We start from the raw sequence: 130519 nt of genomic DNA on the forward strand, positions 1-130519 counted from the left end.
TTTCCAGATCATAGCCTTAGACCCACAATTCCTCTATGGTTATGACCTTCTTGAGGAAATCTGGTTCATTGGTAGTGGTGTGAATCAAGTCATTAGCAATTGTAATACAATGTTCTTTTTGCTTTGGTAGCAGAAGCTCCAGAACAAATTTTGCCACTACACATTTCATGCCAAGAACCTATGTCAAAATCTCAGACACAGTAGTTTTTGGAATCCCCAGATCAGCTTCTAGTATTCACACTATCAGTAGCCAAATTTTGTTGTTCGCAGCCCATACAAGTTCAGCATTGTCAAGCATTCTGCCTGTTGCAGGCCTTCCAGAACATGGATCACTTTCAACAGATTCTCAACCATCTTTGAAGCATTTGTGCCACACTTTTATTTGCACTGTACTCATTGCTTTGTCTCTAAAAGCCTTCTGACTCATTCAAATAGTTTCTACCAAGAAATGTTCAAGCTTAACACAAAATTTAATGCAGATTCATTTCTCTACTCACTCAGTCATTTTTCATGCAATGGCCACACAGTACACATACTCAACAGTGGCTACTGCCTTCACATGCTTTGTACACCAAATGTAATGATACATTAGAAAAAATGGTGGCTGCATCATGGCTTATTTTGAAGTTTGAATTTTCTTAATATCTGGTTAAGGTCTAAGAGGCAAGAGGAATAAAAATAAGTCCTATAGCCTGTGGCTTCTAGGTTATTCTCAGCAGTTCTCATTGAATCAGTACTGAAAAAGAAAAAAAACATATAAAGGCCTCCCTTTCACTACACCTCCCCATCTTCATGAATAAATTTCACAAGTGACTAGAAGTAATATAATAAAATCCTTTTGATCAGCTAGAAAGGAACAGAGGATTATTAGTGATATTTTCATCATTTAGAAGTAGTCACATTCAGAGAAAAAGAAGGCGAAGAGGTAGGAGGGAGCGGGTTCCACTTCCCCCTACACATGGGAGAAAAACCTACCAGATCTCCAGAGGAACAGAGCAAATAGCCAACTGTAGTATTCCAGCATTGTAGCAGACATTGAAAAACCAGAAAGTAGGGAGAGTGCTTCAGGACAATAAGGCCCCAGGGACCAGCTCAGGGGCCAGGGTAGCTGCCGCCCCAGGCCTGGAGCCCACCTGGTCTGCTACAGAATCCTTGGGAGAGAGTTGGGTCAACTGCTCCCTCCCTGGCCAAACAAGGTTTGAGCAGCACCAGGAGTGACCTGGTTGTTTGAAGTCACAGAGAGGGGAATAAGGACTAAGTGGCAAACACACAGGGGCTATGAGCACCCACGAAGTCTGTGGACACTGGCTAGGCAGAGTTGAGAGTCATGACCTTGTGGGCCCTGACCTCGACAGTACCCAGTCTGATTGCAGAGTTGGGCTGTGCGAGAGGTTAGGCTGTTGTATGGAGCAGCAGACTTGAATAGAAGGAATTTCTCAAAAAGAAAAAGTGAAAAAAATGAGACACTATTTAGGGAATTCTCCTGCGGAAATCACTCCATCTGCACCCCTACCCCGCCAGGCAGTGCTTCCAAGGGTATGCGAGAGGTCCTGTGCACCACCATAGCACTGGGAAGGGTACACGCCCCAACTGGTAGAACTGGACACAGCCTGGCAGAGCGCATATACACTCCTGGGGACAGTGGGGTCGGTGGAAGGCCCCAGCCCACAGCGGTAACCTGGGGAAGAGTGCTCTCTGAGGAAGGCCTGGATCCCTCAACCACGGCCTGGCAGAGAGGCACTAGGCTAGCTCTAGGGACAGTTCGAAGGAGGCTGACTGAGTGATGATTGGGAAGGGAGAATACCCCCTCAGCCTGCTGCAGCCAGCAAGACCAGAAAAAAACTGGTGTAGCCAGTTTGAAACCACCAAAAGGCTGTTGTTGTTGTTGTTGTTTAAGTCTTTTTTTCCTTTTTATTATTTTTTATCACTCAATCCCTTTTTCCTCTCATTCTTTCTTGTTTTATTCCTTCTTCCTTTCTTTCCTATTTTATATTTTCTTCTTTCCTTCTTCTGCTTCTTTTATTTTTTAAAAACCAAGAAATGAGACAAAAAAAACCTGGAACTATGCAGCAGAAAGAAAGAAGGAGCTCCTACCCTTTGCAACAGCATGGATGGAACTGGAAAGCATTATGCTGAGTGAAATAAGCCAGGTGGTGAAAGACGAATACCATATGATCTCACATTTAACAGGAACCTAAACAACAAAACAAACAAGCAAGCAAAATAAAAACAATGACACTGAAATCAAGAACAGGGGGACAGCAACCAGAGAAGAGAGGGGAGAATATTTCAGGGGAAAAAGGGGAAGAATTTACAGGAACTAGCATAAAGGACACATGGACAACAACTAAGGGGGTGGAAAGGGCAGGGAGGTGGGGACCACTGGGGGGCTGGGCTGGGATGAGAGTAAAAAACAGAAAACTGTACTTGAACAATAAATAAATAAATTTTTTTAAAAAAGAAACTCTAAAAAAACAAACCTGAAACTGTGAAAGGACAAGAGCTGGGCCTAAAGAAAAGTCCTCCTAACAGCTGAGACAGTGAGAAAAATTATACTTTGCTATTACAGAGAAACTGCAAGTTATTGCATATTTGTGTTGTTATTATTTTTCATCATTCTTATATCTTCTATTTTAATATTATTTTTGTACTCCTAATCCTTCTGTTTAATCTTTGTTGCTTGGCTGGTTAAATTGTATCATTTGACAGGTTTCCCCTGTTCTCTCTTTCATAGAGTATTGCTAATTTACTGTCCTTCACTTCACCTGTGTTCCATTAGCACACTACTCAAGGTCCCATACTCCCTCTTCTTGTTATCCAGATAACATAGATCCTGTCATATGACTGTTGCTCTAATATATTATTGTAAATAATAGCTGCTCCATACAGTTTTAAATACTATACAACACCCCTCCCAGATCTTAGCCCACTTTCCTAAACTCTATTACTGTAGTGGATAACTCTATTCTCTCACACAGTACACCTTTTTTTTTTATTCTTTACTCTCACCTAACCACAGAATCTGACCTCCCACAATCTCACTGCCTTCTACATCCAACTCACAACCCTTACTTCCCCAACAAGAGACTTATCTTCTCTCCATCCTTTCTAAAGAGTGGCTAATTGGATGGGATATCACTGTTAACACTATACATAGCCAAGGAATCTCCTATCTCTTCTCTACTGACTGTTACTGTAAATATCATAGAATACTCTCTTGCTGTCTTAAACCATTTTGTCTTCCCCCTCCAACTGATCACAAAAAAAAGAGTAGGTGGGAGTTGTGAACACTAGGATACCTGTTGGAGGAGGAAACCCACCAACAAAGGAAGCACCAACAGAGAACAACAGAAGAAGGTGAAGGTGGGAGTGGAAGCCACAGAGACATCAATCCAGGACTTATCTGGAATTACAACTAAATAGTGGAGAAAATACCTGAACAAACAACTGCACAAGTGCAAGACAGAGTCCTCAAAACTTTGTACACATGGAAGAACCAGCTTCAATACAACCTTCCCTCACCACTACAACAACATACAAAAGGTGGTGGTCAGAGTGACCCTCAGTTAACCAGCTTGTGGCAAGGACCCACCAAATTAAGACACAAAAATGAACAAAACCCAAAAACAAACACAGAGCCAACTTAAATGACAGCTCAAGACCAATGAGCTTGGGAGATCAAGGAGACTGCAACACTGAATCTCACAGGTATTCTACCACAGAAGTTAACACCATAAACCCAGAGAGCCAGAACAGATCAATTTAAGAAGCTGAGCCTAACAAAAAGAACCTCACAATGAGAAGACACAGAAACATTCCCCAAACGAAAGGAAAGGAGGAAGTCTCAGAAAGAATGCTAAATGAAATAGAGGCAACTCAACTATCACATATTGAGTTCAAAGCAATGGTTATCAGGAAGCTCAACGAGCTCATAGAGAACTACTAAACTGCAGAGAAAATATGATGAACTCACTGCAAACTACATAAGCATGTAAGAGGAAATACAAACTATCAACAAGGGCCAAGAGCAAATGAAGATTACAATTTCTGAACTGAAGAACACAGTGAAATGAATAAAAAGCAGGCTAGATGAAGCAGAGGATCAGATCAGTGAGCTGGAGGACAAGGTAGAAAAAACACCCAGAAAGAGCAAGAAAAGGAAAAGAGGCTCAGAAAGAATGAAGAGGGGTTAAGTGCAATGCAGGACAACATGAAATGTAATAATATATGTATAATACGGATACTAGAAGGAGAAGGAGAAGAGCAAGGAATAGAAAACCTATTTGAAAAAGTAATGATGGAAAACTTCCCTAATTTGATGAGAGAAAAAGTCACACAAATCTAGGAAATACAGAGAGTCCCAATCAAGAAGAACCCAAAGAGGCCCATTTCAAGAAGCATTATAATTAAAATGGCAAAATTCCAAGGCAAAGAGAGAACCTTAAAGGCAGCAAGGGAGAAAAAGGAAGTAACATACAAGGGAGCCCCAATAAGGTTAGCAGCTGACTTCTCACTGGAAACGCTCCAGGCCAGAATGACAAAAAAAAAAAAATTGCAAGTAATGAGAACCTGAGGCCTGCAAACAAGACTACTTTACCTAGCAAGGCTCTCAATCAAGATAGAAGACCAAACAAAGAGCTTCCAAGACAAAACAAGTTTAAAAGAATACACCTCCACCAAACCAGTTCTGCAAGAGATGCTTAAGGAGAGAGTGAAAAAGGGAGAGACATGAACACAAGTATGAAAATGGCAATGAACAAGTACCTATCAATAATGACCTTAAACATAAATGGATTAAATGCTCCAGTCAAAAAACATAGAATACCTGAATGGATAAGGAAGCATGACCCACACATATGCTGCCTACAAGAGACCCACATCAGGACAAAAGACCTACACAGACTGAAAGTGAAGGGCTGGAAACAACTTTTCCAAGCAAACAGTCAAGAAAAAAAGCTGGGGTAGCAATACTCATATCACACAAAATAGATTTCAAAAAAGGGCCATAAGGAGAGACCCAGAAAATCACTTCTTAATACTCAAGGGAAGAATTCACAAAGAAAACATAAACATTGTAAATATATACACACCCAACATAGGAGCACCCAAATACATAAATAAAATCTTATCCCTGGCTAGTGTAGCTCAGTGGATTGACTGCAGGCCTGTGAACAAAAGGATCATGGTTTCGATTCCCAGACAGGGCATATGCCTGGGTTGCGGGCCAGTGCCCATCAGGGGAACCATGAGAGGCAACCACACATTGATATTTCTCTCCCTCTCTCCTTCCCTTCCCCTCTAAAGATAAATAAATAAAATCTTAAAAAAAGAAAATCTTAGCAGACTTCAAGAAAGATATTGACAGCGACACAATTATAGTTGGGGATTTTAACACCTCACTATAAAAAATTAACAGATCTTCCAAAAAGATATTGTCACATAGAACAACATCCTAGATGGAATAGACTTAACTTATATATATAGAGCCCTTCATCCCAAAGAAGCTAAATACACATTCTTTTCAAATGCACATGGAACGTATTCAAAAATAGACTACATGATAGGACACAAAACAAGCCTCAACAAATTCAAGAAAATTGAAATCATACCAAGCACTTTCTCCAACCACAAGGGAATGAAACTAGAAACAACCCCAAGGGAAAAAAACCCAAAATACTCAAAATCATGGAGATTGAATAGCATGTTATTAAACAACGAATGGGTCAAGAAGGAAATTAGGGAAGAAATCAAAAAGTTTCTGGAAACAAATGAAAATGAACTTACAACAACCCAAAACTTAGAACACAGTGAAGGCAGTCCTGAGAGGAAAGTTCACAGCAACACAGGCCTACCTAAAAACATAGAAACACTTCAAGCAAACAACCTAATCCATGCCTATGAGAACTCAAGGAACAACAATGACAGACCAGAGCAAGTAGAAGGAAGGAAATAACCAAGATTAGAGCAGAATTAAATGACATAGAGACTAAAAGCACAGTTCTAAGAATCAATGAATCCAGGAAATGGTTCTTTGAAAAGATAAAGAAAATTGGCAAGCTTTTAAGCAGGCTCATCAAGAAGAGAAGAGAGAAGACCCAAATAAACACAATCAAAAATGAAAGAGGAGAGATTACAACTGACACCACAGAAATAGAAGAGATTGTGAGAAATTATTATGAAGAACTGTACGCCAAGAAATTTGAAAACCTAGGTGAAATGAACAAATTCCTGGAAAAATATAATCTTCCAAAACTCAATGAAGAAGAAGCAGAAAACCTGAACAGACCAATAACAACAGATGAAATTGAAGTGGTAATGAAAAAATTCCCATCACACAAAAGTCCTGGACCAGATGTAAGAGAATTCTACAAAGCATTTAAGGAAAAGGTAACCCCTATTCTTCATACACTGTTCCAAATAATCCAAAATGATGGAAGACTCCCAAACTCTTTTTATGAAGCCAGCATCATCCTAATCCCAAAACCACATAGAGACATAACAAAGAAAAAAAAACTTCAGGCCAATATTGCTGGTGAACATAGACGCTAAAATCCTCAACAAAATATGGGCAAACCACATCCAACAATACATTAAAAAGATCATACACCATGACCAAGTGGGATTCATCCCAGGGATGCAAGGATGGTTCGATATTCGCAAATCAGTAAATGTAATACATCACATAAACAAAAGCAAAGACAAAATCACATGATCATATCAATAGACACGGAAAAAGCTTTTGATAAGGCACAACACCCATTCATGATAAAAACACTCAGCAAAGTGATAATAGAGGGAGCATTCCTCAGTATAATAAAGGCCATATATGAGAGACCTACAGCCAACATCACACTCAAGAAGCTAAACAACAAAACAAACAAGCAAGCAGAATAAAAACAAGGACACTGAAATGGAGAACAAGGGAACAGTTACCAGAGGGGAGAGGGAAGGGAATTTAAAGGGAAAAAGGGGGAGGGATTTGGAGGAAAAAATAGGAAGGACACAGGGACAAGAACTAAGGGGGGTGGAAATGGGAGGGAGGTGGGGAGCACGGGGCGGGGGAGGCAGGGATGGGAGAAATAGACAAAAAACTGTACTTGAAAAATCACTAAATAAAATTAAAAAAAACGAGAACACTACCATTCTCCCATTCACAAAAAAAAAAAAAACAACCCTAAAATCTTTTCCACTAAGATCAGGAACAAGACAAGGTTGTCCACTTTCACCACTTCTATTCAATATAGTTTTGGAAGTTTTAGCCACAGTGATCAGACAAGAAAAGAAAAGAAAAAGCATCCAAATCGAAAAGGAAGATACAAAACAGTCACTGTTTGCAAATGACATGACAGTGTACATGAAAAATCCTATAGACTCTACCCCAAAACTGCTTAACCTAATAAATGAATTTGGCAAAACAGCGGGATACAAACTCAATATCCAGAAATCAAAGGCATTTTTGTATACCAACAATGAAACAGCAGAAGGAGAAATCAAGAAAAAAGTCCCACTTGCTATAGCAAAGACAAAAATAAAATACCTAGGAGTAAACCTAACCAAGGAGGTAAAAGACATGTATGCAAAAAACTACACAACACTGAAGAACGAAATCAAAAAAGACACACACAAATGAAAACATATACCATGTTCCTGAATTGGAAGAATTAACATCATCAAAATGTCCATAGTACCCAATGCAATTTACAGATTCAATGCAATACCTATTAAAGTACCAATGACATACTCACAGACATAGAACAAACACTTCAAAAATTTATATGGAACCATAAACAACCCCAAATAGCAGCTGCACTTTTCAGAAAGAAGAACAAACTAGGAGAGATCACAATACCTGATACCAAACTGTATCACAAGGCCACTGTAATCAAAACAGCCTGGTACTGGAATAAAAACAGGCACATAGACCAATGGAACAGAACAGAGAGCCCAGAAATGAACCCAAGTCTCTACAGGCAATTAATATTTGACAATGGGGGCAGTAATAAAATGGACTAAAAATAGCCTTTTCAACAAATGGTGTTGGGAGAACTAGATAGCTACATGCAAAAAAAAAAAAAAGAAAGAAAGAAAGAAAGAAACTTGAGCACTGATTTACATCATACACCAAAATAAATTCAAGGTGGATAAAAGACTTAAATATAAGCCATGACACCATTAAAGTCCTAGAGGAGAACATTGGCAGAAAATTTTCAGCTATTTCATGCAACAACATTTTTACTGATATGTCCCCTAGAGCAAGGAATATAAAGGAAAGAATAAACAAATGGGATCTCATCAAAATTAAAAGCTTCTGTGTAGCTAAAGAAAACAGTATTAAACTAAAAAGACAACCAACTGTATGGAAAAACATATTTGCCAATGATAATTCAGACAAAGGTTTAATCTCCAAAGTATACAAAGAACTTACAATACTCCACTCTAGGAAGACATCTAACCCAATTAAAAAATGGGAAAAGGACTTGAACAGACACTTCTCCAAGGAGGACATACAGAACTTTCAGAGACACATGAAGAGATGCTCAATATCGTTAGCTATCAGAGAGATGTAAATTAAAACCACAATGAGATACCACTTTACACCAGTCAGGATGGCTATCATAAACAAAGCAACAAACAACAAATGTTGGAGAGGTTGTGGGGAAAAGGGGACCTTAGTTCACTGTTGGTGGGATTGCAGACTGGTACAACCATTATGGAAAACAGTATGGAATTTTCTCAGAAAAATAAAAATCGACCTGCCTTTTGACCCAGCAATTCCACTGCTAGGATTATATCCCAAGAATCCTAAAACATCAATTTCAAAGAACCTATGCACCACAGTGTTCATAGCAGCACAATTTACAATAGCCAAGAGTTGGAAGCAACCTAGGTGCCTGTCAGTAAATGAATGGATCAAAAAATTGTGGTACATATACACAATGGAATTCTATGCAGCAGAGAGAAAGAAGGAGCTACTACCCTTTGCAACAACATGGATGGAACTGGAAAGCATTATGCTGAGTGAGATAGGCCAGGCATTGAAAGACAAATACCATATGATCTCACCTTTGACAGGAAACTAAACAACAAAACAAACAAGCAAGCAGAATAAAAACCAAGACACTGAAATAGAGAACAAGTGGGCAGCGACCAGAGGGGAGAGGGAAGGGAATTTAAGGGGAAAAATGGGGAGGGATTTTGAGGAACAAGTATGAAAGACACAGGGATGAGGACTGGGGGGGATGGGAGGGAGGTGGGGAGACGGGGCAGGGGGGTGCTGTGATGTGAGAAATAGACAAAAAAACTGTACTTGAATAATAACTAAATAAAAATTTTTTAAAAAATAAAAATAAAAAGACAACCAACTATATGGAAAAACATATTTGCCAATGATAATTCAGACAAAGCTTTTAATCTCCAAAATATACAAAGAACCTACAAGACTCCACTCTAAGAAGACAACTAACCCAATTAAAAAATGGCAAAAGGACTTGAACAGACACTTCTCCAAGGAGGACATACAGAACTTTCAGAGACACATGAAGAGATGCTCAATATCTCTAGCTATTAGAGAGATGCAAATTAAAACCACAATGAGATACCACTTTACACTAGTCAGAATGGCTATCATAAACAAAGCAACAAACAACAAATGTTGGAGAGGTTGTGGGGAAAAGGGGTCCTTAGTTCACTGTTGGTGGGATTGCAGACTGGTACAACCATTATGGTAAATGGTATGGAATTTTGTCAGAAAAATAAAAATGGACCTGCCTTTTGACCCAGCAATTTCACTGCTAGGATTATATCCTAAGAACCCTGAAACACCAATTTCAAAGAACCTATGCACCCCAATGTTCATAGCAGCACAATTTACAATAGCGAACAGCTGGAGGCAACCTTGGTGCCCATCAGTAAATGAATGGATCAAAAAATTATGGTACATATACACAATGGAATTCTATTCAGCAGAAAGAAAGAGGAGCTCCTACTCTGCAACGGCATGGGTGGAACTGGAAAGCATTATGCTGAATGAAATAAGCCAGGCATTGAAAGACAAATACCATATGATCTCACCTTTAACAGGAAGCTAAACAATAAAACAAACAAGCAAGCAAAATATAACCAAAGACACTGAAATAGAGAACAGGCTGACAGGGACCATAGGGGAGAGGGGAGGGAATTTCAGGGGTAAATGGGAAAGGATTTACAGGAACTAGTATAAAGGACACGTGGACAACAACTAAGGTGGTTGGAAATGGGAGGGAGGTAGGGAGCAGAGAGGGGTGGACTGGGATGGGAGTAAAAGACAGAAAACTGTACTTGAACAATAATTAAATTAAAAAATATATATATAGACCATTGCTAAAAAAAAAGATTGTATTTCATATTTAGATTAATTTAGTGAGACTTTTTATTACCCACATCATAGTTCCTCTGTTTACCTAATGTATTATCATTACTTTTTTCAAATATCCAGTACAAGTTTTAACAATGCCTGGGGTGATATTTTTAATTACTCCTTTGGAGTTTTCTAATGTAAACAAGAAATGAATACCAAAATCTGGAAAATAAATAAGTTTAAGACTAGTAATGTGTGGGTGGAGGAGGAAGAGAATCTGGGACACACTGAGTAGGAAAAGAGTTAATATTCATAATACATTACAAAGCTTCCACCAACAAAAAACAAAAATAGCCGATACAAAAAGGAGTGAAGGAAGCAAACAGATCATTTATTCATTCAATAACTATTTTTTTGTCAGATTCAGTACAATTTGCACCCACCTTTGTAGGCGTATGACCCTGAGCAGATTTTTTAAATTTTTTAAAATATATTTTATTGATTATGCTATTACAATTGCCCCATTTCCTCCCCTTAACTCCCCTCTGTTTTACACAACCCCTCCTACCCACATTTCCCTCCCTTTATTTCATGTTCATGGGTTATACATATAAGTTCTTTGGCTTCTACATTTCCTATACTATTCTTACCCTCCCCCTGTCTATTTTTTATCTACCATCTATACTACTTATTCTCTGTACCATTTCCCCCCTCTCTCCCCCTGCCACTCCCCTAATGATAACCCTCCATGTTCTCCATTCCTGTGGTGCTATTCCTGTTCTAGTTGTTTGCTTCATATGCTTTGTTTTTATTTTAGGAGCAGTTGTTAATAATTGTGTTTGCTGTCATTTTACTGTACATGTTTTTTATCTTCTTTTTCTTACAGAAGTCCCTTAAACATTTTATATGATAAGGGCTTGGTGATGATGAACTCCTTGAACTTGACATTATCTGAGAAGCACTTTATCTGTCCTTCCATTCTAAATGATAGCTTTGCTGGATAGAGCAATGTTGGGTGTAGTTCTTTGCCTTTCATGACTTGGAATACTTCTTTGTAGCCCCTTCTTGCCTGTAAGGTCTCTTTTGAGAAATCGGCTGACAGTCTTATGGGAACTCCTTTGTAAGTAACTGTCTCTTTTTCTCTTACTGTTTCCAGAATTCTCTTTCATTTTAATCTTGGGTAATGTAATTATGATGAGCCTTTCTGTGTTCCTCCTTGAGTCCAGCTTCTTTGGGACTCTCTGAGCTTCCTGGACTTCCTGGAAGTCTATTTCCTTTGCCAGATTGGGGTAGTACTTCTTTATTAGTTATTGAAATAAGTTTTCTACCTGTTGCTCTTTCTCTTCCCCTTCTGGTACCCCTATAAGTCAGATGTTGGAACATTTAAAGATGTCGTGGAGGTTTCTAAGCCTCTCCTCATTTTTTTTTTTTGAATTCTTGTTTTTTCATTCTTTTCTGGTTGGATGTTTTTTTCTTCCTCTGGTTCACACTGTTGATTTGAGTCCCAGTTTCCTTCCCATCACTATTGGTTCCCTGTTCATTTCCCTTCATTTCACTTAGTTTAGCCTTCATAAGTTCATCTAATTTGTGACTACAATCAACCAGTTCTGTGAGCATCCTAATAAACAGTGTTTTGAACTGTGCATCTGATAGGTTGGCTATCCCTTCATTGTTTAGTTGTATTTTTTCTGAAGCTTTGATCTGTTCTTTCATTTGGGCCATTTTTTTTCTCTTGACATGCCTGTTACATAGTGAAGTGCAGAGCTTTATGCATTCACCCTGGCAGGGTAACCCAGGTCGCTGTGTTGTGACTCTGTATGTGGGTGATGGGTCTGAGAGGGAATAATGGTACTTGCATCACTCTCTGCTGATTTTGGTCACTTCCCCCATTTCCCACCAGCAAATTGGGCCCTTCTGGTGCTGATTTTCTTGTGAGTGGGTTTGTGTATGTTCTAGGAGCTTGTGGGCCTCTCCAATGAACTCTCCTGTGAGGCTGGAAGTTTCTCACAATGCCTCCTCAACCCCCATGGGTGTTTTCAATCAGAGGTTTTAGGCTTTGTTTCCCTGTGCTGGGCCCCTGGGCTGCACAGACTGTCCAGCTCCCCTGTTGTTTCTCCCAGTTATCTGCACATGAATGTGGGACACCCCCACTTCACTGGCTACTGCCTTGTTGGGTCCACCAGCAACTGCCTTGCCCACCATGGTCCTCCAGCCACTATCTTGCCACAAGTCCTCTCTGCCCGGATGCCCATTTCTGCTCCTCCCAGTGGTCTGGATGAGTGTGTCTTCTTTAACTCCTTGATTGTTAGACTTCCTTAAAGTTCAATTTTCTGTTGTTTCTAGCTGTTTGGGTTTTTTTTTTAATTTTTTTATTGATTATGCTGTTACAGTTGTTCTATTCCCCCCTTCATTCCCCTCCACCCTACCCCCCATCCCCACCATTACCCCCCTTTAGTTTATGACCATGTGTCTCAAGTCCTTTAGATTCTATATTTCCCATGCTATTCTTGCCCCCCCATCTATTTTCTATCTACTGTCTATGCCACTTATTTTCTGTCTCTTCCCCCCCTTCTCCTCCTCCCACTCCCCTGTTGCTAACCCTCCTTGAGATCTTCATTTCTATGTTTCCACTCCTGATCTAGCTGTCCTTTTAGTTTGCTTTTGTTTTAGGTGTGGTTCTTAAAAACTGTGAGTTTGTTGTCCTTTCACTGTTCATGTTTCTTTAACTTCTTTTTCTTAGATAAGTCCCTTTAACATTTCATATAATAAGGGCTTGGTGATGATGAACTCCTTGAATTTGATCTCATCTGAGAAGAACTTTATCTGTCCTTCCATTCTAAATGAAAGCTTTGCTGGATAGAGCAATCTTGGTTGTAGGACTTTGGATTTCATGACTTGGAATACCTCTTTCCAGCCCCTTCTTGCCTGTAAGGTCTCTTTTGAGAAATCCACTGACAGTCTGATGGGGACTCCTTTGTAGGTGACTGTCCCCTTAGCTCTTGCTGCTTCTAGGATTCTCTCCTTCATTTTAATTTTGGCTAATGTAGTTATGATGTGCCTTGGTGTGTTCCTTCTTGGGTCCAACTTCTTTGGTACTCTCTGAGCTTCCTGGATTTCCTGGAAGTCTATTTCCTTTGCCAGATTGGGGAAATTCTCCTTCATTATTTGTTCAAATAAGTTTTCCACTGGTGGCTGTGCCTTTCCCCCTTCTGGTACCCCTACAATTCGGATGTTGGAGCGTTTAAAGATGTCCTGGAGGTTCCTAAGACTCTCCTCATTTCTTTAAATTCTTGCTTCCTGACTCTTTTCTGTTTGGCCATTATTTGCTTTCTTCTGGTCCACTCCACTGATTTGAGTCCCAGTTTCCTTTTCATTGCTATTGGTGTCCTGTGCAATTCCATTCATTTCAATTAGTTTTGCGTTCATATATTTGTCTAATTTGTGGATATAATCAACCAGTTCTGTGAGGATCCTGATGACCAGTGTTTTAAACTGTGCATCTGAGAGTTTTGCTATTTCTTCATCGCTTAGATCTATGGGCTCTGGGGCTTTGAGATCTTCTTGTGACATTTTTGGTCTGTTCTGGCCCTTTAAGTGTGAGAAGCAGTGCCTTGGACTCCCAGGTCGCTGTGTTGTGACGCTGTATGTGGGGGCGTGGTCAGAGCGGGGAAATGGCGGTGCCCTCCACTGTCGCCCGCTGCAGGGACCCGCAGGGCCCTGGTCCAACCAATCACTCCCTCGCCCATCCGCCCGCGCACAAATGCACGACCACAGTCAACACGCAGCACCGCTCCTCCGCTGTCTCCCCCGCAGTCGCTCACCTGGTCGCTCACTAGGTCCAACCCTGCGCCCAGATTCCGCGCGTCTGGATTCCACGCCTGAGTCCATCTGACCGAGTTTTCCTGTGCAACCCTGCTTCACCAGCCGCTGGTTTCACCCCTTACTGGTCAGGCTGAAGAATTTGTTGTTAACGGACTTCCGAAAAGTTCAATTTTCTGTGTTCTGGCTGTGTTTTCTGTTGCTAATATTTAGTTGTCTCTAAACTTGGTTGTGTGAGAAGGCACAGCATATCCACCTATGCCTCCATCTTGGCAGAAGTCCTGTTTTTTGTTTTTTAATTGTTGTTGTCCTCCTTTTGGTTGTTCAAGGAGGCACAATATGTCTACCTATGTCTCCATTTTGGTGAGAAGTCTTTAAGCAGTTTATTTAATCTCTTTCTGACTCAGTTTTCCCACCAGCCATAAGCAGATAATAATAATACCTACTTTATTTTCTTTATGTATTAAATAATATTTAAAGTAAAAAAAGTCTCAAAAATGCTAGATATTGCTATTATTATTTATATATTACCAGACAAGCAATCTACTAGGCACTAGTAATTCTCAATAAAACAGAAAAATAAAAAATAAATGAAAAGCCAAAAATAGCAAAAGATGCTAACTATTAAACTTTGTCAGTATAAGTTGGGGGCAAAGACTGGGGAGCTGGTAGATAGTGTCAACTTTAAATGCACATACATTTTGCCTTCAGCATTCCACCACTAGGAATTTAACTGAGAGTACTCACAAAAGCATGAAAATGTTGATCACAACATTTTTATAACAGAATAAAACCTAAAAATATTCTGAATGCCCACATATGAAGATTGATTAAAAGAAATAAGATATATTCAAATAATATAAAATCATTAAGAAGAATAAGACAGATGTAAATGTACCAATATAAAGACATATGTCTTCAAGACCTAAGTTTTCAAAAGAGTGTAATATGATCTTTTGGGAACATCTCAAAATGATTTAAATACATATTGCATGTGCATGAAAATGTTGTCGAAAGATAACTTAGTCAGCTTGGTCATGAAGAAGTAAAGATTCAGCCGATCAACCAAACTCCCTGTGGCAGTCATTTCATAGTACATACACATATCAAATCATTATGTTGTGTGCCTTGGACTAATACAGAGTTACCATATTTTTTGGACTATAATACACCTAGGTTTTAGAGGAGGAAAATAGGAAAAAAATTTTTGAAACAAAAAAATTGGTAAAATATTTAATAACATAAATAACATAATATTTCACCAATGTAAATGTAAACAGAACTCAACATCAGCATTAACAACCATTATGCCTCCCAAATTTGGAGGGAGGGGTAGAAATGTGTGTCATATAGTCCAAAAAATACTGTACATGTACATTGTAGCTAAATAAAACTAGAGAAAAGAAGTAGAGATCAGGGATGGGAGGAGACTTTTATTTTAACTTTTCCTCTTTATATTATTGGATTTTTTCTACAGATTTTATTCTTTTTATGAGATTATGGGTTGTCCTTTTTATTTATTTTTTCAGTATTTTTAAACCTAATTTTTAAAAAGAACGAGTGTTTATTATCTCATACAGTTACTGAGGGTCAGAAATCTAAGAGCAGTTCACTGAGTGGTTCTATCTCAGGGTCTCTTATGGGGTTGTAGTAAAAATGTAGGCTGGGGCTGCAGTCTCATCTGAAGGTTTGGTTGGGCCTAGAGGATCTATTGCAGGGTCACTTGGTCAGAGGCCTCAGTTCACTCTATGGTCCTCTTCATAGGTCTGTACACAGTATGGCAGCTAGCTTTTCTCAGAGCAAGTGGTCCAAGACAGACAGCCAGAGAACAAACAGAAAGGTTCAGTTCCTTTTAACATGGCCTCTGAAATTACATACCATCACATCTGCTTTATTTTAATTCATCATAGTAAGCTAACCCACACTCATGGGGAGGAAAATTAGGCTCCCTTTCCTGAAAGATGGGGTATTTATGAATGTGTAAACACCTAAAAACCACAATGTAAGGGGAATATTTAGGAGGCAAATTTAAGAGAGGGAAGAAGGAGTCAACATGTTGAAGCAGATACATAGACAAGCCTTAAATTGGGAGAGCCAGGTTTAATTTCTTGACAAAAAAACCAGCACTAATTAATGTATAATAAATGGATGCATGAATAACAACTTTCCTAAAATTGTTTTTAAGTGCTCGGTCATGGTCATAAGAGCAATTACCACATTACAGGGCTCTCCAGAGGGACGGATGAGTAATGGGTATTAGAGCTCTTTGCAAATTTAATACTTGTAGCCAATGATTCCTGGAGGTGAATATAGCTTGGGACAAGAGGAATGGTCCTTGCCCATGTGAGGTACTTTTTCTACCTGTTGGGTCCTAGGTCCTTAGGCAGTACTCTGATTCCAGCTCTCCCTCCTAGCTTTCTATCTTAGTCCTAGCCAAGACTCTTTATAATGCCTTACCTCCAGTTTTTGCTTACAACTTAATATATTGTATTTTATGAAACAACACCAAGCTCTTTCAGTATTCCCCATCTCAATAAATAGCGACTCCATCACTCCCATCATTCAGACCCAACAGTTGGAGCCACTCTTAACATCTTGGCCTCTCTCACTCCTCATACCCAACTCATCAGCAAATTTTTCTAACTATATCCAGAACCCAACTGCTTTTTACTACCACAGTTACTATTACTACTATCCCCTGCCAAACATGTCACCTGATACACCAACATGGTTTCTTTATATGATTGCAAAAACTTTTTTCAACAAGCCATTTGAATCTATCATCCTACTCTGGATATAACTTCTTATTCTGCCACCAGATCACTTTGCAGGATTTTTCACAGTTTATATAATACAATATTACATAATGACTAGACATGATGTCAACTACACAAACCATGTCATCATGACCATCATGTCAATGAGTATCATTTGTCTTCTGCATCGCAAAGACCAGGACTGGCTAAGGTTGACTATGCCATGTGACTTCTAAAACTACTAAGCTACTCATGGTAAAAAGGGGAGACACTACCAAATACTGAGGTATATAGAGCAGAAAAATAAAGTATATGTGGTACTCTATGATACTTGAATGTACAATTGAATTAACCAATCCTTAACTGCCAGGCTTGTCATGTCACATAGAAAATCCCTTATTGCTTAAATCACTATTACTTGTTTTTCTCTTGCAAAAGCAAAACAAAAACAAAAACAATCTTATCAATATACCAGCTATAACTGGAAAGGGGGTAGCAACTTAAATAAACACAAATACAACAGGTCATTTAAAAATACAATCATAAAATGATTTCAGAAACTCAGTAGAGAAATAAGATAGATGATGCTACCAAAATCTAGAATCAAGTGGACATTAGACTTAAATTTAAAGTAGAAAGAAAGAAAGAAAGAAAGAAAGAAAGAAAGAAAGAAAGAAAGAAAGAAAGAAAGAAAGAAAGAAAGAAAGAAGGAAGGAAGGAAGGAAGGAAGGAAGGAAGGAAGGAAGGAAGGAAGGAAGGAAGGAAGGGAAGGAAGGAAGGAAGAAAGAGCATACCAACACCAGGAAAAGAGAAAATCTTTTCCTGCTACTAACTCTAAAGAAAAAGTTACCGTGAAAAGATAAAGGACACAGAATAACATGGTGGAAGCAGTATGTCTGTGGTAAACATTATTGATCCTCCCCAAATAACCATATGCTCTTCTCCATTTCCTAGTCCTTGTGAATCCTGGTGGAATCATGTCCTTAATTCTTAAAAACGGATTTTGAGCCAAATTAATGTGTCACTTCCAGTCCAGAAAGGATGTACCTTATCCAAATTCCCTTTCTCCTGTCCATGCAGCTCCAAAGGAAGTACTCCAACATGGCAGAGTTACAAGATAAAAGCAACTTAAATCCCTGAGCCATCACTTGGAGGAGAGCCAAGCAGAGGAGCTACCCAATTTACATCAGAGTGTGATATGAAAGATAAGTAAACCTTTATTGTGTCCAGCCACTGAAATTTTCAGGTGTTATCTGTTTCCTGGAATAGTTTCCCTCAGTGGCTTAATACTGTACTTAATCAAGATTTTTAGAATCAAGAATGTCATTTAGAATAGACAGATAAATGGCTAAGGTTTCATTCTTCTAAACTGGTCACATTCTTCATTTGCATAACCACTCTCAGCCCATCTCCAAAACATACACAGAAATACACACTACTTTTTGGTACCTTTTCTTGAGTTCACTAGGCATCCTCTCTCTCTAATAGATATGCTCCTTACTCAGGGAAGCTCCATTCACATCAATTGTACTTCATCCTTTCTATGTAGCATTTAGGAAGTTTAAAACAAAGATGATGAGGATAAATTTAAAACACAAACTAAATAAACACTGATAAGATAGAGACTGTCACCAAAAGGTTTTATACCTATCAGAGAGTCTTCTATTTCTCAGCATTAAAAATTATATCTTATCAAATACATTATTTCAACTATATAAACTTTGAAAAAGTGACACCTGGAGGGGGCAAGGCAGATGTTCACTGAAACAGTTTTGAATTTCATTATGCTAGGTGCCAGTCTATACATTTTTTCTACCTCTGTCTTCCTGGGTATAATTCATGCAGTGATTTGACTTTACATGAGCTGCTCCAGCCCTCAACCTTCCTATTAAAGTCTTAGTGAAGGAGTTCCTGGGATCTACAACTGTAACCTGAGCCTCTTTTACTAAGCTGATATTCAGAATGCTATCTCCCAAAATGACCCCTAGTTTCTAATGTACACCCTGAATCTCTCCCCTTTAAGTGTCTCTCATTAAGTTCCTGCTATTGAGTTTATACAATTTTTATTTGGTTCCTATTTCAAACTATTCTTCCTAAAATTATTGTTACTAGTCTTGCCACCCTCCCCACAAAAAAACCTACCCCCTAAGACTGAGGTCTGCAACGAAGGATGGTTAAAAATACCATCAGGTATTATTAATACCTGGCCATATCAGGTATGCTAAGCAGTTTTCCTATGGGATCTTCCAATCCCCACAACCACACTTAAAGGTAGGTGTTATTTTTAACCCCACTCTACAAATGAAGGAACTGAAACCTAAAGGGGTTAGGAAATTTGCTCAGAGTTTCCAGACTAGGAAGTGTCAGAGTCACTGCTGACATTATTTCATTTAGGGACTTACATGGACTGTGGAATAATGGGTTTCTTTATGTCTTTCTTAAGAATGTTTGATCGGACTTCCGCCAAGATGGAGGCATAGGTGGAGATGCCGTGCTTTCTCACACAACCGAGTTTAGAGACAACAAAATATTAGCAACAGAAAACACAGCCAGAACACAGAAAATTGAACTTTTCGGAAGTCCAATAACAACAAAGTCTTCAGCCTGACCGGTAAGAGGGGCGAAGCCAGCAGCTGGCAGAGCGGGGTTGCACAGGAAAACTCAGTCATATGGACTCAGGCGCATGGATCCCAGACGTGGGGTTGCAAAGGGCCCACCCAGTGAGCAACCTAGTGAGTGCCACCCAGTGAGCTACCAGCGGATCCGGTGAGGGTGAAAGGCAGCAGGTTGACTGTGCTGGTGCATTCCTGAGCAGATAGACCAGTGAGGGAGTGGGCAGTGAGACAGGACTGAGCGGGTCCCAGCAACAGGAGGCAGTAGAGATGGCTGCCATTTCCCAGCCCTCCCCCTGCCCCCACATACAGCGTCACAACACAGCGACCTGAGCGACCCTACCTTGGTGAACACCTCAGGCTTCACTCCTCACCCAGTGGCGGAAAGCAGGACAGGGGGAAGCCATTTCCTGACTCTGACCACGCCACCACGTACCGCATCACTACCCAGCAACCCCACCCTGGAGGCCCTGCCCCGCCCCTAAGGCTCTACTCCTCATACTTAATGGTCTCAAACTGACCAAAATGGCTCAAGAAGATCTCAAAGCCCCAGAGCCCATAAATCTAAGTGACGAAGAAATAGCAAAACTTTCAGATACACGGTTCAAAACACTGGTCATCAGGATGCTCACAGAACTGGTTAATTTTAGTCACAAATTAGAGGAACATATGAAGGCTAAACTAATTGAAATGAATGGCAATTCACAGGAAACCAATAGTAATGGAAAGGAAACTGGGACTCAAATCAGAGGAGTGGACCAGAAGGAGGATAAAAATGACCAACCAGAAAAGAATGAAAAAACAAGAATTCAAAAAAAATGAGGAGAGGCTTAGGAACCTCCAGGACATCTTTAAACACTCCAACATCCAAATTATAGGAGTACCAGAAGGGGGAAAGGAACAGCCACCAGTGGAAAACTTATTTGAACAAATAATAAAGGAGAATTTTCCCAATCTGGCAAAGGAAATAGACTTCCAGGAGATCCAGGAAGCTCATAGAATCCCAAAGAAGTTAGACCCAAGAAGGAACACACCAAGGCACATCATCATTACATTAGCCAAGATTAAAATGAAAGAGAGAATCCTAGAAGCAGCAAGAGAGAAGGGGACAGTCACCTACAAAGGAGTTCCCATCAGACTGTCAGTGGATTTCTCAAAAGAGACCTTACAGGCAAGAAGGGGCTGGAAAGAAGTATTCCAAGTCATGAAAACCAAACACCTACATCCAAGATTGCTTTATCCAGCAAAGCTTCCATTTAGAATGGAAGGACAGATAAAGTGCTTCTCAGATAAGATCAAATTCAAGGAGTTCATCATCACCAAGCCCTTACTATATAAAACGTTAAAGGGACTTATCTAAGAAAAAGAAGATAAAAAAGATGAAAACTCACATCTAAAACAAAACAACTAAAAGGACAGCTAGATCAGGAGCAGAACCATAGAAATGAAGATCACGTGAAGGGTTAGCAACAGGGGAGTGGGAGGAGAAGGGGGGAGAAGGTACAGAAAATAAGTAGCATAGACGGTAGGTAGAAAATAGATAGGGGAGAGGGCAAGAATAGTATGGGAAATATAGAATCTAAAGAACTTGAGACACGTGGTCATAAACTAAAGGGGGGAATGGTAGGGTTGGGGGTGCAGGGTGGAGGGGAATGAAGGGGGGAAATAGAATAACTGTAATGGCATAATCAATAAAATAAAAAAAATTTAAATGTTTGATTCTTTCTCTTTCATGTGCTTTCCTAGTGGAGTTCTGTTACAGAATAAAGAATTGTTGTTTTTTTTTTGTGGATGGATTACAGAATAAAAAAGTTACTATTTCAAGTTATTATTTTCTGCAGTGATTAATGATTAATTAACCAATCTGCATTAATAGAAAAGCATTATTATTATTATAGCATTAAATTTCTTTGTGGCCTGGCGCTGTATTAGTGAATAACAAAAACTAGAATTCACAATAATCAAGATTTAGAGCCAAAAATTATACTTTAAGTTGTAGTTGTCAAAGCTGTGGGTTGTTTTGGGGGTTTTTTTAGTGTTCTAGAGTATGGAGACATATATTTATAGATCATCATAGCAACTTAAATTTGCTCAATATTAAATTCTGAGGTAACTGTTACCTATTTGGGGGAGTTCTGGTACATTTTTTATTTTTTATTGAATTTACTGGGGTGACATTGGTTAACAAAATTTTATAGGTTTCAGGTATACAGATCTATCATATAATACATCACCTGTGCATTGCATTATGTTTTCACCACCCAAGTCATCTCCCTCATAATGGGTTTCAATAAGTTATCATATTGTCCAGAGCCTAGTCTGTGAAGGCGATTATTGGACTGACAGACCATGTGATGTCCCTATAGTATCTAGAGCTTCCCAGGCTTAGGCAGACAGGATAGCACCTGCTCAAGACAGACCTGAGGGGGTACGTGTGATGGCAGCAGGTGGGGAGAGGGTAATCAGCACAGCCAGGAACATACTGCCAGCCAGTTCATAAATAGAAAGCTTGGATACAAAAGGACAAGCTAAGGTTAATTCTTGAAATTAGTATATCAAGAAAAACAAATGTAAATTTCACAAATTTTGGTGTTAATCAAAAGTTTAGGCAAGCTAATCTAAAAACTATGGGCCACTGGGATGGGAGTAAGAAACAGAAAACTGTACTTATGTACAGTTGAACAACAATACATATGTACATATGTAACTTGAACAACAATTAATTTTAATATATATATATATAACGAAATAAAAATAATTTAAAAATAAAATAAAAACTATGGGCCTACTATGAAACATAGTATGGAAGAGCCTCAAATATTTAAAATTAGAACTACATATGATCCAGTATTTCCACTTCTGGGAATATATCCAAAGGAAACAAAAACATTACCTCAAAAAATTATCCACATCTCTATGTTTATAGCAGCATTATTAACAATAGCCAAACATAGAAACAATGTAATTGTTCATTGATGGATGAATGGCTAGAGAAGACATGGTATACAGAATAGCCATCATAACCAAATCAACAAACTACAAGTGCTGGCAAGGTTGTGGAGAAAAAGGAACCCTAGTGCACTGTTGGTAGGAATACAGACTGGTGCAGTCACTGTGGAAAATACTAGAAAATTTCCTTAGAAATTAAAAATGAAACTACCTTTTGACCCAGTAATTTCATTGCTGGAATTACACCCTAAGAATCCTGAAACACCAACTCAAAAGAAACTATGTACCCCAATATTCAGAGCAGCACAATTTACAATAGCCAAGTGGTGAAAGCAATCTAGGGGCCCATAAGTAAATAAGTGGATCAAAAAAAACATGGTACATTTACACAATGGAATATCAGTCAGCAAAAAGACAGAAGGAGCTCCTACTCTTTGCAACAGCATGGATGGATCTGGAAGGAATTATGCTAAGTGAAATAAGCCAGGCACTGAAAAATAAATACCATATGATCTCACCTATAAGTGGAACCTAATCAACAAAACAAAATAACCAGAGACATTGAAATAAACAACAAACTGGCTGTAACCAGAAGAGATGGGAGAAGAAAATTATGGGGAGGGGGAAATGGAGGAGGGTCATCAATGAACATGCTAAAACAACATATGAACAAAGCCAAAGTGGGGGAAGGATTGAGTGTGAGAGGTGGGGGTGGGTGGGGTGGGATGATGTGATGGTAGGAAAGAGGGGACCTTTGTATTTGAACAATAAAAAAAGAGAAAGTATAAACTTCCGCCAAGATGGAGGAGTAGGTGGAAACACTTTGCTTCCTCCCACAAACAAATCTAAAAACAATAAAGCATTAACAATAATAAACGCAACCAAACCACAGAAAATAGAACAATATGGAGTCTGAAAACAAGGAACTGCTCAGCTAAACTGGTGAGAGGGGCAAAGCCAGCACCTGAGTGGGTCAGCCAAAAAAGATCCCCCGACCTGGGCAGTGCGAAGGCAGCCAAGGGTGCAGATCCCAGGTGCGGGGTAGCTACAGGCGGTCCCAGGGAAGGCACGGCACAGCTGGCTGTCTGCGGTCGCGAATTTCCATGCAGATAAACCAGTGAAGAGAGTGCATTGAGACAGACCCAGCAGGCCCCAGTGCAGGGCAGCGGCTTGCACATTTGCACTCAGATAAACAGACCGGGGCAAGTGGTGAGGTGGACTGGGCGAGCAGAGAGGACCGCCATTGCTCCCTCTCTGACCCCGCCCCCACATACAGCATCACAAAACAGCGACCTGGGTGGCCCCTCCCTGGTGAACAACTAAGGCACCTCTCCTCATATGTAACAGGCACAAGCAGATAAAAACATGGCTCAAGAACAACTCAGAGCCCCAAAGCCAATAAATCTAAGCATTGAAGAAATAGCCAAACTCTCAGATGCACAGTTCAAAACACTGGTCATCAGGATGCTCACAGAACTGGTTGATTTTAGTCACAAATTAGAGGAACATATAAAGGCTAAACTAATTGAAATGAATGGAATTGCACAGGACACCAATAGCAATGAAAAGGAAACTGGGACGCAAATCAATGAGGTGGACCAGAAGAAAGCAAATAATGGCCAAACAGAAAAGAGTGAAGAAGCAAGAATTCAAAGAAATGAGGAGAGTCTTAGGAACCTCCAGGACATCTTTAAACACTCCAACATCCGAATTATAGGGGTACCAGAAGGGGGAAAGGCACAGCCACCAGTGGAAAACTTATTTGAACAAATAATAAAGGAGAATTTTCCCAATCTGGCAAAGGAAATAGACTTCCAGGAAATCCAGGAAGCTCAGAGAGTACCAAAGAAGTTGGACCCAAGAAGAAACACACCAAGGCACATCATAATTACATTAGCCAAGATTAAAATGAAGGAGAGAATCCTAGAAGCAGCAGGAGATAAGGGGACAATCACCTACAAAGGAGTCTCCATCAGACTGTCAGTGGATTTCTCAAAAGAGACCTTACAGGCAAGAAGGGGCTGGAAAGAGGTATTCCAAGTCATGAAATCCAAAGACCTACAACCAAGATTGCTCTATCCAGCAAAACTTTCATTTAGAATGGAAGGAGAGATAAAGTGCTTCTCAGATAAGATCAAATTCAAGGAGTTCATCATCACCAAGCCCTTATTATATGAAATGTTAAAGGGACTTATCTAAGAAAAAGAAGATAAAAAAGATGAACAGTGAAAGGACATCAAACTCACAGTTATCAACAACCACACCTAAAACAAAAGCAAATTAAGAGGACAGGTAGATCAGGAGTGAACCATAGAAATGTAGATCACGTGGAGGGTTAGCAACAGGGGAGTGGGAGGAGGAGAAGGGGGGAGAAGGTACAGAAAATAAGTAGCATAGACAGTAGATAGAAAATAGATGGGGGGGCAAGAATAACATGGGAAATATAGAATCTAAAGGACTTGAGACACATGGTCATAAACTAAAGGGGGGTAATGGTGGGGATGGGGGGGTAGGGTGGAGGGGAATGAAAGGGGGAATAGAACAACTATAACAGCATAATCAATAAAAAAATTTTAAAATTTTTTCAAAAAATTAGAGAGACTCTTACAAACCTCTGGGACAACCTGAAACATTCCAATATCTGAATCATAGGAGTGCCAGAAGGAGAAGAAGAAGAGCAACAAGTGGAAAAGTTATCTGGACAAATAATAAAGGAAAACTTCCCCAATCTGGCAAAGGAAATAGACTTCCAGGAAGCTCAGAGAGTCCCAAAGAAGGTGAATCCAAAGAGGAACACACCAAGGCACATCATAATTACATTAGCCAAGATCAAAATCAAGGAGAGAATTCTAGAAGCAGCAAGATATAAGGGGATAGTAACCTACAAAGGAATTTCCATCAGACTGTCAGCTGATTTCTCAAAAGAGACATTACAGGCAAGAAGGGGCTGGAAAGATGTATTCCAAGTTGAAAGGCAAGAACCTACATCCAAGATTGCTCTATCCAGCAAAGCTCTTATTTAGAATGGAAGGGCAGATAAAGCACTTCTCAGATAAGATCAAGTTAAAAAAGTTCATCCTCACTAAGTTTTTACTATATAAAATGTTAAAGGGACTTATCTATGAAAAAGAAGATAAAAAGTATGAAAAGTAAAAAGACAGCAAACTCACAGTTATTAACAACCACACCTAAAACAAACAAACAAAAAAACTGAGCAAACAACTAGAACAGGAACAGAACCACAAAAATGGAGATTACATGGAGGGTTAGCAACAGAGGAGTGGGAGGGGGAGAAAGGGGGAAAAGGTACAAAGAATAAGTAGCATAGATGGTGGTGAGAAAATACACAGGGTAGGTAGGGCAAGAATAGTATGGAAAATGTAAAAGCTAAAGAACTTATGACACATGGACATGAACTAAAGAAGGGAGTGTGGGTGGGAGGGTATGTGCAGGGTGGAGGAGAATGAAGGGGGGAATGGGACAACTGTAATAGCATAATCAATAAAAATATTTTTTAAAAAGCAGCAAGAAGAAAGAAGAGAGTTACCTACAAAGGAGTTCCCATTAGACTATCAGCTGATTTCTCAGAATAAACCTTGCAGGCAAGAAAAGGCTGGAAAGAAGTATGCCAAGTCATGAAAGGCAAGGACCTACATCCAAGATTGCTCTATCCAGCAAAGCTATTATTTAGAATGGTAGAGCAGATAAAGTCCCAGATAAGGTCAAGTTAAAGGAATTTGTTATCACTAAGCCCTTATTATATGAAATGTTAAGACTTATCTAAGGAAAATAAGATCAAAACTATGAACAGTAAAATGACAACAAACTCACAGTTATTAACAACTGAACCCAAAAGAAAACAAAGAAAAGAAAAACTAAGCAAACAACCAGAACAGGAACAGAAGCAGAGAAATGGGCTTCACACAAAAGGATTTCAGTTGGAGGGGGAAGGGAGGAATAGGGAAAAGGTACAGGGAAGAAGAAGCATACTTAGTAGGCATAAGGTAGATGGGGAGAGATAAAAAATGATATGGGAAACAGAGGACTCAAAAAACTTATATGTACAATCCATGGAGATGAACTAAGGGAGGAGGAATGCTGGAGGGTTGAGAAGGGGAGATAAAGGGGGGGGAATTGGAAAAACTGTAATAGCAAAATCAATTTTAAAATATATTAAAAAAACAAATAAATCAGATTTGTGGTTACCAGAGGTGAAGTGCGGGGTGGAGTGGGGTTCAATACATGGATTGTTAAATGGAGAAAGGTGGTAAAATGATACAAAGTCCAGTTACAGGATAAACAAGTACTAGAGATATAATGTACAACATGATGACTATAGCTAACCCTGCTATACAATCCATAGGAGAGTTGTTAAGAGAGTAAATCCTAAGAGTTCTCATCAAAAGAACATTTTTTCCTTTCTTCTTTTTATTGTCTTTATATGAGAAGATGTATGTTAACCAAACCTATTGTGGTAATCACTTCACATTACACATAAATAAAACTATCAAGCTGTATAACTTACATTTATATAGTGATATATGTCAATTACCTTTCAATAAAACTAAAAAAAAAAAACATAGCGCCTGAGGGCATGCACATTCATGTGAGTTGAGGGAAGAGGGTCAGGAGGGCTTTTTAAAGGAGAAGACAATTGCTGATTATCTTCTCTGTACTAGACAAATCCCGTCTCATTTTCTCCTCCACATGCTCCCTTCAGAATCAGACTTAAATCAATCTGAACTTTGGAAGGGCTCTTTATTGTTTTAAACCTATACTGTGGAATATTCAGACTAAAGGGGAAAAATGAGAGTCCAGCTCTTTGCATAGGTTTTTTAAAAAGTAGGTGAAATTGAACTGAAATACTCTATTTGGTCAAACATAATCACATTTACACTCATTCATTTAAGCAATATGTGAAGTTATAATCTAGATTTAACATCAGGTTTCAAACCACACCTTGAATAAGAGTAGGCCACAGCTAATTTACTGAGGTATATTAACAATGCTAAACTATCACTTAGCTTCCAAGATGAGAAAGTTGTGCAATGATGAGCTAAAATTGCAGAAGCATATGCCAGCCATTCCAAAATTAACCCCAAGGTCATCCTACCCAAATCATCATCTTTTAAAGGATTTTATTTATTTTTATAGAGGGAGGGGAAGAGAGGGAGAAAAGCACAAATATGTGGTTGCCTCTCATGGGCCCCTGACTGGGGACCTGGTATGCAACCCAGGCATGTATCCTTACTGGGAATCAAACCAGAGACCCTTTGGTTCACAAGCCCATGCTCAATCCACTGAGCTACACCAGCCAGGGCCCAAATCATCATTTAATAAAGGTAATTTCTAGGCAATGTTTTGTGTGTAGATAGGAAAAAAAAACACTAAAGTCAAAATGTTTTATTTCGGACTTTGCCCAAGAGGGAGGTGTAGGTGGAAGCACTGCACCTTCTCCCACAACTAAGTTTAAAAACAACAAAGTTTTAGCAACAAAAACGCAGCCAAACCACAGAAAATTGAACTACATGGAAGTCTGACAACAGCGAACACTTCAGCCAAACCAGTAAGAGGGGCAGAGCCAGCAGCAGAGCCGAGTCAGGCAGGAAAGACCCCCTGGACTGACCTGGGCTCATGACCCAGGTGCGCCAGGAGCTGTGGGCAGATCCCAGGTGTGGAGAAGCCAGCGGACCCACTGAGGGCGCAAGGCGGTGGACCCACTGAGGACCGATCGTGATCACACATTCATGCACAGATAAACCGGTGAAGGAGCTAGCAGTGAGACAGACCGCACAGGCCCTAGTGGCAGGAATCAGCAGAGGGAACTGCCATTGTCCCTCTCTGACCCCGCCCCCACATGCAGCGTCACAAACCAACGACCTGAGTGGCCACTCTCTGACCACGCCCCCACATGCAACATCACAAACCAGAGACCTGGATGGCCCTGCCCTGGTGAACAACTAAGGTTCTGTTCCTCATATGTTAACAGATAGGAACAGATCAAAACATGGCTCAAGAACAACTCAGAGCCCCAGAGCCAATAAATCTAAGCATTGAAGAAATAGCCAAACTTTCAGATGCAAAGATCAAAACATTGGTGATCAGGATGCTCACAGAACTGGTTGATTTTAGTCACAAATTAGAGGAACATATGAAGGCTAAACTAATTGAAATGAATGGAAATGCACAGGAAACCAATAGTAATGGAAAGGAAACTGGGACTCAAATCAATGGAGTGGACTAGAAGGAGGAAAAAAAAATGACCAAACAGAAAAGAATGAAGAACAAGAATTCAGAAAAATGAGGAGAGGCTTAGGAACCTCCAGGACATCTTTAAACATTCCAACATCCAAATTATAGGAATACCAGAAGGGAAAGAGGAACAGCCACCAGTGGAAAACTTATTTGAACAAATAATAAAGGAGAACTTCCCCAATCTGGCAAAGAAAATAGACTTCCAGGAAGCCCAGGAAGCTCAGAGAGTCCCAAAGAAGTTGGACCCAAGAAGAAACACACCAAGGCACATCATCATTACATTAGCCAAGATTAAAATGAAGGAGAGAATCCTAGAAGCAGCAAGAGATAAGGGGACGGTCACCTACAAAGGAGTTCCCATTAGGCTGTCAGTGGATTTCTCAAAAGAGACCTTACAGGCAAGAAGGGGCTGCAAAGAAGTATTCCAAGTCATGAAATCCAAAGACCTACATCCAAGATTGATCTATCCAGCAAAGCTTTAATTTAGAATGGAAGGGCAGATAAAGTTCTTCTCAGATAAGACCAAATTCAAGGAGTTCATCATCACCAAGCCCTTATTATATGAAATGTTAAAGGGACTTACCTAAGAAAAAGAAGATTAAAAAGATGAACTAAGAGGACAGCTAGATCAGGGACAGAACCATAGAAATGAAGATCACATGGAGGGTTAGCAATAGGGGAGTGGTAGAAGAAGGGGGGAGAAGGTACAGAAAAGAAGTGGCATAGATTATAGGTAGAAAAGAGATAGGGGGGAGGGCAAGAATAGTATGAGAAATATAGAATCTAAAGAACTTGAGACACCTGGTCATAAACTAAAGGGGAGGAATGGTGTGGAAGTGGTTGTGCAGGGTGGAGGAGAATGAAGGGGGGAAATAGAACAACTGTAATGGCATAATTAATAAAATATATTTTAAAATGTTTTATTTCAAGTTCAACCACTAACTTCGTGATCTTGAATAAGTCAATGAACCTCTTAGCCTCCATTTACTCATCTCTAAGATGAGTATAACCCTCACCAAGTCTGCTCACTAGGATCAGATAAGATTTATCTCAAAGTACTTTGTAAAACAGAAAGCAACTATAAGCGTCAGCTTTTATCAGTATTACCTTTACTGGAATTATATAACATGAGAAATCACTTCATTTTGGCAAGATCAAGAAGGTAGTACTTAACTAAAAAAACATTTGTTATTCCTGGGTGATAGGTATCCACTTTTTTAAGAAGTGAATGTAATTTTTGATTACAGAAAAACCCACTGGCTTTGCGGAGGATCTTTACTACACATAAAGATGTGCATGTTAGATTCACATCTTAGGTCATCTACTTTTCGGCTCCTTATCAAGAATTAGAATCATTTAAATTACAGGTCAGATTTTGTATACAAATCCTTATTTGATGGAAAATTAGATGCTTTCTTAACTAATAGCCTTACCCCCCAAAGTTAATTCTTTCAGGTCATTTGTATATTGAAGTTACCTTTGTTTCTTGAAGAAAGTTAAACTACTACTTTCAAAGAAAAATATCAAGGCATCATGTAAATACTCATCGATCACAATCTGATATTTCTGAGGCTTTGTTGTTAATGGAACTTCATTTTTTCAAAAATTTATTTTCAATAATTGTTCTTCATTTGGCATAGTGAAAATGCAAATGAAAATGACAGCTTTATAAATGGTCCATTTAAATGACCTCAGTACTATAAATATGAAAATAATGATGGCTTGAACTTAGGATGATTTGTCTGGCAGCAAATGGGTTTCTCTTGATTCTAAAAAATCAGTCATATAAAAAATTAGAGGTCAGGATCAACAAATATTCATTAAGTTCTAGAGGTGGGGCACTGGTGTTAGAAATTCAAAAAGTCCAGTGATATGCAGGGAATTTGTATTTAAATCTTAGAAATTAGGAGACACTTCAAGAGATCACCTAATGTACCAAGCAAGTTTCTCTTACAGCTCCTGTGTCAGGGAAAGATTTCAAAGGATAAAAATTTATTAAACATGGTTACCTCTAGAAAGTGTAGTTAAAGATAAGACCATCATATCTGAATTCTTTGAAAGTATTTAATAAATACATGTTGCTTTATCATTAACAAATCAAACAAAAATTTGTCAACTTAAAAAAAGTTTGTCAAAACTTTTGACAAAAATTTGTCAACTTAAAAAAAGTTTGTCAAAACTTTTTGACAAAAATTTGTCAACTTAAAAAAAGCCAGAAAGATATTTAAAGCCCCAGATTCAACAGACATTCTAGAAGTAATAATGATCAACCTTAAAGATCTCAGACCCCTTTGCTTGAATTTCACCTATTACAACCCTTGAAAAGTATTTATTTTCTTGCATAGTTTTAAGTAAAACATCTAAATTTTTGGTTAGAAATACAAATACTTTTAAAAAATATATTTTATTGATTATTCCATTACAGTTGTCCCATTTCCCCCCTTCATTCCCCTCCCCCTGCACACCCCTCCCCCCATTCCCCCCCTTAGTTCATGTCCATGTGTCATAAGTTCTTTAGCTTTTACATTTCCCATATTATTTTTGCCCTCCCCCTGTCTATTTCTCCCCACTGTCTATGCTACTTATTCTCTGTACCTTTTCCTCCCTTCTCCTCCTCCCACTCCCCAGTTGCTAACCCTCCTTGTGATCTCCATTTCTGCAGCTCCACTCCTCATCTAGCTGTCCACTTAGTTTGCTTTTGTTTTAAGCGTGGTTGTTAATAACTGTGAGTTTGCTGTCCTTTCACTGTTCATATTTTTATCTTCTTTTTCTTAGATAAGTCCCTTTAACATGTCACATAATAAGGGCTTGGTAATGATGAACTCTTTGAATTTAACCTTATCTGAGAAGAACTTTATCTGCCCTTCCATTCTAAATGAAAGCTTTGCTGGATAGAGCAATCTTGGATGTAGGTCCTTGCATTTCATGACTTGGAATACTTCTTTCCAGCCCCTTCTTGCTTGCAAGGTTATTTTTGAAAAATTAGCTGATAGTCTTATGGGAACTCCTTTGTAGGTAACTGTCTCCTTCTCTCTTGCTGGTTTTAAGATTTCCTCCTTATCTTTAATCTTGGGTAAGGTAATTATGATATGTGTTGGTGTGTGTTTCCTTGGGTCCAACTTCCTGGGGACTCTCTGAGCTTCCTGGACTTCCTAGAAGTCTATTTCATTTGCCAGATTGGGGAAGTTCTCCTTCACTATTTTTTAAATAAGTTTTCAACTTCTTGTTCTTCCTCTTCTCCTTCTGGCACCCCTATGATTTGAATGTTGGAATGTTTAAGGTTGTCCTGGAGGTTCCTAAGCCTCCCCTCATTTTTTTGAATTCTTGTTTCTTCATTCTGTTCTAGTTGAATGTTTATTTCTTCCTTCTGCTCCAAACTGTTGATTTCAGTTCCTGTTTCCTTCCCTTTACTGTTGGTTCCCTGTATTTTTTTTTACTTCACTTTTCATAGCCTTCCCTTTTTTCTCTATTTTGCATCCACACTCAATTACTTCTGTGAGCATTCCCATTACCAGTGTTTTGAACTCTGCTTCTGATAGGTTGGCTATCTCTTTGTTGCTTAGTTCTTTTTCTGAAGTTTTTATCTGTTTTCTCATTTGGATTAATTTTTTTTTGTCTCAGTGCACCTGTTACATTGTAAGATGTGGAGACTTAGGTATTCAACAGGGCAGGAAAACCCACCTCCCTGACTTGTGGTGTTGTATGGTGGGTGTGGGGTGGTCAGAAAGGGGCAATGCCACTTGTTGGGTTCTCACCCCACTTTCAGTCACTTCCCCCCACTACCCACAAGCAAATTGGGCTCTTCTGGTGCTGATTTTCAGGTGGGTTTCTGTACATTAAAGGACCCTATGGGTCTCTCTAACAAACTTTCATGTGAGGCTGAAGTTTATCCCACAGCTGCAACCCCCACAGATTTTTACAGCCTTATATTTTGAGACTTTAGTTTCCCACACTGGAACCCTGGGTTCCATGGTCTCTCTGGCTCCCCAGTTGTTTCTCCTGGTTTATCCGCATGCAAATGTTGACCACTTGGTGCACCAGCAGCGTGCCTTGCCACATGTCCTCTCCACTGACTGCCTATTTCCATCTCTCCTACCAGTCTGGATGAATGTTTCTTCTTTAATCTCAGTTGTCAGACTTCCATACAATTCAATTTTCTGGCAGTTCTGGTTGTTTTTTGTTTTTACTTTTTAAATTTTTATTTACTTATTTTTAGAGAGGGGGTAAAGGAGAGAGAAAGAGAGGGAGAGAAACATCAGTGTGTAGTTGCCTCTCATGCACCCCCTACTGGGGACCTGGCTCACAACCCAGGCGTGTGTCCTGACTGGGAATCAAACTGGCAACCCTTTGGTTTACAGTCCCATGATCAATGCAGTGAGGTACACCCATCTGGTGGTTTTGGGGTTTTTTTGCTTTTAAATTTGTTGTTGTCCTTTTTGTTGTGCAAGAAGGCATAACATGTCTACCTACACCTCCATGTTGTCCAGAAGTCTCCAAGAATTAGGTTCTTTTTTTTTTTGAACCTAAAAAAGGTGTTTTTTGAACCTAAAAAAAAGAATTGGGGGGGGGTCAGAAGCATTTTAATATATTTTATTGATTATGCTCTTACAGTTGTCCCATTTTCTTCCTTCACTTCTCTCCACCCTGCACACTCCCTCCCACCCACATTCCCCCACTTAAGTTTATGTCCATGGGTCATACATATAACTTATTTGGCTTCTATATATCCTATACTGTTCTTAAACTTCCCCTGTCTATTTTCTACTTACCATTTATGCTACTTATTCTCTGTACCTTTCCCCCCCATCCCACTCCCCTGCTGATAACCCTCCAGGTCATCTCCATTTCTGTGGTTCTGTTCTGGTTCTAGTTGTTTGCTTATTCTAGTTTGCTAGAATAGTTTGCTAACAAGCAAACAAGTAGTTTGCTTGTTCTAGTTTGTTTTTGTTTTAAGTTTGGTTGTTTATAACTATGATTTTGTTGTCATTCTACTGTTTATAGTTTTGATCTTCTTGTTTTCAATAAATAAGGTCCTATAACATTTCACATAATAAGGGCTTGGTGATGATGAACTCCTTCAACTTGACTTTATCTGGGAAGCGCTTTATCTGCCCTCCCATTCTAAATGAAAGCTTTGCTGGATAGAGAAATCTTGGATGTAGGTCCTTGCCTTTCATGACTTGGAATACTTCTTTCCAGCCCCTTCTTGCCTGTAAGGTTTCTTTTTAGAAATCAAGTGATAGTCTTATGGGAACTCCTTTGTAGGTAACTGTCTCCTTTCTCCTTGCTTCTTTTAGGATTCTCTCTTTGTCTTGCGAATGTCTTCAATCTTGGGTAATGTAATTATGATGTGCCCTGGTGTGTGTTTCCTTGGGTCCAACTTTCTGGGGACCCTCTGGGCTTCCTGGACTGATGCGTGCATTGACCAGCAGTGCCTGCATAGTTATGAATGACTAAGACAAATTCACATGGACTACCGAGTCCTGTGGAGGAAAAGGGCAAGACACTCTCTAGTGGAGAATGCCCCCTACGTCTTGCCTTGACAGGCTGATATTGTGTTTTTTTGTGCAGGCAGTCAGGTAGAAGCTTATCAATCATGGATAGACAGTAAACAGCAGATGGTATACAAAAAACCACTAGGGCTTGTCCTTAAATCAAGGTCTATCAACTAAAAGGCTATAAAACTATGGGAAAATAGAAACATTTGTCTAAAAGCATTCTTAGCAGAGCAGATCTCACAGGTTTGTTAAGAATTCTTTATCTTGCCAGATTACCCGGGCCCTGTGCTATCTGGTGAAAGGTTGCACCGTTTTTTCATCATGGGTATTCAGGCTTAAGTGGATTAGAGCCAGGAATCGCTTCTCCCAGAGGACATGGGGACTGGGCTATGTTATAGTAGCCAGGGGTGGGTGGTGAGGGCCTATCACTCCTTCCTTGTTGCAGCCCCCCCCCCAGTCCTGCCATGATAGCTTCCCAGGTGATCAAGTCTGGCTCAGGTTGCCCCTCCCCAGGGGGCGGGTCTTACCTATCACTGACTTTAGATTATGCTTTGTGGGCAGGGGGGATGAAGCAGGGGCAGCATCTGCTGCCAGAGACAAGCCTTGTCTCCTCAGTGGCTTGAATTCCGGAGGTCAGACATTCAGCCTTAAATAGTTGCAATTCCTGAAACCAGGCAGAGCAGTTCCCAGCACTGGACTTCCTGGAAGTCTATTTTCTTTGCCAGACTGGGGAAGTTTTCCTTCATTATTTGTTCAAATAAGTTTTTAATTGTTTGGTCTTCCTCTTCTCCTTCTGGCACCCCTGTGATTCAGATATTGGAATGTTTAAAGATGTCCTGGAAGTTCCTAAGCCTCTCCTCATTTTTTTTGAATTCTTGTTTCTTCATTCTGTTCTAGTTGAATGTTTATTTCTTCCTTCTGTTTTAAACCATTGATCTGAGTCCCTGTTTCCTTCCCATCAGTTTGTTCCCTGTACATTTTCCTTTATTTCACTTTGCAAAGCTTTCACTTTTTCCCCTATTTCACAACCATACTCAACCAATTCTGTGTGCATCCTGATTACCAGTGTTTTGAACTGTGCATCTGATAGGTTGGCTATCTCTTCATGGCTTAGTTGTATTTTTTCTGAAGCTTTGATCTGTTCTTTCATTTAGGCCATTTATTTTTATCTTGGTAAACCTGTTACATAGTTGGGGAAGAACCTTAGGTGTGGCCTGAGAAGGAACAATGCTGCTTGGTGGGTTCTCAGCCGGCTTTCAGCCACTTTCCCCACTATCCACAAGCAAATTGGGCTCTTCTGGTGCTTATTCCCAGGTAGGTGGGTTTGTGTATGTTCTAAGACCCTGTGGGTCTTTCTAATGAACTCTCCTGTGAGGCTGGGAGTTTCTCCTGCTGCCTCCTCAACCCCCACAGGTGTTTTGAGTCAGAGGCTTTGAGGCTTTGTTTCCCTGTGCTGGAACCCTGGGTTGTGCAGTCTGTCTTGCTCCCCAGTTGTTCTTCCTGGTTTATCCTCACACAAATGTGGGGCCACCCACTGTGCCAGCCACCACCTCTCCTGGCCCACCAGCCACCACTTTGCTGTAAGCCCTCTCCACCCAACTGCCAGTCTCCACCTCTCCTACTGGTCTGAATGAGTGTTTCTTCTTAAATCCTCAGTTGTCATACTTTCATACAGTTCAGTTTTTGGTCAGTTCAGGTTATTTTTTGTTTTTAAGTTTGCTGTTGTTGTTCTTTTTGTTGTGCGAGGAGGCACAGTATGTCTCTCATGTCTCCATCTTGGCCAGACACCTTAGATCCTGTTTTTTTAAATACAGTTTTTTTATGGATCACATAATCCATTTATATTTCATTTAATTACTGATAAGGTAAGATCTATGTCTGAATTTTGCTATTTGTTTTCTATATAGCTGGTTTTTTTGGCTCCTTCATTCCTTCAATACTGCCTACTTTTGTGCTGAACAGATATTTTCTTTTTTTTAAGGTTTTATTTATTTTTAAAATTTTTTAATATATTTTTTATTTTATGGATTATGCCATTACATTTATTCTATTTCCCCCCTCTGTTCCCCTCCACCCTGCACACCTCTCTCCCACCATTCCCCCCCTTAGTTCATGAACACGTGTCTCAAGTTCATTAGATTCTATATTTCCCCTACTATTCTTACCCTCCCCCCTATTTTCTATCTACTGTCTATGCTACTTATTTTCTGTAACTTCTCCCCCCTTCTCCTTCTCCCACTCCTCTGTTGCTAACCCTCCACGTGATCTTCATGTCTATGGTTCTGCTCCTGATCTAGCTGTCCTCTTAATTTGCTTTTGTTTTAGGTGTGGTTGTTGATAACTGTGAGTTTGATGTCCTTTCACTGTGCATCTTTTTTATCTTCTTTTTCTTAGATAAGTCCTTCTAACATTTCATATAATAGGGGCTTGGTGATGATGAACTCCTTGAATTTGGTCTTATCTGAGAAGCACTTTATCTGTCCTTCCATTCTAAATGAAAGTTTTGCTGGATAGAGTAATCTTGGATGTAGGTGTTTAGTTTTCATGACTTGGAATACTTCTTTGCAGACCCTTCTTCCCTGTAAGGTCTCTTTTGAGAAATCCACTGACAGTCTGATGGGAACTCCTTTGTAGGTGACTGTCCCCTTATCTCCTGCTGCTTCTAGGATTCTCTCCTTCATTTTAATCTTGGCAAATGATGATGTGCCTTGGTGTGTTCCCCCTTGGGTCCAAATCTATTTGGACCCAACTTCTTTGGGATTCTCTGAGCTTCCTGGGCTTCCTGGAAGTCTATTTCCTTTGCCAGATTGGGGAAGCTCTCCTTTATTATTTGTTCAAATAAGCTTTTTCCATTTGTTGCTGTTCCTCTTCTCCTTCTGGTACCCCTATAATTTGGATATTGCAACATTTAAAGATGTCCTGGAGGTTCTTAAGCATCTCCTCATATTGTTGAATTCTTTTTTAAAATTTTTTTATTGATTATGCTGTTATAGTTGTTCTATTCCCCCTTCATTCCCCTCCACCCTACCCCCCATCCCCACCATTACCCCCCCTTTAGTTTATGACCATGTGTCTCAAGTCCTTTAGATTCTATATTTCCCATGTTATTCTTGCCCCCCCATCTATTTTCTATCTACTGTCTATGCTACTTATTTTCTGTACCTTCTCCCCCCATCTCCTCCTCCCACTCCACTGTTGCTAACCCTCCTTGAGATCTTCATTTCTATGTTTCCACTCCTGATCTAGCTGTCCTTTTAGTTTGCTTTCGTTTTAGGTGTGGTTGTTAATAACTGTGAGTTTGTTATCCTTTCACTGTTAATGTTTCTTTAACTTCTTTTTCTAAATGTTAAAGTCCTTTTAACATTTCATATAATAGGGGCTTGGTGATGATGAACTCCTTGAATTTGATCTTATCTGAGAAGCACCTTATCTGTCCTTCCATTCTAAATGAAAGTTTTGCTGAATAGGGCAATCTTGGTTGTAGGTCTTTGGATTTCATGACTTGGAATATCTCTTTCCAGCCCCTTCTTGCCTGTAAGGTCTCTTTTGAGAAATCTGCTGACAGTCTGATGGGGACTCCTTTGTAGGTGATTGTCCCCTTAGCTCTTGCTGCTTCTAGGATTCTCTCCATTTTAATTTTGGCTAATGTAATTATGATGTGCCTTGGTGTGTTCCTTCTTGGGTCCAACTTCTTTGGGACTCTCTGAGCTTCCTGGATTTCCTGGAAGTCTATTTCCTTTGCCAGGTTGGGGAAATTCTCCTTTATTATTTGTTCAAATAAGTTTTCCACTGGTGGCTGTGCCTTTCCCCCTTCTGGCACCCCTATAATTCGGATGTTGGAGCGTTTAAAGATGTCCTGGAACTTCCTAAGACTCTCCTCATTTCTTTGAATTCTTGCTTCCTGACTCTTTTCTGTTTGGCCATTATTTGCTTTCTTCCTGTCCACTCCATTGATTTGAGTCCCAGTTTCCTTTTCATTGTTATTGGTGTCCTGTGCAATTCCATTCATTTCAATTAGTTTCGCCTTCATATATTTGTCTAATTTGTGGCTATAATCAACCAGTTCTGTGAGGATCCTGATCACCAGTGTTTTAAACTGTGCATCTGAGAGTTTTGCTATTTCTTCATCACTTAGATTTATATCTGGGGCTTTGAGATCTTCTTGCACCATTTTTGGTCTGTTTGCGCCCTTATTTTGTGTGAGAAGCGGCGCCTTAGACTCCCAGGTCACTGGGTTGTGACGCTGTATGTGGGGGCGTGGTCAGAGCGGGGAAATGGCGGAGCCCTCCACTGCCTGCTAGCCGCGGGGACCCGCTGTGCCCTGGTCCAACCGCCCACTCCCTCGCCTGTCCGCTCGCGCACAAATGGGCAACCACAGTCAACATGCAGCACCGCTTCCCCGCTGTCTCCTCCGTGGTCTCTCGCCTGGTGGCTCGCTCGGTCACTCACTAGGTCCAACCCTGCGCCTGGATTCCTCGCACCTGAGTCTGTCTGACCGAGACCTCCTGTGCAACCCCTCACCAGCCGCTGGTTTCGCCCCTTACTGGTCAGGCTGAAGAATTTGTTGTTAACGGACTTCCGAAAAGTTCAATTTTCCATGTTCTGGCTGTGTTTTCTGTTGCTAATATTTAGTTGTCTCTAAACTTGGTTGTGTGAGAAGGCTCGGCCCATCCACCTATGCCTTCATCTTGGCGGAAGTCTTTGAATTCTTGTTTCTTCATTCTTTTCTGTTTGGTTGTTTCTTTCTTACTTCTGGTCCACTCCATTGATTCGAGTCCCATTTTTCTTCCCATCACTATTGGTTCCCTGTGCATTTTGCTTCATTTCACTTAGTGTAGCCTTTATTTTTTCCTCAAATTTGCGACCAAAATCAACCAGTTCTGTGAGCATCCTAATGACCAGTGTTTAGAACTGTGCATCTGAGAGGTTGGCTATCTCTTGGTTGCTTGAAAGTATTGGCTCTGGGACTTTGATTTGTTCTTCAGTTTGAGCCATAATTTTTTGGTCTGGTTGTGCATGTTACATAGTGAGGGGCAGAGTCTTAGGTGTTCACCAGGGCAGGGCAACCCAGGTCGATGGGTTGTGATGCTGTGGGGGGCAGGGTCTGAGAGGGAACAATGGTGCTTGCTCCACTCTCTCTTGGATTTTAGTCCCCTCTGATGCTTTCCACAAGCCAGCACCTTTTCAATCAGTGCTTTTAGGCTTTATTTCCCATTCTTGGGCCCTGGGTTGTGTGGTCTGTCTTGCTGCCCACTTTTGTCAAGTTTATCTGCACACAAATATGTGAGCATGGTCTGCCTCTCACCACCTGCCCTCCCAGGTCTGGCAGCCATCTCCTCTTCCTGCCAGGACCCCTCTCCACCACCCACTGATTCCACCCCTCTTACTGGTCTAGTTGAATGGTGGTCAGACTTCCGTACAGTTCAGTTTTCTGTCTGTTGTGGTTGTGTTTTTGTTTCTAAATCATTGTTGTTCTTAATTTTGGCTGTGTGAGGAGGCACAGTGTTTCCACCTACACCTTCATCTTGGCCAGAAGTCCCTCTGTTTCCTTTTCATAATTTCTTTTGTCTATCTCTTATTAATAATCTTTATTCAGTGAGATGTCACTATCATACATTAATTCCTTAAATATGGTGTTCTTTAGCTCTTGGAAATAACTAAAACAAATTATGTAAAGTCTTTGTCTTATAAGTCTAACATCTGTGGGTCCTCAGGAACAATTTCTATTGGATTGCTTTTTTATTGTTTGGAGAGTATTTTCTTATTTCTACATATACCTCATAATTTTTTATTAAAAACCAAACGTATAAAATAATATAATGTGACAACTCTGGCAATCAGATCCACCTAACCCACCAACAGAATTTGTTGTATTTGCCACTTGTTAAAGTTGTTTGTCCAGTAACTTTTCTGAGCCAATTCTATAAAGTCTATATTTTTGTGATTTTTGTATCTCTATTTAGTTAGCTTACTGGGTCACTAATGATTGGACAGAATTTTTTTAACCACCTGGAGCCAGTAAATCTCCCAGACTTTGCTGTGAGTGGCTCTACATGGGTGTTGGGAAAGCCTTTAAAACTCAGTTGGTAACTCCATCCTAGCCTTCACTTCCTGCTTACATAGACTCTCAAGGTCAACCAGAAGTGAGGGCTTAGGGTCTTCTGAGGTCTTTCCTAAGCATACTAAAGCTCTTCCATGTAATACATGGCCTTCTAAACTACCAGGAATATGTCAGACCTTTTCAAAGCCCCATGCACAGTGCATTTCACCTGCTATTTCTTTAAAGCTTTTTCTTAGTCTATGTTTGTCCCAACTGTTAGCCATCACCTAAGGCATCTGAAAAGTTAAAACCTTGCCTTAATTATTTTTGACAATGCCCACTGTTGGGGAGGGGTTGGCATTGAGTAAGCTTTGAGTCAGTGTTGTATGTAAAGTCTTCCAGAAAACCACCAGACAGGTCAGATAATGACAGCTCTATAAGAATGAGGCTTTGAAAGGATTCCAGATGCATTCTGCCCCTCCTTGTGGCTGGAAAGCTGTACCAAGACCACGAGCTATTATTTTTTTAAGGCTATTGCACAGCTGGAAAGTGAGGAAGGAGGGGAACAAGAGCAAGTTAAAATGCCACAGAGCTCACTGTTTTAAGAGTCAACCATTTTTCTTTTTTGTTTGTTTAAGATTTTATTTATTTATTTTTAGAGGGAGGAAAAGGGAGGAAGAGAGGGAGAAAAACATCAATGGGTAGTTGCCTCTTGTGTACCCCCTACTAGGCACTTGGTCTACAACCCAGGCATGTGCCCTGACTGGGAATTGATCCAGGGACCCTTTGGTTCACAGGCCATCACTCAATCCACTGAGCCACACCGGCCAGGGAATTTTTCTTGAATAAATGATCCCTGAGTTATTGTAAGCCTTTGGTTAACCTCCACAGTTCTAAAAAAGTAAATTACAAAAATTTTTACCAATCTTTTCATCATATTTATGGAGTAGAAAATTCTTAAAAGTCTTTTTTGCCACATTTGCTGACATAACTTTTGTTATGCCAAAACCAATCAAAACCATGGCTAACTACAGAAGCACTAGTAGCCAGACACCAGCATCATGGAAATGTAGACTTAGGAGTTGTGAAATAAGATTAACAAAAAGCCTGTGTCTTCTGTGAAATTGCTTCATATAAGGCTCATTCAGAATAGCCACTAAATTCCTATACCTCTTCATCCTCCTTTAATTAAAACTGCTCTTCCTTAACACCAGCAACAACATAAATGAGAATAAGCGAACTCAATCTTATCACTAGTTACTGTTTTGTTTAATTACTAGAGACTGTTTTCTACTATTTCTCCTTCAAATACACCTTGACTCGGTTGTTATATTTCTGCAGAGAAATTTGGTCTACATTCCAAACAATCACCTTATAAACTTTTAAACCTAACAATTTGTTCATAAAGAATTAGTTATATGCAACTAATGGCTAAAACCAAATTGTAAAAACTAAGTGGTGTAAGCTGGTGGATTTTTGGAGAACTCTGAAGAAAATAACACTTAAGCTGGATTTTGAAGGATAAAATAAGAATTAAGAGAATGTGAGGAAGATTCTATAGCCAAAAGTTTCCAGTCTAGAATCAGCATAATACAATCTCACATGAGCGAACAGAATAATTGGCTTCAGCAGTGATTAATACTTAAATCTGGCTATAATTTTTAGCAAAGATAGGAATTCAACTTCTTTTCTGTTAGCAACAACATAAGAAAAGGGAGGTGGAAAGGAGTGGTTAAATAATCTGTGGTACTTCATGCTATAAAATGCATCCATCTAAGTTGTGTCTACCATGTATGAAGTGCTAGGTAAAAAAGATTGGTAACACTGGGCTTCTGCTATCAGGAAACTTACAAATTAGAGAAGAAGGGCAATATACAACACATTTCTCAAAAGAGTGGATCTTTTTTGGAAAACTTCTGTAACATGTACCTTGAATGATGATTTAAATATGTTCACTGGGTCTATAGTGAAGCATCTCATACAGGCCAGTCTGTTCTTCCTTAAATGTACAACTTATTGAACAGATTTAATTACATGACAATATTGATTCATAATTATCTTTTCTTTTAAGTATATTTTATTGATTATGCTATTACACTTGTCCTATTTTTTTTCTCCCCTATATCCCCCATCCACCCTGCACTCCCCTACTTTCCAGGATTCCTCCCCCCCACCTTAGTTCCTGTCCATGGGTTGTACATATAAGTTCTTTGGCTTCTCTATTTCCTATACTATTCTTAATCTTCTTCTGTCTCTTTTGTACCTACGATTTATGCTTCTTATTTTTAAATATATTTTATTGATTATGCTATTATAGTTGTCCCAGCCGCCTGCCCAGCCCCTCCTATTGGTCTTGATGAATATTTCTTCTTTAACTCCTTGGTTGTTGGATTTCCATACAGTTCAATTTTCTGTCAGTTCTGTCAGTTTTATTTTTAAATTTGTTGCTGTCCTTTTTGTTGTGCAAGGAGGCACAGTGTGTCTACCTACACCTCCATCTTGGCCAGAAGTCCTGGATCCATTTATGCTTCTTATTCCCTGTACCTTTTCCCCCATTCTCCCCACCTCCCTCTCCATTGATAACCCTCCATGTGATCTCCATTTTTGTGATTCTGTTTCTGTTGTAGTTGTTTGCTTAGTTTTTATTTTTAGGTTCAGCTGTTGGTAGTGGTTGTATTAGCTGTCATTTTGCTATTCATAATTTTTATCATCTTCTTTTTCTGAGATAAGTCCCTTTAAGATTTCATATAATAAGGGCTGGGTAATGATGAACTCCTTTAACTTGACCTTATCTGAGAAACACTTTATCTGCCCTTCCACTCTAAATGAGAGCTTTGCTGGATAGAGCCATCTTGGATGTAGGTCTTTGCCTTTCATGACTTGGAATGCTTCTTTGCAGGCTCTTCTTGCCTGTAAGTTTTCTTTTGAGAAATCAGCAGATAATATCATGGGAACTTCTTTGTGAGTAAATATCTCTTTCTCTTGCTACGTTTAAGATGCTCTCTTTATGCTTAATCTTAAGTAACTTAAAATGATGTGCCTTGGCATGTTCCTCCTTGGGTCCAATTTCTTTGGGACTCTCTGGGCTTCCTGGACTTCCTGGAAGTATATTTCCTTCTCCAGATTAGGAAATATTTTTCCTTCATTATTTATTCAAATAAGTTTTTAATTTCTTACTCTTCTTCATCTCCTTCTGGCACCCCTATGATTCAGGAATTGGAACATTTAAAGTTGTCCCGGAGGTTCCAAAGCCTTTCCTCATTTTTTTTTTGAATTCTTGTTTCTTCATCCTGTTCCAGTTGGATATCTATTTCTTCCTTTTGTTCCAGATCATTGATTGGAGTCTTGGTTTCCTTCCCTTCACTGTTGGTTTCCTGTACATTCTTTTTTTTATTTTACTTTGAATAGTTATTTCTTCCTTCATTTTGCAACAGAACTCAATTCTCTGGGCATCCTGATTACCAATATTTTGAACTCTGTAACAGGTAGATTGTCTATCTCCTTGTCACTTAGCTCTTTTTCTGGAATTTTGATCTATTATTTCATTTGGGTCATGTTTCTTTGTCTCAGTGCACCTGTTAAGTTGTAAGGGGGTGGAGCCTTAGGTATTTGCCAGGGCAGGGCAATCCTCTTTGCTGCATTGTGGCACTGTCTGTAGATGAAGGGTTAGAGAAGTTACAATGCTGCTCACTCTGTTCTAGCCCCACTTTCCAACAAACTCTCCTGTGACACTGGAAGTCTCTCCTGCTTTCACAACCCCCACAATATTTTACAACTAGAGGTTTTGAGTCTTTAGCTTCCCGGTGAGTCAGCCCCTCCTTGCCTGTGAGGTCCACTGCCTTGCCACGGGTCCTCTCCACCCAACCAGCTGTCTGTCTCTGCCCCTCTTACCTGTCTGTATGAGTGTTTATTTAACTGCTTAGTTGTTGGAGTTCCATGCAGTTTGCTCTTCTGACAGTTCTGGTTGTTTATTGTTTTTAAATTGGTTGTTATCCTTCTTTTGGTTGTTCAAGGAAGTGAAGCATTTCTACCTATGCCTCCATCTTGGCTGGAACTCCTTTGATTCATGAGGATCTTAACAACCATCCATTATGGAACCCATACTAGGAGGCAGTCACAATATACTTTATGCATGTTAGCTCGTTTTATGAATTAGGTTCAGAGGTGAACCTAAGAAAGAAATTGAGGTTCTGAGATGCCAAGATTGCTCAACTAGAAATAGGCAAACTCAGCATTCAATTCCAGGTCTGTTTGGCTTCCCACTATACTTCCCTCAATCATTATCATTTCCATAAATATCATGGGTACTTGAGGTGGCCCTCCTGTTGGTTGCTGAGTGTAATGGAAAAGCCTAACACAATAGTCAACAATAATATCCTACATCATGTGCACAATTAAGCAAAGCACTATGTGCTCTATCTGAAGCTCCTGGCCTCAAGGAATTTACAATATAATGGAGCAGGAGCTCTATACAAAATAAATTATATATAGCTAATGGACTTTGTACATGCCCAAATAAGCCAGTTTGAAAACATAAAAAGGAACAAAATTTCATTAACAAAAGCAGCCAAAACACCTCACAAAGAAAATTAAAAATTTGTGAAGCCTTTGTGAAGAAACGTAGAGAGCTTTTACAAGAAGATATAATAAAGAATGACTAGAAAGAGAACTACATTCTTAGATGGGAAGAAGACTCAATATTCTAAATATATTATCCACAACTTGTTAAATTTAAAGCAACTTGAACTACAGTTATTGAATCATTGTGATGTCAACACAGAAACAACTCTAAAATCCAACTTACAATGTATAGGGTATAATTAAGTCTATGGTAAAAGTGACATTTCAAATTAGTGAGGAAAGAATAGTCAATAAATTGCATAAAACAACTGACTGTATATTAGGGAAACACAAATTCCTATCTCACAAAAGACAAAAACAAATTCCAGGTGGATTAATGTTTTAAATATTAAAACAAAGTAAAGTAACAGGAGAAAAATAAGAGAATATTTGTATGTGAGGCTAAGAAAGGAAGCTTTGACTAAAATGACACTATGGTCCAATGTAATAAACGGATATTGACATGTTTGACTATGTAAGAAGCAAAAATGTCTGCAAAAGAATTTACACAGAAGAGAGAAAGAAAGGAAGAAAGGAAGAAAGAAAGAAAGAAAGAAAGAAAGAAAGAAAGAAAGAAAGAAAGAAAGAAAGAAAAGCTCCAGAGGAAATACTAAACAAATATATCATAGTCAAAGAAAACAACATATGCATTTAAAACCAAAAAAAAAAATTCCAGAAAAATATGTATGCATGTACTTATTGATTTTATTTTGTATTCATTAATTTTAAATATAAAAATACATTAAAAAAGAAAAGGTAAACAAATTAAATTATTGCAGTGGTTATTTTATGGAATGGTAAAAATATAGAGGCTTTTACAAGGATATTGTTTGCATTTCCACAGTGATCACACACTGCAAAAAAAACTATAAAAAACATTTCCAACCCTAACTGGTGTAGCTCAGTGGGTTGGGCATCATCCTGCAAACCAAAAGGTCACTGCTTCAATTCCTAGTCAGGGCACATGCCTGGGTTGCAGACCCGGTCTCCTGTTGGGGGCACACAAGAGGCAACCACACACTGATGTTTCTCTCCCTCTCTTTCTCCCTCCCTTCCTCTGAAAATAAATAAATAAATATATTTAATTTTTGTATACTAACAATGAATCAGCAGAAGCAGAAATCAAGGAAAAAATCCCATTCGATATAGCAAAAAGAAAAATAAAATATCTGGGAATAAATCTAACCAAGGAGGTAAAAGACCTGTATGCAGAAAACTACACACCACTGAAGAAAGAAATCAGGGAAGACACAAACAAATGGAAACATATACCATGTTCATGGATTGGAAGAATTAACATCAACAAAATGTCCATACTACCAAAAGCAATATACAGATTCAATACAATACCTATTAGAGTACCGATGGCATATTTCACAGACATAGGACAAACACTTCAAAAATTTATATGGAACCATAAACAACCCCAAATAGCAGCTGCACTTTTGAGAAAGAAGAACAAAGTAGGAGGGATCACAACACCTGATATCAAACTGTATTACAAGGCCACTGTAATCAAAACAGCCTGGTACTGGCATAAAAACAGGCACATAGACCAATGGAACAGAACAGAGAGTCAAGAAATCAACCGAACTCTCTACAGTCAATTAATATTCGACAAAGGGGGCAGTAACATAAAATGGAGTAAAGATAGCCTCTTCAACAACTAGTGTTGGGAGAACTAGACAGCTACGTGCAAAAAAAAATGAAACTTGAGCACCAACTTACACCATACACCAAAATAAATTCAAGGTGGATAAAAGACTTAAATATAAGCCGTGACACAATTAAAGTCCTAGAGGAGAACATTGGCAAGAAAATCTCAGATATTCCACGCAGTAACATTATTATCGATATGTCCCCTAGAGGAAGGAATATAAAGGAAAGAATAAACAAATGGGATCTCATCAAAATAAAAAGCTTCTGCATGGCTAAAGAAAACAGTACTAAATTAAAAGGACAACCAACTGTATGGGAAAACATATTTGCCAATGATACCACAGACAAAGGTTTAATCTCCAAAGTATACAAAGAACTTACAATACTCCACTCTAGGAAGACATCTAACCCAATTAAAAAATGGGAAAAGGACTTGAACAGACACTTCTACAAGGAGGACATACAGAAGATTCAAAGACACATGAAGAGATGCTCAATATCGTTAGCTATCAGAGAGATGCAAATGAAAACCACAATGAGATACCAGTTTACTCCAGTCAGAATAGCTATCATAAACAAAGCAACCAACAACAAATGTTGGAGAGGTTGTGGGGAAAAGGGGTCCTTAGTTCACTGTTGGTGGGATTGCAGACTGGTACAACCATTATGGAAAACGGTATGGAATTTTCTCAGAAGAATAAAAATCGACCTGCCTTTTGACCCAGCAATTCCACTGCTAGGATTATATCCTGAGAATCCTAAAACATCAATTTCAAAGAACCTATGCACCACAATGTTCATAGCAGCACAATTTACAGTAGCCAAGAGTTGGAAGCAACCTAGGTGCCTGTCAGTAAATGAATAGATCAAAAAATTGTGGTACATATACACAATGGAATTCTATGCAGCAGAGAGAAAGGAGCTACTACCTTTTGCAACAACATGGATGCAACTGGAAAGCATCATGCTGAGTGAAATAGGCCAGGCATTGAAGGACAAATACCATATGATCTCACCTTTAACAGGAAGCTAAACAACAAAACAAACAAGCAAACAGAATAAAAACAAAGACACTGAAATAGAGAACAAGTGGGCAGTGACCAGAAGGGAGAGGGAAGGGAATTTAAGGGGAAAAATGGGGAGGGATTTTGAGGAACAAGTATGAAAGACACAAGGATGAGGACTGGGGGGAAGGAAATGGGAGGGAGGTGGGGAGCATGGGGCAGGGAGGGCTGGGATGGGAGAAATAGACAGAAAACTGTACTTGAAAAATAACTAAATAAAATTTAAAAAAATAAATGTCAAAAGGAAAAATATTTAAATATATATTTATTTAGATTTTAAAGAACAACAAGTAAAAGATAACTTTTACTTATTTATAGGAGAACATCAATACTTAATAAGACACATTCTGAATTAGTGGGTATTTGAAAATTTCCAGCTTGTGGAATATTTACAAACTCTCTAGTGACCTCAGAAATAGGATAATTCAAAAATTAGTGACTTTCCTTTCTGAAAAGATCATCTCTAAAAAGCAATGACGGCAGATTGGCTAGTCAATGAAAGTAGTCATGAGGCCTGAAATCTTGTTTCAAAAGAAATGGACAATGATGACTTGTCCCATTTCTCCTTCCTAGAGATCCAGCTTCTCACCATTCTTTCTGTTCTGTCGTCCATGTTTTGACAAACTATTAAGGGAAGGATGGAAATATAAACACCTGTGGTGTTTTATATTACCTGCTGTGGTTTTTATTCTCAATTATCCTGTTTCCATAAAAATTAAGAAGAAAGAAAATGGAGGATGTAGAGGAAGAACAGAGGAGGAAGAAAGAGCAGGGAAAGAAGAAAAAGATTCTCAGCTCTTAATATTTCCAAAACTGAAAAGGAAAAATATTTTCCTCCCTGAAAAGAGAGTATATGGACAGCAAGAGCCGACATTAATGCTATAAATTGGGAGGAATGACTGGGGTTATAGGAGGTTCCCTGCTAGACTTGCTGGAGTTTCCACAGGCTGGAGGAAGGCAGAGAGTCAGAAGAAAGCAACCCAACTCATCACATTGTGCCCACTGGAAGGGGAGGAGTGATAGACTGTAGTGATGAGAAGATGCCCAGTAAATTGGGGATCCAAGGGCTTGCTTCCCAGGTAAAGTAAAGTCTAATCTAAGAGCTGCTCCCAATAGGACCACAGAGTGACGGTACAACAGGAGGGCTGGCAGCATGGTATGTTGGCCAGAGAGGCCTGGCATAGCCTCTCCAGGTTCCCAAAGCCTCACAATGGTTCAGAAAGTTTTTCTTGCCCCCAGCAGGGCCACAAAAGTGGCTGAGAAAGAACCAAAGCACCTGAAGGGACCCTGAGGTTTGAAGAAGAGTAAGTGAACTGATGATTGGAGATAGATAAATAACAAACATTAGCAGTTAATGCCACCTTAAAGAGGTGAAGGTTGTGAATCAGCCACCCAGATGGAGGCATAGGTGGAAATATTGTGCCTCCTCGCGCAACCAAATTTAAGGACAACAAAGATTTAGAAACAAAACCACAATCAGAACAGACAGAAAATTGAACTATATGGAAGTCTGACAATGAACCATTCATCCAGACCAGTAAGTGGGGTGGAGTTGGCAGCCAGTAGAGAGGAGTTACAGAAGGAAAAAGCAGTGGTTGGCAGGCCCAGAAACGCAGGCAATGCAGAGGCTAGCAGACCCCGGGCGTGAGCAGACCCAGTGAGGCACACAAGGTAGTGGGATGACTGCCAACACCCATTTGCGTACAGATAAACCAGGCAAAAACAGGCAGTGAGACAGACCATGCAACCCAAGGCCCCAGAAATGGAGAATAAAACTTAAAAACACTGATTGAAAACACTTGCAGAGGTTAAAGTGCTGGGAGAGACTCCCAGCATTACAGGAGAGTACATTGCAGAGATCCACAGGGTCCTAGACTGTACACATATCCACCCACCTGGAACCAGCACCAGAAGGGCCCATTTTGCTTGTGGGAAGCAGCAGAGGGGACTAAAATCCAAGAGAGAGTGGAGCAAGCACCATTGTACCCTCTCTGACCCTGCCCTCACAGACCATCACAACCAAGTGATTGGGTTGCCCCACCCCGGTGAACACCTAAGACTCTGCCCCTCACTATGTAACATGCACCACCAGACTAAAAAATTATGGCTCAAACTGAAGAACAAATCAAAGTCCCAGAGCCAATACTTTTAAGCAACCAAGAGATAGCCAACCTCTCAGATACACAGTTCTAAACACTGGTCATCAGGATGCTCACAGAACTGGTTGATTTTGGTCGCAAATTTGAGGAAAAAATAAAGGCTACACTAAGTGAAATGAAGCAAAATGCACAGGGAACCAATAGTGATGGGAAGAAAAATGGGACTCGAATCAATGGGGTGGACCAGAAGTAAGAAAAAAACAACCAAACAGAAAAGAAGGAAAAAACAAGAATTCAACAACATGAGGAGAGGCTTAGGAACCTCCAGGACATCTTTAAATGTTGCAACATCCAAATTGTAGGGGTACCAGAAGGGAAAGAGGAACAGCAACCAATGGAATACTTTTTTTTAACAAATAATAAAGGAGAACTTCCCCAATCTAGCAAAGGAAATAGACTTCCAGGAAGCTCAGAGAGTCCCAAAGAAGTTGGACCCAAGAAGGAACACACCAAGGCACATCATCATTACATTAGCCAAGATTAAAATGAAGGAGAGAATCCTAGAAGCAGCAGGAGATAAGGGGACAGTCACCTACAAAGGAGTTCCCATCAGACTGTCAGCTGATTTCTCAAAAGAGACCTTACAGGCAAGAAGGGGCTGCAAAGAAGTATTCCAAGACATGAAATGCAAGGACCTACCACCAACATTGTTCTATCCAGCAAAGCTTTCATTTAGAATGGAAGGGCAGATAAAGCACTTCTCAGATAAGATCAAGTTGAAGGAGTTCATCATCACCAAGCCCTTATTTTATGAAATGTTAAAGGAACTTATCTAAGAAAAAGAAGATAAAAAATATGAATAGTGAAAGGACATCAAATGCACAGTTATTAACAACCACACCTAAAACGAAAGCAAACTAAGTTTTGAGCTAGATCAGGAGGGGAGCCACAGAAATGGAGATTATATGGAGGGTTAACGACAGGGGAGTGGGAGGAGGAGAGTGGGAAGAAGGTACAGAGAATAAGTAGTATAGGTAGAAAATAAACGGGGAGAGCAAGAATAGTATGGGAAATGTAGAAGCTAAAGAACTTGTGACACATGGACATGAACTAAAGGGGGGGAATGTGGGGGGAGAGGGTGTGCAGGGTGGAGGAGAATGGAGGGCAGAAAAGGGAACAACTGTAATGGCATAATCAATAAAATATATCTTTAAAAAAAGATGAAGGTTGTGAATCAAAAGATCTCCCGCTCCACCAACTTCCCCACACACAGAGATGCCACCTCATATAGAAAGAAGGGAAGGGGGAGTTTGTGAGTTAACTGAGGAAACCCAATATTGGCTAGATTAAGCCTCAGATATCAGGTAAAATGGGGCTCAAAGACAGAGTTATTTTATAAATTTTACAGTTATGTATAAATTATACATAACTATAGGCATGAACCTGTAGATTGTACACAGTGAACCCACTACACAGGATAGTTTTAATGGCAAGGCAAAACAGACAAGAGAGGTCCCATGTACACCTCTCCAACTATCAGCTGCTCCCTATCCTTAGGACATCTCATGATTTTATTGCCCAATCACCTTCTGATCCCCTGTTTAATAAACAGAAGTTGCACTGTGATATGGCCAAGTTTGTTCTCCTTATTTTTACTGTAAGCAAAAATATACCAACACATTACCTCAGAATTAACATATTTCACTTTCAGACTTCCACCAAGATGGAGGCATAGGTGGATGTGCCGTGCCTTCTCACACAACCAAGTTTAGAGACAACTAAATATTAGCAACAGAAAACACAGCCAGAACACGGAAAATTGAACTTTTCGGAAGTCCGTTAACAACAAATTCTTCAGCCTGACCGGTAAGGGGCGAAACCAGCGGCTGGTGAAGCGGGTTTGCACAGGAAAACTCGGTCAGACGGACTCAGGCACGGAATCCAGACGCACGGAATCCAGGCGCAGGTTTGGACCTAGTGAGCGACCAAGCCAGCCACCAGGCGAGTGACCGCGAAGGAGACAGTGGGGAAGTGGTGCTGCGTGTTGACTGTGGTCGCCCATTTGTGCGCGAGCGGACAGGCGAGGGAGTGAGTGGTTGGACCGGGGCCCGGCAGTCCCCTCAGCAATCGGCAGTAGAGGGGGGTCGCCATTTCCCCGCTCTGACCACGCCCCCACATACAGCGTCACAACACAGCGACCTGGGAGTCCAAGGCACCGCTTCTCACACTTAAAGGGCCAGAACAGACCAAAAATGTCGCAAGTTCTCAAAGCCTCAGAGCCCATAGATCTAAGTGATGAAAATAGCAAAACTCTCAGACGCACAATTTAAAACACTGGTCATCAGGATCCTCACAGAACTGGTTGATTATAGCCACAAATTAGACAAATATATGAAGGCGAAACTAATTGAAATTAATGGAATTGCACAGGACACCAATAGCAATGAAAAGGAAACTGGGACTCAAATCAATGGAGTGGACCAGAAGAAAGTAAATAATGGCCAAACAGAAAAGAGTCAGGAAGCAAGAATTCAAAGAAATGAGGAGAGTCTTAGGAACCTCCAGGACATCTTTAAATGCTCCAACATCCGAATTATAGGGGTACCAGAAGGGGAAGAGGAAGAGCCACCAGTGGAAAACTTATTTGAACAAATAATGAAGGAGAATTTCCCCAATCTGGCAAAGGAAATAGACTTCCAGGAAATCCAGGAAGCTCAGAGAGTACCAAAGAAGTTGGACCCAAGAAGGAACACACCATAAGGCACATCATAATTACATTAGCCAAAATTAAAATGAAGGAGAGAATCCTAGAAGCAGCAAGAGCTAAGGGGACAGTCACCTACAAAGGAGTCCCCAGCAGATTGTCATCAGATTTCTCAAAAGAGACCTTACAGGCAAGAAGGGGCTGCAAAGAGGTATTCCAAGTCATGAAATCCAAAGACCTACAACCAAGATTGCTCTATCCAGCAAAACTTTCATTTAGAATGGAAGGACAGATAAGGTGCTTCTCAGATAAGATCAAATTCAAGGAGTTCATCATCACCAAGCCCTTATTATATGAAATGTTAAAGGGACTTACCTAAGAAAAAGAAGTTAAAGAAACATGAACAGTGAAAGGACAACAAACTCACGGTTATTAACAACCACACCTAAAACAAAAGCAAACTAAAAGGACAGCTAGATCAGGAGTGGAAACATAGAAATGAAGATCTCAAGGAGGGTTAGCAACAGGGGAGTAGGAGGAGGAGAAGGGGGGGAGAAGGTACAGAAAATAAGTAGCATAGACAGTAGATAGAAAATAGATGGGGGGGGGCAAGAATAGTATGGGAAATATAGAATCTAAAGGACTTGAGACACATGGTCATAAACTAAAGGGGGAGTAATGGTGGGGATGGGGGGGTAGGGTGGAGGGGAATGAAGGGGGGAATAGAACAACTGTAACAGCATAATCAATAAATAATTTTAAAAATATTTCACTTTCTGGTACATAAAACTACTCCTGAATCTATTTCTAGTCCACTCTGACTACCTATCTTTTGTTTTAGGTGTGTAATAACATGATTCTCACTCATTCTTCTTTTTCTTACATAAGTCCCTTATGTAACTTATTACATAAGTTATGTAACCAGAGCTTTTATTCAGTCACTCCCACCTGTAACACAAGGCATTATCTCTAAGCTGATAAGACACCTTAATTCAAGATTTAATTTATGTGGAAGGATACATGAATTCAACAAGGCATTTTTCTCAAGAGCTACAGTCCACACCAGTTTTGCTGCTTGCTCTTCAAATCCATTTTGATTTTACTGGGTTAATTTAAACTCAATTACTACCTGTCTTCATCCCCTGCCAGGACCCCAGAAGGACATTGTTTTTCCTTTTAAGTTATACTATTGGGAGGAAGAAAGTAATTTTCATTAATGTACTTATCACATAAAGATTGCAATTTCTTATCTATATATGCTAAGAATTGTGCATAATTACTTAATTTGAACTTGACATCTATCCTCATTTTATAGATTGGGATACTGAGTCTCAGAAAAGTTAAGTTGCACTAAAGGCCCAGAATAAACAGCAATGTCTATATCTGAATCCAAGTTTTATCTGACCTCTTTCCACTCTTCCACAACACCTTGCTAATGAAAATATATGGTTATCTTAAGTTTATACATTAAAAAAATTCTTGTCAGGAAACTAAAAATCTGGTATAATGAAAATCATTCTACCAATACTACCCTTCTCATCTCCTGCTCACTCCACCATATGCCTTCCCTCTGCCACACTCACTTATATCCATTCCCTAAACTCACCTGCCTTCCTTCAAGCCTTAAAGATTTGTTCCTTTGCTTGGACTGCCCTATCTTTCCTTCCCGCTTAGAGGATTCTGACCCACCCTCTAAAACGGACATTGACTTCGAAAGTTTTGCTCCCTCTCCCAAGGATTAACTGCCTACACTGCAGGCTTTGCAACCTACTTTATCTTTCCACCATAACACACACATATACATACAGCACTCTAGATTGACGTTTATTTGCATGTGCTTCTGTAACTACTTCTAGAATACGAACTCCTCAAACCGAGGGTCCGAAGCTTACAACTATGCATACTTGTTAATCTAAGGAAGTTAGCTCATTGTGGGACTTCAACCAATGCTTGTCCAGTTAATTAATGAATTTTATTTTTAATCAAGGTCTATATTTAACATGTGTTAGATTATGAATGAACCCTATCTAGTAGGTTGGCACTATGTAGTAAACTGGCTCTTAAACAATTTTGAAAATGATCACAAGAGCTTCACTCACCCAAAGTTAGTTTTTCCAGAGACTCGCCAACAGTCGTCCTCCACAGTCCCAACCCCCCAACCCCCCAAACCGGCCTCCCGCCACCCCTCTGCTGCTTCACAAGCGTTTATCACGGGTTTAACCCAGGCAAGAAACAGCCCCGCCTCCCTCCCTGCCAATCAATCGCTCCTGGCACCAGCACAGGCACCGCCCCCGTCCCCCTAGCCCCGCCCCTAGTCACTGCCCCGAGACTGTGACAGGCGGTTAGGTCCTGCGGGAACCTTTCCTTCAGTGGCCAGCCCGCTATGACAATCACCTACAGCTGCATTGCTAACGGCCGAGCGATCCTAGCGGATCTGGCTTTGACAGGCGGCTCTTATCAGGTATTCCTAATTCGTCACATCTGCCTTCACACGTTCTGCTTTTGAAAGGTGGTGCGGGCTAGGCTCGCCCCTCTTGACGCCCCTGCTGAAATGAATAATGAGTTGGAACAGAGGACTCGCCCAGTACTTGGCCGAATCAGCTAAGCGGTGAATCCTTTGGCTGGACGCCCTCCCACTCCAAAACAGTGGAGCTGCACGTTCGCCACCTAGGGATTAGACTTGGTGCTGCACGTGACAGACGGCGGTGATTATCAGCCAAATTCAATCCCAGAGACCCCCTTAAGGGTTTTGTCACCCCTGCGAAGAAATGACGGGCAGCTCAACACACACTTATTAAGCATAATAGTTGCATGATCCCTGAAACGGTGGGGGATGCAGCAGTGAAGAGAAGACGACACCTGGAGTTGTCACTTGATGAGCTCATCCTTTTATGTCCAAGGACTATATATAGATGTCCTACAGTGTTAAATATATTTCAGTGACTGCTCCTGTAACACTCAGGATGGGTGGCTGCTTGCTGACCACAGAGGAGGAAATTTTAGGGAGCTTGGCAGAGGAAACAGCTGACCTAAAGAAACTCAGGGCTAGCACACAGGGTCCTAATACAGTATGTAGGGGCTAAAGATGAAGTCAGAAAAGCAGGCAGAGGATAGTAAATGAAGGGTCCTATTTTGTTTTCTTATCCTAGAGAAACTGGGAAGCAATTAAATATAAATAAAGGGTTAACATGATCTGACTCATCTTCTGTTAAATTTGGTCCGGTTACAATCCAGAAGGTGGATTGGGACTGAAGGAGAGAAAACCAGTTAGGGTGGTACTGTTATAGTTTATGTAGGAGATCTAAGGGCCTGAGCTAAGGCAATGACAGTACAGATAGAAAGGAGGGGGCAGATCCAAAAACAAGAGCTTATAAAACTAATCTTTGGGAGTTTGTGACAGGGTCATGCCTAGGATTATTCTTAATTTTTCCCCAGTTCTACTGAGATAGAATTGACATATAACATTGTGTAAGTTTAAGGTGTACAATGTGATGATTTAGCATTTTTCCCCTTGGGTGTGAAAACAGAGAATACAGATGAACAGGATTGTGGGGGAATTGATGCAGGGGAGGAGAGTACAGTTTATGACAAGATAAATTCTGTTGTCTGTTGAAAATAGCCAATCTATCTGTGTATTTATTCTTCTGTCTATTCCCAAAAGCTTTAAGTGGTAAAAATGTTCAATAGGTAGCACTCAGAAGGTCAAGACTAAGAGTTAAATATAGTAGAAGTGGGTAAGATTGCTGGAGAAAAGTGTAGGGAGTGAAAAGAGAAGAGGACCAAAGGCAAAACACTGTTTAAGATCAGAATAGGTAGGTGAGTCACCAAATGAGAGTAGTGGTGTCCTGAAAGCCAAAAAAGAAAAGAAAGTTACATAAATGTTTCACGCCCCAGAGAATTTGAACAAGATCTAAAAAGTGTTTACTGGACTCAAGAGTTACATGATTGGTGACCTTACAGTTAACAGTTTGTAGAAATGGTGGAGGCAGAGGCAGATTGCTTTAAGCCAGGTGAATAGGAGATGAGGAAGTAAGGAGAGTGAAGTTAAATTATTCTTTCAAGAATTTAGAAAGGGCCCTGGCTGGTGTAGCTCAGTGGATTGAGCACGGGCCTGTGAACCAGACAATCCCGGTTCGATTCCCAGTCAGGGCACATGCCTGGGTTGCAGACCAGTTCCCTGCAGGCCAGTTCTCAGCAGGGGACGCACAAAAGGCAACCGTACATTGATGTTTCTCTCCCTCTCTCCTTCCCATCCCCTCTAAAGATAAATAAATAAATAATTTTAAAAAAAAAGAATTTAGAAAGGGAATGAGATACAGTGAAAGTTGGAAGAAGCATGGCCCAGGAAGGGGCCTCATTTTTTAGTACAGAGGAAACTTTTACTAATGTATGCTAATGGGAAGAGTTTGGAGATATAAGAGAGGAGGGAGCTGTTGGTGGAGCAAGACCTGAAGGAGCACAAAGGAATGGAATCCAATGTGGCAATGGATATGTGAGCCTTGGATTCAAGTAATGGCCTCTTTCTCTCCAGGAACTGAGGAGTGTAGATATAGACACACAGAACTTGGTCTCCTTTTGAGGCTCTCCTCTTTCCCAATCCTTTTAATGCTATTTTCCCCAAAGTACTACCTTCAGTCCTCTTTTAACTTGACACATTCATTTACAACCATGGCACGTTTACTTTGATTACTGTCAAATCCACTTCCAAAGTAGTCTGTCTCCACATTTAGATTGCCTAAAGGAAGAACTAAATTAATTCTTTCCTAACTTATTCCTCCTTGCATTTTTCTAACCTTGCTGAGTAGCTTTACTGAGCCATTCAAGGTGGAAACTGGGAGTCACCTTCGATTTTTCTTTCTTTTTCGCCTTCATATTGGTTTTCTGTCACCAAGTTCTGTTAGTTCTGTCTCCTGAGTATGTCTTAAATCCATCTCCTTGTTTCTGAACCATGTCATCATCTAGGCCCTCATTCATGTCACCAATGGTTACTGAAAGTGCCTCCTAACTGATCTGTCCCAGATTTCAGCCTTATCCCTCTCAAAACCAACCTCCACACTGCTACTCAAGTGGTTGTTCCTAAAAGCAAATATGATCTTGTCACTCCCCTGCTTAAAATCATTTGGTGGCACCTGGTTACGTACAGAATAAAGCCCATATTACTTAGCCTGACATTCAAGGCCCTCCTTGTTGGGGATTTTCAATGATTATCTCCTCTTCTCCCACATATCTTTGTGCTCCAGCTATCCTGATCTTCATACTGCAATACAGTCTCACCAGCATCTCCCTTTAATCTCTTCTTCCCTCTCTCCAGAACCCTCTTGTCTCCACTTTTTAAGTGCAGTATACCCTCTTCTGCACTTTGAGACTGAGCTTATTTTCTCCTAAAGCTTTCTCTATGCCCAGGCTAATTTACACTCCTTTATCAAACTACTTACCAGGCTGATATAGAATCTTCTTTTACTAGTCTCTGCTGTCAGACTCCTTCAGAACAGGGACTTTTATCCTCTCTGTCTTTATATAGTAGGTCTTGAATAAATAACCAATTAAGAAGCAAGCGAAACAGAAAGTTCAAGGAGTTTACAAGCCCCATGGCCACTCTTTAAGAACCTTGCAGGGAGGTGAGGAAGGGTAAATGGATGGAGCAGAATGCATTTGGAGGAAAGAATTAAAGGTTTAGAATGACTGCTGCATAAAAAACTGAATAGGGATGACAAAATATTTTTTATTTTTATTTTTATTTTTTAAGTATTGAAGGTACTGTATTCTTTTTTTAAAAAAACATACCTTATTGATTATGCCATTACAGTTGTTCTATTTCCCCCCTTCATTCCCCTCCCCCCTGCACACCTCCTCCCCAACCATTGCCCCCCTTTAGTTTATGACCATGTGTCTCAAGTTCTTTAGATTCTATATTTCCCATACTATTCTTGCCCTCACCCTATCTATTTTCCATCTACAGTCTATGCTACTTATTTTCTGTACCTTCTCCCCCCTTCTCCTCCTCCCACTCCCCTATTGCTAACCCTCCATGAGATCTTCATTTCTATGTTTCCACTCCTGATCTAGCTGTCCTCTTAGTTTGCTTTTGTTTTAGGTGTGGTTGTTAATAATTGTGAGTTTGCTGTCGTTTTACTGTACATGTTTTTTATCTTCTTTTTCTTACATAAGTCCCTTTAACATTTCATATAATAAGGGCTTATTGATGATTAACTCCTTGAATTTGATCTTATCTGAGAAGCACTTTATCTGTCCTTCCATTCTAAATGAAAGCTTTGCTGGATAGATCAATCTGGGATGTAGATGTTTGGTTTTCATGACTTGGAATACTTCTTTCCAGCCCCTTCTTGCCTGTAAGGTCTCTTTTGAGAAATCTGCTGACAGTCTGATGGGAACTCCTTTGTAGGTGACTGTCCCCTTATCTCTTGCTGCTTCTAGGATTTTCTCCTTCATTTTAATTTTGGCTAATGTAATGATGATGTGCCTTGGTGTGTTCCTTCTTGGGTCCAACTTCTTTGGGACTCTCTGAGCTTCCTGGATTTCCTGGAAGTCTATTTCCCTTGTCAGATTGGGGAAGTTCTCCTTTATTATTTGTTAAAAAAAATATTCCATTGGTTGCTGTTCCTCTTTCCCTTCTGGTACCCCTATAATTCAGATGTTGGAACATTTAAAGATGTCCTGAAGGTTCCTAAGCCTCTCCTCATTTTTTTGAATTCTTGTTTCTTCATATGTTTCTGTTTGGTCATTTTTTTCCTCTTTCTGGTCCACTCCATTGATTTGAGTCCCAGTTTCTTTTCCATTACTATTGGTGTCCTGTGTATTTCCATTCATTTCAATTAGTTTAGCCTTCATATGTTCCTCTATTTTGTGACTAAAATCAACCAGTTCTGTGAGCATCCTGATGACCAGTGTTTTGAACTGTGCATCTGAAAGTTTGGCTATTTCTTCAGCACTTAGATTTATGGGCTCTGGGACTCTGAGTTGTTCTTGCGCCATGTTTTGATCTGTTCATGCCTGTTACATAAGAGGAGGGGAGCCTTAGTTGTTCACCAGGGCAGGGCCACCCAGGTCGCTGTTTTGTGACACTGTATGTGGGGGCAGGGTCAAAGAGGGACAATGGCAGTTCCCTCTGCTGCTTCCTGCCACTGGGGCCTGCGGGGTCTGTCTCACTGCTAGCTCCTTCACCGGTTTATCTGTGCATGAATGTGTGACTTTGATCAGTCCTCAGTGGGTCTAATGCTTTGCACCCTCAGTGGGTCTGCCCGCTTCTCCACGCCTGGGATCTGCCATGGCTGCTGGGGCAACTGGGTCACACTCCCTGGTTGGTCAGGTGGATCTTTCCTGCCCCACCCCGCTCTGCTGCTGGCTCTGCCCCTCTTACCAGTTTTGGCTGAAGTGTTCGTTGTTGTCAGACTTCTGTGTAGTTCAATTTTCTGTGGTTTGGCTGCGTTTTTGTTGCTAAAACTTTGTTGTTTTTAAACCCAGTTGTGCGAGAAGGTACAGTGCTTCCACCTCCGCCTCCATCTTGGCGGAAGTCTGTCCTGCTTAGTTTGTTTCTGTTTTTGTTTTATGTGTGGTTGTTAATTATTGTGAGTTTGCTGTTATTTTACTGTACATGTTTTATATCTTCTTTTTCTTAGATAAGTCCCTTTAACATATCATAAAATAAGGGCTTGGTGATGATGAACTCCTTCAACTTGACCTTATCTGAGAAGCACTTTATCTGCCCTTCCATTCTCAATGAAAGCTTTGCTGGATAGAGCAATCTTGGATGTAGTTCCTTGCCTTTCATAACTTGGAATACTTCTTCCCAGCCCCTTCTTCCCTGACAGGTTTTTTTGAGAAATCAGCTGACAGTCTGATGAGAACTTCTTTGTAGGTAACTAACTCCTTTTTTCTTGCTGCTTCTAAGATTCTCTCCTTCATTTTAATCTTTGGTAATGTAATTATGATGTTCCTTGGTGTGTTCTTCCTTAGGTCAAACTTTGGGAATTTCTGAGCTTCTTGGATTTTTTTGGAAGTCTATTTCCTTTGCCAGATTGGGGAAGTTCTCCTTTATTATTTGTTCAAATAAGTTTTCCATTGGTTGCTCTTCTTTTTCTCCTTCTGGTACCCCTATAATTTAGACGTTGGAACATTTAAAGATGTCCTGGAGGTTCCTAAGCATCTCCTCATGTTTTTTTTTTTTTTAATTCTTGTTTCTTCCTTCTTTCCTGTTTGGTTGTTTCTTTCTTCTTTCTGGTCCACCCCATTGATTTGAGTCCCAGTTTCCTTCCCATCACTCTTGGTTTCCTGTACATTTTCCTTTATTTCAGTTATCATAGTCTTCATTTTCTCATCTAATTTGCAACCAAATTCAACCCGTTCTGTGAGCATCCATGACCAGTGTTTTGAACTGTGCATCTGATAGCTTGGCCATCTCTTCATTGCTAAGTTGTTTTTGTTCTGGAGCTTTGATCTATTCTTTCATTTGGGCCATTTTTTTTTTGTCTTTACACACTTGTTATGTAGTGAGGGGCAGAGCCTTAGGTGTTCACCTGGGCGGGGCAACCCAGGTCACTGTTGTGACCCCATATGAGGGGCAGGGGTCGGAGAGAGAACAATGGCACTTGCTCTGCTCTTTACCAGATTTCAATCACTTCCCCCACTTCCCCCAAGCAAACAGCCCTTCTGGTGCTGATTTCCAGATGGGTTGGTAGGTGTACATTCTAGGACCCTGTGTGTGTCTCCAGTGAACTCTCCTGTGAGGTTGGGAGTCTCTCACAGCACCTCAACCCCACCAGTGTTTTCAATCAGTGGTTAGAGGTTTTATTTCCCCACGCTGGAACCCTGGGTTGCACAGTCTGTCTTATTCCCCACTTCGCCTGATTTATCTGCAGCAAATATGGAACCACTCCTCCACCAGCTGCCTTGTGCACTGCGCCCCTCCACAATCACTGCCTCACTGGGTCCACCTGCTGCTGCCTTGTGCACTAGGGGTCCACCAGCCACTGCTTTGCAGCGAGCACTCTCTGCCTGGCCACCCGACTCTGCCCCTCCTACCGCTCTGGATGAATATTCTTCTTTAACTCCTTGATTGTCAGACTTCCATACAGTTCAGTTTTCTGTCAATACATGTTGTGGTTTTGTTTCTAAATTGTTGTTGTCCTTATTTTGGTTGCATAAAAAGCCACAGTGTGTCTACCTACACCTCCATCTTGGCCGGAAGTCCTTGACAAGGTGTTCTAAAGGAGAGTTCTACCATGTATTTTCTCAATGATAAATATTCATGTCACAAATATTTTATACTCATTGGAAAAGTATTAGTACCTACCAAAGCTTAATCATGAGATCAAGTCAATTGCAATTATAGAGTCCTAGAGCTGGGCGGGATCCTAAAGATGATTTTGCCCAATTCCTTCATTCTTCACACAAAGAAACAGACCCAGACAAGTCTCTTTCTTAAGTTGTACACCACTTTAATTCTAAAAACAGAACTAGAGCCCAGTTGGTTATTCCTTTATTGCCTTGTGTTGCCATTTGCTTTATATCAAATTTTACTATTATTTCATTGATTATATACTCTAAATGAGACACATAGGGAAAACTAGGAAAATATGTTCCACTAATGATAATAAGTAACTGAAAGTTTATGTATTTCCTTAATTTTTTTGTTTGTTTCTTAAGAAATCCTTTCCTAGAGAATATCACCTGGATTTCTCGGGCAATGCCAAGAATTTCAAGCTTTACTCTCTACCACTAACAATAAGATTTAACCTCCCCCAAAGTTTTATTTCAAGTGTCATTTTGTGAAAGTGGAAAAGTTAATTAAGAATGTAGCTATTCAAATTTTCTTAGGTAACTTTCAGGTTCCTTTCACACTTCTAAAGAAAAGTAATGGAATTTGATGCAGTTAACTATATTTAAGGCATTCTGGATTATTGTTAACAGATTATAAATTTTAATCAAAGAATGAGCCCTATAAAAAATAGGTATAAGAGATCTGAGCAATTATTTGTTTCATAGAAAGAGATCAGTAAATAATAGTGAATAAAAATTTTTCTCTTAAAAAAGACTTAAGGTATTCAAAGAATAACAGCTGAATCTTTTCATTAACATTTTTATTTATAGTTTCAGTGACCAGAAGTCACTGCAAAGATATTTGATTAGATGGTGCTTCCCCTCCTTGAAGCCATATGTAAGACATGACGGGAAAAATAAGACTGATTATCTAATACAACCCATATTTGTGTACATGTGCACACACACACACAGTGTATGTGTACTATGAGATCTATTCAGAAGGTATCCAGCCATGTTATGTTAAAAACAGAGACATTTATTGAAGAAGATAGAAGACACAAGAAACACTGTACATAGGACAATGATGCCTCTGTCCCCTTCAAAGTACGCATCTTGGGACCTGACACAGTTCTCCCAATCACCATCAGCTGCCCCATTGAATTTTCCTGAATCTCATCAAAAGTCTGAAAGCTCTTCCCTTCAAAGATGACTTTGGTTTTGGGAAAAGCCAGAAGTTACAGGATGCCAAATCTGGGCTGTAAGGGTACTGAGTCACCTGGGTGATTTGATGTTTTGAAAAAAACTCTCCACAAGACATGATACATGAGCAGGCGAGTTGTCCTGATGAAGTTGCCAGTCACCCATTGCCCACAACTGTTGCCTTCTGGGTCATATGAATAGTTTCCATGGAGGAATGTTCAAATTTAATGCAAAATTTGGTACAGATTCATTGCTCTACTTAGTCATTTTGAATGCAATGGCCATGCAATACACATGCTCACATAATGGTATCTGCCACCTCCACTGACAAGTACAGTGAAATTGTCATTGTTCACACATGCACATTCCAGTCCACTCTCCTTGGCTGCCAGACTACATTGATGTTATGCAAACTGTCCTCATTATATTAACCATGCCTAAACTTCTTCTAGACAGGCCTCATATTCATGTAATTCTAATATTTTCCTTCAGATTTACATGAATCTGGATATTCATATGAGCATTTCACAATAACTTGCCTTTTACCATGAATTATAAATAACCACTCATAAGTTCTCCTAGTAAATAGTAGTCCCTGAATAAACTGATCAGAACATAAGTAAATTTAGGAGAGGAATAATGAAAAGTACTTCAATCTTCTATGAAGTAAATGCTGACAATTTATTTTTAGGAAACAGCAGCAACAGTGCTTAGACTAGTGCTACTTAGAGCTGAACCAAAGACCACAATTCAAATGGGAAGGTAAGGTACTTTCTAATAAAACTCTACTGTTTAACAATCATCAGCTAATAATTCCAATGATAATGACATGATGACAAAATATATTAGTTGCATGTACTCTTGATTTAATCTTCAGAAAAAAGAACATCTATGAGAGACAACCCCCCAAAAAACAGAATTATCTTCTGGAGGGTGGGCCCCTTGTAGCATATGTTTCCCCTACTAGGTGAGTGTTCTAGGAACCCGCCTGTATCAGTGTACCTGCTGGCGTTGTTGTGAGAGGTTGTGTTTGGGTTCAGTGAAATTTTTTTTTTGAAGACTCAACACTTTGCCCATATCATGATGGGCGATTTGCAAGCATAATTGCCCATACCCTGCTAAGTATTCAGCAGTTTTTGACCAAAAAACAGCCTGACCTTTGGCCCCACTATCCCTGTTCACTTGTTATTGCCCTGAGAGACTATTTTTCGTTTTCTCTGATTAAAAAATTCCTCAAAGGAAAACGTTTTTGCCAATGCGGAAGAGGTGAAACAAAAAGCAGCAGAGGCACTAAAAGGCATCAAAGTCGACAAGTTCAAAAACTGTTTTGAGCAGAGGAAAAAGTTTCAATAGGTATATTGCATCAAATGGAGATTACTTTGAAAGTGACTGAAATTTAAACATGTAAGAATATGCAATTTTCTATGAACAAATTTTATTTTGGGGGTCCCCCCTCATATATACCTCATAAAAATATGAAATCATGAATGCAAATGATAAACACCAAATTCAAGAAAATGCCCTGCAAAGTGAAGGGAGAAGAATGAAATTGAGGAAGGGTATACAGGGGACATTAACTGTATCTGTAACATTTTAACTAAACTGATGAGCCTACAAATGTTCCTGTTCTTATTCTCCACACTTTTTTTGGTATACCCTATATTTTATTAATAAAAAAGGCAATTTCCACTTGAAAATATCATCAATAAGACCACTCAAAAAAACTAAAACAGAAATCAAAACCAAATTTATAGATACAGAGAACAGATTAGTGATTATCAGATGTATGAGTTGGTGGGGGGTGGGGTAGAGAAATGGGTAAAAGGAGTCAAAAGATTTTTTAACATAAAAAACACATGAAGCAAATATATTACTTTATGAAGTTTTATAAGTCAACTGCCCTACCAAGTGCAACTGCCACCTAGGCCACCAAAATAGAGCACTACTCACTACCCCCAGAATGCCCACCATATGTCTGGTCCATTCACAGCTTTCTCCCCCTTCCCCAGATCAAACACCATTCCAACTTCTATAGCAGTCACTTACCCTGTTTCTCCATTGCCTCAGCAGCAAAATATATATCTCATATATTAGAGGCCAGTACTGCCCATTTTTTATTTTGTGTTATTTAAATATCTTTAATACATATATTCTCCCTCCATTCCTGTCCTTCCCTTACAATTTATTGTTGAGGAACCTATAGAGTTACTCATAGTCTAAGTTTGCTGATTGCATACTGAAAATGCAATTCATCATGTTCCAAGCAGCTGAATCAAGAGGCTTGATCCTTTTGGCAAGACTATAGGTTTTTTTTTTTTCATCAGATGGTACATAATGTCTGTATATACCTCCTTTTAACATGCTATCAGCCCTGATATTCATTGTCTATACCCTAGAGCCATTAATTTATTGGGACTTGCAAAATGGTGATATTCTAGCTTTGTTCCCTCTAATTAGCACAATGATTTCCAAAAAAGGTATTTTCCTCATCTACAGTATGCTCACCTATGTAGTATTGTACATTCTAATTTGAATCTTTTGAGACCTCTTCCTGAACTCCAGACTCATATACCCAGCTGCCCATTCCACATTTCTGTTGGATGTCTGATAGGCATCTCAAACTTAGTTCTAAAACCAACCCTCCTCCTGCAGTCTTCCACACATCAACTTTCCAGTTCCTCAGGCTTAAAACCTTTATGATCCTTGACTTTTCTCTCCTTTACAACCAAATCCAACCCCTCAGCAAATCCTATTGCCTTTACTTTCCAAATATATCCAGAATCTGACAACTTCCACCAATACCATAGGAACCACATTACCATCATCTTTGGTTTGGGTTACTCGATATAAAGTTAGCTCCAATTTTTTGTTGTTGTTTTGTTTTTTTACTTTTAAAGATTGTATTCAAAATTTGATTTAATAACGTTTTCTAATTATGCAAAGTTATATGGTTCCAAAGTCAAATCTACAAAACACATTCCTTTAAGAAGTCTAATTTTCATTCCTTTGCTGTTCACACTGCACTCTCTCTACCCCTTATATAGGTTATCATTTTGAGTAGGTTTTTAGTTTCTAATTTTCCTTCCTTTTTTCCATAAGAGGCAAATATATATATATTTGTACTTCCTTTGGTCATATATGAGCATGATAGATAAATGGTTGTACATCATATATAGTGTCTCTACTTTGCTTTTGTCAGTTAACAATGTACCCTAGAAATCAAATATTCATGTTTTTTACATTTAAGGATGGTTTCTGAATGTTACTAATAACATACTAAGCAAAATTTAAAATATCTCCTTTCATATCTATCATTAATTTACTTCAAATCACATATATAACTTTGATAGAGATGGTAGAATTAGCAACTTTTTCAACAAAGACTTCTCCCAACTTAGAAATAAAAATATTTTCCAAGTAGGGATTTTGTGCATCAATCAATGTCATCATTAAAAATACTTATAGTATATTATATTTGTGATACCTTATGAAGGGATTTGTATTGAAATAACATAATTTTCTGCCTCTAGGTTATCTTTTCTGTGTATTTCTGAGCTTCTCATTCTCATGTATATCCACTTTAGCATTTGACCAAATCTGTTATCTGTTAACTAATTGGGGGAAAAAAAGTGTTCAAAACAACTAAATTAAAGCCTAAGCACCAAGCAACTATTTTTGTTGCCATTTCCCTAAAGTTTCTGGATTGTTGGGCAATAAAGATGTAGGCACTTTCCAAGAGTCTTCTAGCCTCTTAATATGTGACTCTGAGAAGGCACAAAAGGTCTAGAAGTGGGAGTGGTCAGAATAAGTTACACTTAGCATACTAGAGGGGAGTTTAATTCTTCTTTCTCAACTTGTCCTATTCCCCAATATATTTGGTATGAATTGGCAGTTTACAACATTTAAATTCTAATCTATCATGACGGAAAGCCAAGAAGTGCCAAAATTGGATATGTCTACCTAAAAATATATGGACAGTAAAAATCAGTGAACATAGCATTTTCTATGTGGTCAGAATCTTGATTAAAGCTTGGAATATGATTATATTTGATTTGATTTTTTAGAGTTTTCCATATCTATTGATATTATGAGTTTTCTCTTTATTGTAATTTATTATTTACATAATTATTTTAAATACATATTCAAATTTTCAGGTTTTATTTAACATAATTTAATTTTTTAAATATATGAAAAACATTCTAATTGTTCTCATTATAAAAGTTATCTATATAGCTTTTATACTATTAATGAGAGCTTGAAGACAAAATTAAATTTGCTGCATATGTACTTAATTTCTTTAATATTATCATGTAAATGAATGTATTCTTTTTAAAGCTTTATCTATCATTGTCTCTTTATTGATGGGATCATTTACCTATGTGCCTCAGACAATGCATTGGATAGTATAACGCCATCTGCATTTCTTAAAAATGTAAGTAATTTCTTATATTACATTAAGGACCTATTCAGTACCTGAAATTATGAGGTCTCTATTTTAGCTTATTAGTGAAATGTCACTAAACAAAAAGGAGACCATTCATCTGTCTATAAAGTGTAGCCATTAATGACCTCCAGAGATTTCATACACTCATCCCTCATTTGTCTCCTGCTTCCATACTTCCCCCAACTCTGAAGCAAGATCTGTAAAGACAATACACTCAGACCTATTAGAATCTCTCTGTATATTTAATTTGTTCTTTAAAAGTAAGAAAGAAATAAAGCTTTACTAATATTTAAAATACTTTCTTTAAAAAAATTTAAATAAAGACTTTATTCATTTCTAAAGAAAGGGAAAGCAAGGAAGGAAGAGAGAGAGAGAAACATCAATCGGTTTGGGAACGGGACTGACTCACAACCCAGGCATGTGCCCTGACTGGGAATTGAAACAGTGACCTTTCAGTTTGCAGGCTGATACTCAATCCACAGAGCCACACCAGCCAGGGCTTAAAATGTTTTCTCAATAGCATATGTATTTAGTTTACAAATAATTATATATAACACAATTCTGGAAGAAAACATGAATTAATTATGGGTTAAATGAAAGAATTTTTTAAATCAAGACATACTATCTTTAGGGAAAGTTTTCTCTGAAAATTAACAGCAAGTATAAAATATGGTAAAAAGAGGACTTATATATATATGAGGTCTGACCAGAAAAAGTCCAGCCATTGTTAATATAATGAAAACAGTTTGCAGGACATCGACATAACCTGACATCAAAGGACAGTGGACTGGAATGTGCATGCATGAACAATGACAAGTTCACTGTACTAATCAGTGGGGGTGGTAGACACCATTGAGTGAGCATATGTACTGTGTGGCCATGACATTCAAAATGACTAAACAGAGCAACAAATCTGCATCAACTTTTGCATTAAACTTGAACATTCCTTCATGGAAACTATTCATATGACCCAGAAGGCAACAGTTGTGGGCAATGGGTGACTGGCCACTTCATCAGGACAACTCGCCTGCTCATGTATCATGTCTTGTGGAGAGTTTCTTTCAAAACATCAAATCACCCAGGTGACTCAGTACCCTTACAGTCCAGATTTGGCATCCTGTAACTTCTGGCTTTTCCCAAAACCAAAGTCATCTTTGAAGGGAAGAGCTTTCAGACTTTTGATGAGATTCAGGAAAATTCAATGGGGCAGCTGATGGTGATTGGGAGAACTGTGTCAGGTCCCAAGATGCGTACTTTGAAGGGGACAGAGGCATCATTGTCCTATGTACAGTGTTTCTTGTGTCTTCTATCTTCTTCAAAAAATGTCTGTTTTTAACATAACATGGCTGAACACCTTCTAAACAGATCTTATATGGGGAGACTTCCGCCAAGATGGAGGCATAGGTGGATATCCGTGCCTTCTCACACAACCAAGTTTAGAGACAACTAAATATTAGCAACAGAAAACACAGCCAGAACACGGAAAATTGAACTTTTTGGAAGTCCGTTAACAACAAATTCTTCAGCCTGACCAGTAAAGGGTGAAACCAGCGGCTGGTGAAGCAGGGATGCACAGGAGGACTCGGTCAGACGGACTCAGGCGCGCGGAATCCGGGAGCACAGAATCCAGGCGCAGGGTTGGACCTAGCGAGCGACCGAGCGAGCGACCGAGCAAGCGACCGAGCAAGCGACCAGGCGAGCGACCGCGGGAAACACAGCGAGGAAGCAATGCTGCGTGTTGACTGAGGTCGCGCATTTGTGCGCATTTGTGAGTGGGCGGTTGGACCGCCCCCCCCCCGTACCATGGCAAGCAGCTGTGGAGGGCGCCACCATTTCCCTGCTCTGACCCCACCTCCACATGCAGCGTCATAACCCAGCGACTCTGAGTGGCCCGGCCCAGGTGAACCACCTAAGGCGCTGCTCCTCACCCAGCTGTGACAAACAGCAGAGGGGGTCGCCATTTCCCCGCTCTGACCACGCCCCCACATACAGGGTCACAACCCAGTGACCTGGGAGTCCAAGGCACCGCTTCTCACACTTAAACGGCCAGAACAGACCAAAAATGGCTCTAGAAGATCTCAAAGCCCCAGAACCTATAGATCTAAGTGATGAAGAAATAGCAAAACTCTCAGACACGCAGTTTAAAACACTGGTGATCAGGATCCTCACAGAACTGGTTGATTATACCGACAAATTAGACAAATACATGAAGGCGAAACTAATTGAAATGAATGGAATTGCACAGGACACCAATAGCAATGAAAAGGAAACTGGGACTCAAATCAATGGAGTGGACCAGAAGAAAGCAAATAATGGCTAAACAGAAAAGAGTCAAGAAGCAAGAATTCAAAGAAATGAGGAGAGTCTTAGGAACCTCCAGGACATCTTTAAATGCTCCAACATCCGAATTATAGGGGTACCAGAAGGGGAAGAGAAAGAGCAAGTGAAGCACTTATTTGAACAAATAATAAAGGAGAATTTCCCCAATCTGGCAAAGGAAATAGACTTCCAGGAAACCCAGGAAGCTCAGAGAGTACCAAAGAAGTTGGACCCAAGAAGGAACACACCAAGGCACATCATAATTACATTAGCCAAAATTAAAATGAAGGAGAGAATCCTAGAAGCAGCAAGAGCTAAGGGGACAGTCACCTACAAAGGAGTCCCCATTAGACTGTCAGCGGATTTCTCAAAAGAGACCTTACAGGCAATAAGGGGCTGGAAAGAGGTACTCCAAGTCATGAAATCCAAAGACCTACAACCAAGATTGCTCTATCCAGCAAAACTTTCATTTAGAATGGAAGGACAGATAAGGTGCTTCTCAGATAAGGTCAAATTCAAGGAGTTCATCATCACCAAGCCCTTATTATATGAAATGTTAAAGGGACTTATGTAAGAAAAAGAAGTTAAAGAAACATGAACAGTGAAAGGACAACAAACTCATGGTTATTAACAACCACACCTAAAACAAAAGCAAACTAAAAGGACAGCTAGATCAGGAGTGGAAACATAGAAATGAAGATCTCAAGGAGGGTTAGCAACAGGGGAGAGGGAGGAGGAGAAGGGGAGAGAAGGTACAGAAAATGTGTAGCATAGACAGTAGATAGAAAATAGAAGGGGGGGCAAGAATAGCATGGGAAATATAGAATCTAAAGGACTTGAGACACATGGTCATAAACTAAAGGGGGGGTAATGGTGGGGATGGGGTGGTAGGGTGGAGGGGAATGAAAGGAGGAATAGAACAACTGTAACAACATAATCAATAAAAAATTAAAAATAAATAAATAAATAAAAATTAAGCAGAATGTTACTGAATAAAATACTTTTTCTACCCCCCCCAAAAAAAAACAGATCTTATATGTACTTATGTGGATACATAAAACTTTATAAAATTTTTAAAGGTTATCTTAGGTTATTGAGAAGGTTATTAACCTTCTCAACAGCTATCACCTATTGCTCACTATCACCCAGAGTTTGATCTCCAACCAGAATAAGACTTTGTGTAAGTCAGTCTCAGTAACAGACAAGGGCTATAAATCATTGTTCTGGTAACTTTATGGTCCAGATAGCATGTGTATTTTTTATTTTGTAAGTAAATATTACTAATATTCCATTTTATTCTTAAATGTTATTCAGGATCGATATTCTAATAAAAATATTAATGGAAAAATCAGTCAGCTATAATTACTAAATGTTATTCTTTAGTCAAGTCACATTCATGAATCATACATATATTTTTTTTAATTTTTTTATTGATTATGCTGTTACAGTTGTTCTATTCCCCCTTTCATTCCCCTCCACCCTATCCCCCCATCCCTACCATTACCCCCCCTTTAGTTTATGACCATGTGTCTCAAGTCCTTTAGATTCTATATTTCCCATGCTATTCTTGCCCCCCTTCTATTTTCTATCTACTGTCTATGCTACTTATTTTCTGTACCTTCTCCCCCCTTCTCCTCCTCCAACTCCCCTGTTGCTAACCCTCCTTGAGATCTTCATTTCTATGTTTCCACTCCTGATCTAGCTGTCCTTTTAGTTTGCTTTTGTTTTAGGTGTGGTTGTTAATAACCATGAGTTTGTTGTCCTTTCACTGTTCATGTTTCTTTAACTTCTTTTTCTTACATAAGTCCCTTTAACATTTCATATAATAAGGGCTTGGTGATGATGAACTCCTTGAATTTGACCTTATCTGAGAAGCACCTTATCTGTCCTTCCATTCTAAATGAAAGTTTTGCTGGATAGAGCAATCTTGGTTGTAGGTCTTTGGATTTCATGACTTGGAATACCTCTTTCCAGCCCCTTCTTGCCTGTAAGGTCTCTTTTGAGAAATCTGCTGACAGTCTGATGGGGACTCCTTTGTAGGTGACTGTCCCCTTAGCTCTTGCTGCTTCTAGGATTGTCTCCTTCATTTTAATTTTGGCTAATGTAATTATGATGTGCCTTGGTGCGTTCCTTCTTGGGTCCAACTTCTTTGGTACTCTCTGAGCTTCCTGGATTTCCTGGAAGTCTATTTCCTTTGCCAGATTGGGGAAATTCTCCTTTATTATTTGTTCAAATAAGTTTTCCACTGGTGGCTGTGACTTTCCCCCTTCTGGCACCCCTATAATTCGGATATTGGAGCGTTTAAAGATGTCCTGGAGGTTCCTAAGACTCTCCTCATTTCTTTGAATTCTTGCTTCTTGACTCTTTTCTGTTTGGCCATTATTTGCTTTCTTCTGGTCCACTCCATTGATTTGAGTCCCAGTTTCCTTTTCATTGCTATTGGTGTCCTGTGCAATTCCATTCATTTCAATTAGTTTCGCCTTCATATATTTGTCTAATTTGTCGGTATAATCAACCAGTTCTGTGAGGATCCTGATCACCAGTGTTTTAAACTGCGTGTCTGAGAGTTTTGCTATTTCTTCATCACTTAGATCTATAGGTTCTGGGGCTTTGAGATCTTCTAGAGCCATTTTTGGTCTGTTCTGGCCCTTTAAGTGTGAGAAGCGTTGCCTTGGACTCCCAGGTCACTGGGTTGTGACGCTGTATGTGGGGGCGTGGTCAGAGCGGGGAAATGGCGACCCCCTCTGCTGTTTGTCACAGCTGGGTGAGGAGCAGCGCCTTAGGTGGTTCACCTGGGCCGGGCCACTCAGAGTCGCTGGGTTATGATGCTGTATGTGGAGGTGGGGTCAGAGCAGGGAAATGGCGGCATCCTCCACTGCTGCTTGCCGCTTGCCGGGGGGACCCGCCGGGCCCCGATCCAACCGCCCACTCCCTCGCCTGTCCACCCGCACACAATTGCGCGACCACAGTCAACATGCAGCACCGCTCCCCTGCTATCTCCCCTGCGGGCGCTCTCCTGGTCACTCGCTCAGTCGCTCACTAGGTCCAACCCTGCACCTGGATTCCTCACGTCTGGATTCTGCGCGTCTGGATTCCACAGGCCTGAGTCCGTCTGACCGAGTCCTCCTGTGCAACCCCGCTTCACCAGCTGCTGGTTTCGCCCCTTACTGGTCAGGCTGAAGAATTTGTTGTTAACGGACTTCCAAAAAGTTCAATTTTCCGTGTTCTGGCTGTGTTTTCTGTTGCTAATATTTAGTTGTCTCTAAACTTGGTTGTGTGAGAAGGCACGGCACATCCACCTATGCCTCCATCTTGGTGGAAGTCATGAATCATACATAAATTTTATTTGTGTTGTACACCAACTTGCTTTAACATCACTCAAACTAACTATATTCAGAACAAAAAGTTATTAGGCCTAATATTGTCACTCTACAGTGAGTGGCAGTTATGCCTAGACAATTCTTAGAGTCTTGATCCTAAACACTATCAGCCATTTAATTGACTATAATTTTTTCTCTCTCCTATTATGACAAAACATCCCAATATTACTGCCTTTCCACAATCAGATGACACAAAATTGCTAAATATAATTTTTACCACTACCTCTGGGGAATACAACATTTAATACAAACTGTCAGAATTTTTCTTGAAATTTTGCAGTATCCTATAATAACTCTAAAGGGTTTGAAAGATGGTATCATGACATATGGTTGGGATTGTTTTATTGACATTGAATGGATTTTAAGGGTAGGAGCAGGAAAGGAAAATAAGTGCTTATTTGGAAAATATCATAGACTCCCATGTTTCCTTGTTTGCCAGAGGTAAAAATCTGTCCTTTTCCTCAAGTCCTCAGATAAACCAAAGAATTAAGGAAGCATGTGTAATCTCACAGTATGAAGTTGTAACCTGTACTACAGCAGTGGAGAAGACTGGACAGCAGTTTTCATAAATACTGCATCTTTAAATAGAAAGGACACTCTGCCACCAAAAATCTTGAAATGTCCTGGTTTCTTTTATTTCAGATCTCTGCCAGAGTTGGCTTCAAATAAAGGTTAACTATGTAATTATCCATTCGAAATTATTTATATAGGATTTCTGGCCAAGATGGAGTTGTATGTGGAAACACTGCTGCCTCACACAACCAAATTTAAGGACAACAAAGATCTAGAAACAAAAACACAACCCAAACAGACAGAAATTGAACTGTACCAAAATGTGACAACAATGTACCATTCATCCAGACCAATAAATCAGGCAAAAAATGGGCAGTGAGACAGACCACACAACCCAGGGCCCCAGTGATGGGAAATAAAGCCTAAAAGCACTGATCAAAAAAACTTGCAGGGGTTGAGGTGCCAGGAGAGACTCCCAGCCTCACAGGAGAGTTCACTGGAGAGACCCACAGGGTTCTAGAATGTACACAAGTCCACCCACCTGGAACCAGAACCAGAAGGACCCAATTTGCTTGTGGAAAGCAGCAGAGGGGACCAAAATTCAAGAGAGAGTGGAGCAAGCGCCATTGCTCCCTCTCTGACCCTGCCCCCACAGACAGCATCACAACCCAGTGACTGGGTTGACCTGCCCTGATGAACACCTAAGGCTCTGCCCCTCACTATGTAATGGGCATGACCAGACCAAAAACTTATAGCTCAAATGGAAGAACAAATCAGACCCCCAGAACCAATACTTTTAGGCAACCAAGAGATAGCCAACCTATCAGATGCATGGTTCAAAACACTGGTTATCAGGATGCTCACAGAACTGGTTAGATGTACTCACAAATTAGATGAAAAAATGAAGGCCACACTAAGTGAAATAAAGAAAAATGCACAGGGAACCAATAGTGATGGAAAGGAAACTGGGACTCAAATCAATGGGGTGGACCAGAAGGAAGAAAGAGACAACCAAACAGAAAAGAATGAAGAGACAAGAATTCAAAAAAATGAGGAGAGGCTTAGGAACCTTCAGGACATCTTTAAATATTGCAACATCCGAATTGTAGGGGTACCAGGAGGGGAAGAGGAAGAGCAACAAGTGGAAAACTTATTTGAACAAATAATTAAGGAGAACTTCCCCAATCTGGCAAAGGAAATAGACTTCCAGGAAGTCCAGGAAGCTCAGAGTCCCAAAGAAGTTGGACCCAAGGAGGAACACACCAAGACACATCACAATTACATTAGCCAAGATTAAAATGAAGGAGAGAATCTTAGAAGCAGCAAGAGATAAGGGGACAGTCACCTACAAAGGAGTGCCCATCAGACTGTCAGCTGATTTCTCAAAAGAGATCTTACAGGCAAGACGGGGCTGGAAAAAAGCATTCCAAGTCATGAAATCCAAAGATCTACATCCAAGATTGCTCTATCCAGCAAAGCTTTCATTTAGAGTAGAAGGGCAGATAAAGTGCTTCTCAGATAAGGTCAAATTCAAGGAGTTCATCATCACCAAGCCCTTATTTTATGAATGTTAAAGGGACTTATCTAAGAAAAAGAAGATAAAAAAGATGAACAGTGAAAGGACAGCAAACTCACAGTTATTAACAACCACATCTAAAATGAAAGCAAACTAAGAGGACAGCTAGATCAGGAGCAGAACCATAGAAATGGAGATCACATGGAGGTTTAGCAACAGGGGAGTGGGAGGAGGAGAGCAGGAAGAAGGTACAGAGAATAAGTATCATAGATGGTGGGGAGAAAATAGACAGGGGAGGGCAAGAGTAGTGTGGGAAATGTAGAAGCTAAAGAACTTATGACACATGGACAGGAACTAAAGGGGGAAATGTGAGGGGAGGGGTGTGCAGGGTGGAGGGGAATGAAGGGGGGAAATAGGACAACTGTAATGGCAGAATCAATAAGATATATATTTTTTAAATTATTTATATAGTTTACATATTTCCATTTTCACTTCCCCAGGTTAGCGATATTTTTCTGAGAAATCCTTTGATGTCACAAGAACATTTTTCTCCTTCAAATGCAGTTGCTGCTGATTTTCAGCAAGTATTAGGGAAGTATATGGTATGTAATCCCAACTGTATTCCTAAATATCATTAGCATTGTAGCTGTCAAATCAGTTTGGACTTTTGACTTAAGAGCTATAAGATGAATGAGAACTGAGAACTTCTATCTTCATATAATAAGTAATGATATCCATAATATATTGATAAGTGAATAAAGCAAGATAAAGTATGTATGGTACACTATTACTTATTTACATATGCAATATTTTAAGGAAGATGGAATAAATGCAATATATATACATATTTGCTTATAATATAAATAATAAGGTGAGCTGAAAGTGTACAAGGAATGATAAACCAAAACTATTCCAGTGGTTGCATATGGTAAGGATGGGAGGATAGGAAAATAAACTAGGTCTCTCTGGATGAAACTTGCTTTACAAATTTGACTTTGGAACCATGTATATACATTACATAATTTAAAAATACTACTAAAGTAAATATTTAAAAGGTATCTGCTGTTAAATGAAGTAAAACAGTCACAAGAGGACAAAAATGTGATTCCACTTATATGAGCTACCTAGAGTAGGTCAGATTTATACAGACAGCAAGTGGAATGATAGTTGCTAGAATCTGAAAGGAGGAGAGGAAGAAGAGTTATTATTTAATGGGTACTAAGTTACAGTTAGGGAAAATAAAAAATTTCCAGAGATAGTTGGTGATATAGTTGTACAATAATGTAGATATAGTTGATACCACTGAACTATACAGTACAAAAATTACTGAAATCACAAATTTTATGTTATATATCTTTTGTCATAATAAAAAATTTAATTTTAAAAAGTAATACCTAAAACTCAAAGCAAAAAATAATATAATAATAATCCTCTGGTCAAGATGGAGGTGTAGGTAGACATGCTTTGTCTCCTCGTGCAACCATAGAAAGAATTAGAAACATATCTCAAAGCTAACAGCACCCAGAATCATCACAATATCAAGCTGTATTAAGTCCAACAACCAAGGATTTAAAGAATACACATTTGGGGAGCTTCCAGTCAAGATGGCAGTGTAGGCAGACATGGCTCACTTCTTTGCACAATCACATCAAAATTACAACTAAAATATAGAAAAACCATTACTCAAAACCATCAGAAATTGAGTTAAATGGAAATCTGACAACTCTGGAATTAAAAAACCACATCCATTGAGACTGGTAGGAGGGGCACAGACACAGAACATGCTGGTCCCACATCCATGTATGTTGGATAAAAATTCAATAGGGATATTTTAGAAGTGAGCAGGTCCAGCCCCACACCAGGCCCCCTAGCCCAAGGTTTCAGTGGTAGGAAGGTAAGTCCCCACAACTGGCTGCAAAAACCAGTAAGGATTGAATTGGTAGAAGAAACTTCTGGAGCCCCAATCAGTTCTCCTTAAAGAATCCACATACACACTCATCTACTTAGACTCTCCCTCTGAGCTCCAACACTGTGGTGGCAGCTTGAAGGCACCAGAGGCATACTGAAAAAAGCTGAAGTGTCTGTTATCAGTGCAAGCAGAGGCCATTATCTCTTATCTGAGCCTTCCCAATGGAGAGGATCAGAACCATGGAGCTGGCAGACTGGTGCCATATTTTAGACTCCATCAACCTGACTAACACTGTTTGACCTCCTTAGAGATTCCCAGAGACTCCACCCCACCCAATTTTGGGGCCACCCAAGCTGATTTTCCATATGAATGGTGGGTCTTGATTCATGCTTCAAACTTCCTAAATTCTATCAAACAAGCAGCAGCAGCCAGATTAGCTTCACAGCTTGGCTTCACCTGGGAATCTCTCAGCCCAGCACAAGTAGCAGCCATCTCAGAGCTATAATTGCTTTATAGCTCAGGAAGGGCAGCCCCATGCAAAACACAGGCAGGGACTGACCTTGGCCTGTACCACCCAGGAAACCCCAGGGCCAGCATACCCAGTGGAAAGCTATAGACTACTTCAGAGCACTGCCACCCTGCTCCTGCGAAGCTGATCCTGCACAGAGGGTGGATGTTGGTGGCAAGTGATCAGAGCCATATTTGCAGCTTACTGGCCTGGGTAAATCCCTTCCATTGATCTGCCAACAGCAACCAAGGCTCAACTGCAAGAGGAGGATGTACTCAGCCCACAGGAAGGGCACACCTTGAATACTCAGAATGGGTGATAGAGGAGACTGTGCCACTGGACCCTATAGGACACCTAATACATTAAACCACACTACCAAGATATGGAGTCAAAGCAACTCTACTTAATACATAGAGACAAATACAGGGAGGCTGCCAAAATGAAGAGACAAACATGGCCCAAATGAAAGAACAGATCAAAGCTCCAGAAAAACATCATGGTATCACTGAAGAAACAACAGTAGCAGAAATGCAGACAATGTAGAAACTGTTTGCTTGGCAAAATGACCAACCTTCTGGGATGACTTTAAATGAAAAGAGTGTGCAAAATTCAATAATACAGTGAATTGTAGACAAGGTGCACCAGGCACCTTATATGAAGGGAAAAAATTTCAACTTCTACATTAGTCTAATAGTTGATATTCTTTTGACTTTCCTCAGGTCATGTTTACAGGTGGAAATATTCCCATCCATCCTTATGTTTATAGCAATGATCATATCTGCTCATCCATTCTAACAGAAGAGTGGTCCCCAGTGTGCTCAGTCCAATTTGTCTTAGCATTATTAGCATGCTTTCCAGCTGCAAAGAAAAGAGATGACCACCAGATAATTCTTTTTATGTTTGAACATGTAACAAGAATCCAAAGAAAATGAAATCGTGGTATCATGGTGATATGTGTCGATGCCACTATTATCATCCTCCTAGCATAAGACGGTTCTACTGAGAAAACAAGCACTTTGATCATTCAGTCTTTGAACTTTGACTTTTGACTGGAAATGACCTATAGGCAATGAAGACTACTTCCTTTTACTGCATTTTCACTCATGTGCATCTAGGCACATGTTGATTGCTGGGTCAGTCCAAGCAACTGACATGCTTTTATTAGTCATACAGTATCAATACAGGTATCAGGTAATGTCAAATATAATTGTTTTTTATTTTTATTTTTTTAAGCTTTTGGAAAAGTTCCAGGTCCTCATGTATTGTTCAATAACAATGACTTCCTTGGCAGTTTGGGGATATTCATTGCCAGAAATGGATGTTGTAACAAAAAATTTTCATGAACTCTTGCCACCCAGTGATCAATGCATGATAGGCCTATGAAATGAACTTAACAGTTCTAGTGGGATTATAAATAAAGTGAGGAATCCAACATTACTTTGAAAGTCACCCCAACTCATTTCTATTTGGATTCTATACACTGTGATACTAAGGTTAATGGCATGAATTAACACATGCATATTTAAAGGACCATAATGAAAGATGATTGCATATTTATTGAATTCTTTATATCTGCTGTCAAACTGTTTTGACATGGAAGGTTTTCAAGTAACATTGGCAGAGAGGTACAATATGTTAACCCTATGGTGAAAATAAATTCATTTCTTGTATATAGCTCCTCAATCTCTGTAGTAATGGTGTGAGTAATATAGGGTATGAATGGTTTAATCAAGGTTTTATTTTGGAAGTAAGATGGCAATGATGATTAAACACTCCATAATTTGGGCTTCTTTATACATTAGTGATTTTTCCAAGTAAAGTACACTTTGTTACTTCACACTAGCCATCAGCATGAGCCTTACTGCCTAAACACTATTTCATTTATTTATATTTGGAAAATCCATAAACATTTTTGTTTGCAATTCTTTTGTTATGTTTTAAGTGAAGTTTAACTGTTACAATACTTTGAAAAATTTTTGTTGAGTTTTTTCTTATAAATTTTCCTTATTTATAAGTATTATCTTGTCCTTTAATACTGTACCCTAAAATAAGAAATACATTTTTGACAGAGGCTTAATGTTTAAAAAAAATAAACAGCCCCAGAAAAAGAGCTAAATGAATTGGAGATAAGCAATCTACCAGACGGAGAGTTCAAAACACTGGTTATGTGGATGCTCAAGGAACTTAGTGAGGACCTCAGCAGCATAAAAAACACCCAGTCAGAAATGAAGGATATACTAATTGGAATAAAGAACAATTTACAGGGAAACAACAGTAGAATGGATGAAGCTGAGAATCAGTCTTTTCATTTGGAACATGAGGAAACAAACAAACAACTGATCAGAACATGAAGAAAAAAAACTGCAAAAAAATGATGGTACTATACACAGTCTCTGGGACAACACCAAGTGATCCTACATTTTCATCATAGGGGTGCCAGAAAAATAGAAAGAGCAAAAAATTGAAAATCTAGTTGAAAAAATAATGAAAGAAAACTTTCCTAATTTGGTGAAGGAAATACACATGCAAATCCAAGAAGAGAGTCCCAATCAAGTTCAACCCAAGGAGGAATACAACAAGGCACACCATAATGAAAATGCAAAAGTTTAAAGATAAAGACAGAATCTTACAAGCAACAACATAAAAGCAGAGAGCTCTCTATAGGAGAGTTCCCATGAGACTGTCAGCTGATTTCTCCAAAGAAACTTTGCAGGCAAAAAGGGACTGGCAAGAAGTATGCAAAGTGCTGAAAACCACAAACCAACAACCTAGATTACTCTATCAGCAAAGTTATCATTTAGAATGGAAATGAAAATAAAATGCTTTACAGAGAAGGTAAATCTAGAGGAATTCATCATCACCAAGCCATTATTACATGAAATGTTAAAGGGACTTATTTAAGAAAAAGAAGAAGATCAAAACTATGAACATTAAAATGAAAACAAACTCACAGCTATCAGCAACTGAATCTAAAAGACAAAAAAAACTAAGCAAGTAACCAAAACCATAGAGATGGAGATCATTTGGAGGGTTATCAGCTGGAGGCAGAATGGGAAGAAAGGAAGAAATGTGCAGAGAGCAAGAAGCATAATTAGGAGGAAGAAAATAGAGGTTTTCGAGCTTTGGAGTTTGATCTCAAGATTGAAGAGTAGGTGGAGGCGGTGAACACCAGGATACCTTCTGGAAGAGGAAACCCAACAACAAAGAAACCAACAACAGAAGAAGGTGAAGGAGGCAATGAAAACCACACTAACCTCAATCCAGGACATATCTGCAAATACAACTAAATAGTGGAGAAACTACCCAGAAAAAACAACTGAACACGAGCAAAAGAAAATTCTGAAAACCCTGTACACACAGAAGAACTAGCTTCAATGCAACCCACCCTCACCAGCACGGCAAATTAAAATGGGTATTGGACAGAGGGACCATCAATTCACCAGCTGGTGGGAAGGACCCACTTAAAAAAAAAAAAGACACAGAAACAACAAAAACCCACAAAAAAACTCAGAGCCAATATAAAGGACAGCCTAAGACCAGCAAGCTGGGGAGATCAAGGAGACAACACCACTGAATTTCACAGGTATTATACCACAGAAGTTCACGCCATAAATCCAGGAAGCCATAACAAATCAATTTAAGAAGCTGAAGCTAACAAGAAGAGTCTCATAAACAATGAAAAGACAAAGAAACAACCCCCCACTGAAAGGAAAGGAGGAAGCCTCAGAAAAAATGCTAGATGAGCCCTGGCTGGTTTAGCTCAGTGGACTGAGCACAGGCCTGTGAAGCAAAGGGTCGCTGGTTCGATTCCCAGTTGGGGCACATGCCTGCGTTGCAGGCCAGGTCCCCCAGCGGGGGACACATGAGAGGCAACCACACATTGATGTTTCTCTCCCACTCTTTCTCCTTCCCTTCCCCTCTCTCTAAAAAAAATAAATAAAATATTTAAAAAAATTCTAGATGAAATAGAGGCAAGTCAGCTATCAGATATTGAATTCAAAGCACTGGTGATCAGGAAGTTCAAAGAGCTCACAATGAGCTACCGGAAACTACAGGAAAGCTACAATGAACTCACTGCAAACTATATCAACATGAAAAAGGAAATAGAAACTATCAGAAAGGGCCAAGAGCAAATGAAGAATACAATTTCGGAGCTCAAGAACACACTAGAAGAAATCAAAAGGAGGATTGATGAAGCAGATGATCAGATCAGTGAGTTGGAGAACAAAGTAGAAAAAAACTCCCAGAAAGACCAAAAAAAGAAAAGAGGCTCAGAAAGAATGAAGAGGGATTAAGAGAAATGCAAGACAATATGAAACATAATAATATCCGAATAATAGGGATACCAGAAGGAGAAGAAGAGCAAGGGATAGAAAATCTATTTGAAAAAGTAATGATGGAAAACTTCCCTAATTTGATGAGAGAAAAAGTCATACAAATCCAGGAAACACAGAGAGTTCCAACCAAGAGGAACCCAAAGAGGCCCACTTCAAGACACATCATCATCAAAATGGCAAAATTCTAATTTAAAGAGAGAATCTTAAAGGCAGCAAGGGAGAAAAAGGAACTAACATACAAGGGAGCCCCAAGAAGGTTAGCTGCTGGCTTCTCAATGGAAACACTTCAAGCAAGAAAAGAATGGCAAGAATATTCCAAGTAATTAGAACCACAGGCCTGCAACCAAGGTTGCTTTATCCAGCAAAGATCTCAATCAAGATAAAAGGCCAAATAGAGCTTCCAAGACAAAAGAAATCTAAAAGAATACACCTCCACCAAACCAGCTCTACAAGAAATACTTAAAGGACTGCTTTAAGGGAAGGAAGGATAAGAGGGAGACAGAGAGGAACACAGGTACAAAAATGGCAATGAATAAGTACCTATCAATAATAACCTTAAACTTAATGTATTAAATGCTCCAATCAAAAGGCACAGAATAGCTACATGAATAAGAAAGCATGACCCACACATTTGCTGCCTACAGGAGACCCACTACAGGACAAAAGACCTACACAGACTAAAAGTGAGGGTCTGGAAACAAATTTTCCAAGCAAATGGCCAGGAAAAAAAAAAGCAGGGTAGTGATACTCACATCAGACAAAATAGTCTTCAAAAAAGGGGTCATTAAAAGAGACCCAGAAGGTCACTTGATAATACTCAAGGAAAGAAGCCACCAAGAATACACAAACATTGTAAATATATATGCACCCAACATAGGAGCACCCAAATATATAAAGAAAATCTTAGAGGACTTCAAGAAAGATATTGACAGCAACACAACTATAGTTGGAGATTTTAACACCTCACTGTCAAAAATCGAGATATTCCAAAAAAAATATCAACAAAGATATTGTCGCATAGAAAAACATCCTAGATAAAATGAACTTAACTGATATATATGGAACTCTTCATCCCAAAGAAGCTAAATATACATTCTCTTCTATTGCACATGGAATAGATTCAAAGATAGACCACATGATAGGACACAAAACAAGCCTCAACAAATTCAACAAAATTGAAATTATCCCGAACATTTTCTCAAATCACAAGGGACTGAAACAGGAAACCAACTCCAAGAGAAAAGACCCAAAACATTCAAAATCATGAAGATTGAATAGCATGCTATTTAACAATGAATGGGTCAAGAATGAAATTAGGGAAGAAATCAAAAAATTTCTGGAGACAAATGAAAATGAACTCACAACAACCCAAAACTTATGGCAGTCCTGAGAGGAAAGTTCATAGCAATATAGGCCTACCTAAAAATATAGAAACACTTCAAACAAACAACCTAACCTTACACCTATAAGAACTCGAGGAACAACAACAAAGACAGCCCAGAGAAAGCAGAAGGAAGGAAATAACCAAGATCAGAGCAGAATTAAACGACACAGAGATTAAAAGCACAATTCTAAGGATCAATGAATCCAGGAGCTGGCTTTTTGAAAAGATAAAAAAAAATAGACAACCCTTTAAGCAGGCCCATCAAGAAAAAAAGAAAGAGGAATCAAATAAATACAATCAGAAATGAAAGAGGAGAGATTACAACAGACACCACAAAAATACAAAGGATTGAAAGAAATTACTATGAAGAGCTGTATACCAAGAAATTTAAAAACTTAGGTGAAATGGACAAATTTTTAGAAAAAATATAATCTTCGAAAACTCAGTGAAGAAGAAGCAAAAAGCCTGAATAGACCAACAACAGCAGAAGAAATTGAAGCAGTAAGAAAAAAATTTCCTGGAGCACAAAGCCCTGGACCAGATGGTTTCACAGGAGAATTCTACAAAACATTTAAGGAAGAGCTAACCCCTATTCTTCACAGGCTATTCCAAAAAATCCAAAATGATGAAAGACTCCCAAACTCTTTTTAGGAAGCCAGCATCATCCTAATCCCAAAACCAGATAAAGATACAACGAAGAAAGAGAACTTCAGGCCAATATGACTGATGAACATAGACATAGAAATCCTCAACAAAATATGGGCAAACCATATCCAACAATACATTAAAAAGATCATTCACCATGACCAAGTGGGATTCATCCCAGGAATGCAAGGATGGTACAATATTCGCAAATCAGTAAATGTAATACATCATATAAACAAAAGCAAAGACAAAAATCACAAGATCATATCAATAGATGCAGAAAAAGCATTTGATAAGGTACAACACCCATTTATAATAAAAAAAAACACTCAGCAAAGTGGGAATACAGAGAGCATTCCTCAACATAATAAAGGCCATATATGAGAGACCTACAGCCAACATCATACTCAAAGGGCAAAAACTAAAAGCATTTCCACTAAGATCAGGAACAAGACAAGGTTGTCCACTTTCACCATTCTACTCAATATAGTATTGGAAGTTTTAGCCACAGCAATCAGACAAGAAAAGGATATAAAAAGCATCCAAATTGGAAAGGAGGAAACAAAATTGTCACTGTTTGCTGAAAACATGATAGTGTACATGAAAATCCTATAGACTCTACCCAAAAACTGCTCAACCTAATAAATTAATTTGGCAAAACAGCGGTATACAAACCCAATATCCAGAAATCAAAGGCATTTTTGTATACCAACAATGAAACAGCAGAAGCAGAAATCAAGAAAAAAAAATCCCACTTGATATAGCAAAGACAAAAATAAAATACCTAGGAATAAACCTAACCAAGGAGATGAAAGACATGTATGCAGAAAACTACACAACACTGAAGAAAGAAATCAAGGAACACAAAATGGAAACATATACCATGTTCACGAATTGGAAGAATTAACATCATCAAAATGTCCACACTACCTAAAGCAATATACAGATTCAATGCAATACCTATTAAAGTACCAATGGCATATTTCACAGGCATAGAACAAACGCTTCAAAAATTTATATTGAACCATAAACAACCCCAAATAGCAGCTGCAATTTTGAGAAAGAAGCACAAAGTAGGAGGGATCACAATACCTGATACCAAACTGTATTACAAGGCCACTGTAATCAAAACAGCCTGGTACTGGCATAAAAACAGGCACATAGACCAATGGAACAGAACAGAGAGCCCAGAAATCAACCCAAGTCTCTACAGGCAGTTAATATCTGACAAAGGGGGCAGCAACATAAAATGGACTAAAAATAGCCTCTTCAACAAATGGTGTTGGGAACACTGGACAGCTAAGTGCAAAAAAATGAAATTTGAGCACCAACTTACACCATACACCAAAATAAATTCAAGGTGGATAAAAGACTTAAATATAAGCTGTGACACCATTAAAGTCCTAGAGGAGAACATTGGCAAGAAAATCTCAGATATTTCATGCAGCAACATTTTACTGATATGTCCCCTAGAGCTAACCCCTATTCTCCACAGGCTATTCCAAAGGGACATAAAGGAAAGAATAAAGAAATGGGATCTCATCAAAATTAAAAGCTTTTGCACAGCTAAAATAAACAGTATTAAAATAAAAAGAGACTTCCGCCAAGATGGAGGCATAGGTGGAGATGGTGTGCTTCCTCACACAACCAAGTCTAGAGACAACTAAATAATAGCAACAGAAAACACAGCCAGAACACAGAAAATTGAACTTTTTGGAAGTCTGATAACAACAAATTCTTCAGCCTGACCGGTAAGAGGGGCGAAACCAGCAGCTGGCAGAGCAGTGTAGCCCAGGAAAACTTGGTCAGACGGACTCAGCCGCGTGAAATCCAGGCGCAGGGTTGGACCTGGTGGGCAACTCAGCAAGCAATCACGGGGAAACAGCGAGGGAGCAGGGCTGCAGGTTGACTGTGGTTGCGCATTCGTGTGTGGATAGACAAGCGAGGGAGTGGGCAATTGGACGAGAGCCAGCAGCCCCAGCCGCAAGCGGAGGCGGAGGGCACCGCCATTTCCCTGCTCTGACCCCGCCTCCACATACAGCATCATAATCCAGCGACCTAAGTGGCCCCGCCTCGGTGAACAACCTAAGGCTCTGCTCTTCACCCAGATGTGAGAAACAGCAGAGGGCACCGCCATTTCCCGGCTCTGACCCCGCCTGCCTCCACATTCAGAGTCACAACCCAGCGACCTGGGAGTACAAGGCTCCACTCCTCACACTTAAAGGGCCAGAACAGACCAAAAAGGGCTCAGAAAGATCTCAAAGCCCCAGAGCCTATAAATCTAAGCAATGAAGAAATAGCAAAACTCTCAGATGCACAGTTTAAAATACCGGTGATTAGGATCCTCACAGAACTGGTTGATTATAGCCATAAATTAGACAAACATATGAAGGCGAAACTAATTGAAATGAATGGAATTGCACAGGAAACCAATAGCAATGAAAAGGAAACTGGGACTCAAATCAATGGAGTGGACCAGAAGAAAGCAAATAATGGCTAAACAGAAAAGAGTCAAGAAGCAAGAATTCAAAGAAATGAGGAGAGTCTTAGGAACCTCCAGGACATCTTTAAACGCTCCAACATCCGAATTATAGGGGTACCAGAAGAGGGGAAGGAACAGCCACCAGTGCAAAACTTATTTGAACAAATAATAAAGGAGAATTTCCCCAATCTGGCAAAGGAAATAGACTTCCAGGAAATCCAGGAAGCTCAGAGAGTCCCAAAGAAGTTGGACCCAAGAAGAAACACACCAGGGCACATCATAATTACATTAGCCAAAATTAAAATGAAGGAGAGAATCCTAGAAGCAGCAAGAGCTAAGGGGACAGTCACCTACAAAGGAGTCCCCATCAGACTGTCAGCAGATTTCTCAAAAGAGACCTTACGGGCAAGAAGGGGCTGGAAAGAGGTATTCCAAGGCATGAAATCCAAAGACCTACAACCAAGATTGCTCTATCCAGCAAAGCTTGCATTTAGAATGGAAGGACAGATAAAGTGCTTCTCAGATAAGATCAAATTCAAGGAGTTAATCATCACCAAGCCCTTATTATATGAAATGTTAAAGGGACTTATGTAAGAAAAAGAAGTTTAAAAAACATGAACAGTGAAAGGACAACAAACTCACAGTTATTAACAACCACACCTAAATCAAAAGCAAACTAAAAGGACAGCTAGATAAGGAGTGGAAACATAGAAATGAAGATCTCAAGGAGGGTTAGCAACAGGGGAATGGGAGGAGGAGAAGTGGGGAGAAGGTACAGAAAATAAGTAGCATAGATAGTAGAAAGAAAATAGATGGGAGGGGGCAAGAATAGTATGGGAAATATAGAATCTAAAGAACTTGAGACACATGGTCATAAACTAAAGGGGGGGTAATGGTGGGGATGGGGGTAAGGTGGAGGGGAATGAAGGGGGGAATAGAACAACAGCATAATCAATAAAAAATAAATTTAAAATAAAATAAAATAAAATGAGAACCAACTGTATGGGAAAACATTTACCAATGATACCTCAGAGAAGAGTTTAATCTCCAAAATATACAAAGAACTTACATGACTCCACTCTAAGAAGACAAGCAACCCAATTAAAAAGTGGGCAAAGGACTTGAACAGACATCTCTCCAAGGAGGACATATAGAAGATCCAGAGACACATGAAAAGATGCTCAATATCACTAGCTATCAGAGAGATGCAAATGAAAACCACAATGAGATACCACTTTACACCAGTTAGAATGGCCATCATAAACAAAGCAACAAACAACAAATTTTGGAGAGGTTGTGGAGAAGAGGGGACCCTAATCCATTGTTGGTGGGAGTGCAGACTGGTACAACCACTGTGGAAAACAGTATGGAATTTTTTCAGAAAAGTAAAAATTGACCTGCCTTTTGATCCAGCAATCCCGCTGCTGGGATTATATCCTAAGAACCCTGAAACACCAATCCAAAAGAACTATGCACCCCAATGTTCACAATGGCACAATTTACAATAGCCAAGAGATGGAAGCAACCTAGGTGCCCATCAGTAAATGAATGGACCCAAAAATTATGGTATATATACACAGTGGAATTCTATGCAGCAAAAAGGAAGAAGGAGCTCCTACCCTTTGCAACAGCATGGATGGAACTGGAAAGCATTATGCTGAATGAAATAAGCCAGGTGTTGAAAGACAAATACCATATGATCTCACCTATAACAGGAAGCTAAACAACAAAACAAACAAGCAAGCAAAATATAACGAAAGACACTGAAATAGAGAACAGGGGGACAGTGACCAGAGGGAAGAGGGGAGGGAATTTCAGGGGAAAAATGGGAAGGGTTTACAGGAACTAGTATAAAGGACACATGGACAACGAATAAGGGCAATGGAAATGGGAGGGAGGTGGGGAACACTGGGGGGGGTGGGCTTGGATGGGAGTAGAAGACAGAAAACTATACTTGAACAATAATTAAATTTTTAAAAATTATATATTGAAAAAACCAGAGGGGGTGGAACTGGCAGGGAGGTGGGGAGGACTGAAGGGGTGGGCTGGGATAATAGTAAAAGACAGAAAACTGTACTTCAACAACAACTAAAATAGAGGTTTTAAAAAAAGAATAGTATAGAGAAGGGAGAAGCCAAAGAACTTACATGCACAACACATCGACAATAACTAAGTGTTGGGGGATTGCTGGAATGAAAGGGGTACCAGGTAGAGGAGGGCAAAGGGGAAAAAATTAGGAGAACTGTAAGAACATAAACAAAATATACTTAAAAATATAAATTAAAAAAGAAGACACATTCATCCAGATGGGTAGGAGGAGAATAGTCACGAAGATAGGCAGAGAGGTGGTTTGGTTGGGAAATGCAGTGGTGGTGGCAGCAGTGGAATGGACAGGAAGGATACCCTTGGAGTGAGTGATCCCAGACCCAGGAACACAGCCCAGGGTTACAGCATCAGGAAGAAATTTGCCTGCTACATCTGGCTGTAAATACCAGTGTAGGTTTGGGTGGTGGAAGAAGCTGCTGGAATTTTGCTGCTTAAGAAGTGAGCACAGTCATAGAATGTAGGCAAACCCACCCACTCCCAGATTCACCACCAAGGCAGCAGCTGGAAGGGAGCCAGTCATACATGGAAAGGGGGTGAAGTGACTGGAAATAGGGCAAGCACCAGGTGAACTGCCAGAAGCCAAGTGGCAGCATTACCCTCTCTCCAAGCCCTCCCCACACAGCCACAAAGCATGAAGTGGACGCTCCACCCTGGCAATTAACCTAAGTCTCTGCCTCACACAATTTATAGGTACCTTTTCAACATAGGACATGCTACTAAAACAGAAAGTAAAAGCAGCTAGCCTAATACTCGGAAACAAACACAGGGAGGCTACCAAAATGAGGAGACAAAGAAATATGGCCTAAATGAAATAACAGAACAAAACCCCAGAAAAAGAACTAAGTGAAATGGAGATAGCCAACCTATCATATGCAGAATTCAAAACACTGGTTATCAGGATGCTCAGAGAACTCCTCAAATATGGCAAAAAATAAAATAAAATAAAGGAGGAAATGAAGGTTATAATAATTAAAATAAAGAATAATCTACAGGAAAACAACAGAGAAGGGAAGAAAGCTGGGATTCAAACCTATGATTTGGAAAATAAAGAAGATAAACATTCAATCAGAACAAAAAGAAGAAACAAGAATTCAAAAAAACGAGGATAGGCTTAGGAACCTCTGAGACATCTCCAAATATGCCAACATTGGAATCATAGGGATGCCAGAAGGAGAAGAGTAAGAGCAAGAAATTGAAAACCTATTTGATGAAATAATAAAAGAAAACGTCCCTAATTTGGTGAAGGAAATAGACATATAAGTCCAGGAACCACAGAGAATCCTAAATAAGTTGGACCCAAACAGGACCACACCAAGACACATCATAATTAAAATGTGAAAGGTTAAAGATAAAGAGAGAATCTTACAAGCAGCAAGAGAAAAACAGTTACCTACAAAAGAGTTTCCATAAGACTATCAGCTGATTTCTCAAAAGAAACTTTGTAGGCAAGAAGGGACTGGCAAGAAGTATTCAAACTAATGAAAAGCAAGAACCTACATCCAAGATTATCCAGCAAAGCTATCATTTAGAATGGAAGGGCAGATAAAGTGCTTCCCAGACAAGGTAAAGCTAAAGGAGTTCATCACCACCAAACCATTATCACGTGAAATGTTAAAGGGACTTATCTAAGAAAAAGAAGAATATCAAACCCATGAAGATTAAAAAGGCAACAGATTCACAACTATCAACAACTGAATATTAAAAAAACTAACTAAGCTAACAGTCAGAACAGGAATAGAATCATAGAGATGGAAATTATCTGGAGGGTTATCATTTGGAGGGGGAAGTGAGAATATGGGGAAAAGGAACAGGGAATAAGAAACATAAATGGTAGATACCAAATAGACTGAGGGAAGTTAAGAATAGTACAGGAAATGGAGATGCCAAAGAACTTATCATGCATGACCCATGGACATGATCTAAGGGCAAGGGTCACTGGGAAGGGTTACTGGGCACAAAGGGGTAAAGGGGAAAAATTGGGACAACTGTAATAGCATAATCAATAAAATATAATAAAAAATCCAACTGTGTATTACCTGATGGTGGCTTAAAAGACAGTGAAATTTTATTTCAAGTGACTTTAAAGTGCAATAATTTGATTATATATATTTTAGTAAGATTATATCCTCAAGAAAAGGACCAAAATGTTAAAGTATTTCTTTTCAAGTGTCACATTTAGTAATAACATTGGTGTTGCTCTTTTTTTTCTTTTAAGACTTTATTTTATTTTTAGACAGAGGGGAAGGGAGGGAGAAAGAGAGGGAGAAAAACAGCAATGTGTGGCCACCTCTCACAAGCCCCCTACTGGGGATCTGGCCCACAACCCAGGCATGTGGCCGGACAGAGAATCGAACCAGCAATCCTTTGGTTTGAAGGCCAGCACTCAACCCACTGAGCCATACCAGCCAAGGCTGAGGTTGCTCTTCTGAAATTGGTTTATGTATATAGTTAGAGAGATAAATATATTACGTGGAGTAATCCAATTAATGTTTTTAGGAATCAAGATTTTCAGCAAGAAGTTACAAATATAAAGTCAAAGTAAAATGTATAATCCTAAATTTAAATTAAAAATTAAATGCCAAAAAATATGTAATTGAGGGCCTGGGGCCAGCTTGCTGGCTTTGATGCAGCTAGCACCTTTTGTTCGCAGTGAGGTCACCTCTTCAGAAGCCTTGGAGAGCAGTGGTGGCATTGTGCACATCCAGCCCCAGTACAGTTTTCCTGGATCACCAGAACCCAAGTGATCTAGGCCAAGTTCTTTAGTGCAACCATGTCTAGACTCTCTGTCACTTTTGGCGTGACTCAGATGCTGTGCTGGGTGACCTTCTATATCCAGATCCTTCATGATGATGAAGACTGAAAGGAGACTCAACTCTTTACAAATAGGAGCCAAGTGAGAAGTTCAAGAAATCATGGACTTCATAATGTATATTAAAGCTATAAATTAAAGTGTTTTGGTCACAAAAAAGAAAAAATATGTAATGAACATATATCACATGATATATTTTCCCTTAAAAGTATTTCATAGCCTATTCACTAAAAAGTCCTGGAAACAAGGACCAATTCAACAGCAGTGTACCCCTCAGTCTAGATTAATTTCTAAATACCATTTTACACTAAAAGGAACCAGTTTTAATTCTAGATATGGGGCAGGAAACATAAGACAGAAACATTTGTCATACTGTTATAGGAAAATGAAGCAACCAGACACCAAGGGATTCTAGAGTACGAGGTTTATTAACGTGCATGAGCTTAGAGGAGTCAATCTCCAAATTCTGAGCCCCGAACAAAGGATTCTTGGGGTTTATATAGCCTATGGGGTCTTCCTGTCTACATAGCAAAGCAGGATACAGAAGCAGAATGCGGTAATTAGTTCTATCTACAGGGCAGAAGCAGAGTACAAAGGCTAAATGTGAAAATTACTTCTATCAGCGGGGGTGCTAGCCCCAGTCCTTGTGACTATCCTGCTCTTTGCTTTTCCCAGACGGCCTTATCAGTCTCCCAGGGCGCCTGGGGTTTTGGGTGAACAAAGGTTTTCCAAAGCTTCCCACATCAATACCATAAACAAGAAAGCTACCAAAGTCCACTTTGCTCATGTCAAAAAACTAAGAGCCAACTTTTTAAGAGGCTGCCACTGGCCAATGATGGAATAATTTGAACATCAAAAAGAGTAGTAACTTCAGTAGACTGTAACACATCAAAAATGTTAAATTCTATGAGTTCCTAGATACTGCCAACATGGGGACAGGTGGAGCAGGAATTGCAGTGGTAACCCTCCTCAATCAACTTTGGAAGATCAAGCAATTATTCTAAAATTTTTTAAAGATTTTATTCATTTTTAGAGAGAAGTGAAGGGAGGGAGAAAGACAGAAACATCCATGTGTGGTTGCCTCTCATGCATCCCCAATGAGGACCTGACCTGCAACCTAGGCATGTGCCCTGACTGGGAATCGAACTGGTGAACCTTTGATTCACAGGTCCACACTCAAACTGAGCTACACCAGTCAGGGCTCTAAATTTTTTTATATCTCAACTGTACCTCAAAGAATCCAAATAGTTGCCAAGGAAAAGATTTTTCTCTCTTTATGGAAGTACTGCAACTAATAAATGAAGAAGAGGTCGTAAAATATCACTATTCTGCATTCCCTAATGAAATAATGGGTCTAGGCAATCATCATCAACAATAAAAAATGAGGTGAAAAGCTGATGCAGAGATTTGCTATGGCTCAAAACACCTAAACCCATTGCTTATTCCTAAGGTAACAATAAGGGAAACAATCAAAAGTTATGTTTCCTGAGGTCACACCATGAGGAGTATACAGCATATATCTGAAGTATGTTTGCCCAAAGCATCAAACCTGCTTATAATTGAGCCTTCACGTGTAAATAACTACCCAGTTTATAGGAAAGAGTGAGATCAATGACCACATTAAATGATACTACAGCAATGGAATCAGCAAAACCAGAATACAAGAACCTCTACAAAATAAAGGGCCCAAATTATTCGACAAATACATTTCAAGGGGGACAAAAGCTGAAGTGAACCCATAGATTAAAGGGGACTTAAAACAGCCCTGGCTGGTGTGGCTCAGTGGATTGAGCACAAGCCTGTGAAGCAAAGGGTCGCTGGTTCAATTCCCAGTCAGGGCACATGCCTGGGTTGCAGGCCAGGTCCCTGGTAGGGGATGTTGTAGACCACTCTGCCTGATTTTAGGAATTGTATCTCTACCCCTTGTGGCTAAGGGCAAGAGACGACCTTTGGAATGCCAGAAGCAGGAAACAAAGCCTGTCTCTGGTAGCAAACGCTGCCTCAGTTCCTCTCCCTGCGCCCAAAACTTGGTTGGAAATCAGTGATGGGTAACACAGCAGGGGGCAACCTTAGCCAGACTCAATCACTTGGGAGGACTTCATGGAAGGACTTGGGGGGCTGCAACAAAGAGCAATGGACTCTCCCCCCCACCCCCGGATTTGTCAAAGCCCAAGTCTCCATGTCTTCTGGGAGATGCGCTTCCTGGCTCTAATCCCCTTAAGCCTGAATATCTGATGGGGAGAGGTGCAGCTCCTTACCTTGCTAGAGCATGTCCTGGGGAAAAATTCTTGCACCACAAAGACTTGCTGATAAACCTGTGAAATCTGCTCTGCTAAAAGTGCTTTCACTCATATGATAAAGGTCTGAGAGGAAATCAGTATCTCTCCCAAAGTTTCTGCAACTCTCTCCCTAACACTGACTCAGACTCTGAAACCCTCACATCTCTTTGAAATGTTATCTACTGTTTGATCCTTGCCGCCCTGTATTCCTGTGTATTACAACCCAATAAAAGGCTATGGAGAAAGATGCTCAGGGCCTTTTTCTCCTCAGAGAAACTGGCCGCTGCTGGCCTTTGTCTCCCCTGAGAAACTGGCCACAGCCCACTCCTCCATTTCCAAATAGATCCAGCATGTCTGTCATTATTCACTCACGTGTGTCCATGGCACCAGGGGACTTGCGAAAGAAGTCGCCCCCACAGGGGGACATATGAGAGGCAACCACACATTGTTTCTCTCCCATTCTTTCTCCTTCACTTTCCCTCTCTCTAAATATAAATAAATAAAATATTTTTTAAAAAAGAGACTTAAAACACATATCAATGTGTAGACACAAAACACAATATGTAGGGTTTGGATTCTCATTAACAAAACAACTGTAAATAAAGCTATGATTTGTTTTTGATAAATTTGATGACATTAACAAAGTTTTTTAGATGTGGTAATGATGTGGCTTTGTTTTTAAGAAAAATGAGACTACCCTGGCCAGGCCACTGTGTTGGTTGGAGAATCCTCCCTTACACCAAAAAGTTATGGGTTAAATTTCTGGCACATATCAAAATTTCGGGTTTAATCCCTGACTGGGCGGAATGTGAGAGGCAATTGATGTATGTTTCTCTCACATCAATGTTTCTCTCTCTCTTCTTACCTAAAATCAATAAACATATACTCGTGTGAGGATCTTAAAAGGAAAAAGAAAAATGAGGCCGTGTCTTATAGAGATACAAACTGAAGAATTTACAGACTAAAATAATAGAGTGGCAGGGGTTTGCTTTAAAATGATACGTTTAGGAAAGAGGTAATCGGTAGCAGTATAGATGCAACAAGATTGGCTGTGTGTTGATAATTGCTAGAATTAGGTGACGGGCACATAGGGGTTTATTATACTATTCATTCTGCTTTTATATATGTTTGAACTTTTCCATAATAAAATATTTTAAGTATACCTGTGTTAATTTTCCATTTATATGTGACAAATTACCACAAGATAGCACATGTATTATCTCATAGTTCCTGTGGGTTACAAATGAAGGCATGGCTTAACTGCATTCCCATTCAGGGCCTCTCAGGACTGCACTCAGTGTGTCAGCCAGGCCATATTCTCATCTGGAAGCTCTGGGGGAAATCTGCTTCCAGGCTCAGTTGGGTTGTTGCAGAATTCATTTCCTGGGAGCACTTCTAACCACTTCTTATTAGATGCTGCTATATTAGGATCAATTTGTGCTCAAATTCACCCTTAAATTTTACACACACACACACACACACACATACATATATATATATATATATGTGTGTGTGTGTATATATATATATATATATATATATATATATATATATATATATATATATATATATATTTTAGCCATGTCAGGGATGCAGCTTTTTGCTGGCTGTTGGCTAGAGGACATCCTCTGGTCCCACAGACTGACAGCAGTTCCTTGCCACCCAAGGTGGATGACCTCAACACGGCTGCTTGCTGTTTCAAGGTCAACAAAGGAATCTCTCTCACTTCAACCAGCTAAATATTTTATAGTGTAACATAATCACAGCAGTGACATTCCATCACCTTTGCCTCTTAATAGTTAGAAACAAATCACACTTAAGGGGAGGGGACTTTATGAGGATGTGACTCATTGGGGATCACCATAGACTGTGGCTACCACAATGCATGATAAAAAAAAGAATACATGCTCTCTTATATTAAATTCATACATTTTCTTATGAAGAAATTATGCATATTCAAGACAGCCAAAATATAATATTAACATAGCTCCCTGAAAACTAGTTACTATGTGAAAATATGCACATTTTAAGCAATTAACACATCTGACATAAAAGAATGTTCTGTTTAACATTTATAAGCTAACCTGGTAAGCTTTAAATCTGTAGAAAATTTTGTAAAAGTTGTTGAATTTCTTATACTATAATTAACAAAATGCACACAAGTACCAAAAAAAGTAGTTCTGAGAAATTTAAAATACATCAAATGCTATTGAATAAACTGAATATATTGTCTTAACAAAACTTAGAGGATTCTCTTAGATTAAAAAAAGATTAAGCATTCTGAAAAGGAGCAAAAAGGAAAAAAATCAAATATTAACCATTTATCTTAACTTGATTGCATGTGCAAAGACCCTACTTCCAAATAAGGTCTTATTTTACAAGCATCTGGAGATAGGGCTTGAACATATCTTTTGGGGAGACAGCAGAATTCATCTGGCAACCCTTTCTTTTCTACATCCACCTCATGAACTCCCACAGAACACCATTTCTAAGTTGCATGGTCCAGTGACCAAGATCAGAGTTCTGTTTAAAGTGAATTTGATCACTTGCCGAAGAGCAGTGTTTTTAATATCATTTTTTGTTTTAAAAGTAATGCTCATTAATAAAGTGAGGTGATAGAAAAGTACATAAGGTGAAACATAAATATCTCCTACAGTCTCAGTCAAACCCCCCTGTGGTGTGAGCACTCTTAACAGTTTGGTATGTAATCTTCCAGAATTATATAAAGATAGATAGATACATACATACATACAGTTATAGATATAACAATCTCTGGAGCTTCTGAAGTCTGAATCCTTGTTTTGTTTTGTTTTTAAATTTTTTATTTACTTATTTTTAGAGAGAGGGAAAGAAAGAGAGAAAGAGCAAGGCAAGATCCCTTGGCTCTCACACACCCCCAAGTGGGGACCTGGCCTGCACGTGCCCTGACTGGGACTAGAACCAGTGACCTTTCGATTCACAGGCCAGCACCCAATCCACTGAGCCACACCAGCCAGGGCAGATATGCCTTTTTTCCACCTGATTTTTAATTTACTTTAAATTAAATTTATTGGAATGACATTAATTAATAAGATTATATAGGTTTTGAATGTACAATTCTATGATACATCATTTGTATAAGATATTGTGTGTACAACACCCAAAGTCAAATCTTCTATTGATTTGACCTCCTCTACCCTTTACTGCTCTCCCAAACCCCTTCCCTCTGGTAACCACCATGCTGAGACATGCCTTTGACATTTATATTCTATTTTGTGCAATATATTATAATAGATTTTATATGTAGAAAATAAAATTTGTATTATATTTCACGTCTATATAGTTGAAATACAATAAAATTCAAGATGACACCTTGATATCCACACTGAGGAGTCAAGTAATTGATGTAAAAATTGTTATGACCCAGAATATTGATAAAATACTAGAAAGCGAAGAAAAATTGAATATCTTCACTGACAGAACAGATGATCTCCAAACAACTGTAAGTAATGCACACCTGTCTTGATCTACAAACATTAATCCATTCTAAACATAAAATTAATGTTCTTGAGACAAACTGCCTAAAGCATGGATTCTGTGAGATAATCCTATGTCACCACATTATGGCTTTATCAAGAAATTATTGGAGCCCTGACCCATGCATGTATCTCAGTTTGGTGGATGTCAGTCTGCAAAGCAAAAGGTCACCAGTTCAATTCCCAATAAGAGCACATGCCTAGGTCGCAGGTTCAGTCCCTAGTTGGGGGCGTGCAAAGGGCAACAAATTGATGTTTCTCTCCCTGTCTTTCTCCCTCCCTACCCTTCTATCTAAAAACAAATTTACAAAAAGTTTTTTAATTATTGGGACATGACTAAAATATTAAAAGAATAATTATAATACAATACAATTTTTTGAATTAATAAAACTTTTTAATAATTATATTTATTGGTGTGACGTTGGTTAATAAAATTATTTAGGTTTCAGGGGTACAATTCTATAACACATCTTCTGTATGTTGTGCTGTGTGTTTACCACCTGAAGTCAAGACTTCTTGCATCACCATTTATTCCCCTTTTACTCTCTCCTACCCCCCCCCCACCCCCTTTCTCTCTGGTAATCACCATACTGTTGTCTGTGTCTATAAGGTTTTTTTTTGTTTTTTTTGTGTTTTTTTCTTAATCCATTAACTTTTTCACTCAACCCTCCCCACCTCCTGTCTGTTCTCTGTATCTATGAGTCTGTTTCTATTTTGTTAGTTTCTTTTGTTCATTATATTCCACATATAAGTGAAATCATATGGTATTTGTTTTTCTCTGACTGGCTTATTTCACTTTGCATAATACACTCCAGGTCTATCCATGCTCTTGCAAATGTAAGATTTCCTTCTTTTTTAAAGCCAAGTGGCACCCCATTGTATAAATATTCCACAGCTTTTTTTATCTACTCATCTACTTATGGATACGTGGGCTGGTTCCAAATCTTGGCTATTGTAAATAATGCCAAAACAATCCAGATTTAAAAAAAAAAAAACCACTAAAGTAGGTGTTAATTATTTGCATGACAGAAGGATTTCTTACAATAAGAAACACAGAGGGCCCTGGCCGGTTGGCTTAGTTGGTTGGAGCATTGTCCCATACACCAAAGGGTTGCAGGTTTGATTCCTGGTCAAGGCACATACCTGGGTTGTAGGCTTTCTCCCCAGTTGTGGCGTATATGGAAGGCAGCATATCAATGTTTCTTTCTTACACTGATGTTTCTCTCTCTCTTCCTCTATCTCTAAAATCAATAAATATATCCTCAGATGAAGATTAAAAAGAAAGAAACACACAGATTAGTCAACAAATGAATTGCAAGGGGAAAAGAAGGGATAACTTACAAAAAATTGACTTAGAAAGTATAACACTTACAATGTGTGGTCCTTATTTGGATTTTGATTCAAACAAACTATAAAAATTAAAATTTATAACTTCATGAGACAACTAGATATTTGAACTCTAGTTAAATATTAGGTGACATTAAAAATATTAAATTTTGGGTGTGATAATGGTATCATGGTTATGATTTTAAGAATCATTACTTATTAGACATACCTAGTAAAGTATTAAATTAGTAAAGTAGTAAATGGATTAAATTATATAACATCTGAGATTTGCTTCAGAATTGTTCAGTAGTGGGAGAGAAGGATTAGGTAAGAATGAAACAAAATTGGCCATAAATTGATCATTGTTATAACTGGATGTTAAATGCATTGGGATTCATTATACCATTTTGTCACCTCTTGTATGTGGTCAAAATTCTCTGTTAGAATATACTTATTTTAAATATATTATATTGACTATTGTATTACAGTTTTCCCATTTTTTTCCTCTCCTTTTTTCCCCTCTGCCTTCTACTCCCCCTCCCACCATGATTCCCCCACCTCAGTTCATGTCCATGGGTTATACACCTAAGTTCTTTGGCTTCTCCATTTCCTATACTATTCTTAATCTCCCCCCGTCTATTTTGTACTGACCATTTATGCTTCTTATTCCCTGTACCTTTTCCCCCACTCTTCCCACTCTCCCTCCCCAGTGGCAACCCCTTTGTAAGTAGCTGTCTCCTTTTCTCTTGCTGCTTTTAAGACTTCCTCCTTATCTTTAATCTTGGGTAATATAATTATGATATGCCTTGGTTTGTGCTTCCTTGGGTCCAACTTCTTAGGGACTCTCTGAGATTCCTGGACTTCCTGGAAGTCTATTTCCTTTGTCAGATTGAGGAAGTTCTCCTTCATTATTTTTTCAAGTAAGTTTTCAATTGCTTATTCTTCCTCTTCTTGTTCTGGCACTCCTATGATTCAGCTGTTGGAAGGTTTATAGTTGTCCCAGAGATTCCTAAGCCTCTCTCATTTTTTTGAATTCTTGTTTCTCATTCTGTTCTGGTTGAATGTTTATTTCTTCCTTCTGTTCCAAATCATTGATCTAAGCTCCAGTTTCCTTCCTGTCACTGTTTGTTCCCCGTACATTTTTCTTTATTTCACTTTGAATAGCCTTCATTTCTTCCTGTATTTTGCATCCATACTCAACCATTTCCGTGAGCACCCTGATTACCAGTATTTTGTGACATGGACACTGGCCCACAGTGTCCATGGCATTATGGATGAGACATGAGACAAATTCACACAGACTACCAAGTGCTGTGGAGGAATAGGGACGGCCTGGCTACTCCCTCAAGGGGAGAGCGCCAAGCGCGCTTGCCTAGATAGGCTTTTATTGGATTTAATTTGGGCAGGAATACAGGTACAGGTACAGCTCATTAATCATTGACAGGCAGTAAGGATCAAACAGCAGATAGCATACAAAGAACCCCTAGGGCTTCTTCTGAGTCAGGGTCTATCAGCTAAAAGACTACAAAACTTCGGGAAACAAACTCATTTCCTGCTCAGACCTTTATCATTTAATCAAAAGCATTCTTAGCAAAGCAGGTCTCACAGGATTTTATATATTCTTTCTCAGGCCCGATCTCCTGGAGAGAGCACACGTTCCAGCACAGGGCTACACCACCCTCTGTCATTGTTTCAGGCTTACGTGAGGCAGAGGAGGCAAGATAGCCAAGAAATTAGGAGACTTCTCACAGACAGAATAAGGACTCAGGCTTTGTCAAAGCCAAGGGGCAAGGGTCCATCACCCCCTTTCTCCATAGCCCACCAAATCCTTCCCTGGGGCCTCCACACAAAAGTGCCTGTCTTAGGTTGTTCCCCTCTTTGGGGAATCTTACCCATCACTGGCTAATTGATCAAGCATTGGGGGCCAGTTATGAAAAAAGGAGCAGAAGCAGCACTCCTGTCAGGGAGATAAGCTTTGTCTCCTTAGTGGCTTATGGTCCAAAGGTCGCTCACTCAGCCTCAGCCTTAGCCTTACAGCTCCTGAAACCAGGCAGGGCAGTTCCCAACAATTTTAAACTTTGCATCTGATAGGTTGGCTAACTCCTTGTCACTTAGTTCTTTTTCTAGAGTTTTGATCTGTTCTTTCATTTGGGCCATATTTCTCTATCTTGACACAACCTGTTACGTTGTAATGGGTGGAACCTTAAGTATTCACCAGGGCAGGAATACCCACTTCACTGTGTTGTGGTGCTGTATGTGGGGGAGGGGCCAGAAGGGGAACAATGCTGCTTGCTTGGCTCTTGCCCCACTTTCAGTCACTTTCCTTGCCTCCCACAAGTGGATTGTTCCCTCTCTGGTGCTGATTTCTGGGTGGATAGGCTTGTGTACATTCTAGGATCCTGTGGGTCCTTCCAATGGATTCTCCTGTGAGACTGGGACTTTCTCCCACCACCACAACATCCATAGGTTTTTACAGCCAGAGGTTTTCAGGCTTCAGTTTCCTACACTGGAACCCTGGGTTGCTTGGTCCGTCTCACTCCCCAGTTGTTCCTCCAGGCTTATTCACATGTGAATGTGGACCACCCAGTCCACCAGCCTCCACTTTGTCCCATGTCCTTGCTGCCCCAGCTTCCCATCTCTGCCTCACCTACCAGTCTGGATGAATGTTTCTTCTTTAACTCCTTAATTGTTGGACTTATATACAATTTGATTTTCTGGCAGTTCTGGTTGTTTTTTTGTTTTTAAATTGGTTGTTATCCTTTTGGTTGTGCAAGGAAATGAAGACATCTACTGACACCTCCTTCTTGGCTGTAAGTTCCTGTCTTTACCAAAATAAATAAGTTAAAAAAATTGTTGCCTTGCTGAATGCAGCCAGTAAAAAGAACTCACACTACTACCATTCTCTTTTCCAACATTTTCTTCTAAAATGACAGACGCAATAGGTCCTTTGTCTGCCTTCCAAGTTGTCACAGGTGATAGTTTTAGCAAATATTTTACCCTCCATAGCATAGGTCTTTCTCTTTCTAGTCCCTTCACTGTCTACCACATAATAGTTAAGGTACTATTTTAGAATTTTGTAATAACAACATTTCATGTTACTACCAATTTCCATATTAGTTAGACAAACACTAGCTATAATAACATACCTCAGGTTTTCAATGTTTTAGTCAATAGAGGTTTATTTCTTGATTGTGTAACAATCTGAGGCAGGTTTTTCTGTAGGCAGACTTTCACATGGTAATCCAGTAACCCAAGCTTTTTCCATTTAGTGACTCTGCCATTGCCTTGGGCCTCAATATTTAAATTTCAGGTGATAGTGGTTAAACAGGGAATAAAGGAAGCACGTTTGTTTATAGCCCACTTAAGCCCCAAAGTGACACCCATCACTTCTACTCACAATCTGTTGATAAGCATTAGTCTTCTAGCTTTGTATAGGTACAAATGTTAGAGATGGGCATAGCATGCAGTGGGTTAAGGGGCCTGAGTAATGTAGCCTGATTAGAGAGCTTCTTGCCATCAACAACTCCACATTATGGAAGGGAACTAAAGTCTTCACTGTAGAGCTGGCTGTCTTTATCGCATCTGCACTAAAGGAAATTCTGTGAGGGAGTATGTCAGGTAGATGGAAAATGATTTCAGGTGAAAATTCTGAGTTTCAGCAAAAAACAAAATTTCAACAAAGTGGTAAAGGTGTCAGTAACACTGAATATTAACTGCAGTGTGGTGATGAGAAGTAGTTGGATTATGGATATATTTTGAAGGTGGAGCAAATTAGAGTTGCTGACAGATTAAATGTATGGTGAGGGAGTCCAGGAAGACTCCAAAGCTTTGAGCCTAGTGAAGAGGGAGAATGGAAATTCCATATGGTTCTGTTGCTCTCCTCATGTGAGCCCAAGGCTTTCCATGCTTTCCCTGTGAGCACTAAAATTATAGGCCCTGGATGACAGAGACTAACATCAGTACCCTCCCAAATTCAGAGGAGCTGCATATCAGTGCAATTTTTCATTGCCCTCCTAAATTGCTGTATGTGGCCTTACTCTTACTTTCTTCCAAGGTTGAGTTATGCATTTAAATGTTTGCTTCTCTTATTTTATCCAGCATTTCTAAGTAGTAATAGTGGCAGGGTTATGGGTTTACATAATCCACCATATCAACAGAAATATTACTTTTTTATTAAATTATATATGTGCCTTTCTTATATATAAAAAAAGAGGTAATATCAAAGTCCCAGAATATTATGGAAAAAAAAATTAGAAAACTTATCTCACTTTACTGACTTACTTCCAAACATATTCCACTTTTATGTATATACTGTATGTTCATGATTACATAGAGGAAACAAATTACTTCTTCTCTGAAGCCAGCTAAGTAGAAGCAGCTCAATAAAAAATAAAATTTTATTGAAGTATTTTAGTTTTTCTCACATTATTTTATATAGTATGTAATTGTTTCAGTAAACCTGCTATTTTTTTCCTAGCTAAATTAGTTTTCTCCCTGCCTTCTCCCTTGGCCTTTTTGTAAAGGACTCTATGTTATTAAAAAGCAGATTTGGTTCTTAACAAAAAGTAGGCTGATAAGCTTTCTGTCAGTCTGCCTACAGAGAAGTATGGGTAATAGAGTTTAAGTTGGAGGATTAAACATACACATTTATCTTGATATCCTCTCAAAAGTCCAATAAAATGAAAGGTAAAACAATGGAGATTCTAATGTTTAAACCACTAGGATAAAAAACAACAGAAAAGAACACATAAGAAATGTCAACAATTTTGGAAGATGGGAAATGGATTACCAGTAATTATTAGTCCCAGTAGAGCAGTAAAAGTTTGAAACATAAGCTTGCAAGCAGAGACATTAAGATGCAGAGACGGAGGTGTAGGTGGAAACACTGTGCCTCCTTGCACAACCAAGTTTAAAGATAAAAAAGTTTTAGTAACAAAAATGCAGCCAAAACACAGAAAATTGAACAACACGGAGGTCTGACAACAACAAACCATTCAGCCAGAACGGTAAGAGGGGCAGAGCCAGCAGCGGAGCGGGGTTCCGCAGGAAAGATTCCCTGGACCGACTTAGGCATGCAGGCAGCCGTTGGCAGATCCCAGGTGAGGAGTAGCAACGGACGGACCCAGTGAGGGCACAAGGCAGCAGGCTGACAGTGGTCACACATTCACGCGCAGATAAACCAGCAAAGGAGTGAGCAGTGAGACAGACCACACAGGCCACAGTAGCAGGAAGCAGCAGAGGGGACCACTATTGCCCCTCTTTGACCCCCCCCACATAGTGTCACAACCCAAAGACTGAGTTTCCCCGCCCTGGTGAATACCCAGGGCTACGCTCCTCATACGTAACAGGTGCGAACAGACCAAAACATGGCTCAAGAAGAACTGAAAGCCCCAGAGCCAATAACTCTAAGTCACCAAGAAATAGCCAACCTATCAGATGCACAGTTCAAAACACTGGTCATCAGGATGCTCACAGAACTGGTTGATTTTAGTCACAAATTAGAGGAACATATGAAGGCTGAATTAATTGAAATGAATGGAAATGCACAGGAAACCAATAGTGATGGAAAGGAAACTAGGACTCAAATCAAGGGAGTGAACCAGAAGGAAGAAAAAAAATGTCCAAACAGAAAAGAATGAAGAAACAAGAATTCAAAAAAAATGAGGAGAGGCTTAGGAACCTTCAGGACATCTTTAAATGTTCCGAAATCTGAATTATACGGGTACCAGAAGGGGAAGAGGAACAGCCACCGGTGAAAAACTTATTTGAACAAATAATAAAGGAGAACTTCCCCAATGCAGCAAAGGAAATAGACTTCCAGGAAATCCAGGATGCTCAGAGAGTCCCAAAGAAGTTGGACCCAAGGAGGAACACACCAAGACACATCATAATTACATTAGCCAAGATTAAAATGAAGGAGAGAGTCCTAGAAGCAGCAAGAGATAAGGGGACAGTCACCTACAAAGGAGTGCCCATCAGACTGTCAGCTGATTTCTCAAAAGAGACCTTACAGGCAAGAAGGGGCTACAAAGAAGTATTCCAAGTCATGAAATCCAAACACCTACATCCAAGATTGCTCTATCCAGCAAAGGTTTCATTTAAAATGGAAGGACAGTTAAAGTGCTTCTCAGATAAAATCAAATTCAAGGAGTTAATCATCAATAAGCCCTTATTATATGAAATGTTAAAGGGACTTACCTAAGAAAAACAAGATAAAAAATATAAATTGCAAAAGGACATGAAACTCACAGTTATTAACAACCACACCTAAAACAAAAGCAAACTAATAGGACAGCTAGATCAGGAGCAGAACCACAGAAATGAAGATCACATGGAGGGTTAGCAACAGGGGAGTGGGAGAAGGAGAAGGGGGGAGAAGGTACAGAAAATAAGCAGCATAGAAGGTAGGTAGAAAATAGATAGGGGGGAAGGCAAGAATAGTAGGGGAAATATAGAATCTAAAGAACTTGAAACATGTGGACATAAACTAAAGGGGGGAGAATGGTGGGGGAGGGGTGTACAGGGTGGAGGGGAATGAAGGGGGGAAATAGAACAACTGTAATGGCATAATCAATAAAATATACTTTTTAAAAAATAAATAAACAGAAAGTTTAAAAAAAGAAGACATTATGATGCAAACTGACCCAGGCCATAGAACCTTGGAAAGGATCAGAAATTGGAGGCATGCAGTATATGGGTCTACAAAGAAGAGACTGGGTATAAAGTCTTTAAAAAGAACATATTACCTGTAGAGCCACTTCCCTACTTTTTACAGCCACATTGCTTCCTCCTCTTATCCCTGACAAAGAATAACACATTTTATTATCTAAAAATAATAGACCAGAGATGTTCTAAATTTCAGACACCAGGTGCAGTTGAGGCCATGGTGACTACCACTAAAATCAGAATGGCTAAGTGCAAATCTGTATCTTGAATATGGTAACCACTCCCCAACCCACCTCCCAGCCAGCTTCACACAGGCAGGAAATTAAAGGAACTCTCTCTAGGAATGCTGACTAGACCAAGGGAAAAAAATTACAGATACTAAACTACAGCTATTGACACATTCCCCCAGGGAAACAGTCAGGTCCATACCACATTACCCTACAGGGAAGCCCACCAAATGACAGCCCTCACTCACTCATAGTGAATTTCCAGTCATTTTAGTAAATCAACAACACAGATCATGAGATATCTGAGGAAAGCCTCTATGATTTTAAAATATGCATATATGCCCTAGCTGGTGTGGCTTAGTGGAATGAGCACCAGCCTCCAAACCAAGAGGTTACTGGTTTGATTCCCAGCCAGGGCACATGGCTGGATTCTAGGCAGGGTCCCCAGTTTGGGGCATTCTAGAAGCAACTGATCAATGTTTCTCTCCTTCTCTTTCTCGCTCCCTTCCTCTCTCTATGGAAGTGAATAGACAAAATCTTTTAAAAATGCATTTAAATAGGAAAAACAGAACTCAGACAAAATAGATAATGCAAAAGCAAAACAAAAAGTGTCATTTTTTAAATTTATAAATGCTTAGTTTAATAAAAACTACAAAGCCCAGGGTGCTTTTATATTGACATTTCTCTAAAAAAAGAAATCAGGCCCTGGCTGGTGTAGCTCAGTGGATTGAGCACGGGCCTGCGAACCAGACAATCATGGTTCGATTCCCAGTCAGGGCACATGCCTGGGTTGCAGACCAGTTCCCTGCAGGCCAGTTCCCAGTGGGGGATGCACGAAAGGCAACCATACATTGATGTTTCTCTCCCTCTCTCCTTCCCTTCCCCTCTATAGATAAATAAAATCTTAAAAAAAAAAAGAAATCAGTTATGTATTGATAGACTGAACTATCCCAAAGATTTTCCCCCAAATAGTAGCTCTATTAAACACGTCATTTTGAAAGATTTTTATTTCTCTTTAGAAAGGGGAAGAGAAGGAGAAAGAGAGAAAGAGAAACATCAATGTGTGCGAGAAACATCAGTTGGTTGCTTCTAGTATGCTCCCAACCAGGGGACTTGGCCTGCAACCCAGGCATGTGTGGTGACTGGGAATTGAACTGGAGATCTTTCAGTTCGCAGACCAGCACTCAACCCACTGAACTAAACCAGCCGGAGAAAGAAACTGCCCTTTTCAAAAAGCTCTCTAATGTCTTTTTTTGTAAAGAGTACATTTATTTATTATTTATTTTTAAAGATTTTATTTATTTATTTTTAAAGAGAGGGGAAAGGAGGGAGAATGAGAAGGAGAGAAACATCAGTGTATGAGAGATATATCTATCAGTTGCCTCTCACAGGTCCCCAACTGAGGAACCTACTTGCAACCCAGACATGTACCCCAACTGAGAATGGAGTAGCAGACCTCTTGGTACACAGGCTGGCACTCAGTACTGGCTCTCTAATATCTTGAGAGAAATAATGTGACATAATACATCTATTAAACAAGAACAGAAAGCCATAAAAAAGTTTACTCATAGACCCAAAAAAAAGATCCTTTGGAAATTAAAACAATAGTAAAAAGATTAAATTCAGTAGTACTGTTGTACTATAAAGTTGAGATATTCTCTCAGAAAGTAGAGAAAAAAAAATAAGACAATTAGTCTAAGAGGTCCAACATATGAGTAACAAGAGTTTCAGAAAAAGAAAATGGAGACTTCCACCAAGATGGAGGCATAGGTGGAAGCACTGTACCTTCTTACACAACCAAGTTTAAAAACAACTAAGTTTTAGCAACAAAAACACAGCCAAACCACAGAAAATTGAACTACACGGAAGTCTGACAACAACGAACCCTTCAGCCAAACCAGTAAGAGAGGCAGAGCCAGCAACAGAGAGGGGTCGGGCAGGAAAGATCCACCGGACCAACCCGGGGTGCGACCCAGCTGTGCCAGCAGCTGTGGGCGGATCCCAGGTGTGGAGAAGCAGGTGGACCCACTGAGGGCGGACTGTGATCACACATTCGTGCGCAGATAAACTGGTGAAGGAGCTAGCAATGGAGAGATGGACCATGCAGGCCCCAACGGTGGGAAGCAGCAGAGGGAACTGCCATTGTCCCTCTCTGACCCTGCCCCCACATACAGCATCACAAACCAGCAACCAGAGTGGCCCCACCCTGGTGAACACCTAAGGCTCTGCTCCTCATACATAACAGGGGCAAACAGATCAAAACATGGCTCAAGAAGAACTCAAAGCCCCAGAGCCCATAACTCTAAGTGACCAAAATATAGCCAAACTATCAGATGCACAGTTCACAACATTGGCAATCAGGATGCTCACAGGATTGGTTGATTTTAGTTACAAATCAGAGGAACATATGAAGGCTAAACTAATTGAAACGAATGGAAATGCACAGGAAACCAATAGTAATGGAAAGGAAACTGGGACTCAAATCAAGGGAGTGAACCAGAAGGAAGAAAAAAATGACCACGAATGGAAAAGAATGAAGAAACAAGAATTCAAAAAAATGAGAAGAGGCTTAGGAACCTCCAGGACATCTTTAAACATTCCAACATCCAAATTATAGGGATACCAGGAGGGGAAGAGGAACAGCCACCGGTGAAAAACTTATTTGAACAAATAATAAAGGAGAACTTCCCCAATGCAGCAAAGGAAATAGACTTCCAGGAAATCCAGGAAGCTCAGAGACTCCCAAAGAAGTTGGACCCAAGAAGGAATACACCAAGGCACATCATAATTACATTAGCCAAAATTAAAATGAAGGAGAGAATCCTAGAAGCAGCAAGAGATAAGGGGACAGTCACCTACAAAGGAGTTCCCATCAGACTGTTGGCAGATTTCTCAAAAGAGACCTTACAGGCAAGAAGGGGCTGGAAAGAAGTATTCCAAGTCATGAAATCCAAACACCTACATCCAAGATTGAGCTATCCAGCAAAGCTTTAATTAGAATGGAAGGACAGATAAAGTACTTCTCAGATAAGATCAAATTCAAGGAGTTCATCATCAATAAGCCCTTATTATATGAAATGTTAAAGGGACTTACCTAAGAAAAACAAGATAAAAAAAGATGAACAGTGGAAGGACAGCAAACTCACAGTTATTAACAACCACATGTAAAACAAAGGCAAACTAAGAGGACAGCTAAATCAGGAGTGGAACCATAGAAATGAAGATCACATGGAGGGTTAGCAACAGGGGAGTGGGAGGAGGAGAAGGGGGGAGAAGGTACAGAAAATAAGCAGCATAGAAGGTAGGTAGAAAATAGATAGGTGGGAGGGCAAGAATAGTATGGGAAATATAGAATCTAAAGAACTAGAGACACATGGTCATAAACTAAAAAGGGGGGAAATGGTGGGGGAGTGGGTATACAGGGTGGAGGGGAATGAAGGGGGAAATAGAACAACTGTAATGGCATTATTAATAAAATATATTTTTAAAAAAAGAAAGAAAAAGAAAATGAAGGAATCCGAGGGGAGAAAGTCAAAGTAATATGAAAAAGTCCTAGATGTAAATAACAAAGTTTCCAGATTCAATGTACAAAAACAAGGACCACAGGAAGGCACGTAATCTTGAAATTATAGAACATCTGAAAAGAAGATTCAAAAGGCTTTCAGAGGAGAAAAACAAAAACTTGGCAATTAGAATAGTATCAGATTTTCCAATAGCAATAGATGGGTGTTTCAAAAAATGAAAGAATATTTTCAAAATTCTGAGACAAAATGATTTCCACACTAGATTTCCATACCCAATAAATGACCAACTTCACTGTAAGCATAAAATAATTATATTTCTAGGCATGTAGATTCTCAAAAATGTATCTCCCACTCACCCTTTCTAAGGACATTTTTGACATATATTTTTCACCAATAGGAGGAAATAAATAAGAAAGGGAAAGGTGATTTAACATGAAGCTAGCAAGAAAACAAACAAGCAAGCAAAATAAAAACAAAGACACTGAAATAGAGAACAGGGGGACAGTGACCAGAGGGGAAGGAGGAGGGAATTTCAGGGGAAAGAGGGGAAGGATTTACAGGAACACATGGATAACAACTAAGGGGGGTGGAAATGGGAGGGAGGTGGGGAGCACTGGGAGGGTGGGCTGGGATGGGAGTAAAAGAAAACTGTATTTGAACAATAATTACATTTTTAAAAAATTTAAAGAAAGTTAGAACATGTAATCTAACTAATGGAATAAAAATATTTGTAAATCATGTATCTGATAAAGTACTTGTATCTAGAATATAAGGAGTTCTTGCAATGATATAAAAAGACAAATAAATTTACAAAAAAAGAAAGAAAAGAAAGAAAGGGAAAGGTGAGATTGAATAAACAGATGGCCCAAAACAAGAGATGGGCATTACCAGGATATTGACGAAGATCCCAAGATTAAAGCTATATGGTAAACCTAGAGCCCAATCAAGCCAGACTGGATCAGGTCAAAATGCTCTGAGATGAACTTCTTTGAGATAAAACAGGAGGATCCAAACACAGGAGAAATCAAAGGAAGGCTATTTTTCAGCTCCTTTGGAGAGTCTGGGAATGAATTACTGGTTGGTAGATTAAAAACTAACAATTAAAATGATTTTGTTTAATTGTCTACAAATGATTAGCTCTAGAGAAACTGGAAAGTTATACATTAAAGTCAATGTAATCAAATACACTCCATGGCTTAGCAAATATTTGCAATGTTTTACTTAAACAAAAAGAGGAAAAGATAAACAAAATAGACAAGCCTTTAAGTAGGCTCATCAAGAAGAGAGAGGACACAAATAAACACAATCAGAAATGAAAGAGGAGAGATTACGACTGATACCACAGAAATAGAAGAGATTGTAAGAAATTACTATGAAGTTTTATATGCCAATAAATTTGATAACTTAAGTAAAATGGACACATTTCTAGAAAAATATAATCTTCCAAAACTCAATGAAAAAGAAGCAGAAAATCTGAACACACTAATAACAGCAAAAGAAATTGAAGCAGTAATTTAAAAACTCCCATAACACAAAAGCCCTGGACCAGATGGTTTCACAGGAGACTTCTACAAAGCATTTAAGGAAGAGCTAACGCCTATTCTTCACAGACTATTCAAAAAAATCCAGAAGGATGGAAAACTCCCAAACTCTTTTTATGAAGCCAGCATCGTCCTAATTCCAAATCCAGATAGAGACACAACAAAGAAAGAGAACTTCAGGCCAATATCACTGATGAACATAGACACTAAAATACTCAACAAAATATTGGCAAATTGCATCCAACAATATATCAAAAAGATCAAACACCATGACCAAGTGAGATTCATCCCAGGGATGCAAGGATGGTTCAACATTCTCAAATCAGTAAATGTAATACATCACATAAACAAAAGCAAAGACAAAAACCACATGATCATATCAATAGATGTGGAAAAAGCTTTTGATAAGGTACAACACCCATCTATGATAAAAACACTCAGCAAAGTGGGAATAGAGGAAGCATTCCTCAATATAATAAAGGCCATATATGAGACCTACAGCCAACATCATACTCAATGGGCAAAAGCTAAAAGCTTTTCCACTAAGATCAGGAACAAGACAAGGATGTCCACTTTCACCACTTCTATTCAATATAGTTTTGGAAGTTTTGGCCACAGTGATTAGGCAAGAAAAGGAAATAAAAGGCATCCAAATAGGAAAGGAGGAAACAAAACTGTCACTGTTTGCAGATGACATGATAGTATACATGGAAAATCCTATAGACTCTACCCAAAAACTGCTTGAACTAATTAATGAATTTGGCAAAACAGCTGGTTACAAAGTCAATATCCAGAAATCAAAGGCACTTTTGTATACCAACAATGAATCATCAGAAGCAGAAATAAAGAAAAAAATCCCATTTGATATAGCAAAAAGAAAAATAAAATATCTGGGGATAAACTTGACTAAGGAGGTAAAAGACCCATATGCAGAAAACTACACAGCACTGAAGAAAGAAATCAGGGAAGACACAAACAAATGGAAACATATACAGTGTTCATGGATTAGAAGAATTAACATCATCAAAATGTCCATACTACCCAAAGCAATTTACAGATTCAATGCAATACCTATTAATGTACCAATGGCATATTTCACAGACATAGAATGAACACTTCAAAAATTTATATGGAACCATAAACGACCCCGAATAGCAGCTGCACTTTTGAGAAAGAAGAACAAAGTAGGAGGGATCACAATACCTGATACCAAACTGTATTACAAGGCCACTGTAATCAAAACAGCCTGGTGCTGGCATAAAAACAGGCACATAGACCAATGGAACAGAACAGAGAGCCCAGAAACAAACCCAAATTTCTATTTGACAGTGTACAATTAATATTGGACAAAGGGGGCAGCAACATAAAATGGACTAATAATAGCCTCTTCAACAAATGGTGTTTGGAGAATTGGACAGCTACGTGCAAAAAAATGAAACTTGAGCACAGACTTACACCATACACCAAAATAAATTCAAGGTGGATAAAAGACTTAAATATAAGCCATGACACCATTAAAGTCCTAGAGGAGAACATTGGCAAGAAAATCTCAGATATTTCACGCAGCAACATTTTTACAGATATGTCCCCTAGAGCAAGGAATATAAAGGAAAGAATAAACAAATGGGATCTCATCAAAATTAAAAGCTTCTGCATGGCTAGAGAAAACAGTATTAAATTAAAAAGACAACCAACTGTATGGGAAAACATATTTGCCAATGATAATTCAGACAAAGGTCTAATCTCCAAAATATACAAAGAACATACACGACTCCACTCTAAGAAGACAACTAACCCAATTTAAAAATGGGAAAAGGACTTGAACAGACACTTCTCCAAGGAGGACATACAGAAGATCCAGAGACACATGAAGAGATGCTCAATATCGTTAGCTATCAGAGAGATGCAAATTAAAACCACAATGAGATACCACTTTACACCAGTCAGGATGGCTATCATAAACAAAGCAACCAACAACAAATGTTGGAGAGGTTGTGGGGAAAAGGGGTCCTTAGTTCACTGTTGGTGGGATTGCAGGCTGGTACAACCACTATGGAAAATGGTATGGATTTTCTGAGAAAAATATAAATTGACCTGCCTTTTGACCCAGCAATTCCACTGCTAGGATTATATCCTAAGAATCCTAAAACATCAATTTCAAAGAACCTATGCACCACAATGTTCATAGCACAATTTACAATAACCAAGAGTTGGAAGCAACCTAGGTGCCCGTCAGTAAATGAATGGATCAAAAATTGTGGTACATATACACAATGGAATTCTATGCAGCAGAGAAAAAGAAGGAGCTCCTACCCTTTGCAACAACATGGATGGGACTGGAAAGCATTATGTTGAGTTAAATAGGCCATGTGCTGAAAGACAAATACCATATGATCTCAGCTTTAACAGGAAGCTAAACAACAAAACAAACAAGCAAGCAGAATAAAAACCAAGACACTGAAATAGAGAACAAGGGGACAGTGACCAGAGGGGAGAGGGAAGGGAATTTAAGGGGGAGAAAGGGGAGGGATTTGGAGGAACAAGTATGAAGGACACAGGGACAAGAACTAAGTGGGGTGCAAACGGGAGGGAGATGGGGAGCACGGGGCAGGGTGGGCTGGGATGGGAGAAATAGACAGAAAACTGTACTTGAAAAATAACTAAATAAAATTTAAAAAAAGGAAAAATAACACATGAAAAAAAATAAGAGGATAGAAAAGAAAGGAAAGGCTTGGGGTGGGGAAGGAGTTTAGAGGTATAATAGTAATTATATCCTCTTTTCCATAGTTGAAAAGTGAAAAATCAAGAAATATATTTGTATACTCTTTAGTAATGCAGAGGAAAACACCAGGAAAAAAATAATCAGCTAAATGAGATACATTCAACAAATATTTATTGAGCACCCACTATTATTTCAGACATGTTCTAGGTCAAGGTTTCTCAACCTTGGCACATTCTGTACTGGGTAATTACTTGGGGGGTGGAGGTGGGTATGTGAGTAGGGGGACTGTGGTATATGTATCTCTGGCTTCTACCCATTACATGCCAGTAGCATCTCCTCCATTCATGACAATCAGAATGTCTCCAGACATTGTTAAATGTCCTGAGAGAACAGTCACTCCTAGTTGAGAACCACTGTTCCAGGTAATAGGGATATAGCAACAAAGGAAACATCTGAACAAAAGATCTGAAAGTGATTACTTCTAAAAATAGGATCAGGGTAAGAAGGAGCAGGGCAGGAGAACGATGTTTTTACTCACAAGCCTTGTAGAATTCTCACTTTTCGAACTATGTATGCATATTACATTAATAAAAGAGAAATAATCTTAGAGAAGAATGTAAAATCTGTTTATATCTTACTTCTACACAAGGCAGTATAGAATCATGCAACTAGATATGAATTCCAGCTGCACCCTTAGGCAAGTAACTTAAAACTTTTCAGACTCATTTTTTTTGAATGCTGTAAAATAGGAACATTCCAAGATTATTATGAATACTGCATATTAATATGCAAAACACATATAAATTATATCAATATAGTACCTGAGTGTAAAGCATTCAACAAATTACAATATCCTGGAAGCACAACAAATCACTCACTTTCATATGTTAGATCCTGGGGAATTACCCACTTTGTTCTATAAATCCAAGGCTCCCATGTCTTGTCATACATTAGAGTCATGAGAATATCTGAGTAGCATGTCAAGACCCATGCCATTTATCAGATGTACTGTAATCACACACTTTGACTTTGCTCTTGGAAAGTCACCATATTCACTAAAGTAAAGAAGCTGATCTGATGCATGAATAAAGTTGCAATTTTACTACTTATTCATGTGGCAGATAACAGAAATCCATATAAGCACCAAGTAATTTACTTGTATCACGGTCACAGGAGACAGTTATATGTTTAAAATACAAAAGGAATAGATCAAATGAAAACAAAACTTTGTGTAGTATAAAAAAATAAAAAGGATTTTACAATTTTGCATGACCTTGTTTTATTTCTCCCTACTGCTCCTCTAATTCTTTCAATAATGTTTTGTATGCTATTAAAAGTGAGCTATTTTATTTAGGTTTAATTAGGTTAAGACATGAAACTTCTTGGTGTCATAAAGTACTTAAAATCCATCTCATTATTCATCAAAAATATTAATTATAGGTCTGGATGGTGTGTCTCAGTGGATTGAGTGCTGGCCTGTAAGCCAAAATGTCACCCATTCAATTCCCAGTCAGGGCACATGCCTGAGTTGTGGGCCAGATTCCCAGCAGGGGGAATGAAAGAGGTAAACACATGATGTTTCTCTCCCTCTCTTTCTCCCTCCCTTCCATCTAAAAATAAATGAAAATTTAAAAAAATATTAATTATAATGGCATAACTTATTTTTAATTTTATTGATTATATTATTAACGTCCCAATTTTTACCCCTCTGCCCCCCCACTGCGTGCCCCCTACTCCCTCAGTCAATCCCCCCACTATTCTTCATGTCCATGGGTCATGTGTATAAGTTCTTTGGCTACTCCATTTTCTATACTGTACTTTACACCCCCATGACAAATAACCACCTATTTGTACTTCTTAATCCCCTCATCTCTTAACCCATTCTCCCCCTACCCTCTCCCATCTGGCAACCTTCTGGTAACTAATTTCTTTTCTCTTACTTTTGAGTCTCTATCTTTAAATTTTGGCCTTTTAATAATGATGGGCCTCTTTGTATTCATCATAATTGGGACTCTATGCACTTCCTGGACTTGCACGTCTATTTCCTTCTCCAAATTAAGGAAGTAATTAACACTTTCACTATTGTTTCAGATAGATTCCTAATTTCTTGCTCTTTCTCTTCTCCTTCTAGTACCCCTATGAGGCAAATGTTAGACCTCTTCAAATTGTTCCAGGTGCTTTTTTCTTCTTCTTGTTCTGTGTGGTTGTTTTTTGCTTCCTTATGTTCCAAATCATTGATTTGATTCTTGGCTTCATCCATTCTACTATTATTTTCCTGTAAATTATTCTTTATTTCTATCAGTGCATCATTCATTTCTGACTGGGTCTTTTTTAAGAGATCCTCATTTTTAAGAGATCCTTTTCTGCTGAGGTCCTCATTAAGTACCTTGAGCACCCTTTCAACCAGTGTTTTGAACTCTCCATCTGATAGATTGCTTGTCTCCATTTCATTTAGCTCTTTTTCTGAAGTTTTGACTGTTCTTTCATTCGGACCATGTCTCTTTGTCTCCTCATTTGGGCAGCCTTCCTGTGTTTGTTTCTATGTATTAGATAGGGCTGCTTTGACTCTGAGTCTTGGTAGTGTGGCCTAATGCAGTGGACCTATAGGGTCCAGTGGCAACCTTCCACTATCACCCTAGCTGGGTACTCGAGGTACACCCTCCTCTTGTAGTTGAAACTTGGTCGCTGTTGGCAGATCAATGGAAGGAATTTACCCAGGCTAGTCAACTGCAAGGAGTAGCTGTAATCACTAACCACCAACCTCCACCCTCAGTGGAGGATCAGCTGTGCAGGGGCAGGTTGGTGGTGCTCTGCTGTGGTTTCTAGCTGTCCACTGGGTGCACTGGCCCTGATGTTTCCCAGGTAGTGCAATCCAAGGTCAGCCCCCATCTGTTTTGCCCATAGCTCCTTGCCTGAGCTGTAAAGCAATCTGAGATGGCTGCTACTTGTGCTGGGCTTGGAGATTCCCAGGTGAAGCCAAGCTGTGATTCTTATCTGGCTGCTGCTGGGGCTCACAGAAGCCAGCTCTTGTTTGTTTGATAGAACTTAGGAGCAAAGACCAGCCATTCTTATGGAAAAGCAACTTGGGTGGGCCTCTAAGTTGGGTGGGGTACAGCCGCTGTGGATCTCCAAGGTGGGTCACAGTGTTTAGCTAGATTGATGGAGTCTCAGGTATGGCACCAGACTGCCAAATTTGTGGGGGGTGGGGGGAGGGCTCTGCAAAAGTACAATGGCCTCTGCTTACCTAGATGCCAGAACTTTCAGTTCCTTTCCATATACTATTGGCTCTCGTCAAGGTGCCACCCCATACTGACGTTCAGAGGGAGTGAGTCTGAGTAGTTGAGTCAGTGTGTGGGTTTTTAAGAGGAACAGCTTAGGGTTCCAGCAGCTTCCTCCACCACCTCAATCCCTGCTAGTTTTTGCAGTCACAAGTTGTGGGAATTTATCTTCCTAGCACTGGAAAGGGGACTGCTGTTGGTCTGGGACTCCTCACTCCCAAGATAGCCCTCCTGAATTTTTATCCATGTGGGCCTTGGGTCATCCTGTTACACGTCTGCACCCCTCCTACCAGTCTGGATGAATGTGGGTTCTTCAATCCTATAGTTGTCAGACTTCCATTCAACTTGATTTCTAATATTCCTGAGTGATGGTTGTTCTGTATTTTAATTGTAATTTTGATGAGGTTATAAGAAGAGGTGAGCCATGTCTGCCTACATGGCCATCTTGACCAGAAGCCCCACAAAACTTACTCTTACATGGAGGTTTAGATATAGTACATTCACTATCTCAGTTAGTCTGGGCTACTGTGTGACAGATGTTATTATCCACATTAATAGATTTACTTACTCATTTTACCCAACAAATACTAATTGAATCCCTGCTCTATTATCATGCACTGTTAGAAATATAGCAGTGAATGAAACACAAAAATCCCTGCCTTCATAGCATTTACATTCTCAACAAAGTACAAATAAGTATATTGTATATCATGTTCAATAAGTACTTTGGAGAAAAATAATATACTGAAGGGGAATAGGGCTTCTGGGATGGACATGGGGGGTATCAATTTTAAACAGGGTTGTAAGAGATAGTGGCATTTAAATAAAATCACAAAGTCAAGATGAGGAAAATGAGGCAAAGAGTTAGTAACTTGTTCAAAGTCACAAAATTAATACACCTAATAAAAGTATGTTTGAACACATTAAGGAAGTCACCTAGAGTCTTGCACATCATTTTATAAAAGCTGTTTTGTTAAGCTCTATTGAGACTTTATGGGATTGGTCAAAACCAAACTAAATCTTCCTTTTAGATATCTCTAATTATTTAAGTGTGCCCATTAATCCAGAAATGAAAACAGTAAATTTGTGTTTATTTTTATTTCAGGCCAAAGATTCCCAAAAAACAAGAAAGATTCTTAAGAGGATATGGTGGAAATACTTCAAAAAGATTATAATCATCACTGTGGCAATTCTCCTTTCAATCATCATCATTCTTTTAAGTACAAATATAATACCAACTTAATCCTTTTTCTCTCTATCCCCAATAGGTACCAATAAATTGTTACATGTACAGTTCAGTTCTGCAACCAACAATCATGAAAACACTCTCTCCTGGTAGGAGGACTGGAGGAGGAGGGAACTGAAAGTATTACCTTGTCCCTTGAGTGTCCCTTGACTGATCATTGTACCCATTCCTTTTCTATAATCTCATTTGTTCTATTACACTAGTCTACTACTTCTCCAGCCTCCCTTAAAAAGCACAAACCTGGAATCAGATTACCAAGCCTTAACTCTCTACTCTGCCATGTAACATCTAAGTGACTTTGAACAGTCAGTTAAACTGTATCTGTTCCCTCATCTGTAAAATGAAGCTAGTACCATCACTGCATAGTTTTATGTCTACCACAAAGCAAGTGCTAATTAAGTGCTAACTATTACTTAATAGGAAACAATGATAGAATTAATGGCATTGATTAAATTCCTATAATTTTATCCTTACTCATTTCTGACCTTGTACTCAAAATTCCCTTAGAAATATGAGAATCTGAACATGAGTACACTTCAGAGATACACATTCTTTTTAATTTTTTTATTGATTATGCTGTTACAGTTGTTCTATTCCCCCCTTCATTCCCCTCCACCCTACCCCCCATCCCCATTACCCTCCCTTTAGTTTATGACCATGTGTCTCAAGTTCTTTAGATTCTGTATTTCCCATACTATTCTTGCCCCATCATCTATTTTCTATCTACTGCCTATGCTACTTATTTTCTGTACCTTCTCCCCCCTTCTCTTCCTCCCACTCCCCTGTTGCGAACCCTCCTTGAGATCTTCATTTCTGTTTCCACTCCTGATCTAGCTGTCCTTTTAGTTTGCTTTTGTTTTAGGTGTGGTTCTTTAACTGTGAGTTTGTTGTCCTTTCACTCTTCATGTTTCTTTAACTTCTTTTTCTTAGATAAGTCCCTTTAACATTTCATATAATAAGGGCTTGGTGATGATGAACTCCTTGAATTTGATCTTTTCTGAGAAGCACTTTATCTGTCCTTCCATTCTAAATGAAAGTTTTGCTGGATAGAGCAATCTTGGTTGTAGGTCTTTGGATTTCATGACTTGGAATACCTCTTTCCAGCCCCTTCTTGCCTGTAAGGTCTCTTTTGAGAAATCTGCTGATAGTCTGATGGGGACTCCTTTGTAAGTGACTCTCCCCTTAGCTCTTGCTGCTTCTAGAATTCTCTCCTTCATTTTAATCTTGGCTAATGTAATTATGATGTGCCTGGGTGTGTTCCTTGTTGGGTCCAACTTCTTTGGTACTCTGAGCTTCCTGGATTTCCTGGAAGTCTATTTCCTTTGCCAGATTGGGGAAATTCTCCTTTACTATTTGTTCAAATAAGTTTTCCACTGGTGGCTGTGCCTTTCCCCCTTCTGGTACCCCTATAATTGGGATGTTGGAGCATTTAAAGATGTCCTGGAGGTTCCTAAGACTCTCCTCATTTCTTTGAATTCTTGCTTCTTCACTCTTTTCTGTTTGGCCATTATTTGCTTTCTTCTGGTCCATTCCATTGATTTGAGTTCCAGTTTCCTTTTCATTGCTTTTGGTGTCCTGTGCAATTCCATTCATTTCAATTAGTTTCGCCTTCATATGTTTCTCTAATTTGTGGCTATAATCAACCAGTTCTGTGAGGATCCTGATCACCAGTGTTTTAAACTGTGCATCTGAGAGTTTTGCTATTTCTTCATTGCTTAGATTTATAAGCTCTGGGGCTTTGAGATCTTCTTGAGCCATTTTTGGTCTCTTTGCACCTTTTAAGTGTGAGGAGTGGAGCCTTGGACTCCCAGGTCGCTGGGTTGTGACGCTATATGTGGGGGTGTAGTCAGAGCGGGGAAATGGTGGCGCCCTCCCTGCCGCTTGCTGGGTGGACCCGCTGGGCCCTGGTCCAATCGCCCACTCACTCTCTTGTCTATCCGCGCACAAATGCGCGACCACAGTCAAGATGCAGCCCTGCTCCCCTGCTGTCTCCCCCGCGGTCGCTCGGTCACTCACTAGGTCCAACCCTGTACCTGGATTCCGCGCACCTGAGTCCATCCAACCGAGTTTTCCTGTGCAACCCCGCTCTACCAGCTGCTGGTTTCGCCCCTTACTGGTCAGGCTGAAGAATTTGTTGTTAACAGACTTCTGAAAAGTTCAATTTTCTGTGTTCTGGCAGTGTTTTCTGTTGCTAATATTTAGTTGTCTCTAAACTTGGTTGTGTGAGAAGGCACAGCATATCCACCTATGCCTCCATCTTGGCGGAAGTCTCGAGATACACATTTTTACCTCTTGTACAAAGTCTTTCATTTGAAATGGAAATTGAAACCATTGTGCCTTCTGTTAGGCATTTTCCATAGGTAAAGATAAAAAAACTGTGAAGCTTATCATTTCCATAATAAATCACAGGCCTGTTTTTATGTTTTTTGAGATGATACACTAAGATTTCTAATAACCAAAACATTCAAATTCACTTTGCAGTTTGTCACAAAGTTTCATGAGTTCTATTCCCTAAGTGGGAACATGAGGTCTACAGTTGGTGTTAAAAATCATTTAGTGATACATAGGGAAGAATAAAAGACAAGAAAAGGAGTTCCTGACTGCTAGACAAATGTATTTTAATTCTGATAATAATCAAATATCATAATTTTAAGTAGGCACCAATTCCTTTAGCACAATATAATCTTTCTACTCACAAAATATTTTTAAAAGATGTTGAATGTTAAAACCTTTGCAGTTTCTAAAATTTATAATGGGTGGTGGGAATAGGTAATCTATTGAATATTTACTGTGATACAATGTACCAAGTACTTTTGAGGGATGGGTATCATTTAATTTTACAATGACATGAAGAGGTAAAAACTATTAAGTTAGCATAATATAAAGCTCATAGAATAGCCTGGCACATAATAAATACTATGACAATGTTAGTTCATATTATATTCATTGTACAGGTAATAGCAAAGTTAGTAATGGAAAAAAATACAATAAAATTTATTAAAAAAAACCCAGCAAATTTAAATGACACATTCAAGATCACACAGCTAGAAAGCTGCTATTTTACTGATTCAAGTAATGACTGTGGTGACTTCCGCCAAGATGAAGGCATAGGTGGAAATACTGTGCCTTCTTACACAACCAAGTTTAAATAAAACAAAATTTCAGTAACAAAAAACGCAGTCAAAACACAGAAAACTGAACTATACCGAAGCCTGACAACGAACCCTTCAGCCAGAACGGTAAAAGGGGCAGAGCCAGGGACTGGTGGAGCAAGGTCTCGCAGAAAAACTCTGCCGGACCGACCCCAGGCACTCACGGGTGGCGGTTGGCAGATCCCAGGTGTGGGGTTGCGAAAGGCAGAACCAGTGAGGGCGCCATGCACCTGGCTGACAGCTGTCACGCATTCCCGCGCAGATAAACCAGGCAAAGGAGTGAGCAAACAGATCAAAACATGGCTCAAGAACAACTCAGAGCCCCAGAGCCCATAAATCTAAGTAATGAAGAAATAGCCAAACTTTAAGATGCACAGTTCAAAACACTGGTCATCAGGATGCTCACAGAACTGGTTGATTCTAGTCACAAATTAGAGGAACATATGAAGGCTAAACTAATTGAAATGAAGGGAAATACACAGGAAACCAATAGTAATGGAAAGGAAACTGGGACTCAAATCAAGGGAGTGGACCAGAAGGAGGAAAAAAGTGACCAAACAGAAAAGAATAAAGAAACAAGAATTCAAAAAAAATGAGGAGGGGCTTAGGAACCTTCAGGATATCTTTAAACGTTCCAACATTGGAATTATAGGGGTACCAGAAGGGGAAGAGGAACAGCCACCAGTGAAAAATTTATTTGAACAAATAATAAAGGAGAAATTCCCCAATCTGGCAAAGGAAATAGACTTCCAGGAATCCAGGAAGCTCAGAGACTCCCAAAGAAGTTGGACCCAAGAAGGAACACACCAAGGCACATCATCATTACATTAGCCAAGTTTAAAATGAAGGAGAGAATACTAGAAGCAGCAAGAGATAAGGGGATAGTCACCTACAAATAAGTTCCCATCAGACTGTCAGTGGATTTCTCAAAAGATACCTTACAGGAAAGAAGGGGCTGCAAAGAAGTATTCCAAGTTATGAAATTCAAAGACCTACAACCAAGATTGATCTATCCAGCAAAGCTTTCATTTAGAATGGAAGGACAGATAAAGTACTTATCAGATAAGATCAAATTCAAGGAGTTCATCATCAATAAGCCCTTATTATATGAAATGTTAAAGGGACTTACCTAAGAAAAACAAGATAAAAAAGATGAACAATGGCAGGGCAGCAAACTCACAGTAATTAACAACCACACCTAAAAGAAAAGCAAACTAAGAGGACAGCTAGATCAGGAGGAGAACCGTAGAAATGAAGATCACATGGAGGGTTAGCAACAGGGGAGTGGGAGGAGGAGAAGGGGGGAGAAGTTACAGAAAATAAGTAGCATAGACAGTAGATAGAAAATAGATGGGGGGGCAAGAATAGTATGGGAAATATAGAATTTAAAAAACTTGAGACACATGGTCATAAACTAAAGGGGGGGTAATGGAGACGGGGAGGTAGGGTGGAAGGGAATGAAGGAGTGAATAGAACAACTGTAATGGCATAATCAATAAAAAATAAATTAAATTAAAAAAAAGAAAAAAAAGAAAGTTAAAGGCTATCAAACACATTTCAGTTACTTTGTCTGAATTTATCTTGTTAAGCTGACAGTAGGGAGACATGCAGCAAGAAAATGAGAGTCAGCCGGTGTGGATGGTTTTGGGCTATGGAGAAATGACTGGAGCAAACAGGGGCTGTGGGAATCTGGAGTCACAAAGAGGATGTTGAGTGTGGAGAATGGGGGATGTTTGAAAAAAAAAATAAAAGTGAGAAATTTAATTTTCATAGGAAAATGAATCAGGAGAACTGATGTGGATGCAGCACAGGGCAAGCGAACAATATAGGACGTCTGGGATGAAACAGAAGAAAAGAAGACTGTCTGGAAGTCAGTGTGCAGGGTAACTTAACCAGCAGTTTTTCTGGGTGTTCTTACTAAGGATCACTAGGTCTTCATGAAGTGAGCAGCACTGAGAATTCTGGGCTGGAAATGTCAGAGATCGTTTTACATATTCAGAACTCAAATTTTCAATTTTATTTTAAGTTTAGAAGAGTGATGTGCTTAACATCACTGAAGTTCCCAGGGACTTAAATGTACAATGTTTTCTTCTAAAAGAGGACCTTTGATCTCAGATACTAGTACATTACAGAGAAAAAGGGATGGAGGCAGGCATAAAAACCATTAGCACAGGACTTCTGGCAAATATGGAGGTGTAGGTAGACATACTGTGCCTCCTTGCATAACCTAAATAAGGACAATTTAGAAACAAAAAAACAACCAGTACCGACAGAAAATTGAACTGTAGAGAAGTCCAACAACCAAGGAGTTAAAGTAGACATATTCATGCAGACTGGTAGGAGGGGCGGAGTCAGGCAGCTGGGACTAAGAGGACTCTCAGCAAGGCAGCTGCTGGCAGACCCAGCAAGGTGGCCGACTGTAGAGGGGCACAGCACTCAAGGCGACTGGCGGACTGGGTGGTCCCACATTCACTTGCAGATAAATCAGATGAAACTGGGCAGCGGGACAGACAGCACACCCAGGGTCCCAGTATGGGGAAACAAGGCCTCAAAATACTGTTTGAAAACACCTGTGGGGACTGAGGTGCCAGGATAAATTTTCAGCCTCACAGGAGAGTTTGTTGGAGAGACCCACAGGGTCCTAGAATATACACACAAAACCAACCACATGGGAATCAGCACCAGAAGGGCCCAATTTGCTTGAGGGAAGCAGGAGAAGTGATTGAAACCCGGCAGAGAGCAAAGCAAGAACCATTGTTTCCTCTCAGACCCTTGTCCCATATATACCATCACAACCCAGCAATGTAGGTTACCCCACCCAGGTGAACACCTAAAGCTCCGCCCCTCACTACATAACAGGCACACTGAAACAACAAAAAAATGGTCCAAATGAAAAAAGATCAAAGCTCCAGAAAAAATACAACTAAGTGATGAAGAGATAGCCAACCTATCAGATGCACAGTTCAGAACACTGGTAATCAGGATGCTCACAGAGTTAGTGGAATTTGGTTGCAAATTAGATGAGAAAATAAAGGCTATGCTAAGTGAAATAAAGGAAAATGTACAGGGAACCAATAGTGATGGGGAGAAAACTGGGACTCAAATCAATGGAGTGGACCAAAAGGAAGAAAGAAACATCCAATAAAAAAAAGAATGAAAAAACAAGAATTCAAAAAAAATTGAGGAGAGGCTCAAGAACTTTCAGGACATCTTTAAACGTTCCAACATCTGAATTGTAGGGGTGCCAGAAGGAGAAGAGGAAGAGCAACAAGTGGAAAACTTATTTGAACAAATAATAAAGGAGAGCTTCCCGAATCTGGCAAAGAAGATAGACTTCCAGGAAATCCAGGAAGCTCAGAGAGTCCCAAAGAAGTTGGACCCAAGGATGAACACACCAAGGCATATCATCATTACATTAGTGAAGATTAAAATGAAGGAGAGAATCCTAGAAGCAGCAAGAGATAAGGGGACAGTCACCTACAAAGGAGTTCCCATCAGACTGTCAGAGGATTTCTCAAAAAGAGACCTTGCATGCAAGAAGGGGCTGGAAAGAGGTATTCCAAGTCATGAAATCCAAAGACCTACATCCAAGATTGCTCTATCCACCGAAAGTTTCATTTAGAATGGAAGGGCAGATAAAGTGCTTCTCAGATAAGGTCAAGTTAAAGGAGTTCATCATCACCAAGTCCTTATTATATGAAATGTTAAAGGGACTTATCTAAGAAAAAGAAGATTAAAAAGATGAACAGTGGAAGGATAACAAACTCACAGTTATTAACACCCACACCTAAAACAAAAGCAAACTAAGGGGATAGCTCGATCAGGACCGGAACCATAGAGATGGAGATCACGTGGAGGGTTAGCAACAGGGGAGTGGGAGGAGAAGAATGGGGTAGAAGGTACAGAAAATAAGTAGCATAGATGGTAGGTAGAAAATAGACAGGGAGGAGGGTAAGAATAGTATGAGAAATATAGAATCTAAAGAACTTGTGTCACATGGACATAAATGAAGGGGGGAATGGCAGGGGAGGGGTGTGTAGGGTGGAGGAGAATGAAGGGGGGAATAGTACCAGTGTAATGGCATAATTAATAAAATATATTTAAAAAAAAGAAATGGTCCTAATCTTTAAGTTTACATTCCAACTGATGATCAATAGAAATCAAAAATATGTTAATAACACCTTTTTTAATCCCAAAATTGTATGTTCTTCTGTCTTTCCCCATGAAACTTATTTGACCTATATCCTATCTCTACAAAGGGAATCACAGCTATTCTGTAATCTAGAACTGTATTAGACTACCTTGACTTCTCCTCTTCTGCCCATTTCATCTTCCCAAATTTACTCACCAAAATTACAGAACTTCTATGTCATCTCCAGAAGGTTCATAGCCAGAGAGCCCACAACAGCAGGAAGTCCATGCAGGTGTCCAGGCAAACATCAGAAAGGGCACTCACTCATCTCATGGTGAAGAGCTGTCTACTCCTCATGGCCTGGCCACATCATACTCTTCTTATTTAGACTGCCCAGCACATACAAGAATTAACATTTGGTACTTCCTCATATACATGATTTCCCTATTTCTTAAAACATGGTGGTAACAACATGAAGCTTTGGTATTCAATCCTCAGCATTAGAATCACCTAGTAATGTCAAGTAATACAGAAGCCTGGGCTCAACCCCTGAAGATTCTGCTTAAGGCTAGGATGGAGCCTCAAAGTGTGTATTTAACCCCATGATGAAGTTAAAAATTAGTATCCTCAAAGTACTTTTTACATGTCCATACATGAGGAAAGTAGAACTGTACAGTTGGAAAATAATGCCTGAAGTTAAAATTGTATTTACCCAATATCACAGGGCAAATGAGAGCTGAGCCTGAAAACCATTCATTTGAAAGGATCTACTCCATTGAATATATTAAACTATAAAATGTTTAAATCTGCTAAATATAATGTCCCATGTAGTTTTTTAAAGATTTTATTTATTTAGAGAGTGGGGAAAGGGGAGAAAGAGAGGGAGAGAAACATCAATGTGTGGTTGCCTCTTGCACACCCCATACTGGAGGCCTGGCCCACAACTCAGGCATGTGCCCTGACTGGGAATAGAACTGGTGACCCTTTTGTTCGCAGCCCACGTCAATCTACTGAGCTGTATCAGCCAGGGCTAATGTCTCACATATTTTGATAAATCTGAAAATATTAGTTTCAAAAGTTCGTATCATGTCATTATAAAACCTTGGCAGAACCTACAAAAACAAAACCCATTATTTAGTTCCATCCTCTGATTTTTAGAAAAAGGCAAATCACAAGCTGGTTAGAGTTCATTTGCAAAGCAGAAGACCTGCTCAGTACCACACCATGACCCTCCATAGAGGGAACCTCTCTCCGTCAGCCCAGCACTATGAATGACCCACATTCCTTAAAGAGTTCTCAAGTGACACAAACATAGGAAGTGGAATTGTGAAACAAATACTGTTAGGCTTTCTCTGTATTCATGTTGAGTATAAGTACCTTGGTTAGTGCTACTACTATCATACACATCTAATTCAATTTGCCCTTTTCTGAAAAACTTGTAAGTCTGCACAAACAGTAAATGTCCACCAGCTCTTTTAGTGGTCTCAGAACATTTTACAGCAAACCCAAGGCCAAAAACTAAAAATTTTCCAATATAATCTTCCTACTCTTAACATTCCTCTTCATAAATATTCTGGAGCAAAATGGAATTGCTTTTTCTTCTATCAAATTATTTTTCTTCTCCTTGTAATGCTATCTGAGCAATTATAATAAGTTATCTTTCAAGAGAACCCGTTATTTAAAATTGTTATTTTAAACATGGCAGTAGTTGCCTTACCTTTTCAACTAAGAAAATAAGATATGTATTCACCTGAAGGGAAAACTAAAAAAAAAAAAGACAGTGCAAAAATGCGTGAGTGCTGTAAGATTTTAATTGTTAGACAAAAGCACTACATTATAATTTCAACATAATCTTTCAGAAAATAAAATTTAGTGCAAATTAAAACCCCATTAAAGCTCACTATAAACTTCATATTAGGATTCTAGAAGTAGGCTACTAGGACTGGAAACATTTGATTCCAACAGAATTTACTTGGGGAGAATGTCTTGAAAATGTTAATGGTACAGAGAACATCATGTCAGTTTAAAATCAAGTCAACCAGGTACTTAAAAGACATGCTAATAGGTCTTAATACATAAAACTAATTGATTAGTAGTAGCATGCTTTATATATCAATGATTGCAGAAGCAATTTACAACAAATTTGATCATTTCAAAGTTTTATTGCCTTAATTTCTCAACTACACTGTAATTAATCATCAAAGAGCCATCTTCCAATTTTTATTCATCAGTCTGAGTGGCAAGTATTTTCTAAAACTGTCATTAAGCCTTGTGTAATCCAAGACCATCCATATAACAAAAAAAGGGCAATTATAGATTTTCCTCAAGTATTTATTCAAAGCAGTTTCCATGACATGTTAAATGTCACACTTATGTACATTAGGTACTTATGAATTGACCTACCTCTTAAGTTTCTCCCAGTTTCATTTTTAAAAGAAATAAAAGTAAAGTAACCTTGCTTTCAAATTCTAAAGTACGAACAGAATCTAGTCTGATTACAAAATAAAATGTATACCAATTAACCTTGAAGTTAACTATCTTCCCAACACCAAGTGATTTAAATGCTTTTCTAAATAGAATCCAATAACCTCTACTTAATCACTGTTTGATGAATTAGCATCTCTCCTAATGTTACCTGTCCTTTCTTTGAAGGCTTTAAAAAATTCCTGACAACTAAAATAATTTGGACTGCTATAACAAGAAGCATTTTGCTATTATTTAAGACCTAACTCCTCTCAAACATTTCACCATACTTCAGGTGTAGTTTTATAAGGTCCTTTTTTTCATTTCCCTATATAAAGAATGCTTCTGTCCCCCAAAGCTATCCACCTTGGCCAGAGCTGGATGGCTGTTAGTTGGAGCCTTGTCTGTACACCAAAAGGTTACAGGTTTCATTCCCAGGCAGGAAACATACGAAGGTTACGGTTTGATTTCCAGTCAGGGCATGAACCAGAAGCCAACTGATGTTTCTCTCATCAATATTTCTCTTTCTCTTCTTCTCTCACTAAAAATCAATAAACACACTCTTGAGGATTTTTTTTAAAAGTTACTGAAGTTCTTAAAATTTACACTTAGTCATTATTCAACTGCTCTGTCTTCCTAAATTACAGTCCCTTTACCTGCAGCTATCACTGTATTTTGCTGTGTATAATGTATACTTTTTTGCCCAAACTTCTGAGGGAAAAATAAGGGTGCACACTAGACATGGGTAGTACAAATACATGTTCACATCTACATAAATGTTTTTCATTCTTTTATTTACACTTAAATTAGTCTAACTCTGGAAAGCAATAATGACATCCATATGCAAAATACAATCTTGGAATATGAAAACTGGTTTTGTTTCTAAATACCAAAAAAAAAAATTGAATTAAAAAGTTAAAGTGAAGAATTTTTTTCCTGAAAGTTCAGAACCAAAATGTGGATGCACACTATACACAGCAAAATACTGTACACAATCCTTCTTGGGAATCTAGAAGGTAGTAAGGACAACATGGTAATATTTAAGTAACTAGCCCTCGACTCAAGACAACAGCAAACATCAATTTCAATCAGTTGCTGATGAATAATTTCTAATAATGGAATAGATGTGAGATCAGTGACAAACCCAAAGGGGACAATACCAGGCAACAACTTTATTGCTGATAGTGGGGGAAAAAAACAACTCACCATTTTTCCAGCCTACAGCCACTCCCACTGCCTCCCTTTCCCCATTGCCATCTTGTACATCCATTAAGAAAGCAAAATCTTTTCTCATTTTCTTTAAAGCTAACCTAATCCATGATTAAAACGTTATCAGTGGGCTAAATTTTATGAAACATGCACCTTTTTTTTACAAAAAACAGTAAAAAAAATCTTTATGAAACAGCATGTTTAACTCTAACCATCTTAAAACACTCCTTAGAACTTTAGTGTAGCTAACATCATTTGGGGTGTATGAAGTACAAAAGTCTAGGAAACACCTCCAAAATACTGATTCTGATGGCCTACAGGCCTCTTTGAAATGTGAACCAGATTGTTCAGGCCAGGTAGCTCACCTGGTCAGAGCATCATCCAGATACACAAAGGTTGTGGGTTCCATCCCTGGTCAGAGCACATTATCAACCAATGAATGTATAAATGAATAGAAAAAATGTGTCTGCCTCTCTCAAATCCATAAATCTAAAAAAGATTAAGGAAATGTGAATGAGATTATAATCAACCCTTACCCAATTTTCCAGATTATAGGCATCTGACAATTAACAAGACAAACACACTCAATTTGCACATCTTACTAGAATCATTTTTGCCCATGGAAACTTTCTAGCTCAACTTCTAAATATGGCTAGTAGTGAAGAAAAGGTAGTCTGCATCCATCTCAACCTTGTCAAAATCAAATAGTAAAATCCATTTTATGAAAGGTTTGGGACTATCTAAATATTAAATATTAGCACACTAATAAGCTGATTAATTGCTCCCCCAAAACTTAATGACTTTGTGCCAATGTAAAGCATCCAGATTTCAGTATTTGAGGGTTAGTAGACCCCAAACCAAATAAACGCATACATTTCAGAACCAACACAAATATCGTGGTAGACAGTTAAGTTGGTTCTGGTTTTCAAAATTCCCAGTACCTCAGGGCTCTAAATATAAAGTACTTTTAAAGTATAAGATAACTTCAAAAAATTTTTCTACACAGTAAAATAATAAAAGCACATAAAATATAGAACACCTACACCTAAAAATTGGACCCTAATGTTAAAACACCTCAAAATTATCTCAGCATGAATGGTACCTGGACAGGGGTATTCCAACATTAGTGACCAACAATGAAGCAGCTGACATCCCAGTGTGGAAGACTAATGTAACTTTAAGATTTGCAGTCTTATAATAAACATTAATATTAGGAATGGAGTAACGCCAGGAAAAGAGATTTAACTCACCTGGTAGCAGGCATCTAGTAAACGAAGACATCAAAATTTGAATTAGGCGACTTGAAAGTTCCTACATTACTTGAAAAGTAGGATTGGTAGCTTTAAGAGTCTACAAAACTGGAGAATTGAAATCAATTACCTATCACTGTCCATTTACAAACAGGAATTGAAAGTTACCTATGAACTTTACTTTGCCAAATTCTCAAGTACTGAGCAACCTGTAATTTAGCTGCCCTTTTTCATTCCCCTAATCTTCCATCACAACCACAAATAAAGGCTACTAAAAAGACTGTCTCACTTCTAGTCTCTTATGAAATCCTACTAAATCTCAAAACTTAAAAAGGGGTGTTGGCAGACGGACCACAACATTAAAACCCCCGAAGGCCAGAAATGTGGAAGACAACAGCCACAAATTTTAAAAGCTGCAGCTATGAACAAATGACTAGGACACCAAAATGTAAACTACTGCCTGTAGTAAGGACATCTGAGTATACCACAGAACCACCCACAAAAGGCTTAGCAATTGGCATCCCAAGTACCTCCAGAAATGTGAAAGGGGCTAAAAGTTTGAAAGATGAGCAAAGCTCCATATCCTCTCCATACTGCTAAAACTACTGAACTTCCCCCATAGGGTAAAACACTCAAGAGGGTAAGGGAGGGTGATCTTTGGACTCACTAGGTGTATTGTCAAAATAAAACTTACTCAGATCCCTCAGCTTTCTTTCCCTGCTAGAACCCCAGAATACTGGGGTATGA

General features: G+C 39.4%; 1 protein-coding gene, 1 long non-coding RNA gene and 1 pseudogene across 2 annotated transcripts; 2 read left to right on the plus strand and 1 right to left on the minus strand.

The window, feature by feature from the left end:
- Nucleotides 1–43495: 43495 nt before the first annotated feature.
- LOC128627993 (uncharacterized) lies at nucleotides 43496–54581 on the minus strand. Its single transcript, XR_008392296.1, has 2 exons — nucleotides 54511–54581; nucleotides 43496–43917 (listed from the first exon to the last, which is right to left on the minus strand). It is a non-coding gene; the product is annotated as an uncharacterized LOC128627993 (long non-coding RNA).
- Nucleotides 54582–54794: 213 nt separating this feature from the next.
- Nucleotides 54795–97026, plus strand: LOC119038839 (uncharacterized). The gene is made up of 5 exons (XM_037131372.2): nucleotides 54795–54872; nucleotides 63582–63652; nucleotides 67226–67322; nucleotides 75563–75664; nucleotides 96844–97026. The coding sequence occupies exons 1-5, from the start codon at nucleotides 54795–54797 to the stop codon at nucleotides 97024–97026; spliced, it is 531 nt and encodes a 176-aa protein (XP_036987267.2).
- Nucleotides 77645–78482, plus strand: LOC119038810 (ubiquitin-conjugating enzyme E2 W-like; annotated as a pseudogene).
- Nucleotides 97027–130519: the final 33493 nt, after the last annotated feature.

This window comes from Artibeus jamaicensis, unplaced genomic scaffold (assembly GCF_021234435.1).
Source record: "Artibeus jamaicensis isolate MK-2021 breed Jamaican fruit bat unplaced genomic scaffold, CSHL_Jam_final contig_515, whole genome shotgun sequence".
Lineage (NCBI taxonomy): Eukaryota > Metazoa > Chordata > Mammalia > Chiroptera > Phyllostomidae > Artibeus > Artibeus jamaicensis.

Bases quoted from the DNA above. Each gene is read 5' to 3' on its own strand.
- LOC119038839 (XM_037131372.2), top strand. From the start codon at position 54,795: ATGACAATCACCTACAGCTGCATTGCTAACGGCCGAGCGATCCTAGCG. The intron at 67,323-75,562 runs GTAAGTAATTTC...TCACTTCCCCAG, and splicing joins CATCTGCATTTCTTAAAAAT to GTTAGCGATATTTTTCTGAG. The intron at 75,665-96,843 runs GTATGTAATCCC...ACGTCTATATAG, and splicing joins AAGTATTAGGGAAGTATATG to TTGAAATACAATAAAATTCA.